General features: G+C 45.2%; 3 protein-coding genes across 6 annotated transcripts; 1 reads left to right on the plus strand and 2 right to left on the minus strand.

Moving 5' to 3' along the window:
* Positions 1–935: 935 nt before the first annotated feature.
* On the minus strand, positions 936–18,651 carry LOC309529893 (cholesterol 24-hydroxylase-like). Its single transcript, XM_082218334.1, has 15 exons — positions 18,218–18,651; positions 16,295–16,372; positions 15,532–15,613; positions 14,117–14,190; positions 12,672–12,758; positions 9,811–9,949; positions 9,351–9,461; positions 8,531–8,687; positions 7,816–7,878; positions 6,913–6,985; positions 5,527–5,611; positions 4,100–4,210; positions 3,031–3,119; positions 1,919–1,985; positions 936–1,224 (listed from the first exon to the last, which is right to left on the minus strand). Exons 1-15 carry the CDS (start codon positions 18,352–18,354, stop codon positions 1,078–1,080), a joined length of 1,500 nt encoding a protein of 499 aa, XP_082074460.1. The 5' UTR covers positions 18,355–18,651; the 3' UTR covers positions 936–1,077.
* A 359-nt stretch (positions 18,652–19,010) lies between these two features.
* On the plus strand, positions 19,011–55,934 carry LOC309529866 (cholesterol 24-hydroxylase-like). 4 transcript variants are annotated; one of them, XM_082218256.1, is made up of 16 exons: positions 19,011–19,199; positions 22,677–22,754; positions 24,293–24,374; positions 26,556–26,629; positions 29,342–29,428; positions 30,578–30,716; positions 36,978–37,088; positions 37,813–37,969; positions 39,016–39,078; positions 39,509–39,581; positions 40,766–40,850; positions 41,560–41,670; positions 43,091–43,179; positions 44,724–44,790; positions 47,398–47,579; positions 47,748–48,457. In XM_082218256.1, exons 1-15 carry the CDS (start codon positions 19,063–19,065, stop codon positions 47,563–47,565), a joined length of 1,521 nt encoding a protein of 506 aa, XP_082074382.1. In that variant the 5' UTR covers positions 19,011–19,062; the 3' UTR covers positions 47,566–47,579; positions 47,748–48,457. The 4 variants fall into 4 exon arrangements, with proteins under 4 accessions (XP_082074382.1, XP_082074383.1, XP_082074381.1 ...); XM_082218257.1 differs by lacking the exons at positions 47,398–47,579; positions 47,748–48,457 and adding an exon at positions 55,810–55,934; XM_082218255.1 differs by having other exon boundaries at positions 47,398–48,457.
* A 2,015-nt stretch (positions 55,935–57,949) lies between these two features.
* On the minus strand, positions 57,950–93,255 carry HHIPL1 (HHIP like 1). Its single transcript, XM_082217165.1, has 9 exons — positions 92,271–93,255; positions 81,662–82,308; positions 74,072–74,215; positions 70,865–71,193; positions 66,558–66,684; positions 65,033–65,178; positions 62,424–62,505; positions 62,148–62,230; positions 57,950–59,988 (listed from the first exon to the last, which is right to left on the minus strand). Exons 1-9 carry the CDS (start codon positions 92,550–92,552, stop codon positions 59,366–59,368), a joined length of 2,463 nt encoding a protein of 820 aa, XP_082073291.1. The 5' UTR covers positions 92,553–93,255; the 3' UTR covers positions 57,950–59,365.
* Between the last annotated feature and the right edge of the window lie 12,369 nt (positions 93,256–105,624).

The raw sequence follows: 105,624 nt of genomic DNA on the forward strand, positions 1-105,624 counted from the left end.
GAGAAGGGAGAACACTGACATATGCACTCCTTGATTTCTCCCAGTACCTCCCCCCCCCCCGCCGCCCTCCACAGCACTGCAAATGCCCCTTTGTACTAGCGGACAGAGAACGTTGGCTGCAGCCCAATATTATAGATCTGGGTGTTTCCACAGTTGCCTCTTCTTTCTTTTGCGTTTCATTCACTGCTTTTTAAAGAGTACCCAACACCATACCGTTATCCATCACTTTCATTTTTTCATTTTTCATTTAATTAAAACTGCATAACATTTTAAAAATCTCTACATGATACAGTATTAAAAAACAAACAAACAAGCAAACAAAAATACTACCTAAACCCCAATAAAATAGCAATATATAAAAACCAGTAAGAGCAAATAAAAACAAGACAAAACAAAAAACCACATAGACAGAGTCCACTTTTATGGGGAAAGGAAAGCGTGGACAAAAAGCTAAATCTTTACAAGACATCTGAAACAAGTGATGGTGGCTGCTTCATATATGTCAAAGGGGAGGTCAGTGTCATAGCTATTGGGGGGGCAGGCCAGGTTTTTTTTGCATTGGGTGAAGCCTCCAGAGGCATGGCATTGAGCATGGGTAGGCAAAAAAAGCCTGGGGGCCGGATTTGGCCCAATCGCCTTCTAAATACGGTCCACGGACAGTCCGGGAATCAACATGTTTTTACATGAATAGAATATGTCCTTTTATTTAAAATGCATCTCTGGGTTATTTGTGGGGCATAAGAATTTGTTCATTCCGCCCCCCCCAAAAAATATAGTCCGGCCCCCCACAAGGTCTGAGGGACAGTGGACCGGCCCCCTGCTGAAAAAGTTTGCTGACCCCTGGCACTGAGACTCCCAGCCTGTGTGCATGCAAATGCACATGGGTTTGTGGGTGCCAGACTGGGTCTTTGACTGGGTCTTTGAAATAAAGCCTATAGATTTCAGAACTCTTTTATTATTTTTTCTTTTGCTATCGGTATATATCGAGATTAAAAGTAATTTCACACACACACAAACACACTTTCAATGCGGCCCCACAGAAATTCTGAAACGCATTTCGCGATGTAGCACAGTCAGTCATAACTGATGGCGTAGTTTCAGTCTGCAGTCTATACCATCGTAAGGCCTCAGGGTGCCCGCATCCCGAACCCTGAAGCTCTGTGGCTGAACCAGCTGGAATTCAAACCTCTGCAGCAATTTGGCCATGACTACTTTGGCCTCCATCTGTTACAAAAACAAAACAGTGAGTGGGTACTAAGCATATGGACAAAGAGGACATAAGAGTGCCAGCTGTAGACAAAGGGCACATACTCCAGCTAGTATATTGATAGTGTGGTGGGTGGGTGGGTGGGTGCCAGCAAAAAATGGCTCTCATAGGTTCTGAAACGTCACAGGGCATACTTGTTCATTAAAGCATTTTTTACCTTGTTTGTTCCCGCCCACCCACCCGTCAAAACGCTGTCTCCCTGCTGCTGGTTGCTCTGCATCACCCTCTGCTGTCACATTTAAATAACACATTATGAACGCTAAAGGGATGTGGGTGGTGCTGTGGTCTAAAGGCAGCCCTGTTTAGGGAAGCTTTTAATGTTTAATAGACTATTGTATTTTAATATTTTGTTGGAAGCCGCACAGAGTGGCTGGGGAAACCCAGCCAGATGGGTGGGGTATAAATAATAAATTATTGTTATTATTATTCCATACCCCTCCCTTAACGTTAAAAACCATGAATATAGATCCGTCCCTGGTGTGGGATGTCTTGGACTCTGTGCAGTTGGAAAATCTGCTGCTATAAACCCTTGTTATACCATACCCTACCATTTCTGTTATAAATTTAACACAGCCCCCCATATGCTGCAGACACTGGACAAATTGCATCAAATGCCTTAAATGCCCCTTTAAGAGTAATTGTCTTGCTTACCATTGCAAACTTCTGTCCGATACAGGAACGAGGACCCAAGGAAAATGGGAAATAGCAATAGTAATGCCTAAAATAATAATAATAATAATAATAATAATAATAATAATAATAATAATAAAAAAAAGAAAGTGGCTTAAGGTGGTTTTGTTGACATGTCCTGAGTAGGTGTTGGGATTCCTGCGTCTTTAATAGCAGCTTGGTCTGCAGAGATTAGGACGGAAAAATACTTATTTGTATGCTATAAAGTGTTCCTTGTGCTAATTTCTCCAGATCTAGGTGCTGTTGAAGACTTCAGAGAAGCCTCAACTTTTTATATCTGCTCACTTTGCAACTTTAATAAGAGTTGCACTAACTGGTATCTCTTAAGATATTGTGAAACTCATGGAGATGTCAGAAACATCTGACATTTAAATCTAAATATTAAAGCCAATGAATCACTGTGAGTAAATGCACACATGCCATACAAGTACAGGACATTGAAAGAAGCCTTAGGTCATGAAAATTTTTGACATTTTCTACCAGGCCTCCTAAAATCCTAAGAATTACCAGTAAATGCCAACATTCACCAGGTTCCCAGTATTCACAATGATATGCATTATCATTTATTGAATATATTAATAGACGGCTCTTTGCCAAACCAACAGGGCAATTTGCAATGCAGATAACATTAAAGCAAACAAAAAAATCTCCAAAAAAAGCTAATTCTTAGGGTTTTAGGAGGCCTGGTAGGAAATTTCAGAAATGTTCATGACGTAAGGCTTCTTTCAATGACCTGTACAGTGATCAGTAAGCCCTCCTTGCAGATCTCAAAGACTGGGCTGGCTGCTGCTAGCCTAGCTCTCACATAATACTAAGCCATGGTTTGTTTAACAAATCATGAGTTGATCATGAGTTGTTCTGCAGACAAACAAACCTTGGTTTGGTTAGTCTTCCAGTTGCTCTTGCCTTGCGCCTTTGTAGCTTGGTAAGTATGTGAGGTGGGTTCACACTTAATGCAAAGCAGCAGTTAAAACAAATTAAGATTTGTAAGCCAACAACAAACCATTGCTTTAAATCTGGGTTTCTTAGTAGTAAACACACCATGGTAAAAATAAACAATATAGCACATTCACCTTGGCTGGTCACTCTTAAAACGGTCAGGGTCAAAGACAAGTGGATCATGGAAAAAATTTTCCAGACGTCCCATGACATAGGTGCAGAACTGCAAAGAGGAGAGGCACACTTCAAAAAGAGGCAAATGCATAGCTGATTGTAATGTTTTCACTACATACTGACATATTTCCCCAGGCATTCATCTTTTACGCAAGCCCATACTGCTCAAATCACATCCATGGCATTTGCTGGATGCGTTTTCTCTTTGTTGAATCCTGGCAAAGACCCATTCATGCAGCTGGGAAAGCCTGCCAGAGCAAAAATGTCATCAATTGTTTCCCGAAAGTGCAGGTAGTGGGTGTTCGTTGTATCACGACAGGAACGCTATTCCACAAAACAAGGGTAGCCACAGGGAAAGGCCTGCTCTGAGTTACTGTGGAACAGGTTTCTGAGATCTTTGAAACGTCATAGTATTATAGAGTTGGGAGAGACAATGAGGGTCATCCAGTCCAAACCCACTGTGATGCGGGAATCTTTTGCTCAATGTGGGGTTAAAATCCCTGACTATGAGATTAAGAGCCCCATGCTCTAACTTGCAGGAGAAGCTTTCCAGCAGACCACAATGACTACAGTTAACACCCAACAAGTGCAATACAGTGGTACCTCAGGTTAAGTACTTAATTCATTCTGGAGCTCCGTTCTTAACCTGAAACTGTTCTTAACCTGAAGCACCACTTTAGCTAATGGGGCCTCCTGCTGCCACCACGCTGCCGGAGCACGATTTCTGTTCTCATCCTGAAGCAAAGTTCTTAACCTGAAGCACTATTTCTGGGTTAGCGAAGTCTGTAACCTGAAGTAACCTGAAGCGTATGTATCCCGAGGTACCACTGTACTCCCGTAACTGTTATTGTCTGATCATCACCTTTCTACTGAGATATGACATGCATATATCCTAAGAATAAAATGGAACAACCAGTGTTGTTCTTTTAATACAGAGAAGGTATCAATGATGCCATTAGACAGGTTTGGTATTGAAGGCCATTGTGTTCGAGATAACCACTCATGGCCATATCCATTCAATAGACTCACAATCAGGGAGGAGTTTTCTGGAATTCTGATTCCTTCAATGACGTTTTCCTTTCCCGACAAGCGCAGAGTGGCTGCAGCCGGCGGATACAACCGCAAGACTTCTTTGAGAACCTGAGAGGTTGAAAATTGATTTATATATTTATAAGACATACTTGTTGACCGCCATTTTGTTTTGTTTTGTTTGGAAGCGGTTCACAAAACTTAAAATAATAAAAATTCAAAAATTAACACGGATTACCAGATGACCACTATGGAACAATTTTTCTTAGTTATCTGGTGTCCAGGCCCAGTGTGTATTTACCAGGGTTTGCCAAACTTGGTCTCCAGCTGTTTTTGGACTACAGTTTCCATCATCTCTAACCACTGGTTCTGCTAGCGAGGGATGATGGGAGTTGTAATCCAAAAACAGCTGGAGACCCAAGTTTGGGAAACTGTGATTTAAACCATGTGCTAGACCTTGTTAATCATTTAATTAAGCCAAGCGTAAAAGCAGGTAATTTCCTTTTGAGTGTTAGCCTGGGGATGGGCCATTTAGGCGACACAAAGGATGAAAGGGCAAATCTCATTTCCAGGTGTGTGGGTATGGTCCCTCCCTCAACGTAGGGTTTAGTTTAAAAGACAATGCCAGTATTTTAGGGAAAGTTAGAGTTTAGAATGGCAGTAAGGAGTAAAGGAGCAGAGTTCATAAGCAGTGTGCTGGTGAGAGAGTCAAATCAGCATGCTGATGTCTATTTTGAATCCAATGTTGTGGCTAGGGCAGAAGCCAGAATCTCTTGGAATGTAATGCTGGAAACCCTTCCATGGTAGACTCAGGTTGTATATTTGTGTAAATAAACCATATATCATAATGACGCCACAGTTTCTGCTGTGCCTCATTGTCCAAAAGGAAACATAGACACTGGGTCAAAGAACGCCTGCAACCCTTGAAATCTCACACTGATCAACCGAGCTAGGAGTGGTGTGGAACAATATATGCATCTCAACTTTACATCTCAGTCACACCTTAAATGTGGCTTGGTAGCAAATTGGCAACCAGTGTAGCTCCTTGAACAAAGGTGTAACATGCTTGTGATAGGCCACTCCATTCAGCAACCTAACTGCCCAATTCTGCGCCAGTTCCCAGGCTAGCCTCAAGGGAAGCCCCACATAGCCATGTTGAAAATTTTGGCTAATGAGAAGTATCACATTGTGTTAACATTGCTGCTCAGATTTCACACAACAGTTACAAGTTCTTATAAGATTTCTCTGCAAGAATCCTGGAACATCTTCCTTACCATATCTGAATCTTTTGCTTAGAAAGATACCATGAACTAGGCTTTAAGTTTCATTTGGAAACCAATGTGTTATTCTTTCCAGCTGCCCTAAGGCATAGCAAGGACTATGTGGAAGAGCTCTAGGTTATCTGTGGCTTTGTTATTCACATGTACCTGTGATAAGTATTTGAGATTCCCAAGATCTTCATAGGCAACGTCTCTGTTCATACCAATGACCTTGTCTACTTCCTCCCGAAGCCTAAGAAGGAAAAACAGGAGAAGCTTTAGTCGAATAATGACCACTGATAATTTCTGCTAAAAGGTAAGATTTCTGTATTTGAAAAGATCAGGATTTATTGTCCTTATATTGGCAAAATGGTCAATGGTTCCACTGTGAATGGACTGATGGACTGACGTCCAAGGGACTACACTTAAGGTGAAGACACGGCTTAAATTTGTAGAGTGGTATAGTCATTTTGGAAGAGCACTTAGCAGATTCAGTAAAAACATACGTTTCACTCCCCGCTTGCAAGAGTTTAACTGGGGAAAGAATGGTTGTCAGATAGATAGACAGACAGATAGTCTAAAAATGAACTGGACCACTGCATAATATTGGCTACATCTTTTAAAAGAGACTGCTCATATTTTCTTGCAACTGATATTATCGGCAGCTGTTCCTTTCTTACAAGGAAAATAGCAATCTGGAGGGAATAAACATTCATATAATCACGTGAATCAGATGGGCAAATGGTAACTGTGCTTTAAAAGATAAAGAACTACACAACTTTTAGAAGACACCTGAAGGCAGCCCTGCATCGAGAAGTTTTTAATGTCTGACATCTTATTTTTTTTTATATTTTGCTGGAAGCAGCCCAGAGTGGCTGGGGATGATGATTGTACTGTTTTGAGTATGCAAGGTCTTAGGGGTCATTTTTGTACAAATGGTCCTGACCATCTTTTGGTACAGTGGTACCCTCAGGATAAGGACTTAATTCGTTCTGGAGGTCCATTCTTAACCTGAAACTGTTCTTAACCCGAGGTACCACTTTAGCTAATGGGGCCTCCAGCCGCTGCACAATTTCTTTTCTCATCCTGAAGCAAAGTTCTTAACCCAAGGTACTATTTCTGGGTTAGCGGAGTCTGTAACCTGAAGCGTCTGTAACCCAAGTACCACTGTACTTGCTCATATGAATAAAAGTTAGCATGGATAAAACCAAGCAATCCCAGATGCAAAGTCAATAGCCATTCTTAAGCCTGTACAGGCTGTGATTAATTGCAGATGACGATAACCATGACCTGGTTCATACATTTCAGGTGTCCATATGGACAAGTATTTAAACATGGCCAGGACTGCTCCTATGTACAAAACAACAACAACAACAACAACAACAGCAACAACAGCAACAACATGGTGTGAACTATTCTCCTCTCCACAGCCCCACAAGTCAGAAACCTTTAAAAAAAATAAAAACAAGACATTGCAATCTGCTGAAACTATAATCACAGACAAGTTAAGGAAACAATGAAAAGGAGACGAAGCAGACAAGGCTGTTTACCTACTTTGCAACAATCTCAGGGTGCCGCCCCAACTCCATTATGGTGAATGACAACAGATTAGCAGTGGTTTCATGACCTGCAGGATAGAGAATCTAATTGGGTAGGGCAGGGAGATAGGAATAAAACTAAGCATCACAATTTCAGAAACTTGAGTAGTTTGGTGTGGAAGTGTTCCTCGCTATTTACCTCTCAAGTCAGCTATGTTCTGGCTATGTTGTAGTTGGAATAAAATGCTACTCTTTTGTTAAGAGCTTAGTGCACTCTTTGAAGCAACTCTGCTTCTCATTTAAGCAATAAGGCAGGCGGCAGCATTGATGGTGGGGGTGGCTCTCCAGCTGTGGCCACCACCCATCCCACCATGGGCGCACACGTTCACTTAGCAAATAAATGCAAAGAGTTTTGATTCCTGCTCATCAGCTGATGAGCAGGGATTAAACCCTGCTGCCTTGCCTGCATGATCCTGTTCCTTGCTAGGAACAAGGTGCACAGCCAAGGCAGGATATAATAACTCTGTCCTCCCAACCACCAGGTTATGTCACAAGTTAGGACAACTCATGGAGAGATGGGCGCTGTCTGGGCAAAATGGCTGCACAGGCCAAATTGGACCACTTGGTGTGTCAATATTGGCCTGTAGACCGAAGGTTCCCCATCTAGGGAAACTAGCTGCTCAATATAATCCAGCTAGTTCAACTGGGCCCAAGTGAATGTTTTATGAACTGCTTTGAGTGTGATCTGTCTGAAAAAGCAGCCCACAAATACAGGGCCCACACTGCAGATGAAAGGCAACTAATCGGCATATACATTGGTTGGGCATGTAAAAAGCCCATTTCTGCCTGCAGAACTTCCTCGGTCCATTGGGGGTGGGTGATTGTATATTTAATTTCAAAAAGCAAAACATCTGCCAACCTGCAAAGAAGAAGTTGACAAAATTGTCCAGCAAATTTTCTTCGTCATAGTTCCCTTCCTGATCTGTCGAGACAGACAATAAAGCACAAGGTTGAGACACCTCTTTGAAGGTGGGCAAATTCCAAGACATTCCAAAAATACAATATAGATATTATGTAGATGGGGAAATGTGACCTCAATAGTCAAGCAAACATCACAGGAACAAAAAAAAGAAACACACCGAAAAAACCCAACAACCCACCCACAGCTCATCAGAAATACCAGAATTATGCAATAAATAGTCCTGCTTATTAAGAACCAGTATATTGAAGATCAAACCTATCCATTCTTAAGGAAATCAGCCTTGAGTGCTCACTGGAAAGACAGATCCTGAAGCTGAGGCTCCAATACTTTGGCCACCTCATGAGAAAAGAAGACTTCCTGGAAAAGACCCTGATGTTGGGAAAGATGGAGGGCACAAGGAGAAGGGGATGACAGAGGACAAGATGGTTGGACAGTGTTCTCGAAGCTACCAGCATGAGTCTGACCAAACTGCGGGAGGCAGTGGAAGACAGGAGTGCCTGGCGTGCTCTGGTCCATGGGGTCACGAAGAGTCGGACACGACAAAATGGCTACAACAACAAACAACAACAACATCTGGATCCCAATACCCTAGGGGCTACAGCAAAGCAACCCCAGAGCATTTCATAACTGGAACTGCTTAAGAGTATATTACCTTGCATTTTCAGTATCTGAGTGAGAATATCCAATGGGATCTCTTCTCCATTCTTCATGGCCTTCTGCCTCTGGTCAATGCACTCCTTCCCAGTATTTCGCAGCAACCTTACGCTTTCCTGAATCTCTTTAACTACTTTCCTGTTCCATGGCAAATACTGCACAAATAATAGGCATTGTTATATGAGAATGCCAGCATAAAACGTAAACGCAGCACAGGAAGAGTTCAGGGATTTTATTTACATTAATAGAAAAATAAATTACATGGTTTTGTATGTATTTTGGCATTTTATGCATGGTGCCTTGCTGCTATTTTTCTTGATTATAGTTTAGTAATGATTTATTGTAAGTGTTAAGATTGAATTTCTGGTTAATTATTATTTGCTGGTGTTCAGTTTGGTTTTTTACTATTATTGAATATTACTTTGATATAAGTTGCTTATTTTCAAAGTTATGTTTTTATTATGACTTCTTTGTATTGGATCAGCTTGTTAGAAGGTGTGTGATCTCTGTTGAATGTTTGATGCCTTTTCAGCTTGTAAACTGCCTTGTGTATAGCAATATAGAAAGGGGGTTTACGAATTAAAAGTGAAATGAAAAGTTAAGAAGCAAAAGGAAGGTTTCATAGTGATATCGCCCAAGATACTAGGGTCCCAATGTCACGGTCCCCATTCTGAGACTCCTGGAACTTACAACCACTCCTGCAAAAGAAGTCCAATCTCAGAATTTCACATTACCCCTCCCCCCCATTCTGAATTAGCTTGGGAGGCAATAATTTCAGCATCGGACAGGGAGAGTGTTTGAGAAAAGCCTGCACTGACCTCAAAAAAAGGAATGCGGGAAGTGCTCAGTCCTTTTGTAACCATAAGTATAGCACGAGGGAAAGGAGTCTGGTCATCATGCAAGGTCTTCAATTCTAGGCCAAAAGCCACCTGATGAACATTAAGAAAAAATAGAAGATTTGTCAAAGTTCTGAATGTTACTTATAGCTGTCAGTTCTCTTTCATGCCAACTGAGGCCGTTACATTCCCTGATTTTTCAGAAGAGACAGGTGGTTCCATTTGCTAAGAGGAGAGCCTCCAAAGTTCAGGTTTTGAGCAATAATAACCTAAACAATCTGGGGCCAGGATATCCAAAGGATTCTCAGCCCTTTCCTCTTGCATTCCTTCATTAAACTTAAGCTTTGCACTTTGTGTTTGGCTGTGGCCCAGTGTGTTGGCATCTGTGTTAAGAGGCGTCCCCTGCTCCTTAATGGAAATGAGAAATTCATCCGGCGAGTACCTTTGCAATGATGTCCAACGTCACGCGTCTCAGCAGGTTCATCACATCCACTCCATTTGCTCCAGTGCCTTTTTTCTCCAACACCTCCATAAGCTCTTCTGCTACATCATTAAAAGTTCCCATCATCCCCATCAAGTAACTGGACAATCAAAAAGTGATACAAATGTCAATGAAACAAAAATATAATCGCAAGCTGGAGCCATCCATTGTGAACAAAATGCAGGCACAAGTTTCCCCCAAGTATGCACATCCACATACCTTCCTACACACACACACGTATGACACTCAGGAGTACAAGCACACACATGTTAACACACTGTGCATTCTGTACAAAACAGATCTGGTGAAGGCAATGAGAAGGAGGATATCCCTTAGCCCTCCCATCCACCCAAAGAACCCATAGAAGAGGGCCAAAGGGCCATCTAGTCCGACCACCTGCAAGGCAGGAATCTCAGCTAAAGCATCCATGACAGATGGCCATCCAACCTCTGCTTAAAAACCCCTAAGGAAGGAGAGTCCACCACCTCTCGTGAGAGTCTGTTCCACTGCTTAGCAGGTCTTAATGCTAGAAAGTTCTTCCTGATGTTTAGTTGGAATCGCCTTTCTTGTAACTTAAGGCCATTGGTTAGGGTCTTACCCTCCAGAGCAGGAGAATATACATACCAAGAGCAGTGCCCAATTTACGTATAAGCTAAACAAGCTATGGCTTAGGACCCTACTTTCTTGGGGGCTCCCAAAAAATTTAAAGGGAAAAAACTGGATGTACATTTCCAAAATATAAGATAAAAAACAAATAAAATAAAACCTACATACAGCAACAGTGTTTTGTGTTGTGTAGGTTTCTATTTTGTTATTTGCAAATGGCTTTGGATACCTATTAGGTCCATAAATTACCACATAGCATATATTCAACACACAAAAAAACAGCGACAATTTGTTGTTGACAAAGGACAGCTGGACATATAAAGGGCCCCATTACCTCCAGTAGCTTAGGGCCTCATCAAACCCAAATCTGGCCCTGATGGAAACACACATTCCTGAGCCTTTTCCCTGCCATTGATTCGTAGCTCATAGAGTTTTTCACAAGGGGGGTGGGAAGGGGGGAAAATGACACTCCTCCATCGTCCTGAAACCATCCTACACGGTGCAATTAATTGCTAATGATCCTGACACTGAGACTAGTAAATCTGAGCACTTGAGAGATTTAGGGGCAGGGAAAGGAGAGAAGGTCTGGTGAGCCAGAAAGCGAAATTGTATCCTAATTCTTTCCTCTTGCCTGAAACTTCCCAATATAGCAGGGGGAAAGAAAACCTCTAATATCTCCCTCCAGTCATAATAAACTCAGGCAACTCAATTCCCTCCTCCTTTTTCACCAATCAGCGCTCAATACATTTCATAGAATTATGGAATTGTAGAGTTGGAGTCATCTAGTCAACCCCCTGCAATGCAGGAAATGCAACACAGGAAATGCATTTAATTGTTCCTAGCAACTCACTGGTACTTAATAAGCCATTTCTTGGTTTTATTTGTTTCTCAGTTAACAAAGTAATATATTCCTGAATTATCAAGGGAGTCTCACATACATGCAGAATGTGCTACCTTTGTTTCGGTTGGCCCTCTTGCTTCCAGGTATGAGTCTACCTGTGTTTGACATTATAGGGAATTACGGTCACTTAATTTTAAGAAGCGTTTCAGACAGTGGGTCCTGAGACAAGCCTTCCGGGTTCAAGCTTCATACATGGAAACAAACAGAGAGACGATCAAGCAGAGACACAAAGGCTGCAAACAGAACGGCACAATCCATAACGTCTAAAGAGTTTAGAAGGCCCTCAGCACTTTCAGAAGAATTACAACAGCACTATCAACACATAGAGGCATGGACACAGAGGGTACTTTATTACAGTGTACATTTTGGAACTCCATTCCGTTACGGATTAGACAGGTGCTGCCCATATTGGCTTAAAGGGCATTTTAATGTGATATTTTTTTCCTCACAGTGCAGATTTGAAGTTGTTCTTAATAATGAAATAGCTTTACCGTGTAAAATAGTTTTAACTGCTTTTATACAACAAATTGTTGTGATTGCTTTTATGGTTAATTTGCTTTGAAATATTTCTTTGGACGCAGTTCGTAAATGGAATGAAATAAATAAAGCTTATGAGGGGAGAATGTTCCAGGGAACCACCCTGCCAAGAGCATAGCTGTCAACATTTCCCCCCTTTTAAGGGAAATTCACTTATTTCAAATAGGATTCCTTGCAAGAAAAGGGAAAAGAAAAGGGAAAGGGAACAGAAAAGGAAAAAGTTGACAGCTATGGCGAAGGGGCTGCTCTTTCATAAAACTGTGCTATAACTCTTGCACATTTGCATGACACAGCATCAACTGAAATGATTTATCTCTGGAAAACATGCACTGGGGCTGTTTTTTCCTCTGACAGTCACTTGCGATAGATAGCCCTCGGGCTCTCAGCCATTTGCGATAGATAGCCCTCGGGCTTTCAGTTACACCAATTTCAGAATGAAATTAATCCTGATCCACATAGTACATTCTACCCTTATTTTACACAAGTCAACAAACACAGTTTTTGGAGTGCCACCGTGACCACCTGCTGCTTCCCCCCCTCAGAACTGGCCCACCCTGCGCTGGGTTTGGATCCCAACCAGCATAATTACAAGGATGTAACAAAAAAAGTCTCTGGACATTGTCACAAGGAACAAAGGAACACTAAACCGAAGGGAAGATTTGCTTCTCACAGTAAACCCATTCAGAATGGGCTGTACGTTTAGCAAGACAGACTGAGGCCAACGGAATCTCCTGAAGAGAAACAGGCAGCCTATTTCAAACAATTGTTTTTGCCTCACGTTGGCTTGAAGGCCGGGTCCATGATTCTCCTCTGGTTGTGCCAATGGTTGTAGTCAGGAACAGCTGACAAGCCCTGCCCTAGAAATCTGAAAAAGGCAGCAACAGAAAAATAGCATTATTTTACGCCTGGTTCAGAGATCATGGTTGTATTCCTCTCCCCCCCTGGGAATGCTCTAGTTTGCTTCTAAAGGCCATGGGGTTGTTTGTTTGTTTGTTTGTTTGTTTGTTTAACTTGGTTCTTTTTTTAAACAATTTTTTTTATACATTTCACTGATACAGTCATTTCGACATTTCAAAACTTGACTTCCTGCCCCCTCTTTCTGCGGTTCCTTAAATTTTTCTGCTGCATATCCAAATTACAGTGGTACCTCGGGTTAAGTACTTAATTCATTCTGGAGGTCCGTTCTTAACCTGAAACTGTTCTTAACCTGAAGCACCACTTTAGCTAATGGGGTCTGCTGCTGCGGCTGCGCCGTGATGGCATGATTTCTGTTCTCATCCTGGGGCAAAGTTCTTAACCCAAGGTACTATATCTGGGTTAGCGGAGTCTGTAACCTGAAGCGTCTGTAACTTGAATCGTATGTAATCCGAGGTACCACTGTAACTGAATTTGCTCATTTATTCATCTTCTTTAAATACATACTCTTATGAAACTGCATGTTATTGCAATAATCCTGCCGAAGTCTTTATTTGTTTGCAATTTAGCCGTAAATATTCAATAAACCATTTCCATTCTTTTATAAAAAGTTTGTTATCTTGATTTCTTATTCTTCCGGTAAGTTTTGCCATTTCTGCATATTCCATAAGTTTTTGTACCCGTTCTTCCTTTGCTGGGTCTTTTTTTAAACTTGGTTCTGATAGCTATTCAAGGTGTGTATGAGGATGATAAACATGCCACAGGCTCATGCTGGCTTGCCTTCCCAATTCCTAGTAATTTTTATTGCAGCCTAATACAGTATCTGAATTAAGCAAGAGTGTTTCATATTAACCTCGTGCTAGTAGCTTTGACTCACTTTCTGAAAACAGATAGTCTTGGCTGATTATTGGATTGTTTTACCCCATATGTTAAGGGATGCGGGTGGCGCTGTGGATTAAACCACAGAGCCTAGGACTTGCTGATCAGAAGGTTGCTGGTTCGAATCCCCGTGACGGGGTGAGCTCCCATTGCTCGGTCCCCGCTCCTGCCAACCTAGCAGTTCAAAAGCACGTCAAAGTGCAAGTAGATAAATAAGTACTACTCCGGCGGGAAGGTAAACAGCATTTCCGTGCGCTGCTGTGGTTCGCCAGAAGCGGCCTAGTCATGCCGGCCACATGACCCGGAAGCTGTACACCGGCTCCCTTGGCCAATAAAGCGAGATGAGTGCCGCAGCCCCAGAGTGGGTCACGACTGGACCTAATGGTCAGGGGTCCCTTTACCTTTACCTTTACCCCATATGTTACTTACCTTACGCCATACATATCGTGAAGACCACGGTATACCATGGGGTCCTTTGGGTATTCTGGTGATGTCAAGTACACCTAAGATGAAATCTGTTCAGTCAATGTTCCAGTACGTAGCTTAAATGTTATATAAAGTACTATCACACAGACCAAAAAAAAAAAAAAAAAGGGAAAAGAGCTATAGATTTTCAAGGGGATATTTTAAAAAACAAACGTTTAGTGTCAAGAATGCTAGCCTCTGGTTAAGCTTCAGTTTGGGACAGGGTTGATGCAATCCCATCTAGATTAGCTTTAAAGTGGCCAAGCTGTAGCTCTCCAGAGCTTGTTGGACTCCAGTTCCCATTAGCGCCAGCCAGCATGGCATTTTTTTCTCGGATACTACCATTTCAGAGAGAGGAATACACTTCCTATTTAGGTTACATGCAATATTATTGTATTGTACAGGTAGCAACCATTTTAGGCATGGGCAACTGACATGCAACCGTTGATGCATGGGTCCTTTTGGACCCGGAAGAGGGAGGAATGGGGACGGAATGGGAGAGGCTTCTGTCTGCTCGGCCAATGCACACTTTGACCTGGAACACAACCCCCGCGGAAATAGGGGATTTGCTTGTATTGTATTGGGAAACACTTGCCTGCGAGCGCTCCAATTGGAGAACAGCCTTTACCAAAGGTATCATGGGCTTTGAAGACACTCGAACTCAGGATACAAGGGAGAAACGCGCTAAGAGGAAGGCACGCTTGGCAAACCCTCACCGTGATCAACTCCCACCCGGAAACCTATGTCCCCCACTGTGGAAGGACGTGTGGATCCAGAATTGGCTTCCACAGTCACTTACGGACTCATTGTTAAAACCGTGTTTATGGAAGACAGTCTTACTCAGCTACGAGTGATCGCCAAAGATTGCATTGCATTAAAATACAAAATATTGTAGTTATTTTTAGGATAGTGAGGGCCTAAACTGGAAGCACTTTCCCTGAACTTAGTCAAAACATACCTATTCCTCTGCTGTGGAGACGTACTTGTAGATTGTTCTACAAGTTTAAAGCGGAAATTGTACACAGTTCTGACTAGCTGACATCCCCCCACTCAACTCAAAAGAGCCAGCCACCCCTAGAATAATTTTGAATTGGATAAAAATGTTACTTAAAAAAATGAAAACACAATTAAAAGGGAAGAATGCATAAATGTTCGTGCTTTGCTTTAAAAACATATATATATATATATATTGCCTTTTTGAAAAAAACAGTGGACAGCCTGACTGAAGAATGTGAGGAACAGACAATTCCAATACCCAAAATAGCATTTGAGTTGCTCATTTACACATCTGCCATTTCAGTTGTGAAATTGAGCTCCATTTTCTCTTTTTATACTACGTTCGCTTTCAGTCTTGGGAGAGATAATGTTTCATAGCGTACCTTTACTCCTTCAGGGGCTGATACTAATAATGCAACTTTGTGAAAGGCATTTAAACGCAGGACTGGTCCATATTCCTCAGCCCTAGGAAGACAAAAAGTGACCATTGAATAATAACCCAGGGATGCGCTCCTGCTGCCATCACCACCAGAGGAGAAAGGAGAAGCAGCTGCTGCGGCTTCCAAGTTCTAGCGAGATTGTGCAACAGGGGCTTCTTGCAAGAACCCAGGAGCCTCAGTTGTGCAACGCCAGTAAGAGAGGCTTCCAAGTTCTAGCGAGATTGTGCAACAGGGGCTTCTTGCAAGAACCCAGGAGCCTCAGTTGTGCAACGCCAGTAAGAGAGGCTTTGGCTGGGGCAACAAGGGAATGTGGACATTGGGCAGTGGGCAGCTCATGCCTTCCCCTTTCACCTCAGACAGCAAAACTGAACAGTCCGTGGTCCACCCCTGAGCGTGTGAGTTGTCAGACTGTGTGCTACATGGTGTCTTATATGGTTTACCATGTACTTACGTATCTGTGCACAGCCAAGATGCAGACCCGCAAGCACTAATGAGAGGTTTAGCTTTTAACTAAAGGCTCAGGGGAGGGCCCTGAATAGCAATTCTAGTGCATCTTTAAAAAGCACCCCCAAAAGCAAACAGGAAATTGGAAACTAAAAAAGAGGGACTGGAAAAATAAATCAGCCAGCAGTCTTAACTACATTGGTCTAATAAAGTCTAGCACAGCCTCTCGTTTCGAGCTGTCTGAATACGCAAAATAACTTACCACTGCTTAAAGAGATCGTAATAATTTTCCTGCTTTTTAATCATTCCCCAAACGAGTGGCAGGTGACCGAAGAAAAAGCTGCAATGTTAAGAAAAGTTAAGCATGACTTGATGAAAACCTTCGGTGCTCCTTACAGGAGTCAAACACCAAGGTCAAAGTAAGGAGGAATTCCTATGCAACCTCAACAACCAATTTCACAATACAATGCATGTCTTATAACAAGGAACATAATGACCCAAGCGAAGCTATATACACACTGAGAAAGCCACAGTAAAGATATGTATCCCCAGGGGCCATCAAAACATCCACAAAAGTACAAAAGTAATTAATTAATTAATTTTTATAATGAATGATTTTAGAATGTTGTTTATGTTGTACCTTTGTACTGTTTTATTGTTGTTAGCCGCCCTGAGCCCGGCTTCGGCTGGGGAGGGCGGGATATAAATAAAATTTATTATTATTATTATTATTATTATGTATCCCCAGAAACTATCAGAGACTCAAAATGCATGCACACAGGGGAGGGGGGGAAATGAGGATGATATGTGTTTGATAAATTGTTATGTTGAGATTTCCAAAAAAACTATTTTTTAAAAAAATGCATGCACGCAGAGCATGAGGAGGAGGAATGGTGGGTTTTCCCCCCTCCTGTGTATTGCTGGGGTCATTCATGCATGGGCTGGACAAGTTCTGTGTCAGTAATCCTTGCAACAAACCAGTATGATAAGCCAGGACTCTTATTCTTTTATTGCAAATATGGGGTTGAGCCTGACAGAATAGTGACTGGCACAAAGGTGCCAGGAGAGTGTGTGGCTCCAGAACTTCCCAGCTTGTAGTTCACACCATAAATCACTATGCTTCACTAGTGACAGAAGACAGGGAAACAGGGCCGGCCCTAACGTTGGGGTCACGGTCCACACCATGTGTTGAGCACACGTTGAAAGCACATGGCTTCCTCCAAAGAATTCTGGGAACGCACAGCTGCAATTCCCAGAATCCTTAACAAACTAGTTCCCATGATTCTTTAGGGAAGGGAACACTGCTTTAAATGCATGGTGCAGATGCTGTCACAATCCTGGAGGTGGGAAAGCCAACCTAAATAGACCACTTCCAACACATACACACACAACTAGCCTAATGAAAATCCATCATGTTCTGTAGCCAGATGTGTCAGCTGGCAGAGGAGGAAACCGTGGGGTGGGCAGAGTGGAATTGCCTGCCTGAGGATCCCTAAATAAGGGCACTCTTGTTGACCATTGCCACGCTGGTTGGGACTGACAGCAGCCAATGTCCAATAACATATGAAAATTGGAAATTGCATAGGAAACACTCATCGGTTATTTTTTTTTTTTAATTTTATGCCCATTGTAGCAATTTAAATGCACTGTTGCTGGAAGTTATACAACTTTCAATTGTACTTTTCTTGCTTCTTTTTACTGCTCATTTTATCGCATTGCAATTTGAAATGAAATTGTGATAGATAGATAGATAGATTCTTTATTGTCATTACACTAGTGCAACATTGCACAAGTGCAACGAAATTGGATGCCAACCCTTAAAAACAACAAAAGCAAAACAACAGCAACAACCAAACAAACCACCTTCCAACCACACCCACACCCATCAAACTCCCAGGTCTCACTATCGAGTTACAGCATTCAAAAAGGCCACAGCTCTTGGATAGAAACTGTTTTTCAGTCTATTTGTCCTAGACTTGATGTTTCTATACCTCCTGCCAGAATTGTGATGCAGCACGAGAAATAAAAAGGAGCCCTAAAAGCACAAGTAGAAACCAGTTTGATCATTTTAACGCAGCCACACAACTGCAGACCACCTGAAGGAAGCCCACGGACCCCAATTGGGAAACTTCTCTAAGCAGCCCATCCCCACAATGCGCCCTCTCTCCTCCCACCGGTCACTTACCTCGCCCTGGGGGGGCCGGGGATGTGGTCGTATTTCATGTGGACTGATTTGATGTAGCAGCAATAAAACACAAAGACAGCGAGGAGAGCCACGAGCAGAGGGTGCAGCAAGCCCCAGATCGCCGCTAGAGCCCCCATGGCAGCCGGGCAGTTCCGAGAGCAGCCGCCTCAACACCGCCGCCTGATGCCCTCGCTCCTCTTTTGCTTTGGCAAGGAGAAGAGCCCTTCCGATATGGGAGGGCGCACGCTGGGCTGGAGCAGGAGGGCCCTTTGCGTAAAGAGGCCGCCCTAAATCACGAGCGGAAATCCTAATCGAGTTGCAGGACCGAATTCTCCATTCAGCAGTTTCCCGGGGCGGGCGGCTGGACGCGCATCCTTCCTTCCACCTTGGCACCTGCCCTGTGGAACGCCCTCCCACCAGATGTCAAAGAGAAGAACAACTACCAGACTTTCAGAAGACATCTGAAGGCAGCCCTCTTTAGGGAAGCTTTTCAGACCACTGTATCTTAATACTTTGTTGGAGGCCGTTTTTGGGGAAACCCAGCCAGATGGGCGGGGTATTAATGATGATGATGATGATGATGATGATGATGACTCTCAGTCCCAGTTCAGTCCGATGTGAGCACCACTTGCACAAAACTGACCGGGTTTTTCTTTCTTTCCTAGGGGAAACCGTTATGGATGCTTGGGAATGTGCCTCTCCAGCGGAGTTAGCAATTGCGCGCGGGCTGTATCTTTAAAAGGAAAGGCTTTTTGCACGCTGGCTCCTCCCAGTCTAAAGGCCTTTTTTGGCTGACAGAGGCGGACGTTGGCTTCGCTCCTGCCGAAGCTGAGCTCTCGGCCGCCATGGAGGCGCTGGAGGTGATCTGGGGCTTGCTGCGCCTCTTGCTGGCCGTGTCCCTCCTGGCGTTTGGCCTCTACTGCTGCTACATAAAATCTATCCATATGAAATACGATTACATCCCCAGCGCCCCGAGGGCGAGGTAAGAAGCGGGAGCGTCGACAAGTTTCCTTTCCCGATTCTATCCAGGGAAGCAGGATAAACTACAGAGCAGCAGTCAGCGGCCTGGATCCCACCCCCCACCCCCGAAGCTGGCTGGGGTTAATGAGACTTTTAGCCCCAAGTACGATCCGTGCGTTTTTACGCAGAAGGAAGCCCCCTGCTATGTTCAAGGGGACTTTCCGCGCATGCCTATGTTTGCTCAAAAGTAAGCAAACTTCAGTGGGGTTTACTCCCTCGTAAGTGGCTGGTTTAGGATTTGGAGGTTCAACCTCCCTCACTCCTTCCAAGCAACGTGTTTATAATTCATCTTGGTCAGGCGCTATCCAGTTCATTTTCCTTTCTCTTCTTTGCTTTTGGCAAAGATCCAGGCTGGAGGAAATTCATGTCGCACAGTTGAAGTTGGTTTGGTGTTCTACTTGCTCAGAGAACCCCCCCATCCCAAATCAGACCCCCCCTTTTTTTTTTCATCGATAAGGAAGGCCATGGGGGAAATGGACCGGATTGTTTGCAACATCTACAACCTCCCCGCAATCAGTTTGCAGTGAATACAGTGGCGTAGCGTGGGTTGTCAGCACCCGGGGCAATGCAAGTAATTTGCGCCCCCTAACCCGTGGATTTGCGCCCCCTAACCCGTGGATTTGCGCCCCCTAACCCTAACCTCCAGATGTTGCGCCCGGTGCGGCCGGCCCCCCCTGCACCCCCCACGCTACGCCACTGAGTGAATACTCAATAAATAGCAGGTGTTGTCCAAGCTTTTGGCAAACTTTGTGCAAATAAATTCCGAGGAACATTTTTTTAAAAAGTCGTCCGGTTTGTTTATTTGTTTGTTTAAGCAGCAGCAGCAGATCAGCTTGAATTGTGGAACTTGCATTTGTTAGTATGTGTTTGAATCATGTCGGAAATTAGTGGCAGTCTGGTAGTATTCCACCTTTCTCTTCTGGGATAGAAGCAAGAGCTGTGCCAAGAGACTCCTGCTGTTTCAGATTCAGATCTTATTGCATGAACAATGTTGAGCTTTAAAAAATGTTTTAAATCTCCCCCCCCCCATACAAGTACAGTCTACTGTGGAGGGGACCACACTGCAGCCGGGAGGAGTTTATGGCAATCTTGCGATGCAGTCCAGGTAGCCGGTGGGGCCAAGGCTGGCCTAGACCCCCAAAGCAAAACACCCTGCAGAATGCTGAAAAACTAAAATTGCACCCCCTCTGATTCCTTCCCAGCTTGTGGAAGTCCAGGCAATTTGTGTGCAGTTCCACGCCCCTTGCAGTTAGACCCACACTTCTAGATATTAATGAGAACTCAAGATAGTTTTTAAACCTTACATATGAAGCAAGAGCTGGGTTAGAATGAGCATAGACACCACAGCTGGCAACTGTCTTTTGTTTCTTGGGCAGTGGGCAGTGTGGTGCAGTGGTTAGAGTATTGGACTGAAGCTCTCTGGGTGGAACTGGGCAAGTCACACACTCTCTCAGCCTAACCTTCATCTCTGGGTTGCCGCGAGGTTAAAATGGAGAAGAGAGAAAACGTGCAGCACCATCTTGAGCTCTTTGGGATATTACTACTATTGCTGTTATTATTTATTAAATTGGTATAGTGCCCTTCATCTGAAGATCACAGATTCACAACATAAAAATACAAAACGAGAACATGAAATGCACATTAAAAATAAAAAGCAAACCAATAACCCTCCTCCCACAAACACATTTAAAGGGACATAGAATGATGTGATAAATCAGGGACTGCCAACCTTGGCACCTCCTTTGGTGCCCCTGGGTTGAACCATAATTCCCCAATTCCCAACTTCCTTTTTTTAAAAAAAAGTTTTAAAATATTTGGAACCTGAGATAGGAGGCAAGGCCAACATTCTCATTTGTTCCTACTCATCTCTTGGTGTTTTGCCCTCCCTTTGGAATAATTTGCTGCCCCAAGAACAATTTCTGTGTAACCCCAGTATTTGAGAGAAGGAAAGGTCTAGGTGTGGTCTGGGCAGGGGGGAGCAAGGGAGTGGGGATTTCCACAGGCAGCTCCATCAAAGTCAAGTCCAACAGCTTGGTACTCTTCTGAGTCTTGATGTTCGTAACACGCTGGAATTTTCCAGACATATGCCTCTTCTGCAAGACGGGATCCACAAGTTTGCCCTGTTCAGCTGGAAGATAATTGGGGGGCGGGAGGAACTGCCATAGTCTATGTACTGTTCTCATTCCACCCTTAAAATTAGCAAGACTGTGTGTAAATCTGGAGAGGAGTCATTGGCTGGAGATAGAATTTGTGTATTGTATGTCAAATCACACCAACCTAGCAGTTTGAAAGCACGTCCAAGTGCAAGTAGATAAATAGGGAAGGTAAACGGCGCTTCCGTGCACTGCTCTGGTTTCGCCAGAAGTGACTTAGTCATGCTGGCCACATGACTCGGAAAAACTTTCTGCGGACAAACGTCAGCTCCCTCGGCCAGTAAAGTGAGATGAGCGCCGCAACCCCAGAGTCGTTCGCGAGTAGATTTAATTGTCGGGGTCCTTTACCTTTTTTAAAAATATCAAATCACGCAGCTCTGCCCTACTCCAACTCCCTGGTCCTGAATAGGGTAACTTTGCCCCTGAATGACCAGGTGCACAGCCTGGAACTCATTTTGGACTCACAGCTGTCCATGGAGGCGCAGGTCAATTCTGTATCCAGGGCAGCTGTCTACCAGCTCCACCTGGTACACAGGCTGAGACCCTACCTGCTCATGGACTGTCCCGCCAGAGTGGTGCATGCTCTGCTTATCTCCCACTTGGACTACTGCAATGCACTTTACATGGGGCTACCTTTGAAGGTGACTCGGAAACTGCAGCTAATTCAGAATGCGGCAGCTAGACTGGTGACTGGGAGTGGCCGCCGGGACCACATGACACCGGTCCTGAGAGATCTGCAATGGCTCCCAGTACGTTTCCGAGCACAATTCAAAGTGTTGGTGCTGACCTTTAAAGCCCTAAACGGCCTTGGTCCTGTATACCTGAAGGAGCATCTCCACCCTCATCGTTCAGCCCAGACACTGAGATCCAGCGCCGAGGGCCTTCTGGCAGTTCCCTCATTGCGAGAAGTGAGGTTACAGGGAACCAAACAGAGGGCCTTCTCGGTAGTGGCACCTGCCCTCTGAAACAGCCTCCCATCAGATGTCAAGGAAATAAGCAGCTATCTTATCTTTAAAAGACATCTGAAGGAAGCCCTGTTTAGGGAAGTTTTAAATATTTAATGCTGTATTGTTTTTAACACTCGATTGTGAGCTGCCCTGAGTGGCTGGGGAAACTCAGGCAGATGGAAACTCAGGCATCATCATCATCATCTTGCTGGCTGTGGAACCAGCCTTGACAATGATTAAAGGGGCAGGATCCATGTCCTCCTTTTCACCTGACTGCATCTTCCATGTATATGTGTGCCTTACATGCCTTAAATTCTGCCCTTACCATTTTTTTTGCAGCTTTTTCTTGGGCCACCTGCCAATGCTATGGGGAATGCTGAAAAATAATGAATGTGCTCATCAGGTCTTCTTGCAATGGTATGTAAAAAAATAATAATCAAATAGTTTAAAATATGAGATAATGAATTGCATTGCCAGCAGTCTATATGGTGTCTTGGTTTGTTTGTTTTTTAAAAAATCTTTAAATGCATGTCTGCAGTCAGAAGCTGTTCTTTTTGAAATTTTGCGTGGCACCTACTAATTGTATATACTTCGTCAATAATAAAATAATACGGTAACTAGTTCTCATCCGGTAGAATGGTTCAGAAGAAGTGTGAAAACTCCAAATGTTAGCTTCGCTGAAGAAGCAGATACTTGGGTGTGATCTAATTTTGTCTTTGTGGTGTTGAAAGCTGATTAGCCAATGTAGAAATTTGCTTTGTTTGCCTGGGTACTGAGATGGATAGGTAGCCGTGTTGGTCTGCCATAGTCAAAATAAAAAAAAATCCTTCCTGTAGCACCTTAAAGACCAACTAAGTTAGTTCTTGGTATAAGCTTTCGTGTGCATGCACATGAAAGCTTATACCAAGAACTAACTTAGTTGGTCTTTAAGGTGCTACAGGAAGGATTTTTTTTATTATGGGTACTGAGAGTGAACCTTTGATCAGGTGACGAAGCTACTGAGTTGCAAATTCGCCATCTTGAAAGGGTAGTGGCTGTTAGTCCCTCTCTGACCCTGACAAGTAATAATATTGCTTAACATTTCATATTTTGTAAGGTGCCAAGCCTGTGCTGCACAGCACAAGACATTGTATGTATGTTTTTGATGTTTTAATTCTGTTGTAAATAAAGTTTTGCCAGTAAAAGTTTGAATAATATTTCCGTGGGCCTCGGTAATGTTTCATTTCCAAAGGAGTCGGTTCTTATGCTTCCAGTTGCTTCAGACTGCACAATATTTAATATCTGCGACAGGGAATGCCTTCTTTGGGGCTGCCACCACCTCTGAACTTCTGAGGGAGGTGGAATTACCACTTCTGAACATAACACCTCAAGGGGTCTGTAGGGAAGGAGGTGGTCTGTCAGTTATTTGAGGCACAAGTCATCTAGGGCTTTAAAAGCTAGTGTGAGCAGATGTTGGGCTCAGAAATGAACCGGCAGCCAATGCAGTTTTTTTAGAATAGGGCTTCTAAAGGAAACCCCAGCAAGTAATCTGGCCGTTGTGTTTGGGACCAGTTGAAGGTTCTGAGTCATCTTCAAGGGAAGCTCCCTGTAGAATACATTGCAGCCATCCCATCTGGAAGTTACAGGAGCATGGAGTACTATGGGCAGTTCATCTCTCTCTTGAATATTTTATATATACTTCAGCTTCCTCGTCTGCTGGGGAACATATTCTCATATCCCTGACAGTAGAGATACGGCTTTTTTATTATTATTAAGTGAACCCATGTTCAGGAATTTCCTTTCAAGTCTTTACACAGCAATGACCTTAGAAAGAAAGAAAAAATATGATGTCTCTTGTTCTAGTATGTGCTTAGTATGGCAGCAGCATTTCTTACACCTTGTTTGATAGATAAATATGGTCATTAACTTGATCGTATGGTCATTTTTTACTACTGTTCAAATATCTTCCTTCACAGGGCTAATGAATATGGACCCATCTTGCGTTTTAATGCCTTTCACAGAGTCATGGTATTGGTATTAAGTCCTGAAGGAGTAAAGGTATATTTTGCGGTTTCCCCCTCTGAGCATGAAAATGAAAGTGATTTTTCAAAATCCCAGTATTCAGTGTATTATGCATCATTCCCTATGCTTGCCGATCAGAAGGTCGGCGGTTTGAATCCCTGCGACAGGGTGAGCTCCCTTTGCTTGGTCCCAGCTCCTGCCAACCTAGTAGTTCGAAAGCACATCAAAGTGCAAGTGGATAAATGGGTACCGCACCAGTGGGAAGGTAAACGGCGTTTCCGTGCGCTACTCTGGTTCACCAGAAGCGGCCTAGTCATGCTGGCCACATGACCTGGAAGCTATACTATCCCTCGCCCAGTAAAGCGAGGTGAACGCCACAACCTCAGAGTCGTTTGACTGGACCTAATGGTCAGTGGTCCCTTTACCTTTACCTTTACCTTTACCTTTAAGTGGTCTATAAGAGGACTAAATTATCCCCACCCCCATCCTCCAACTTCACCACATTACATGTAGCTCATTAAGGCTGCTGAATCACACACTTCTCAGTATCTCTGATTTAATCCCTATGGTTCAAACCATTTGTTTTCCCAATAGAAGAAATCTGTACATTTGGATTAAATATAGCAGGGGTGCAGGAATTAGAATTACTAAGGAAATGGAAGGAGATGGATATGAGGGATATAATTCATTAAGAGACCCTGCGTTCATAGATAGACCAATAACAAAAAGTTCAGTTCACAGGAATTGCCTTCTGGTGCTTTCAAATTTGCCATGAAAAGCAATCATAAATTTTTACTTGGTGATTGCTGTGCTCCTAAGTGCGCTTTTTTGGAAGTAAAGTTCCCTGAGTTCAATACCAAGTAAACATGTTTAGAAATAATAATAATAATAATAATAATAATAATAATAATAATAATAATAATAATAAAATTTGTATGCTGCTATATACCCACAGGTCTCAGGGAGGTTCACAGAATAAAATCACGATATAAAAACACAATACATCAGGCATGGACAAATTCTGGACCTCCAGATGTTTGGGACTACAATTCCCATCATCCTTAGCTAACACGACCAGAGGTCAGAGATGATGGGAATTGTAGTCCCAAACATCTGGAGGGCCAGAGTTTGCCTATGCCTGCAATATATCATCAAAATAAAAACAAGAGCAACCCAATAATCCCTCCCAACCCCACATTTTAAAAGGGCATTGCATGTCAGTCAGACAAAGGCCTGGTTAAAGAGGTACGTTTTTGTCTGTACAGTGGACCCACTACTGGGTAAACTGTAGGTTCCCCTTTGACGTTCTAATAGCAAACTTTCCTGCTAAGTCCATTTTTTAATATATAGTAAGTGGTCTATTGATGCGGGTGGCACTGTGGTCTAAACCACAGAGCCTAGGGCTTGCCGATCAGAAGGTCGGCGGTTTGAATCCCTGCGACAGGGTGAGCTCCCTTTGCTTGGTCCCAGCTCCTGCCAACCTAGTAATAATAATAATAATATAATAATAATAAGGGAAGTTTTTAACGTGTGATATTTTATTGTATTTTTGGTTTTTATGGAAGCCGCCCAGAGTGGCTGGGGAGGCCCAGCCAGATGGGCGGGGTATAAATAATAAATTATTATTATTATTATTATTATTATTATTATTATTATTATTATTATTATTATTATAGTATTTCGAAAGCACATCAAAGTGCAAGTAGATAAATGGGTACCGCTCCAGTGGGAAGGTAAACTGCGTTTCCGTGCGCTACTCTGGTTCACCAGAAGCAGCTTAGTCATGCTGGCCACGTGACCTGGAAGCTATACTATCCCTCAGCCAGTAAAGCGAGGTGAACGCCACAACCTCAGAGTCGTTTGACTGGACCTAATGGTCAGTGGTCCCTTTAGCCTTTACCAAATTTAAATACCCCAAATCCCACCCTCTAAACACTGGTGGGATAGAGGAAGCCCTGTATATCTTATTCCCTCTTCACAATCTTAGCGGAGAGTATTCATTGTGACCACATGAATTACCATATTTTTCCGTGTATAAGACTATTTTTTCCCCTAAATTTTTGAAGTTTAAAATAAGGGGTCATCTTAAACATGGATAGTGCATATTCTTAATTTTGAGTCCCCCAAAATATGGGGCATCTTATACATGGGGGTCGTGTTATACATGGAAAAATACGGTATATGTGAATACGGACTGACAAAATGATTTAATTTTAGGAGTTCCTGATGTTACCACAATACCCGAAGGATCCAGTTTCATATGGACGTCTTTTTAATTTATGCGGTGTACGGTAGGTAAGATGTACCGTATTTTTCGCCCTATAGGACGCTCCGGCCCATAGGACGCACCTATTTTTTTGGGGGGAAATCAAGGGAAAAAAATTGATTTTCCCCCAGGTTTGCGCAGCCATCCCCAAACTAGAAGAGGGAGACGGAGCACTTCGTCTCCCTCTTCTGCCTTCAGGGACAGCCTCCCAAGCCTCTGTGGGGCAGCGCACTGCGCTGCCCTGCAGAGGCTTTGCGCAACCATCCCGCTATTCCCCGAGCTTCGCCATCCTGCTATTCCCCGAGCTTGTGGGGCTGGCGGGGGGGGGAGAAGCAGGCTTGCTTCTCCCCCCCCCAGCCTCCAGATCACGTCGGGGAATAGCGGGATGGCGGCGCTTCGCCATCCCGCTATTCCCCGAGCTTGTGGGGCTGGCGGGGGGGGGGGAGAAGCAGGCTTGCTTCTCCCACCCCCAGCCTCCAGATCGGGTCGGGGAATAGCGGGATGGCGGCGCTTCGCCATCCCGCTATTCCCCGAGCTTGTGGGGCTGGCGGGGGGGAGAAGCAGGCTTGCTTCTCCCCCCCCCAGCCTCCAGATCACGTCGGGGAATAGCGGGATGGTGGCGCTTCGCCATCCCGCTATTTCCCGAGCTTGTGGGGCTGGCGGGGGGGAGAAGCAGGCTTGCTTCTCCCACCCCCAGCCTCCAGATCAGGTCGGGGAATAACGGGATGGCGGCGCTTCGCCATCCCGCTATTCCCCGAGCTTGTGGGGCTGGCGGGGGGGGGAAGCAGGCTTGCTTCTTCCCCCCCCCCAGCCTCCCGATCAGGTCGGGGAATAGCGGGGTGGCGGCGCTGCGCCTCCCCGCTGTCCCCAGCTTTTGGGTTCAGGCTGCTGCCCGCAAGCCTTGCAAGCCCGCGGGACATCCTGCCGGGCTTGCAAGACTTGGGATAGCTTCCTGAAGCCTGGAGAGCGAGAGGGGTCGGTGCGCACGGACCGTCTCGCTCTCCAGGCTTCAGCGAAAGCCTGCATTCGCCCCATAGGACGCACCCAGATTTCCCCTTCATTTTTGGAGGGGAAAAAGTGCGTCCTATAGGGCGAAAAATACAGTACATAGCTAAGATGTACTGGTATGTCGCGTGTGGGATGAGAAAATTCCATTGATTCAGAAAAAGGTTGTGATCTTTAATGCCACCAGGCAGGTGAATTTCTTCAGGCTCTGTTATATGCAGAAATGGATAGCACTGAATAACTTGGGTTCAGGATTCCTTAAGGACCGCCTGAGCCTTTATATCCCAGCCCAGTCACTGAGAATATCCTGAGGAGCACTGTTCATTTCCCCCCATCTTAACAGAGCGCTGACTGGCTTCAGCTGGAAGTTGAGTATTTTGCTTTGCTAGTCCCAGGCTAAGGGACGCAGGTGGCGCTGTGGGTTAAACCACAGAACCTAGGACTTGCCGATCAGAAGGTTGGCGGTTTGAATCCCAGTGACGGGGTGAGCTCCCGTTGCTCGGTCCTTGCTCCTGCCAACCTAGCAGTTCAAAAGCAAGTCAAAGTGCAGGTAGATAAATAGGTACCACTCCGGAGGGAAGGTAAACAGCGTTTCTGTGCGCTGCTTTGGTTCTCCAGAAGCTGCTTAGTCATTCTGGCCACATGACCCAGAAGCTGTACGCCAGCTCCCTCGGCCAATAAAGCAAGATGAGCGCCGCAACCCCAGAGTCGGCCACGACTGGACCTAATGGTCAGGGGTCCCTTTACCTTTACCTTTTAGTCCCAGGCTATGGACCACCCTCACAGCAGACATCCTTACAGCTAACTCTTGGGAGACCTACTTTATGTGGACAGGTCTATTCAGCTCTCATTCCCCCCCCCCCCAAGATGAGCCTGTCATTTTAAATGATTATTTTGTACAGCACCTTGATATTTTCTATGAGTGGGCAGTATACACATTTTTTTAAATAAATAAATAAAAAGTGCAGGAAATGCTGTGCGATCGAGGTGTCGAACCTATGAATTGGTGACAACAGACCCCCAAGTGCCAGATGGCATTTCTAAGCGGTTTCATACAGATATTGGAGCAGCATAGGAGACAAGATAAACTCAAAAGTCTAAGGTATTGACCCAAGAATATCCTATTCCCACTTTCTGGAACTGACACTGGAGGGAGTTCTGGAAGCTCTGTCAATTAGAGAAGAGGTCAGTTCTTCTTCAACTCAGTCTTGGGCTGATTAACATCCAATACCCTTTTAAATGTGTTGCTGGGGGGTGGGGTATTGCTATGTTTTTGTGCTTGCTTTTATTATGCATTTTGGGTTTTCTCCCTCCTGTAATGAAATTTTCTGTTTTACATTTTAAAATATTCATTTAAACAATCTTAAAATATCAGTGACTTCCCTTCTTCTCTTTCCATGGTTCAATTTGCATAACTTAAATCCCTGCATATTTTACATAAACTATACCAGTTACAGATAGGTAGCCGTGTTGGTCTGCCATAGTCAAAATAAAAAAATTCCTTCCAGTAGCACCTTAAAGACCAACTAAGTTAGTTCTTCAGATACCTGTAGAAGTGTGCATGCACACGAAAGCTCATACCAAGAACTAACTTAGTTGGTCTTTAAGGTGCTACTGGAAGGAATTTTTTAATATAAACTATACCATTCAGTATTCCATTATTACAGTGGTTCAGAACACGATTTCAAAACTGGTCCTGAAATAGTAATAAAAATTCTCCATTGTTTTTCAGATTTTTAGGAAATGGCTTGGTGACTGATCGTGATTATGACCACTGGCACAAGCAACGGAAAATTATGGACCCGGCCTTCAGTCGCAAGTAGATATTAACTGAATGTCTTTTCTTAAGTGATGCTGCGCATTTCGGTTCATGTTAATAACCTAACCACCTATCTCTAAATGAGCTTATGGCTCAATTTGCAGATAGCAGTAACCCAAACAGCATGAATGTATGAATGTGCAGGCTTCGGGAGAGGCAATTGTGACTGTTTTACTTCTCCTCTTGTTGCTGCTGTGAGCTAATCCATGATTTGGCTTAGCGGGTTGTCTGAAACAGGATTCATGGTTTGTCTCCCTCCAGACAAACCATAGGCAGTGTGAAACCAAGGACAAACCTTGGTTGCAGTTTGGCGCAAGACAAATCATGAGTGTGGGTTTGGACAATATACTAAGACAAACCACAGCTTAGCTCACAGCAGCAGGAGGACCAGATGTGGAGAGGAGCAAAGCAGCCACAATCTCCTCTCTTGAGAACCAGCACGTTCATGCTAAGCTATAGTCCAAGTAGCTGTGCTGTGTTTCACCTCCATATTGGAGGCAGAAATAATTCTGTGTGTGTTGCTGGAAGCCACAGGAGGCGAGAGTAACCTTCTGCTTGGGTCTTGCTTGCTTGGCCACTGTGAGAACGGAATGCTGTACTGCATGGGCCATGGGTCTGATCCAGTTAGCGCTTATATTCATTTGCACACCTGTCAGGGAACTGACATCGGAGCCTGAGGCAGAGGGAAGGCTCTCAAATGATGCTGGAGAAGGGCCCAGCAGGGAGAGAGGCAGTTCAGCAGAGGGGGAAGCAAATCAACGTTACACCAGGGATAAAGGGGGGCAGATGGGGGAATGGGCGAGAGGGCTCCAGGACTCTTCACTGGACACCAGCGGGGAGAGCACGGGTCCTCCGCTACCCACGCCCTCCCTGCGCAGAAGACTTCCACGCAGAGAGAGTAGGAGGAGACTGGGAGTCAAACAACTTTTATGTTGGAAGAGGTTTAAGAAACGCCCACTGACGGATTCTGCTAGCGACTGAGGCAGCCACGAATTGAAGGGCTGTCCAGACAGAAAGGTTTAACAAGGCAACATAGCCAGGAGAGGCGGCAACTTACGCACGAGCAACCCCATACACATTACAACACCTTAGACAGCTTCTAGTTTGACCGCAAAGCCCTGCCTTTGCTTGCTTTTATTAATTTCACAGTTACCTGATGGGCTTGATGGGGCCCTTTAACGAGCAAACAGAAGAGCTTATGAGGGTGCTGGATGAAAAAGCCGATGGAGAAACTGCAGTGGATGTGATGAGCCTGCTGAAACGCGTGACGCTGGACATCATTGCAAAGGTACTCGCCTCTCATTAAGGAGCAGGGGATGCCTCTCATTCTGAGTCAAATTGAGTCAAGGGGCAGCACAAAGGACAAGTTTAATATGGGAGAAAAGGGTGTTGGGAAGCCCTCACCCTTTTGGGCTAACACATAGGGAAAGGAAATCTTACATTGCATGTCTGTTGAATAGAGCCACAGCACAAATAAATAATTTCTGCCAAGTATCCAGAGGAATGCTGCAATTCACCAGCTCAACTTTCACCCAGCTTCATAAGACATGCAAAGCTGACATCAGAATAATAGCAATGTGTTGTAATATTTTTTTTAATTGCTGTTTCTGTTTTAATTGTATGGAATTCATGTTGGCTGGCTTTAATAGTGTTTAATTTTGGTTTAATTTTTTATATTTCTGTGCCAGGACCTTCAGGTGAAAGGCAGGCTATATATATGTGTCAGGGGATGGTTAGCTGCTTGTGCTTAAAATTGTGCCCCTTCAGAGTTTGTGCGACCCCACAAACCTCTGTGTGTGACAGAGCTCCTCAGACATGTCTGCTCTAGTCACTAGTAGAGTCTGACAGTGGCTGTCTGCGGAAGCGCTTCCAGCAAAGAAGTTCCTTAACGGAAACGCGTCTCCTGGACTCACGACGTGGCAGCTTCCGGCGAAGCATGGGTCTCCCTGCAGTAGCTTCTGACACCTCCCCGCTATTTTCGCTCGAAGTGTCTCTCACCCCTTTCTCTCCCCTGCTGCTTCCTGCCTGGGCTGCTGCGTCTCTCTCAGCATTACTGAGATCCTCCTCCAGAGACCCCGCGCTCCCCCTGCTGGTCCCTGCTTTGGCTGTTGACTCTCTCCCAGTCTCTGGGAGCCTTACCACTTCCCTTTCCTCCGATGTCAGTTCCCTGACATCCACCTCCCCTCCAGGGCCCCCCTCTCCCCCGCCCCTACTTTCTCCTCTGGGCGGTGAGGAGCTGAAACCCCTAAAAGAATCCTCTTCATCTTCAGACGTCTCGAACAATTCCCTCCATCGGTCTTCGTTCCGACTCGCTGAATCCTCCTCCACCTCGGAATCAGCGAACCCCTCCAACTCTTCTTCGTCGTCGGTGGTGGCGAAGTATTCCCTCCGGAACCTTGCCACTGGCTGGGGTTTTCTAGGGAATCTCTGATGAAAAGTTTCAATCAAAACCTCGTCATCTACATCCTCTGCCCTGACCCAGGTGTTTTCCGACTCCGGCTCCCCTTCCCACATTACCAAATACTCTACTTGCTCTCCCCTCCACCTGGAATCGAGAATCTCCGCTACATGGTAGCTGTGTTCTTTTTCCTCCATAGCTGGTCCCCTATTGACCCTCCCCTCTCTGTCCCCTATATACGGTGACAGCAATGATCTGTGGAACACTGGGTGCAACTTCATGTGGTTCGGTAACCGGAGTCTGAAAGCCACTGGGTTGACCTGTTGCGTGACTTCAAATGGGCCCAGTCTTTTGGGTCTTAACTTCTTACAACCTCCTTTAAATGGTAACCCTTGGGTGGACAGCCACACCTGGTCCCCCACCCTAATGCTTTCCCCTTCCCTTCTGGTTTTGTCTGCCTGCCTCTTATATTCCTCCTTCGCCCTGTTTAAATTAAGTTGGAGCTGGCGATGGATCGCTTCCATTTCTTCAACGAACTGTTCTGCGGCAGGAACGCTCCAGTTCTCCCCCTCCCCCCCTGGGAAGGCTCGGGGATGACACCCGTGATTGGCCAAAAAAGGGCTCATCCCCGTGGACACGTTCTCTGCATTGTTATAGGCAAATTCTGCCAACGCCAGCTTCTCCACCCAATCATTCTCTCTGTCATTCACATAACACCTCAAATATTGCTGGAGGACACCATTAGCTCTTTCCGCCTGCCCATTGGTTTCTGGATGACGGGCAGTGGAAAAATTCACCTCTACATGCAATAAGCTCATGAGCTTCCTCCAGAACCTGGAAGTAAATTGTTTCCCTCGGTCCGAAACCACCCTCAAGGGGGCACCATGCAACCTAAACACATTTTCCACAAACAATTTAGCGGTTTCTTCTGCTGTGACCGCATGTGAGCAGGCTATAAAGTGGGCCATCTTGGTTAACAGGTCTACCACAACCATAATGGCTGTCTTCCCTTTGGACCTGGGCAGATCAGTCATGAAATCTATTGCCACTGCCTCCCATGGTCTTTCCGGCGTGGGTAGTGGTTCTAATAAACCTGCCGGTGCCCGCCTCTCCCCCTTGGCTCGTTGACATCGGTCACACCCTCTCACATATTCACGCACATCTTCCCTGACCTTGGGCCACCAGAATTCCCTGGTAACCAGCCACATGGTTTTGTGTTGCCCAAAATGCCCTGCTGTGGGGCTATCGTGCAGTTGCTTGAGTACCTTTTCCCTCAATTCCCCTTCAGGTATGTATAACGCTCCCTTGTAGTACAACGCCCCGTTTCTCTCCTCAAAACCCCCGGGTTTGTCTCCCTCCCTCCTGAGACCCCTGAGTTTGTCCTGGGCGTATTCATCCTGCACCGTTCCCTCTACCAGTTCCCTTTGCCCCACCAAAGCCGCCCCACACACCCAGCGGTCCTCGGGAATAACATGGGTCTCTTCGGGTGCACCCTCTCCCTCCAAATATTCAGGTTTGCGTGAGAGAGCGTCCGCCCTAACGTTCTCCGGGCCTGGTACGTAACAAATCTCAAAGTTAAATTTGGAGAACTCCTGGGCCCATCTCAACTGCCTTTGGTTGAGCACTCGCGCAGTTCTCCAATACTCTAGATTCTTATGGTCCGTGCACACTTGCACCTTCTGTTGTGCACCAATTAGTAGGTGCCTCCATCTCCGGAAGGCCTCATAAATCGCAAGAAGTTCCCGGTCGTGCACCGTGTAGTTTCTCTCAGATTTGTTCAGCTTTCGCGAAAAGAAGGCACACGGTCGCCACTCTGACCCCTCCTTCCCCGGCTGCAGAAGAAGCACCGCCCCTATGGCTCTGTCAGAAGCGTCTGTTTCGACCCTCAGCTTTTTTTGTAAATCCACATGTAGAAGTTGTTCGTCAGAGGCGAAGGCCCTTTTCAGTTCCTCAAACGCTCGCTCCGCCTCCCCCGTCCAAACAAACTTCTTTTTACTGCTGAGACAGTCCGTGATGGGCGCCGTCAGGTGGGCGAAGTTTCGGATGAACTTACGATAAAAGTTTCCAAACCCTAGGAACCTCTGCACATCCTTCTTGGTCTTGGGTGTTTTCCATTCCAGCACCGCTTGAACCTTGCCGGGGTCCATGGCCAACCCCTTGTCTGACAAGCGGTACCCCAGGAATTCCACCTCCTTGGTATGAAACTGACACTTCTCCAGTTTCACCCACAGTCTGTTGGCTTGCAGCCTGCTCAACACTTCTCTGACGTCTCTCACATGTTGCTCCTCATTCTCCGAATACACCAACACGTCATCTAAGAAGGCCACGCAATTCTTGTAGAGCAAAGGCCCCAGTACATGGTTCATAAAGGCTTGAAAACACGCGGAGCCTGTTTGTAATCCAAAAGGCATAACGAGGTATTCAAATGCCCCCAAAGGGGTGAACATGGTGGTCTTCCATTCATCCCCTTTCCTTATACGTATCAGGTTGTACGCCCCCCTTAGGTCCAGCTTTGTAAAAATCTTTCCTTTTCGCACCCTGGTCAAAATATCATCAATCCTGGGCATAGGAAAAGCCGCCGGCTCTGTCACTGCATTTAGGGCCCGAAAGTCACATACCAGCCTCGGCTTGTCCGTGTTTTTTTTATCCACAAAAAACACTGGGCTACCCCCCGCTGCCTTGGACTCTCTGATGAAGCCTCTCTTCAGGTTCTTGTCAATGAACGCTCGCAACTCCTGCATCTCCCTGTCTGACATGGCATACAACTTGCCTACCGGAAGCTGTGCTCCAGGGAGTAAATTGATCTGGCAATCAAAGGGCCTATGCGGGGGTAGTTGGTCCGCTTCCTTCTCGCTGAACACGTCGCTGAGATCAGCATACTGTGGTGGCACCTTCCCCTTCTCCATCACTTCCGTCCCTGCTAGGGTGGCTTGGGCCCCTGCTGACCCCTTTTCCGCCCTGCAGTGTTCTAAGCAGTGTGCGGAACCGAAGGAAACCACTCTTTGATGCCAGCCCACCAGCGGATCATGTAGGGCTAGCCAGCTCATTCCCAAAATAATGGGAGCGCCTCCCAAGGTGGCCACATTAAACGCTATCAGTTCTGTGTGCCTTGCCACCCTCATTATCATTGGGACGGTCTGCAAGCTGACGCCTCCTCCCAACAGTTCCCTGCCATCAATCGTGGTCACCTGCAGGGGGTTGCTTAAAGGGATAGTCTGTATCTGGTGCTCAGCAGCAAACTCCTTGCTCATGAAATTGCAGGAGCTGCCTGAGTCCAACAGCGCCTTTATTTTTAGGGGGTGTCCATTTTGCAGCTCTAGAGACACTTCAATCACTAGAGCAGGTCGAGGAGCTTCTGGCACTGGCACTTGGGGAAGGGGCACTTTCACTGCTCTTTGGCCTGGCTGCAGTGCCCTGCTGGCAACCAGGCGTTGGCTTTTACCTGCTCCGTTTCTCCCTGCTCTTCCCCCTCAACAGCTCCCACCATCCCTTGCCATTCCTTCCTCTGGGGGCAGACTCTGGCAAAGTGGCCTGGCTGTTGGCAGAGATAGCATTTCCGGGCTCCCTTTCCCTCCTTCTTCGCCCCCTCACTGGGCTTTGAAACTGCGCGCGCGCGGGCTGTTCCGATTTCCATCGGCTCTGCCGGCGGGAAAGCTGGCTCAGGAATGTCTGGAATGCGTAACTCCTTCCAACGTTCCCCTCTCCCTTCCCGCCTCTCCAAGGCTCTTGCCTCCTGGCGCGCTCCAATGGTCAGCGCAGATTTGGTCAGCTGATCCATAGACCCCGCCCTGGGGCTCCTGGCCAGCTCGTCTTTCACAGCTGAAGAAAGACCTTCTTCAAATAGCATCTGAATGGGTGCCGCCGATAAATCCCACCCCAATCTGTGAATCAGCATGGTAAATTCAGTCCAGTACTCACGGACAGATCTGCTTCCCTGCTTGCAAGCCATTAGCTGTCTGCGTGCCACCCCTTCCTCAATATCGCTGGAAAACATGATATCCATTGCACGAAAGAATTTCATAGTGTCCTTTAGGATATCGTTGTGCGTTGCCATCAGGGGTCGAACCCAGTCCCGCGCCCCCTTCTCAAGATGCCCAATTACGAAAGCAACTCGCGATTCCTCATCAGGGAACTCATCAAACTGCACATTCAGAGCATATTGCATCTCAGTCCTAAAGGCATGGTAATCCTTGGGGTCCCCCCCAAACTTCTGCACCAATCCTGGTACCTTTCTGGGGAACTGAGTGGTTCTCCCCTTTTTGTCAGCATCCTGAGCCCTTCTCTCCTCGAGCCTCGCCGTCTGCAGCGCAAGTTGGACCTCCAGAGCTTGATACCTTTCTTCCAAGCTTGGACCAGCTCCAACCCCTGCGTCTCCGGTTCCGACTGGGTTGCTCATGATGCTTTCTCCTGCACAGGCAGCGTACAGAGACTGTCAGCTGTCAGGGGATGGTTAGCTGCTTGTGCTTAAAATTGTGCCCCTTCAGAGTTTGTGCGACCCCACAAACCTCTGTGTGTGACAGAGCTCCTCAGACATGTCTGCTCTAGTCACTAGTAGAGTCTGACAGTGGCTGTCTGCGGAAGCGCTTCCAGCAAAGAAGTTCCTTAACGGAAACGCGTCTCCTGGACTCACGACGTGGCAGCTTCCGGCGAAGCATGGGTCTCCCTGCAGTAGCTTCTGACACCTCCCCGCTATTTTCGCTCGAAGTGTCTCTCACCCCTTTCTCTCCCCTGCTGCTTCCTGCCTGGGCTGCTGCGTCTCTCTCAGCATTACTGAGATCCTCCTCCAGAGACCCCGCGCTCCCCCTGCTGGTCCCTGCTTTGGCTGTTGACTCTCTCCCAGTCTCTGGGAGCCTTACCACTTCCCTTTCCTCCGATGTCAGTTCCCTGACAATATGTTAAGTAAATATATAACAAAATGTACACACGCATACACAGCCTGTTGTGTTTCTGACCAAGAAGCCAAGGGCTTTTTAATGTTCCTGTAACACTTTTGTGAACTTGAAACAAGATGAACCCCACAGGTATAATGTACCAAAACATTTCCTCCTCTTTGGTGTTTAAAAGACTTGAGAAATAGAGATCAAGGTTGAACTGCAAAGGAGGATGGCAGAATGCAAAGATGTTTTAGATCTCCTTTCTTCACATTATCAGGTAGCCTTTGGCCTTGAACTGAACACCCTGCATGATGAGAGCACACCTTTTCCGCATGCGATGTCCACGATCATGAAAGGACTGGGTCAATCACGCAATCCATCATTTAAGGTCAGTGCAGGCATTTCTCGTGGAACTCTGACCCTCTCTGAAACATACATTATTGCTTGTCAAGCTTATTCCAAGAGTCTTGGACAAATCCTTTTGGGAAACTGGCAAGTGATGTTATCACTTAGTTCTTTTGCACCCCAGCATTCCTGCGCCACTAGATATGCCTTGAACATTTTTGCTTGGGCTTGCCCTGTTCTTCCTACCAGTTTCCAGACTGTCTTGTACAACTGTAGGACCCGCGTAGATTTTGCATAGCTGTTTTATTGCTGATCAATCAGCGATCTCTGATATGTTGGAATGAACCATTCAACACCTGCTGGTTGCTATTGCATTCACAAAGGATGCTTGTCTAAGGGAACATGAACTGCCAGTGGGCCACAGCTATCTTCTGTCTTAGCAGGTGGCTTTTGTTGACAGCTACGCTGTCCAGTAATATAAAAAAAATTCCTTCCAGTAGCACCTTAAAGACCAACTAAGTTAGTTCTTGGTATGAGCTTTCGTGTGCATGCACACTTCTTCAGATACCAGATATCTGAAGAAGTGTGCATGCATACAAAAGCTCATACCAAGAACTAACTTAGTTGGTCTTTAAGGTGCTACTGGAAGGAATTTTTTTATTTTGACTATGGCAGACCAACACGGCTACCTATCTGTAACTGTCCAGTAATATGTTCTTGGTTTTGCTCTGCTCTGCTCCTCATGATAGTATCTGTTATCTGTCCAGTATCTGCCAAAGTACAGGAAAGAAGTGAAAGGGGTTCAGGAGAGCTTGCTACTGCTGCGCCGTTTTGGCAGCCAGTGTATTGAACAGAGACGCAAAGCCATCCAGAATGGGGAGGAGATCCCATTGGATATTCTGACTCAGATACTGAAGAGTGCAGGTAGGAGACTCCTTTTTTAATATGCTTTTTATTAATTTTCTGGTTACACAAACAAATACAATAAATTTCATCCATCGTCCACTCATTTCCTTATCTGCCGCTCTGCGGAGCCAGTTTTCCTTTTTCAATCTATTTCCTGCAGTCTCTTCTTATTTTCCCAGTCCACGCCTTAAGATTTATTTCAGTCTTGCTAGTGTCTTCAGGTTCCTACAGTTATTATTTATATAATCCATAAATTTATTCCAATCTCTTTGGAATTTTGCTTCATTCTGGTTTTGGATCCTGCAGGTCAGTTTTGCTAGTTCTGCATATTCCAACGTCTTCGTCTGCCACTCCTCCATGAATGGCAATTCTTGTACTTTCCATTTTTGGGCAAACATAAATAACACTTGAACCACTTTTTCAATTTCCTCTCCCATCAAGCCCAGCAAAAAAGCTTCTGTTTTTTTGGGAAAGGTATATTTAAACATCTTTTTCACTTTGTTGTAAATAATTAAGTTCTCATTCCACAATCTCACAACATTGAGTATGATGTGTGGGTAGGGGACTCCTTTTTTCAAGGAATCATAGAATTGGAAAGGACCAAATATAGGATGAGGAACACGTGGCTCGCTAGCAGTACATGCGAAAAGGATCTAGGGGCCTTGATGGACCACGAGCTGAACATGAGTCAACAGTGTGATGCAGCAGCAAAAAAAGTGAATGCTATTTTAGGCTGCATCAACAGAAGTATAGAGTCCAGCTCAAGGGAAGTAATAGTACCACTCTCTTCTGCCTTAGACAGACCACACCTGGAATACTGTGTCCAGTTCTGGGTGCCACAATTTAAGAAGGATGTTGACAAGCTGGAACTTGTGCAGAGGAGGGCAACTAGGACAATAAGAGCTTTCTGACAGTAAGAGCTGTTTGACAGTGGAACAGTCTCCCTTGGGATGCTGTGGACTCTCTCCTTGGGGGTTTTTAAGCAGAGGTTGGATGGCATCTGTCATAGAGGCTTCCTTTTGGGCAGGGAGGTCAGCCTCACTCTTGGTTTCCTGTCTTGACAGCTGAGGAAGGGGACTGCGATGCTGAAATTCTCCTGGACAATTTCGTCACTTTCTTCATTGCAGGTTGGTAGATCTATATTCCGTTTTCCCTTCCATCCTTTAATTATGAACTGACCCAGACCCTGCGATCATCCTTTGAGGCCCTTCTTCATGAGCCTCCTCCGTGAGAGATCTGGAGGGTGGCAGCATGAGAACAAGGCCTTTTCTGTGGTGGCTCCCCACATGTGGAATGCTCTTCACAGGGAGGTTCGACTGGCACCTTCATTTTATATCTCCAGGCACCAGGCTGAAGTGTCCCTCTTCAACCAGGCCTTTGGCTAATTAAACAATCTGTGGCCTTTTAAACTGGGTTGTAGTGGTGATGATATTGTTTTTATTTGTTATTACGGTATGTATTTTTGTGTTGTAAACCAACATGTGATCTTCGGATGAAAGGTGGTATAGAAATTTAATAGATTGTAATAATAAAGTAATTAGATTCCCTGTCCTGCAGGTCACGAGACCACTGCCAACTTGTTGTCTTTTACCATATTGGAACTGGGACGGCAACCTGACATATTGAAGAAGTGGGTGAAGTTCGCCCTTTCCTTTGATTCTTCGTTTATTTGTGTTTTTATTTTTTAGCAGGTCCCTCCTACCCATTGACGGTCCGTTGTGTTATTTTATGCACTCTGTGTATGTCTAATGTTATACAGTGGTACCTCAGGTTACATATGCTTCAGGTTACAGACTCCACTAACCCAGAAATAATACCTCGGGTTAAGAACTTTGCTTCAGGATAAGAACAGAAATCATGCTCTGGTGGCACGGCGGCAGCAGGAGGTGCCATTAGCTAAAGTGGTGCTTCAGGTTAAGAACAGTTTCAGGTTAAGAACGAACCTCCGGAACGAATTATGTACTTAACCTGAGGTACCACTGTATCCAGAAACTGGAGAAAGGAAAAGGAGCTCAAGGTGGCACACAGAGTTCTCTTCCTCCCCATTTTAGCTTCACAACAGCCCTGTGAGATAGGCTAGGCTGAGAGTGAGTGCCTGGCCCATGATCACCTAGTGAGCTTCATGGCTGAGTGAGGATTTGAACCTTGGTCTGCCAGGTTTTAGTCCAACACTCCAACCATTATACGGGTTGCATCTCCCTTCTCTCTAAATGTGTTGAACTGTGTCCTGGATTGTAACCACCCAGGGCACCTAAACTGGCTATGATTTGGGAGCAATTATTTCTTATCTTTGGACGAACCAAACCAATATGCATTTTGACTGTGTGAGTGAATTATGGTGCTGCTTAGTCCTAGGAAGGTACTGTATTTTTCGCTCTATAAGACACACTTTTTCCCTCCTAAAAAGTAAGGGGAAATGTGTGTGTTTGTTATGGAGCGAATGCAGGCTGTGCAGCTATCCCTGAAGCCAGAACAGCAGAACATAACCTCTTGCTGTTCTAGCTTCTGGCGTAGGCGCACGAAGCCTCTTCAGGGCAGGGGAAGCCTTCATCCCGCTGCCCTGAAGACGCTTCACGCGGCTATCCCAGAAGCCAGAACAGCGATCCGTCTTGCTGTTCTGGCTTCTGGGATTCAGAATTTTTTTCCTTCTTGTTTTCCTCCTCCAAAAACTAGGTGCATCTTATGGTCTGGTGCGTCTTATAGAGCGAAAAATATGGTAAATACAGATACTTTCAAAGGTAGATGTCTGCCTTTTAGCATAATAAACAATCCACGGACATTTGGGTAAAATTTCTCCTGCATTTCCTTCTTAAGACTTCAGGCTGAAGTGGACGAGGTCGTTGGGGTGAAGAGAGATGTTGCCTATGAAAATCTCGCAGAGCTTAAATACTTATCACAGGTACACTTGGAGAATGCTCTGAAAAGATCCTAGTTGCCCAACCATTAAAAGTAAGACATTGGTTTTAAGATGAAACTTGAGGCCTTGTTTTAGAGCAAAGAATATCTCAAAGCTCTTTAGCTGTAATATTAACACCGTGAGAAAAAAATAATTATCTACTGCATCAGCCTTCAGAAGAATAAGTGTGATACTGTGATACCTTTTTAACTGTTCAAACACTGGATATGCAATGACTCTGATTCTTCCTGGTCCATCCCTGTAGCAGTAGGGAAGTTCAACTAGTGCAAGTAGAAAGTCCCTTAGTGCAGGAGCAGCCAAGATGGTACTCTCCAGATGTTATGGATTACAGGTCATCATTTCATCATCATCATCATTTTTAAATTTCTATACCGTCTTTCTATCTTACAATACTCAAGGCGGTTAACAAGCTGGTTAGGGTTATATCACATTGCTATGTGGTCCTTTCATTCAGGCATGATGGAATAAATATGCCTGTGTTACTCATTTCTTGTGCACAGATCTTCTTATTAGGTTGTGCTTACACGGGAATTAAGGCTGAGAACAAGTTATTAGTTCAAATAGCCCCAATAAACTTGTGACTGAACTGACTTTCTATGGGAAGAATTCCAGATGAAAACCCAACCCTTCCATTTAACAAATCATGCTAGTTGTTGAAAAGAAATGGCTCTTTTTACCTTTACTCTCTTAGGTTCTCAAAGAATCCCTGCGGTTATACCCACCAGCTCCAGGAACTGTCCGCTGGACTGAAAAGGAATGTGTCATTGAAGGAATCAAAATTCCAGCAGAAACCACTTTAATGGTGAGTCTTGTTTGAACGCCATGTACTGCTATCTAACACATTGGAATTCAACACCAAATTTCCCCTGATGCAACAGACATTTATGTCCAGGGCAATGTATATGCGCTGTGATTCTCTAAGAGGATGAGAAAGCATCAGAATCCGCTCATGGCTTGTGGTGGGGATGGTGAATGGGGAGAGGGCCTTCTCAGTATTGGCGCCCACCCTGTGGAACGCCCTCCCATCAGATGTCAAGGAAATAAACAACTATCTGACTTTTAGAAGACATCTGAAGCCAGCCCTGTTTAGGGAAGTTTTTAATGTCTGGCGTTTTGTTGTATTTTTAATATTTTGTTGGAAGCAGCCCAGAGTGGCTGGGGAAACCCAACCAGATGGGCGGAGAATAAATAAGTTGTTGTTGTTTATTATCCTTACTGTGGCAAACCTAGGCAAGAAACATAGTAATATCTCAAAGACTGTACTGAATAATTTCTTGGTTCCTTGCACCTCTCTTGCATCTCTCTGTGATGAATAGTAATAACTGCTGAATAGGACCATGCGTTAGGGTTGCCATATTCCTAAAAGAAAAATACCTGAGGCCCACAAAGTTGTTTAGCTTTTTTTTTTTAAAGGAAACCACCAAAATTATTGAGATTTTTTGGGGAAACCTCCCCCCCCGAGTGATTTTAAGCTTTTGAAGCTGTTTCCACTGCTCCCCCCACCGATGCCATTTTTACACCCAAAAATCAGTCTACCATGCATGGCTAAGTTAAAAAAAAAGTTACGCAAATCTGCTCCTTAGAATGACTAGCAGAAGCAGAATTAAATTGTGCAAGCTGTAAATTATGTGAAATGCAGGATGACATGCAAATTAACATACCTCGCAATCCTATACCTGCCTACCCTGTCAAGTAGAGGAGATTACATATGGCATATAGGATTACAATGTTCATTTCATAATTGATACAAGTTGCAGTATTCGGTTTCTGGATTGTTGCAGAATTTTTCTTCTTTTAACCACAGAACGATTGGTTTTGTACCCCACTTTACCCGGCAAAATTTCCACTCAAAGCAGCTTTTAATGTCTAAAATAACACAATAGTTTAACAAAACGACGTTAAGCTATAAGGAAGCAATGAAATAATAAAAAGGGGGGGAGAAAACGCTAACTGATAATTGTAGGCTAGGAAATGTGTACTTAGTGGGGCTGTTCAGTGTGATCACTTATAGTTATTATTAAATGCTTTTAATATTTCTTTGCTCACAGTTAAGTTGCCTTGAGCCCTTTAGGAATAAGGCGATGCATGTTCTGTGCAGGACTAATCAGGGAAAGGAACCAGGACTTGATTAAAATACTGTATGCATTTGCCTCTAACTTTGAACAACCAATGTTTTTGAAGAGTCATATATACAAATGTAAACTGCTCTGTACCCTTGGCAGTTCAGCACCTATGTCATGGGACGTATGGAAAGGTTTTTCAAGGATCCGCTGGTCTTTGATCCTGAGCGATTTAGCAAAGACCAGCCAAGGTGAGCCCCTTTGTTATTTCTTCTAACAAAAATACGTGGTGACTGTCATTGAGACACACTGCTAATTCTTACGATTTTCAGAGGGCTTGAAGAAAATATCAGAATTTTTTGAACGACAAACACGACATTAGGCCAGGTATTGGAAGTGTCTGCCGGGTAGGGGTGTAGGAAGGCATCCATTTCTATTGCAACCCATCTTCGTTGTTGTGACGTTTGCCCTCCTAGGTGTGTGACATCATACTGGGTTCAGAAGGAAATGGTTAACTAAGTGTAAAATGACTAACCAATGGGAACCCAAGGGGAGGAGTTAGGGTGGTTGAGAAGTCAGTCTGGAGTTAGAGAAGAGATGGAGAGGTTAGGTCTGTGGGTTGGGCTAGTCTGATGTGAGAGAGTGAGAGAATTTGTTAAGAGGAGTCAGTCAAACAGTTGATATAATCAGTCATAAGGTATTAGGGAGGTATAGGCCAGTACAGAAACTAAAGTTAAGATACTGACAGGATTATTTTATGAGAAACCATAAACTTGTTAATGTTTATAACATAAACTTGTTTATTTGGTTCAAGTTTAACAACTGTCTGGACTCAGTGTTTTACCCGAGAATAACCGGTTGGTGGCAGCGGGGAAGTGAGCACAGTGGTGGCACAGGGATCAATAGACCGTTAAATATCCGGGGACCCTGTGTGATCGCCACAGTTGTGTGCAGTGCTGTCTCCATTCTGCTGCAGTTTGTCATGTGATTAAAAAACTTACATTATTCACCTCACTGTCTGCTGCGGTGGGATTTCACGTTGTTAATTACGTTATTCCATCCCATTCATTTCGGTGCAAAGGAAATGCAATGCACACAGAGAACCAATCATAATTGATTGCATACCACTTGCAGACTGAAAACAGCAACAGTGAATATTGATTGTATTTGCGGATTGATTTCAATTTGGCACGTGGAACGAATAAGCAAACATCAAATTCTCCTGTGTCTGTACCACCAGACTATAAAATTTTCTGCCACGTGTCGGACTTTTTAGACCTTTTCCCTTACTTGTGATAAAAACTTAAGAGTTTCCAGTAAATGGCAACATTCACAAAATTATTTCAGTTATTTAGGGTTGCTATGTGACCAGGGATAAAAACAGGCTTGGCTTCTTTCTGTGCTTTTTAACAGCAGCTGCATCTGTAGAAATTAATCGACAGAGCTTTTTTGGGCGTAAGCAGATATCAGGAAGTGACTATGACTATTGTCAACCTGCTATTAAATACAACACCTAAATGGGAAAGTTCAGTCATAAAGCAAGGTCCCAGGTTCAGTCCTCAGCATTTCCAGGTTGGGCTGGGAAATATTCCCTCCCTGAACCCCTGAAGAGCTGCTGTCAGCCAGTGTAGACAATATTGAGCTAGATGGACCAATATCTGACTCTGTATAAAGCACCTTACTGTGTTCCTATGTTCATTAGCAGCTGTAATATATGCTGTTGCTTAGAAGGAAGCCTTTCTGGTGTTTTCAAAACCATCTTATTCTTGTCTGTCTTGTTTTTGTGATGGTTTAGGCCCTCCTTTTGCTATTTCCCATTTTCCCTGGGACCTCGTTCCTGTATTGGGCAGATATTTGCACTGGTAAGTAAAGCAGTCCACTGGTCAAGTGATGTAGAAGATAGGTCCCTTTGTTTGAATTGCATCCCCTCCTCTTCTGCTTTTATGGAGTCCTACTTACTGCTGCAGGAGGTGGGTGGCGCTGTGGGTTAAATCACAGAGCCTAGGACTTGCCGATCAGAAGGTCAGCGGTTCTTATCCCAGCAACGGTGTGAGCTCCCATTCCTCGGTCCCTGCTCCTGCCAACCTAGCAGTTCAAAAGCACGTCAAAGTGCAAGTAGATAAATAGGTACTGCTCCGGCGGGAAGGTAAATGGCGTTTCCGTGCGCTGCTCTGGTTCACCAGAAGCGGCTTAGTCATGCTGGCCTCATGACCCGGAAGCTGCCATCTCCCTCGGCCAATAAAGCGAGATGAGCACCGCAACCCCAGAGTCGGTCACGGCTGGACCTAAATGGTCAGGGGTCCCTTTACCTTTTTACTTACTGCTGCAGGCAGGAGTGGAAGCTGAGTTAAGGTACTAGTGGAGTAATAAGATGGGAGACCCAGTGGCGATCTCAAGGATGCCTAAAATCTTTAAGTTGAAGAAGCACCATTTTATAAAGCAAAGATGAAGAACCTGTAGCCCACCCCCACCCCCCGGTGTCGTTGGACTTCGACTCCCATCAACACGATCCAGCATGGCCGAAGCCATGGTTTCGGAAGCTGGTGTCACGGTCCAGTTCATGGGCAATCGAAGTCCCGGCTGGGGATGGCGGGGTGGGAGCAGGAACGGGAGTCCAGGAGTCAGGAAGCCAAGAGTCCAAGGGTCAGAGACCTGGGAGTCAAGAAGCCAAGGGTCCGAGGGTCAGGAAGCAAGGAGTCACAAAGGCAGGGGTCCAAGGAGCAAGGAGTCAAGGAACCAAATGCAGCAAGGCAGGGAATGTGTTGCTGTGGGAAAGAGCTGAATGGAAATGCTGACCTTATATCCCTTCCCAGCTCTTGCCACCAGGTGCTGTGAGTTATCAATTGGCCTCACCTGTGAGGCCTTGCCTCTTCAGAACAAACTTAAGAAGGCCTCAGTCCTGGTCACAGAGCCTGGCTCCTACACGCACCCTTGACAGCTGGCTTCTTTCAACAACCCATAGTTAAGATCAACCACAGTTTAGGGTTCCAAACAGAATGCTAAATGATCAGCTTCCAAACTGATGGAGAAGAGAAGGGAGCATGTGAGTTCAAGGCTTATTTAGGCTCATTCTGGTCATTCTAAACTATGGTTTTAACATGTGGATGGGGGACCTCAGATCCGAGAGCTGAATGCAGCCCATCAAGCCCTTCTATCTAACCCCTGAACAAGTGGCTGGTGGCTGACTTGCACATGTAGTTTTTAAGAGCAAGGTGTCTCCCCAATCTGGCATGCACTCTGGGAGCAATGTACTCAGTTTAGGAACTTCGTAGTCACTGTGGTTTGGGATTTGTGCAATCAGGGTGTAACCAGTGAGGAAATAGCAATATATTGGGAAATGGGTGTGAGCAATGTAGGGATCTAAGGATTTCTTAAAAAAAGAAACTGTGTACAGTACAAAATTGTGTAAATTGAAGGAGCTCTTGAAATATGCTCTAGGAAAGGCTCCCATTTAATTTGGATTGCAAAATGCCTTATTAATTAAACATGCTACAGTTGTGGGAAGCAATAATAATAATAATAATAATAATAATAATAATACAGTGACATCTTACTTTGTGGGAAATTGTGTTAGCGCATAATTGGGTATTGGTAGGTTTTGTTATAAGGACAACCTTGTGTTGATTATACACCTAAACTTGGCAATTTTGGGGGAATGATAACTGAGACAAATCAGACGTGTTAAGTGTGCAGTTAGCATCCCCCCCACATTTGAACAAAACACATTAGGTTTGCTTTTTATTTTTAGAAGGTCCTGCAAGCACTTATGTGCTAAAGATGTGGGGTATTTAATGTTTAATCCATCAATAACAAGTATACAATGTTAAATGAAAACAAGAAATGGTAGGGTTAAGATTCCACAGAAACAGTGAGTGCTTTTTCAAGTTGAGACGATATGAAGAATGCCATCTTACATTTTAAAAAGCAACAATAGCCATGCTGGTCCATAAGTAAAAGTGGTCAATACCTTTATTAAGATCAACGAAAATGTCACAAAATAGTGGCATGGTTTCATGTTCTCCAGAACATTTAGAATCAGGTAGAATTTCCACTAAATTCACGCTCCATTTTTCTCAGTAATCTTTGCAGCCACAGCTTTAATTCAAATGCATTTTTAAAAAACTTATTTCCAATTTATTTATACAGTGGGATGCGGGTGGCGCTGTGGGTTAAACCACAGAGCCTAGGACTTGCCGATCAGAAGGTCGGCGGTTCGAATCCCTGTGACGGAGTGAGCTCCCGTTGCTCAGTCCCAGCTCCTGCCAACCTAGCAGTTCGAAAGCACATCAAACTGCAAGTAGATAAATAGGTACCGCGTAAGCTTCCCTTATTGACCACCTGGGGAGAAGGGCTTTTTAAGGGACCCCATGAATGTCACGCAGAGTCACTTGGAAGGACAGGATGAAAATGCAATAAAATTAAACACACTGAGCTCACTATTCTATTTTGGTTTTGTTTGCTTATAACAGATGGAGGCTAAAGTGGTGATGACCAAGTTCCTGCAGCGGTTTGAATTCCAGCTGGTCCCGCCTCAGAGCTTTAAGATTCAGGACACAGGAACACTGATGCCATTGGATGGTGTGGTGTGTCGGCTGAAGCCACGCCGTCAGATGGGCGGGGATGGAAATACTTATTAGAACGTGTTTAAAAGTGCACTTTACACATGGAGAGAATAATTGGGCGCACTCTTCCCACCTTGGATCAAATCAGGTGTCATAAGAAAGCTGCAGGGATAGTGCAGGATAGTGCGCACCCCGGAAATGATAATAAAGATTATCGTATCGAGAACAGACATCCCCCCAACCCCTGTGGGTCAGGCTGCCCTCCAGTCATTCACAAGATGCTTTTATGTAAAGCGGTATCATTGGTTCACATGGTTTGAAATCAAAGGTGTGGGGCTTTGCGAGTGCCGCCAATCAGTTGATCTGGTGCTTGCCAAGAGCACAAAGCTTTGTAGATGCCAATGATCTTCTTGGACCCCCTCATCTCTAAAAATCTAAGACACCACAATAACTATTTCAGAGCACTTTACAAGCTGCAGCCAGCTTCCTAGTAATTTTTGCACTTTTTTGTATTCGTATAAAATTAGCCGAGAGCACTTTTTAAGTTGATGGGTAGTGGTGGCTTTCCTTTGGCCGCAGATCACCTTCTGCTGTAAACTTTTCAAAGCTTAGCAACTGTGTGAAAAGCAGAAGGTGGCAACTTCAGAGGTATTCGCTCCTGTGTGAAAACGAGAAATGCTTCTGAGAGGTTGGCACTAGAGTGTTATCATACAAAAACAAAGAATGCATACTTCTTTTCCTGTAGGATTAGGGTTGGGATTGTTAGGTGATAACTCCGAGGCCTGGTGCCTCCCCGCAAAGCAGCCTTGCCTGCGATTCTACACTCCAGTCTCCCGTCACGCTGATGTGGTCCATATCCGGAGACATGAGCACACAATGAGCAGAGTTCAAAACTCCTCAGCCGTGAGGAGTAACATCTAAGCCTAATGTATTGCAAATTAAATCAATCGTAACAGAACAAAGAAAACATGGCCTCTCTGTCTCTTCCTCGGAGGTAAAGGTAAAGGGAACCCTGACCATTAGGTCCAGTCGTGACCGACTCTGGGGTTGCGGTGCTCATCTCGCTTTATTGGGCGTGGGAGCCGGCGTACAGCTTCCGGGTCATGTGGCCAGGATGACCAAGCTGCTTCTGGCAAACCACAGCAGCGCACGGAAACATTGTTTACCTTCCCGCCACAGTGGTACCTATTTATCTATTTGCACTTTGACGTGCTTTCGAACTGCTAGGTTGGCAGGAGCAGGGACCGAGCAACAGGAGCTCACCCCATCACGGGGATTCGAACCGCTGACCTTCTGATCGGCAAGTCCTAGGCTCTGTGGTTTAACCCACAGCGCCACCCGCATCCCTTCTTCCTTGGAGAGAGAACTGCAAAAGCAAAAGCAATACAGAGCGGAAACAGCGTATCTCAATTTCCTCTCACAAGACTCCCAAAATCAGTGCTAGAATGTAAACAGACATGTGACATGTAACAATCCCACACACATACCTGCAGCTCGGGAGGAATGAAATTCTCAACATGGATTCCCCTAACAAGCTCCATCAGGAGAAGCCCTTCACAAGGACTTGCACTTAAGAAATGGGTGCCCCCAATTTGGTTCTGCAGGTGCTTGGGGCGAACCCCAAGAATAGGGAGGAGGACTCCATGTGCCAAGCTGAAATGCTTGCACAGATGGAGCATTGCACAGATGGCGCAAGCGTTTCATTTCCTCTGTTTTTTCTCCTATGCAAAATTTAATCGGTTAACCAACTCCCATCCACGTGATTGGGTGATTCTGGTTTGTTAAATGGGAAGCTGTAACCAGGTTTTACAATATCCATCTGTTTCCCATCTGACAAAAGGGAGCAAGCAGTGAGACCAAGCCACTGGCGGACTAGTCCTTTCCCATTAAATCAGGGGTGGACACCCTTTGGCTCTCCTGATTCTTGTTGGACTTCAGGCTCCCATCATCCCTGCCTACTGGCCATGCCAGCCGGGGCTGATAGCAGTCGGAGTTCACAACAACATCTGGAGGAGCTCAGGCTAGCCACCAATGCACTAAAAAAAGTCTGGAAACTTTCCTTGCAGCCTGTGAGTCTCCCTAACACTGAGAGAAGTTGTTTCTACAACTGCATACAGTGGACCAGTGTGATTATGCCAATGTGTTTTGCATATATACGGCCTATACAGCCTAGGACCCTCGTACCTACAGGACTGCCTCTCCTGGTATGCCCCACAGAGGACCTTACGGTCTTCAAACAAAAACATCTTGGAGGTCCCGGGCCACAGGGAGGTCAGGCTGGCCTCAACCAGAGCCAGGGCTTTTTCGGCTGTGGCCCCGATCTGGTGGAACACTGTCACAAGAGACTAGGGCCCTGCGGGACCTGACATCTTTCCGCAGGGCCTGCAAGACAGAGTTGTTCCACCAGGCCTTTGGCCAAGGCACAGTCTGACCCCCTCCTTTGGTAATCCTCATAGAACTCTAGCCCAATGGTTGCCATTAATTTGATTCTGAATTGATTTTAGAATGAATTGATTTTAGAATGTATTTTAATTAATTGATTGTGATCTTATGTAAACTGTGTTACTTTTACTGTTGTTAGCTGCTCAGAGCCCGGCTTCGGTTGGGGAAGGCAGGATATAAATAAAATATTATTATTATTATTATTATTATTATTATTATTATTATTATTATTATTATATCTTGTTCTACTTTGCTTCCAAGAAAATACCACTGTCCTGCAATCTCTTGGCACTACTTCCTATTCCCAGATGGACAGCTGAGGGCTCGGCCATGCTTCTTCAACGCAATTCTAAAATATAGACGTGCTTTTACCCTTGCATGATTAAATGTACTGCCTTCGGCTGTACTTGAGGGACGATTCCAACAAGTCCCACATGAAAAACGCTTATGTCCCTGTGGGAGATGGCAGTACTGAATCGGTGGTGCATGCCCTTCTGGCTTGCGCTCTTTATAAAGACTTGAGGAGTGAGGTTATCACCTCTCTTTTATTGTCCATTCTGGGTCACCCAGCCACTGCCACTGTGTCCTTTCTCTTGGCAGATCAAGATGAGCAGGTGACAGCAAAGTTTGCAAGGTTTTCAGCCGGGGCAATTAGAATAAGATCCACTATTTGACTGTTGATTCAAAACCCTAAGATGTATTTTATATAATTGACTTTTTTATCTTTATTCTTTATATATTGTATTGTTTTACTGCTATGGCCGGTGGCTGATGCAAATAAAGATTCATTCACTCCGTGCTTAGAAAGCATGGAATGGAATGGTTTTCTGTTTCATCCATGCTTTCTAGACAAAGGTCCAAGAAATTTCCTCCTTGCTCCCACTCCTTTGCAAGGGGAAAAACCCACTCTTTAGTGATAAATTGGAACAAATGGCAATCTGGGGGGGGGGAATCTGAGCTGAGCTGGGATAGCTCAGGCAGTAGAACACAAGACTCTGAATATCAGGGTTGTGTGTTTGAACCCCATGTTGGACAAAATATTCCTACACTGCAGGGGGTTGGACTAGATGACCCTCGTGGTCCCTAACAACTGTATGATTTTATGGTTCGAATTGCTGTTTGCTGTAATGGACTTTTAAAGGGTGTTTACTCTGAGGGGCGGTGGGAAGCAGCAGGACGATAAGAAGTGTGGATGAACCCCAAATATTTGAACCGAGTCACTCATTCAGTTCAGAAGCAGCATAGGTTGCATTGAATTGTATAATGAAATTAGTATAATAAATGATTCTTAGTATAATAAAAGTCTAAATGAGGCTGTGTACATTGATTTTTGGGCTTAGCAGATTTAAACGGACTAAAAAAGATAGAGCTGGGTTCGAAAGATGTAGAATCTGTGGAAGCATAATTAAAGAACTTTGCAAGGTTTTTAACAAATAGTATTCAAAAGGTTTGAAAAGGGTTCAATGCTTCAAGAGGAGTGCAGAGAGCAAGAGATGGTGTAATTTGGTTTTGGCGATTGCGTAAATGTTACAAAAAGGAACTGGAGATTCAAAGTTAGGTTTGCAAGAGAACAGCAGCCACGGAACTGCAGTGAAAACAGAGATTGCACAAGTTGATTTGAAAGAACTGATGTGCAAATGTTGAAAAGAAATAAGCAGTGGAATTTGAGTTGAGGAAAGAATGAGACTAAGGAAGTGGAGCTGAAAAGAATAAAGATTAAAAAATGGATCTGAAAGAAGTGGTGGATTTAAAAGAAGGGAAACTGAAAGGAGATTCAATAAGTAGTAGAAATTATATGAAATGGAGAAAAATACTGATATAAGCTGAGAAAGCACTCAATATACTGGGTTGGATCCAGAGACTTTGCCCAAAGAACTTCCTACTCAGAAAAACAACATATCCTTTCAAAATGTGAAATATGTGAAAAACTTTAAACATGAAACTTTTTTGGTAGTCTAATGTTAGGTCACAACTACTTTGTTGTTGTTTAGTCATTTAGTTGTGTCCGACACTTCATGACCCCATGGACCAGAGCACGCCAGGCACTCCAGTCTTCAACTGCCTCTCACAGTTTAGTGAAACTCATGTTTGAAGCTTCGAGAACACTGTCCAACCATCTCGTCCTCTGTCTTCCCCTTCTCCTTGTGCCCTCAATTTTCCCCAACGACAGGGTCTTTTCCAGAGAGTCTTCTCTTCTCGTGAGGTGGCCAAAGTATTGGAGCCTCAGCTTCAGGATCTGTCCTTCCAGTGAGCACTCAGGGCTGATTTCCTTCAGAATGGATAGGTTTGATGATCTTGCAGTCCATGGGACTCTCAAGAGTCTCCTCCAGCACCATAATTCAAAAGCATCAATTCTTCGGCGATCAGCCTTCTTTATGGTCCAGCTTTCACTTCCATACATCACTACTGGGAAAACCATAGCTTTAACTATATGGACCTTTGTTGGCAAGGTGATGTTTTTAAGATGCTGTCTAGGTTTGTCATTGCATTTCTCCCAAGAAGCAGGCGTCTTTTAATTTCGTGACTGCTGTCACCATCTGCAGTGATCATGGAGCCCAAGAAAGTAAAATCTCTTACTGCCTCCTCTCACTACACGATACCTTTAAAACACATGGCTTCTCCCAAAGAATCCCAGGAACTATAGTTTATCCCTCACAAAACTACAATTCCAGGCACCCTTAACAAACTACAATTCCCAGGATTCTGTGGGGGAAGCCGCACCCTAAATGTATGGTATTGCCTGTGACCTGAGCCTTTAATATTATGCAGGAAACTTGGTTAGTTTTTGCAGCAACAGGTTTCCAGAATTGCTTGGCTGACATTAAGCACAGTAATACTGGTTTGCCATCTAGTGGTTGTCTGGATTTATTTTTTTTAGGGCCTCAAAGCAACATGAAAATATCTCATCGTTTCAGTGAAAATGTTTAGAAAGGAACCCTGGAGGAAAAGATGCTGCGAGAAGGAAGGTGTGGTTTGGGCAGATGTTAACAATACTTTTCACATATTTGGTGAGGTGAAACTTCTCACTAAATAAATAAATACAGTAACCTTGAACACACTCATTACAGTGGTACCTCAGGTTAGGAACTTAATTCATTCTGGAGGTCTGTTTTTAACCTGAAACTGTTCTTAACCTGAGGTACCACTTTAGCTAATAAGGCCTCCTGCTGCCGCCGCACGATTTCTGCTCTCATCCTGAAGCAAAGTTCTTAACCCGAGGTACTATTTCTGGGTTAGCGGAGTTTGTAACCTGAAGCGTCTGTAACCTGAGGTACCACAAATCAGGGGTAGCCAAACTGGTAATCACCAAATATTGCTGGACTCCAGTTCCCATGGCCAGCGGACAAGGAGTTGACCAGTAACATCCGACAGGCACTCTGCTGGTTATCTGTGAGGCAAAGGCTAGTAGAATTTCATAGGAGTGGGGGAGACAATGCTTTCTCCAATCTTTAAAATACATTATTGAAGTCATTAAGGAGTGGGTGCCAGGAGCAGGTCAGCAATAATTCGCACAGCTTCAGTGAATTTAACTCTCTTCAAAGAAACAAGACAGCCCAGGAGACCAGGCCTAGTGAGCACATCATCTCTTCCCAATAGAACTTGCCCCTATGAAGCAGTTGTGGGGGCTGAAGGTCCCTGTCTTCCCACAGCCCCCTAAGGCTCCTCCTCCGGTTCCTTCCCAAGCAATCTGAGACTGTGACATCTTGCCTGTCTCTGCTCAGCCCTCTTCATACCTCTTTGGATTCTGGAAGACCTGGGGAGAGGAGGGCTGGTTGCAGCAGGAGGGGGAGACTCCCTGGCTTCTTCAGCAACTCTGCCTCTTGGCCTCCCTCCTCATCTTCCACTTCTGCCTGCGATTCTGGGCTGCTCTCTGCCCCAGCCTCTTCCTGCTCACTAAACCCTGGTGCCTCTTCACATTCTGACATCACCTTCTCCCGGTCTGCTCCCTCTGACCACTCATCATCGTCCCACCACCATTCCCTGGGCTCTGAGCCATCTTCCTTTGGGAGTTCACCAGTTTGTGCCTCCCACCATTCGCCTGCTTCCAGCCAGCCCATAATGTATGAGCAGGATGTTAGTTTCTGTTTGCCACTGTGCAGTGCTTTGGAGTCACAAGACTCTGTTTTGCATTCCACACATTCCAGACTGTTGGAAGTCTCACTGGAGATGGATGTGATGTTTACTGGTTTCCTGTTCCTTTGTGTTCAGTTGCTATCTGCTTTCACAGAGAGAGGACGTATTTCTTTTCTGTCTGCGTAGCTTAGTAATAAAACCCTTTAGCCATGTAGCTCATACCATCTCGTCCTTCTGCATGCTGCTTTGAAACTCCGCGTAATGGGGGATGTGCCTGGAACCTTATCAGAGGCTCAGGTCATTAATCATGTTGGAGGTGATTCCAGAGGAGCTCTGTCTAACACAGGTTCCAACACAGAAATGGGGTACAGGAGGGCTGTCTTTCCAAATGTGTCCCTGTCCCATTGCTCCAAACCAATGAATAGTGTTCAGGTTCTGAGGACAAATTAATGACCCCCCCCCAAGCCAGAGGCTGCTTCTTCCTCACGGAGGGCTTTTGATCTGGAGGCATTTAGATACATATTGCCTCGGAGCTTCTTTCAGAAAGGGAAAGTCATGTTCTGGTCCGCCCCCACCTCAAAAAGAATACTGTCGAGTTGGGAAAAGGTTCATAAAAGAACCTTTCTGTTACTAATTAGTACAAGGATGTGTTGCAATTACAGTGGTGCCTCGCAAGACGAAAAGAATCCGTTCTGTGATTCTCTTCGTCTAGCGGTTTTTTTGTCTTGCGAAGCAAGCCCATTGACGGATTAGCGGATTAGCGCTATTAGCGGCTTTTAGCTGCTTATCGGCTTATCGGATCAGCTGATAAGCGGCTTAGCGGCTTAGAAAAGGGGGGGGAGGGGAAAAAACCCCGCAGGAACTCGCAAGACATTTTCGTCTTGCAAAGCAAGCCCATAGGAAATTTGTTTTGCGAAGCACCTCCAAAATGGAAAACTCTTTCGTCTAGTGAGTTTTCCGTCTTGCGAGGCATTCGTCTTGCGGGGCACCACTGTATGTGTGTGCACAGTCTTAAGATTGCAATACTAAATACACAGGACAAAAAAAGTTCTCTTGAGCGCAGTGCAACTTGCTTCTGAGTAGAAATGTATAGAATTGCACTGCAAAGGGAGTGTCCACCTGAATCATATCTGAAGGGGAGCCATCATTTTGCCACATAGGGAAAATGATCCTTTCAGACGCTGCGTATTGGGAGGGGAATTCTACAACCCTGGGAAAGGAAAGGAAAATATTTTGATCCTTACATAACCCCCCCCCTTTTCTTCTTCTTCCAACATTCAACACAGCAGAAAATGGCACAAACATCATTACCTTTAATCATATTACTTCTGGGTCTATGCAATCCAGGAAATGTGAAGCTTTAGGCCAACCTGGCCTTGACTCGATGTTTTGACGTCCTGGTTTCCTTCTTCCGCATGATGCATTAAAAACATACTGGCCTTGACAGTCCTTAGTCTGGATTTCCTGATGGTTTTCTCAGACGGAGTCATGTCTCGTGGGTTCTTTACCTACTTCCCTGCGACTCGTGGTGTTTCAGTTTTCTAGTTAACAGCACAATAAAAATGATTGGATGAAAGACTGAATGTGTTTGGGATGCACGGATTCAGGTTTACAAGGGGGAAAGTCAGGCTGCCCCAGATTTGATTACTGTCCCAGCCCAGCTCCCCCGTGCCAAGGGGCTCCCAGGCCTCACAGTGCCACTGCTGCTACATCACTCAGTTTAAAAAGCACCAACTTCTAAAATAAGGGTTCTTATACAACCAGAATGTGACTGGCTCAAACAGGTTTTTATCTTATTAACAGGTTGCTGGAATTGGGGGATGCAAAACCTGAAAGGAGAAGAGAACACATCCAGATGGTTTCTTGCACGGTGAGGGCACGACTGTGCTGCTGCAGCAGACACACCTATGAATCAAGGTGTTGCATTACTTGCGAAGTCAGACATCTGAAGGCATCTGAAGGCAGCCCTGTTTAGGGAAGCTTTTAATGTTTAATAGGTTATTGTATTTTAATATTCTGTTGGAAGTCGCCCAGAGTGGCTGGGGAAACCCAGCAAGATGGGCGGGGTATAAATAATAATAATAATAATAAGAAGAAGAAGAAGAAGAAGAAGAAGAAGAAGAAGAAGTCAGGTATATATAGTTATAAAGAGAGCAGCACAGCTGGAAGCCTGCCAAGCAACTTGCTAAATAGCACTGAGCCAATAAGATATGTGTGGCTATGATCAATGCCGGATTTACGTATAAGCTAAACAAGCTATAGTTTAGGGCCCCACTCTCTTGGGGGCCCCCAAAATTGTAAAGGGGGAAAAAACTGGATGTACATTTCCAAAATATAAAAAACAAATAAAATAAAACCTTCATACAGCACCAGTGTTTTGTGGGCTCCTATTTGTTATGTGCAAATGGCTTTAGATACCTATTAGGTCCATAAATTACCATATATAGCATCTATTCATCGACATTTGTGACAGCTCCATTACCTTCAGTAGCTTAGGTCCTCATCAAACCTAAATCCGGGGCCCTGGCTATGATTACATACAAACATGCTCAACAAATGCAATAAAACCCACTCACTATTGGTGCTGCGATTGCCATTTCTTTTACATGGAAGCACCTTCAATAGCAGTCACTTTGGAGTAGGCATGATTAAAACTGTTGTCACACTGCGTGCTGTTGCAATCCTGTCTGGTCCATGGGCCAAATTTGGTGCTCTAGGCCTCCCCAATTTTTCTTGTGAGGCTGTTTCCCCCAAACCATACATTTCCCCCATAACAGATCTACCTGAGGGAGAGATGGTCAGGTAGCCAGATTAGCTGCTTGTGCAGCCAGTCCCTGCAGAAAGCAGAAGTAATAGGAACCTCCATCTTGCTTGATCACCATCTCCCCTCACCAGTACAGGCCAACCTTTGGCAGTGGGGTGGTGGAACCCACTTGCCAATCACCCCATCACATCATTGTCAGGTGACTGACAGGTGGGTGGTCCCAAAATATCCCTAACTCCTGCTATGCAGGTCTACTTAAGAGGTAAGCCCCACTGACTTCAGTGGGCATTATTCTCAGGTAAGTGTGTATCGGACATTGTTTTCTCCGCCACTGACAAATCCCACCTTTAATTTATATGAAAAATTTTCTCATAGCTGTTGAGATAATCTTTAAATTGCGTAGGCAATGTTTCAAAGGCCAATAATAAGAATTAAAGAGACACACACCTTTTTTTTAAAATAAGCGACAATTATAAATATTAAAAGACCATCTCCAGATTTTCTGAATTGCAATTTTGAGAGAGGAAAACAAAAACACAGAGGAATACAATTTTCTGCATACCAGCTGCCTGGAAACATGAGCTGGTGAAGTGTTACCTGTTCATCACAAGCAATGCTATGGCTTCTTGCATATTAGCTAAAGGTAAAGGGACCCCTGATCATTAGGTCCAGTCGTGGACGACTCTGGGGTTGCGGCGCTCATCTTGCTTTATTGGCCGAGGGAGCCGGCGTACAGCTTCCGGGGCATGTGGCCAGCACGACTAAGCTGCTTCTGTTGAACCAGAGCAGCGCACGGAAACGCCCTTTACCTTCCTATTTATTACCTTACCTATTTATCTACTTGCACTTTGATGTGCTTTCGAACTGCTAGGTTGGCAGGAGCAGGGACTGAGCAATGGGAGCTCACCCCGTTGTGGGGATTCAAACCGCCGACCTTCTGATCAACAGGCCCTAGGCTCTGTGGTTTAACCCACACCCTGCTGTTTATAATGTTTACCATCAGTTACCTTGGGTTATAAGACCTTGGATCCACATTAACAGTCATGCATCTTTCAGGCACTTAAGAATTTCTGAGCTTGGATGGGATATTCTCCATGATGTTTCAGTTATTTCTTTGTAAAACGTGGACCACAGAATATAAATCCTTACATCAAAGAATAATATTAAATCACCATGAGATGTTTGCCACGTGATCTTATTTTTAATCCAGCTTTCCAACACAATCGTTCTCTTATTTACAATGGAAACCTTTTTTTAAAAAAACAGAAACGAATGCTGGTTAGTTATATATTACTCCCATTTGTAAAATGGCAAGCTTTCACTGACCACAGATGTGGTCAGTTTAGAGACTGATGTACTGCTTTTGTACATCTGGCATACACAAATAATTGGCTAGATCCAGACTTTATTCATGATTAAGCGGTTGAATCAATGGGTGATGCCTAACTTAAATCTCATTGACTTCAATGAGTCTACTCTATGGAAGTGTAAGTGGAGAGTGAATGGAAACTGATAGCTGGGGAATATGATGCTCTGTTAGGTGAAGTCAGAGAGAACTGCTTCCAGATGGGGGCTTAATACTGTAAACATGTGGTTCAGGTAGTGCAAACAGTTTTCTGGCATCAGTCTCACCCCCACCCCGAATTTATCATAAAGGTAAAGGTAAAGGGGCCCCTGACCATTAGGTCCAGTCGTGACCGACTCTGGGGCTGCAGCGCTCATCTTGCTTTATTGGCCAAGGGAGCCGGCGTACAGCTTCCGGGTCATGTGGCCAGCATGACTAAGCCGCTTCTGGCGAACCAGAGCGGCGCACGGAAATGCCATTTACCTTCCTGCTGGAGCGGTACCTATTTATCAACTTGCACTCTGACGTGCTTTCAAACTGCTAGGTTGGCAGGAGCAGGGACTGAGCAACGGGAGCTCACCCCATTGTGGGCATTCAAACCGCCAACCTTCTGATCGGCAAGTCCTAGGCTCTGTGGTTTAACCCACAGCGCCAACCGCATAAATATGAATTTATCATATTTTTCACCAAAAGGGTAATCCAGACTGAATGCAGAGGAAAGGTGGACTGGCATTTTGAGGCCAATGACATAGTGCGGGGAAAAGCTTGCATGCCTTAGAAACACCCACCCCATGATAAACACTAGTCTGAAAGAGATAGGGATATGGTGTCAAATTTTTGTTAGGGAGAAGCAGCCAAAATTGTTGAGCTTTTTTTAGGGGGGGGCAGAGAGCCATCTGTGTTAAGGGTGCCGAGAGCAATTGAGGAAAACCCTTTTCATCTTGCAGAGCTACATTTTGCAGAGTGGTTTTAATGAGCAATCCCTGTTCCCAGAGAATTCTGGGAAATGCAGCTCTCTGTAAGGAACAGAGTTCTTCTAGCAGCACTCAGTCCCCACGAATCTATGCAGGAAGCCACGATGGTTCAAAGTGCTACGACACTGATTTAAACATCTAGTGTGGATGGGGCCATAAGTCTGGATCTTGCCATTAGGATTTCTAAACCAAGGTGTTAATCACTCATTAATGGTGTGGGTTTGCTTGTTTATTTGACACAACAAGACTTGGTACCATCCTGTGATTCCACTCTCCCTACTGTTCAGTCTCGAAAACGTCTTCGTGACTACATATGACTCCCGCGTCTTCTTTGTGGGAGCAATTGTGCCTCCCAATGTTGGCGTGGGAGCAGTCCAGGAGGGTCTTCTCACGCCCTGTGCACTGGACGTCATCAAGGAGAATGGGAAGCGAGTGCCCCTCCCCGAATGCCGCTTTCTTGGTTGCCCTGATCACAAAGGCAAAGCCCAACTGGCGGCACACGACCGCGGCTGCCTTCGAGTTCCACAAGTCGTCGCACACGGTGCCCCATTCTCCATTGATAAAAATCTCAACCCTTCCCCGATCTTTCCCCTTCGCGTTGCCGTCCATTATCCGGACTGCACCATTCCGTGGCTCCAGGGGAGCACTGGTGGGCTTCTTCCTCCTCCTCTGGCCTCTTCTTCCACCGGCCCTTCCTCCCTTCCTGGGCTTTGGGGCTCTTGTTCTCGGTGCCGCCGTCGTCATCTGCACTCTGTTCTGGTTTCTCATGAGGGTCAAGAGTTGCTCCAGCCAATCTGGAGTTGTCGCTCGAGGAGGTGCTGCAGTTGCTCTGCTCCTGGTTGGAGCTCTAGTTGTGGCTCTTAGCTTAGGGCGCTGCGTTGGCTTTTTAATTATAAGCTCTAGAGTGCAAAAACAGAGATGTGGGTCAGCATTTTAAACAGACCCCTGAAGACCCTGGGTCCAGAAAGCATCCTCTGCATCACTGTTAGGAACAAGCCAGGAATTGCCTGGAATATTCAGGACCCAGGAGATTCAGATCTTCTGAATATTCAGCGTTCATCCCAATTTTACATGGGTTAGTGTTTACCATGGTATTTTATGTATTGGGGGGCCGCCAGGACAAGACAGTGGTACCTCGGGTTAAGAACTTAATTCGTTCCAGAGGTTCATTCTTAACCTGAAACTGTTCTTAACCCGAAGCACCACTTTAGCTACTGGGGCCTCCTGCTGCTGCTGAGCCGCTGGAGCATGATTTCTGTTCTCATTCTGAAGCAAAGTTCTTAACCCGAGGTACTATTTCTGGGTTAGTGGAGTCTGTAACCTGAAGCGTCTGTAACCTGAAGCGTCTGTAACCCGAGGTACCACTGTATAACACCAGTCCTAAAGGATTTTCACTGGCTCCCAGTACATTTTCGAGCACAATTCCAAGTGTTGGCACTGACTTTTAAAGCCCTACACCCATTCACAGAAATTGGGTTCTTATTGGATAAAGGTGTGGAACAACACTGCAGGAGAGCTGGGGTGGCCTGCAATGGCACAGGGGCAGGGGCCCAACCAGTTCTATGATTCTATGGAGCCTGGAGCCAGCTTCTAACAGAATCGTATTTGCTAGGCTGCAACTGCTCCCCTTTACCGAACTGCCACGCTTGCCGCAGGAAAACCCACATGGCTAGCTTCAAGGATGCGGCAATGGCATTATTACGCCAACACCACAAGCGGAAATGCAGGCACATGTTTCTGCGGGCTGGGATATTTCTCTCTCAAGATTTCACCGTGAACCAGTTCAGTACACCGCCTGCCATCTACCCGCTCTTCAGAAAGCATCTCAAACGCATTGTTCCTTTCCTTTTTGCTGTACCCTTCATTACTACTTCAGATTGGCTCGTTACAGCCTGTGGGAAAGCCAGCTTGCCTAATATGCCAGATACGCTCATCCATTGGTGGCTGAAAATATCGAGCATTCAGAGCCTATTCTCTTCCGTAATTGGAATGTGAATAAAGGGAGAAGAGTTGCTAAGGGCAACCCATGACACATTCTGCGCAAGGGGACGACGTCAAACCTTTTCCTTTTCAGTTCTTAATGAGAAAGGCAGCAGGAAGAAGACCTATTTCCTTTTACCATCACAGGTTCCAAAAGCTACCGAGCTGTTTTCTCCCTGCTATTTCCCCCCCCCCATTCATCAGCCTCAAGATCTAAAGAAACAGTCTTCAAAGGGTGTTCAGTGTTCATGCCACAGTTGCAAAGAGCCTATGGGAATCTCCTTGATTCGAGCAGCATATTTTTTACATGACTTTCACAACTATTAGAGTGATGTTTCCTCTAAGAGAAAAGACCCACTTCTGCTTCGTACTACAGAATATGTAGACTGAAGAACTTTTTACTGGTCATAACATGGATGAGTATTTTATCCACAAAATGAGAATGTCTGTTCAATTCTTCTATAAATTGCCTTTTGCCTTGTTGAGACTAGCACTTCACAAGAAGCTTCAAAGTAAAACTTCCTGTATGTTTTAAATTATGGTTGCAAATTTTTCAGTGGTAATTTTATTGTAATTATATTATGAATATAAATAAATATAAATAAAACATTTTAGTGCAAAGGCATCACTTTTTGCAAATGAAAGAGATTTTGACCTTGGAAGGCTTGCAGTAAATGAAAACGTCGGCAACTCACCCTAGGAAGTTTTGAAAGGACATACATTGTTTCGTTTGCACTACAAATGCAGAATGAGCAAACAAAATTCAAACACCAGCAAAGAGGGCCAAGGCAGCCATTTTTATTTGTGAGAATGGAGCTCAACTTGCCATTTGAACGGTCAGTTTTCTTGCATGCAGCCATGCTTGCTTCCTACTTGAAACTACAAGCTTGAATGAAATAGAATTTATTTTTGTTTTATGTTCTAAACTCTGCATCCAGTTTCTTGGCTTGTAGCCTCCATCAGCCCCCTGCCCCTTGAAACCAGAAGCGTTCATTAAAAATTCTTGTGCGAACCAGAACTTTACCCCTCAGAAATCCCCAATGTAAATATTCATAAATAAAATATATGCGGCACTCACTTTCCTTTGGAACAAACTTTGTGAGCTTGCCTTTCACTTTCACTGGTAGAGGCTCAACGCGGCATTTCCCAGGCGGTGCTCTCCTGATAAAAATAGGAAACAAAAAAGAGATTATTATAATGAAGCCTAGCCCTCCTCCCCCTCATCCCCCAGTGAAATGTTAATGGTTGTGAGAAGAATAAAGACTACAGAACAAAAAATGAAGCCCTAAGACTTGAGTTTTTTCTTTCATATCAGAGAATAAACATTTTGGAGCCAAAACGCACTGTGTCTTACCGTGACGTGTCAACCATTTTGTAAACTACACCATTGGGAGCGGTGGCACTTGGGACTCCGGTTGACATAAAATAAAGTTCTCCTTCATGAAAAAGACAAAAACAAAAGAAGGTGGCATGAATCTTTCACATGTATCCTGGGTGCTCCACCGAGTAGTTTACTATCACAAAACTAAGTAGCACAATGAAGTTTGTCAGCAGCAAACTCCAAAACCAATGCATGGGGATTTCTTATGCATTCTCCAGACTGTCAATTTGATTTAAGTAAATGAAGACTTGTGTCATGATCTGGGAACTAGAGACCTTTTCAGTGGTGGCCTCATATCTGTGGAATTCACTCCCAAGGGAGGGAAGTGTGAGACCCGCCCCCCTGCTCCACTTTACTGGATTTTTTTTAACCAGTTCAGTTCAGCATAGCAAGAGAGTTCCCCTTCATGTATGTTGAAACTACTACCTTATTTTCAGATAGCCTTGTTTTGCTTCCAGGCATAGGTAAAGGTAAACGGACCCCTGACCAGTAGGTCCAGTCGTTGACGACTCTGGGGTTGCGGCACTCATCTCACTTTATTTGTGGGCTAATAGCCGTAAATAAATAAATAAATAAACTCATCTCACTTTATTGGCCGAAGGAGCCTGCGTACAGCTTCCGGGTCATGTGGCCAGCATGACTAAGCCGCTTCTGGCGAAACTGAGCAGCGCATGGAAACGCCGTTTACCTTCCCATCGGAGCGGTACCTATTTATCTACTTGCACTTTGGTGTGCTTTCAAACTGCTAGGTTGGCAGGAGCTGGGACCGAGCAACGGGATCTCACCCCATCATGGGGATTCGAACCGTCGACCTTCTGATTGGCAAGCCACCTGCGTCCCATTGTTTTGCTTCCAACCTGATACCAAACGGGTGGTTTCATGTCTATTATTGTACTGCACACCTCATACAGCTCCTAAGCTCCAACTCTCTACCTTGAGACTCTCATTCCTTAAAACGACATCCATTTAATGGCTATTTCAGTGCTATCCCGTTTTTAAAAACGAATGGTCCATCTAGTTGTTCTCCATCATCTGTTTGCAGCAAGTGCCATCTATTTGAGTGCCCAGAACCACCACCAGCCCTCAGTATAGCTCAGGGATCTTGGCAAAGAGTCACAATTGCAGACGTCAAGAAACTTCGGTTTACAGTTGCTGGGAGCCAAAACTTGTAAACTGCAAAATTGTGGATGCTGCTGCTTAGCAACAATGCTCAACACTGATGGGGTGACGCTTTTGCCTGCATGTGCTATGGATTGTAAAATGAATTTTCTCTTATAAACCCGTCTTGAGCGAATCATGCTGTAGATCTAATCAACAGAACTGCCCAAGGGAGCGTCACTATCTCAAAGGTCCTTCCTCTCGTCCCTGAAACCTCCAAATCCACGGACCAAGGAATCATCCACATAACTGAGTACTCTCGGTTTTATTTGTCATATAGAAACTCCGACAGTGGCTATTATCATTAGTTTCCAATTTCGACAACTGAAAGCTTATCTTTTTCAAGAGTTAGCCTTAACCAATGAAACTGATTGAGGGTTGATTTGGGATCACGCTTCTTCATGAAATGCACAAGTAATTTATGGAATTCATTATTGCAAGATGTGCTGATAGACTTTTTAAAAAAAGAAATGAAAAAGAAAACCCACAATGATTAGATAGATTCATGGAGAAGAGAAACAGGGGCTAGCTAGGATGAGCCGAAATGGAACTTTCATGACTTAGGGCATCCCAGGGGCCAAAGGACAGGGAAGTTCTTCCCCTCCAACTGCAGAAAGGGAGGCAGAGGGAGAGATCCAGAGATACAAGCAATCCTGTTGCGGGGTAGAGAAACCTCTGCTGCCATTACCACTTCACTGTCACTGCTCCAATGGAAAAAAATATGTCATCCCAGGGTGGGTGGAAAACCTGCAAAAAGAACTGTAGAAGAAAACACCATCCAAATGAAGAGGATGGAGGAGAAACACAGGGACCTGACATGGCAGAAGCTCTCCAGGGGTATGAGAAGGAGCCTTTCCAAGCCTCGCCTGGAGAATGACAAGGACTGTACCTGGGCAAAGCATGTGCTCTGCAACTTAACTGTGGTCCCTGCCCAAATCATAATGGTGTGTTGCCAAACTGCCTTAGCAGTGAATACGTCTTACAGGAGAAAGGCGATGGAGTGGAGAGAATAAAAGCTTGACGGATCAATGGCACACAGTTGCAGCGGACCTAAGGTGGGCTGAGGAAGAAGGCTTTGGAACAAAGAATCTGGCAACCAAGGAATGAAGAATTACGTTTGTCCAAAGAGAAGACGAAGAAGAGTTTGGATGCGATATCCCGCTTTATCACTACCCGAAGGAGTCTCAAAGCGGCTAACATTCTCCTTTCCCTTCCTCCCCCACAACAAACACTCTGTGAGGTGAGTGGGGCTGAGAGACTTCAGAGAAGTGTGACTGGCCCAAGGTCACCCAGCAGCTGCATGTGGAGGAGCGGAGATGCGAACCCGGTTCACCAGATTACGAGACTACCGCTCTTAACCACTACACCACACTGGCTCTCTGAGAGGGTTAGCCACACATGTTGTTTAGCAATTTAGTGCTTACCGGCCTCGTCTTCAGCAAAAGAGATGATATACTGATAGTAGTTATTGATAAGTCCAGGAAACATGCAGGTTTGACCTGTTCCCATGCATACTTCATTGTACTGCCAATCCCCAGTTGCTCGATTCTCTCTCAAGGACATGAGGCGCCTGTAAGACAAAAAGCAAATGAGGCTGCCGGGGTGGGGCAGGTGCTTATTAACCTGCATAAAACAATTTGAGAGAGAACTTTGTTTACGCCTGCTCCAATCAAGATGATTAAATGTGTTTCCTCCCTCTCTCCAGAACACTGGGTGCCTTCAACAGCAAATGGGAACTGAAGATGCACATAAGGACTGCCTGCATTTTTGGCACAGCTGAAGTGCACTCCTGAGCCAGATTAATTTGCAGCTCTGACCGCGACTGATGAACATCATTTGCATATTGAACAGGGTAGGTGTCAAGCTATAGCTGAAGGTCAGTCTTTGTTCTACAAGGATAAGAACATAACGATTTTTTTTACCTTTTAAATTGTCTTCTTATTTCCAGTACCTAAACCCTATTGCCATCTTAATCATGAGGACTAGATACCTTTTTTTTTTTAAAAGGCAAAGGTGGGATTCCTTGGAGCACATAAGCCATGGGAACTTGCACATGAAACCCATGGAAGATATATTGCTAACTCCAGTTAAACATTGGCATATAACTGGTCTATTAAAGTTAGGACACTCGTGAGCTTTAAAACCACGAAGGCTAGAAGGGCCACCTGTAATTGGAAGCAAAGTATTAAGCACTGAGAATATATCAATCTGTCAAACACTAATTTAACTAAAGACAATTTTTTGAAAATGTTTATGGCAGGGCAAAATATTCAGATTCCTCTGGACTTAAGTTAAATATAAATCTGACTGCATGCAAAGCATGTTTACACATGGAACAGCAACATGAACCCCTCATCCTACTGTTACCTTCATAGACCTGAACATTCGTACGAATATAAAGACATAGGCTAATGGGATACACGAGTCAGTTATGATAACGTATTAGTGGCTGAACGCTAAGCAATCATTGGCAGATTGTTCAGTGTTTACAGCGCGATAGGTTTTTGCATCTCATACTTGAAAATTCTGAGAGGAGGAATTTCATTCAGTATGCATTTAAAGCCACAAGATATATATATAACTGGCGCTTTCTGAAACAATAATGTAAAGCAAAAACAGAGTTATCCTTCAAAGTTCATGCTGATCTGAATTTCCAAATGCATGTCTCCAGCCAACAATGTTTACAAAAAAAAATGCACATATTAAGGGAAAGTGTGCATTAAAATGCGCTTATTAGGAGAATTTCACATTAAACGCGGATGGATTTTCATGAGGATGTTCTTTAAAAAATATAAGTAAAATAAAATTGCTGCAAAATGTAGAGAACTGAATTTAAGATGGGGGTAAAATGAGGAAACTGGGAGATATGAAATTAACAAATCCTCTCATCCCCGATTCCAGCTGGAGTTGTTTGTTGCTCACCTAATGGCCGCTCTCCCTGTCACTTACCCGCTCATAAAATCTCCAAATATGTACACCCCATTCAAGTTTGGAGACTCACAACCCCGATAGACATAGCCTCCTGTCACCGACTTCCCCATTTTGTGTGGATAAGCATATATGGGGAGAACATCATCTGCAGAGTGGGGAAAAGAGAATTATCATGCCTGGAGGATGCAAATCAGCCATTGTATAATCATTCATATATCACAGTTCACTGAAGGCTGGAAAGCGTTACACTGAATTCTGTTTCTTAGTCTATAGCTTGCTCTGTTTTAAACCCCCATAGAGTAGAAACAGTGTTAGAAACTGAGATGTGAAAGCTAGGAGCTAAACGGCACCTTAAACTTAGGTTATGGGCACAAGAATGGAATATCTAGGCTCACTTTTTTAATATAACAAGAATACAAAGCTGAAAATGAAGGAACTGCAGCTAAAATATTATGTTCATTTTTCACATGGACTAGTCCTTCCCCTGTCCACCCCCCTAATATTCTTAAGAGGGTCTCTTCTCCAGTCTTCAGAAAGTAGCTGGAAGTGGGGAAGCAGAAAAAGGTCTTCCTTTCCTTCCAATCTGCAGTTTTAAATATGAAATCTTAGGCGCAGTACTGCTCCCAGAGCTCAGAAACGACTCGCGATAATGAAATTCCCTGTCGCAAAATGAGCCTAGAACAATGGGAGTTTCGAACACTGAGTAGAAACAAGAAGGTATATTTTACAGAACCTTCTTCCAAAGACTGCAGCATTTACAGGGCTCCTCTACCAGCAGAAATATCAGGGTTTTATTCCCCAAATACAACATGGTTTAACTCAAAATCCAGTTTATTTTAGCACTTAAAAGTTCCCCTAAGTAATATTGCATTGTCTGCTTATTGTAGCTCTGGATGTTCCTAGCATGAGCAGGAACATAGGAACCTGCCATATTCTGGATCAGAGTAAGTCCATCTAGTTCAATATAGACTACACAGACTGGAAGCAGAGAAAAGTCCCAGCCTTAACTTCAGACACTAGGGGACTGAACCTGGGATCTTGTGCATGTGCTTTGCCACTGAGCTACAGTCCTTGCACAAGCCACAAACATTTCTAAGGCAGTGCATGGGAGCTGGTTTTGAGGCTCTGCTGCAACCTTAACGAATGTATAATACATCATAGCAACATTTACGAACTACAGTGGTACCTCTGCTTACAGACGCTTCAGGTTACAGACTCTGCTAACCCAGAAATAGTACCTCGGGTTAAGAACTTTGCTTCAGGATGAGAACAGAAATCGTGTGGCGATGGCGCAGCGGCAGCGGGAGGCCCCATTAGCTAAAGTGGTGCTTCAGGTTAAGAACAGTTACAGGTTAAGAACCGACCTCCAGAACGAATTAAGTTCTTAACCTGAGGTACCACTGTAGAGCCAATCAGCGTTTTGTGTGGGACTTCTGTTCCAGACCCCTTCCCCCCATGCATTGGCAGAGCATGTGTAAGCCCACCACTTTCCATGATGTCTTTATCTACTTCCAGATTCAGCACCATGTGCATGTGCACAATCATGTGGCGTTCAGACACTCCTAACCTAAGATTACCAGATTTTTTTTTTCCAATGAATCCGGGGACACTTTTCAACTTCAATGGATTTTGTATGGGGACTGATTTGTAAATCCAGGGACTGCCCCCGGGAAACGGGGACGTCTGGTAACCTTATCCTAACCGGGAGTTCCCTATATTAGAAACTGATACACACACAAATGTGAAGTCCGCCCCAGACCTCTTGGCTTCTATAAATAAGTCACAGCAGCGTCTACAAACAATTTTTCACAGCGGAAGGGCACCCTGTTGAATCATTCTGCTTCTTCCAACAAGAATGGGAGGATATTCTGATGAAAGAATACCAGCCTAAATGCACATTATGTCTGAGCTCATAATGGCTTCTTCACTTATAGCATCATCTGATTTATTATTTCAATCTGGTGAGAATTAAAAGGAGAAGAAAACTGCAACACTGCTTATGAGCGTCAGTCATTGGGATACAGACCCATGCTGACATTCATCCCTTTTGTGCAGATCCAGTTAGCCAATTTAGTTCAGATGACACTCTAGTCTGAAGCCTAGACTTGCATGCTGGCCAACTGATCTGAAGTCTAGATTTCACAACCCTTCTCTACTGACCTGGCTCAAAGTTTAAGAAGCTGGCTTGTCTTCTAAGCAGCAGTGACAGAATTTTATAAAGGACAAGGTAGCTTTTTAAAATCAACAAACAGAATGATTAATCTGTGCATGGGATTAAGAGTTTAGAAACTAGGTTTTTATTATTCTAACTAGACTGTGATTCTAAGCATTCTGGAATCAATTTCCAGTGAAATCAACAAGGCTTACTTCCAAATACATAGGTTTAGGCTTGGGACTCCCGCATATTTATCCCTTATGGTAAAAAAATAATAAATGCATTTCCTAGGGAAAAAACAGAACATGGAAGCCGGTAATATGTGCCTCTGTGGGATTTTCATTAAGTAATAGTCTGGACAGCAGAGCTAAATTTGTCTTTTCCACATATTTGTCGAGTCCATAATGCAACCACTCTGAAAATCTGGCACACTAGGGCATCATTAGCAACATAGCTGGCTAAGAAGCGGAACAGCAGCAACGGAACAGCAGCTCAGATTCCTTTTCCACTTCTCACTCGCTGTATAATCTGAAGAGCAGCAAGTCTGCTTCAGCACATTCTGCAATTCAGTTCCTATCCTCCTGGCCTGAAATTGTGACTGGAAAGTCTGAAGCTAGGTCTGCGGCTTGTGACTCTTCAAGCCTGAACAGATCCTACCAGTGGCCAGATTGCTCACCAGAACAAGACGGTTTGAGCATATTAACACCAAACCTGGCACAACTGCACTGGATGCCGGTTAGTTTCCAGGCCCAATTCTAAATGCTGGTTTTGACCTATAAAACCTTAAACAGCTCAACGACTCAATTCCTTAAGATCCGCCTCTTCCCATAAGAACTGACCTGGTCCCTGTGCTTGTCATCTGACGCCCTAATAATAATAATAATAATTTATTACTTATACCCCACCCATCTGGCTGGGCTTCCCCAGCCACTCTGGGCGGCTTCCAACAAATTATTAAAATACCGTAATACATCAAATATTAAAAGCTTCCCTAAACAGGGCTGCCTTCAGATGTCTTCTAAAAGTCTGGTAGTTGTTGTTCTCTTTGACATCTGGTGGGAGAGCATTCCACAGGCAGGACGCCACTACCAAGAAGGCCCTCTGCCTGGTTCCCTGTAACTTGGCTTCTCACAGTGAGGGAACCGCCAGAAGACCCTCAGCGCTGGACTTCAATGTCCAGGTAGAACGATGGGTAGAATGATGTTTCTCTATGTTTCCTTCTCTATGTTTCCCATCCCAGAGAGGTTTGAAGGGTAGCAACAAGCGAACGAGCCTTTCCTGTGGTGGCTCCCTGATTGTGAACTGTTCTCCCCATGAGACTGTCTTGGCACCATCATTACATGCCTTTAGGTGGCAGGCAAAAACATTCCTCTTTACCCAGGTCTATGGCTATTAATTGGGACGCGGGTGGCGCTGTGGGTAAATCCTCAGTGCCTAGGACTTGCCGACCGTATGGTCGGCGGTTCAAATCCCCGCGGCGGGGTGAGCTCCCGTCGTTCGGTCCCAGCTCCTGCCCACCTAGCAGTTCGAAAGCACTCTTAAGTGAAAGATAAATAGGTACCACTTTATAGCGGGAAGGTAAACGGCGTTTCCGTGTGCTGCGCTGGTGCCGGCTCGCCAGAGCACCTTCATCGCGCTGGCCACATGACCCGGAAGTGTCTCCGGACAGCGCTGGCCCCCGGCCTCTTAAGTAAGATGGGCGCACAACCCTAGAGTCGGATACGACTGGCCCGTACGGGCAGGGGTACCTTTACCTTTACCTTTTTATGGCTATTAATTAATCTAAGGCCTGTGAAAGTGTGGGGGAGAGGACTGTTATTATACTGACTATTTTATTATAAGGCTGTCTGCCAGTATGCTTTTTATTATGTTTTTAACATTGATGTTCTGAAATGTGTTTTTAGTGTTGTTCACTGCCCTGGGATCTTTTGATAAAGGGCAGTATATAAATTGAAATAATAATAATAATAATACCAAAGGTTTGTGACATCTCCATCCTCTTGATGTCCCAAGAGCATCCCTCCATCCATATATATATATAGTGATCTAGCAGCATGAAGCCTGATGCATCATGAGCCCAAACTTCGTGCTTCCAAATGGGTAATCCAAATTTCCAAAATCACCAAAGCAATTCACTGTCCAATTCAATTAACTCAGAAGCCATAATCACCTAATGAGGAATTGGTGCAAAGTTTTTTGTCGTAGCAGCTAAACCCTTCTCTTGCTCTCCAGCCGTAATTTTTCCCTTTCTCTACTATGTCGATTTCTTCGAATTTATTCTGCCCCACGTCGCCACAGAAAAGCCGGCCTTTCCCTTCCTTTGTGTAGGGGTCACCTCTGTCGAAAGAGCAGCGCCACATATTCCTTGCCCCATAAGCATAGACTTCTGGCCGGGCTTTTGGCTCGTTAATGAAAGGATTGTCCGGAGGGATTCTATAAAGAGGTCCATGGTCGTTGTTGTCCACATTGATCCGGAGAACTTTGCCTAACAGCGTTGACCTGTCAAAGGGCAAAACACCAAAATAACCTTCTGTTAAAACTTTCCCTTCCATTAGATTATTACAATACATGAACACAGCAGCAAGGTTTCCATAAGCAGGGAGACTAACAGTGCATATAAATTTTATTAGGAGTTCCAACGGATGTTTTTGAAGATTTTGCATGGAAGTGCTACGGCATATTAAATAACCAGAAGTGATTTGGTAAATGAATCAAGCATTTCATTAAGCAATGGCTGGTCTCTGAGATGGGCTGCATAATGTGTGCAAATGTATTTTCAGCTGACTGTGTTTTTGTCTGTTTTGATCCCATTTGAATTGTGTGCTTCCTGGATGTATTTTAATGTGTTCTGCTACTCACCCAAGTTTTCTACTAAATTCACTGGAAAGGTGAATTAATAAGCATGCATGTCTTTCTTCCTCACAAGCCTTACCAGGTAGAAGATATTGTTAAACCCTTCTGCTTATGTAAATAATAGGTGGTTTGGAATGCATTCTTCCTCGCAGGAACCCTAAAAATTGGGGAAATGACTGGCAAAAGGGCAACATTCATTTTGCTCAGCAGACTGCCTGTGCCATCACTGGGCTTTCTAGTGAGACTACCAAGCTGAGAGTGTTTATTCTGGACATTCACACACCAGAACTTGGAGCAAGACCATCTTATTTCAAAGGGGCTATTGAGAATGCTTCCCAAGGATATGCCATTCTGCGGTCATCCATGTGACATATTTAAACTAGTGCCTTTAATGATTTCTTTAAAATCTTCCTTGGCAACTGACTGAAGTGGGTATCAAGCTACCAGAAAAGCAAGCTCAGTTCTGGAAAACAGTAAATTCAGCTTTTTGAATCATATTGTAAGAAAATCATTATATCATATATGGGACAAATATAAGAATTTATTGGAAAATAAGACCCCATGGTGGATTTCACCACTAGAAGTGTTAAATATGGAATTAAATATGGAAAGAGGTTGGTTAACTTATAGAAAGTTGAAGATAGAGGAGGAAAATCAGTTGAAATTGAAGAAAATATAAAATATTTGTTTACTGATTTGCTCCAATATCACCAACTAAATGATATATTTAAATTGGATAAAAAAGTGGGTTTTGGGAAAGAAATCTCAAGATTACAAAAAGACCTCTTGGAAAGTAATGAAAAAGTTCTGTCAAAAGTGTGTATGTATATATATTTCAGCTGGACTTTGAATGTTAAAATCCCTGGGCACTAAAGGCAAAGGGACCCCTGACAGTTAAGTCCAGTCGCAAATGACTCTGGGGTTGTAGCGCTCATCTATCTCGCTTTATTGGCTGAGGGAGCTGGCATTTGTCCACAGTCAGCTTCCGGGTCATATGGCCAGCATGACTAACCTGCTTCTGGCGAAACCAGAGCAGCACATGGAAACGCTGTTTACCTTCCCGCCGGAGTGGTACCTTATGGTGGTATTTATCTACTTGCACTTTTGGTGTGCTTTTCGAGCTGCTAGGTTGGCAGGAGATGGGACCAAGCAACAGGAGCTCACCCTGTCGCGGGGATTCAAACCGCCAACCTTCTGATCGGCAAGCCCAAGAGACTGAGTGCTTTAGACCATAGCGCCACCCGCGTCCCTAACTTCAACAGAACTTCAACAGAACTTAGTAAAGGTAAAGGGACCCCTGACCATTAGGTCTAGTCTTGATCAACTCTGGGGTTGTGGTGCTCATCTCACTTTACTGGCCGAGGGAGCCGGCATACAGCTTCCGGGTCATGTGGCCAGCATGACTAAGCCGCTTCTGGCGAACCAGAGCAGCGCACGGAAACGCCATTTACCTTCCTGCCGGAGCAGTACCTGTTTATCTACTTGCACTTTTGGTCTGCTTTCGAACCGCTAGGTTGGCAGGAGCTGGGACCAAGCAACAGGAGCTCACCCCATCATGGGGATTCCAACCGCCGACCTTCTGATCGGCAAGCCCAAGAGGCTCAATGGTTTAGAACACAGCGCCACCCATGTCCAGAACTTCAACAGAACTTACATACCACTTAATTGTAAAAAACCCCTCTATGTGGCTTGCATAAAATATACATTAAAATTACCAATAAAAGACAGAGGTTAAAAACAAGCTGATATTCAAGAAAATTTCCAAATGTAAATAAAACCAGCAGTTAAATGCATATACAAACAAGTTTCTAGCAGGTGACGAATACAATACAGTGAATATGCCAGCCTAACGTCTTCCCTGCACCAATGTATTTTATTAAGGCTTTTCATATACAACACAATAAACAAAACAAATGTCTGCCCAATGTCAATGGGAGTTCTGGAATGCAGGTGCTGCCACACTGAAATACTGATTCCTTACAGGTGTGGAATAGGCTTGTGTCTGAATCAGTCATATTTAATGTGCCATATTCACAGCTCAGAAACTTATGGTGGACAATATGCTCTGTACAACATTAGGCTGCTGGTGACAAATACTGGAAAAGAGCTAGTGCTTTTGCATTTGGAACCAAAGGTACCTTTTTTTTGCACTAATTGTACAAAAGTTGGCAAATTAGGCAGAAATTTGCCAGATCACAAAATACACAAAATCTGCTACATAAGAGCATCCCATCATGCCAGCCTTCTCCAAGCTGATGCCCTCTGGATGTTCTGGACTACAACTCCCATCAGTCCCAGTCTGCATAGCCAATGGTCAGGGATGATAGGAGTTGTAGTCCTGACCATCCAGAGGGCATCAGGTTGGGGAAGGTTGCATTGTGGCACTGAGTAGCCCAACCTGAGGTCAAGAAAAGCAATAAGGGTATGTAGTACTGCTGAACCTATTTTGACTTCTACATAAAATCAACAGAGTGCAGCCTGCCTGCCCCATTCCCAAATAATATCATGTCTGTCAGACTCCTACTTGTTTTGAGCATTTCCAAACAATCCAAAAGGATCACCGGCCATTCCCCCATCTCCAGTGAAGATATAAAGATAACCATCATCTCCAAACAACAACTCGCCTCCATTATGATTGGAAGCAGGTTCATCTATCTCGAGAATTACCCTGCGGAGAAAAGAGAGAGAAATAATCATAGCAGCAAAACATTAGCAATACAGACGAACACTACAACAAAGCGAAGTCTGTTGACATTTGTTAAGGACTGGAAACTTGTTATGGACTTTTTGTGTGTGTGTGCGAAACAGAAAATTGGCTTGTAATATTGGGATTTGACGACTGGAAAAAAATACTGGTTTATAGAAGATATAATGGTTGGATTTTAAGGAATGAATATTATATGTAGTTGCAGGACAGCGAGCCAAAAGTCCTTTCCACTCTTTTCTATCTTTCTGTAGTCCCCCCCCCCCGCTTCTTTCCCCTTTCTCTTTTTCTCTTTTTCTTGTCTTTTCTTGTCTCTCTTTTTCTTGTCTTTTCTTCTTCCTGACTTCGTTAGTTTCAAGACTAAGTAGCTGTTTTATCTTAGCATATTATAAAAAAATACTTTGTAATGGGTGTGTATTTTTTGCATATCTATGAATATGTATCAATAAATAGGCATATATATACAGTGTGTGTGTGTATCGCAAAGTATCAGATGGCTATGTGAAACTCTGGATAAAATGTTCATGAACTGAATGCATATATGTGCCGTCCAACTCCTCTTTTGAACTTGGCAATAAAAAGTGCAAAGGTGTTTGGTTTTGCTTTGACTGAAGACACAAAGCAGGACAGGGAAACCTTGACTCTCCAGCTACTGTTGGACAGTGACTCATATCATCCTTGACCACCAACCATGATGGCTGGAGCTGATTGGAGCTGGAGTCCATGAGCACCTGAGGGAACACAGCCTGACAACGTCGCAATTCCTTACAGATCCTATCAAAAAAGAAGGTGGCTTGCTTTCCTTTTCTTTTTTACTTCGTTCAAACCAGAGTACAGCATTTGCAAGGAATTATAACTGTTGGTTAGATAAGCATGGATACATTTAATATGTTAAGGATGGGTGAATCTGTCCATTTTGGTCGCTTTCCGTTTCCCACTTTCCCCATCTTAAGTTCATGAATCAATTTGTGTTCCATGAAAAAGGTTTACTTTTTTTCTTTTTTTTTTAAAGGCAGAACGTAAAAGTATGGAAACTGCATTCCACAAACCACAAAAGCAAAACTGCATGAGGCAAAGTGTTAACACTTGAATTTATGAAGATAAAGCCAAGATCCTTTCGTTCCCACCCTTCCCCCAAACGTTGTTCATCTTCAAAGCGTTTCAGCTCTTGAGTTGAACCAGCACACATACACACACCACAGAGCTGCCTTAGCAAGAAGACAACGCTGTATACAATATGCCTCACAAATCTCCAAAGTGGTTTTATATATATAATGGAGCAAGATGAATACTGTATTTTTTGCTCTATATGACTCACTTTTTCCCTCCTAAAAAGTAAGGGGAAATGTGTGTGCGTCTTATGGAGCGAATGCAGGCTGCGCAGCTATCACAGAAGCCAGAACAGCAAGAGGGATTGCTGCTTTCACTGCACAGCGATCCCTCTTGCTGTTCTGGCTTCTGAGATTCAGAATATTTTTTTTTCTTGTTTTCCTCCTCCAAAAATTAGGTGCGTCTTGTGGTCTGGTGCGTCTTATAGAGCAAAAAATACGGTACATGCTTAGTAGGGAATCCGAAGGAAATGCTATCTGAATTTTAAAGTAAAGGCAAAACACACAGTGAGCCATGCTTGAAGGATAAGCCTGTAGTTTGTATCTGGAGGACATACATAAAAGGGGTAGATAACCACATTCAATTAGCACTAGAAACAGGTTTTAGAGTCATAGAACTGTAGAGTTGTAAGGCACCCCGAGGGTCATCTCTTCCAACCCCTTGCAATACAGAAATCTCAACTAATAATAATAATAATAATAATAATAATAATAAATTTTATTTATATCCCGCCCTCCCCACCCGAAGCCGGGCTCAGGGCAGCTAACAACAATAAAACAGTACAAAAGTACAGCACAAACAACACTCTAAAATCATTCATTATAAAATTAATTAATTCAAGCCACTGGCAACCATTGGGCCAGAGCTCCACGAAGATTGCCGAGGGAGGGAGTCAGGCTGTGCCCTGGCCAAAGGCCTGGTGGAACAGCTCTGTCTTTCAGGCCCTGTGGAAAGATGTCAAGTCCCGCAGGGCCCTAGTCTCTTGTGACAGAGCGTTCCACCAGATCAGAGCCACGGCCGAAAAAGCCCTGGCTCTAGTTGAGGCCAGCCTAACTTCCCTGTGGCCTGGGACCTTCAAGATGTTTTTATTTGAAGACCGTAAGTTTCTCTGTGGGGCATACCAGGAGAGGCGGTCCCGTAGGTACGAGGGTCCTAGGCCGTATAGGGCTTTAAAGGTTAAAACCAGCACCTTAAACCTGATCCTGTACACCACCGGGAGCCAGTGCAGCTGGTATAGCACCGGGTGAATGTGATCTCACAGCGAAGACCCTGTAAGGAGTTTCGCTGCAGCATTCTGCACCCGCTGGAGTTTCTGGGTCAGTCTCAAGGGCAGCCCCACGTAGAGCGAGTTACAATAATCCAGTCTGGAGGTGACCGTCGCGTAGATCACAGTGGCTAGGTCAGGGCGAGAGAGGTAAGGAGCCAACTGCTTAGCTTGGCGGAGAAAACATCATTAGATTACATCTTTAAGAGCGGGCGCACCACTGCCTCCTTCAGTTCCTCTGGGAATGTCCCCGTGCCAAGGGACAAATTGATATCCCCCAGGAGGGCCCGCACCTCGTCTGGACACGCTCTAATCAGCCAAGACGGGCACTAAAGCATCCATGACAGGTGGCCATCCAACCTCTGCTTAAAAACCTCCAATGAAGGAGTGTCCACAACCTCCTGAAGGAGTCTGTTCCACTGCTAAACTGCTTTTACTGTCTGTACGTTTAGCTGCAATCTCCTTTCTTGTAATTTGAAGCCCATTGGTTTGTGTCCTACCCTCCAGAGCAGGAGAAAACAACCTTGTTCTCTCTTCCATGTGACAGACCCAGTTCCTTCAACAGTTGCTCATAAGGCCTGGTTTCCAGACCCTTGGTCACCTCCTATGCACACGTTCCAGCTTGTCCATATCCTTTGTCCATATCCTGTGGACAAAGTACTCCAGGTGTGGTCTGACCAAGGCAGAATAGAGCAGCACTATTAATTCCCTTGATCTGGACACAATACTTCTGCTAACATTGAGAGTGAGAGCACCCACTGTGGTCTTTAAGGACATAAGAAGATCAGGCCAAAAGCCCATCTAGTCCAACATCCTGTTCTCACTGTGGCGGACTAGATGCATTCTTGAAAGCCCACAATCTAACCAATACTCTCCTTGCTTAGGGTACCCAAAAGCCAGTACTCAAAGAGACAAACTGCCTTTGATAGCAGAGGATGAACACAGTCCTCATGGGTAGTAGCTACTGATAGCCTTCTCCTCCATGAAATCTGTCGAATCCTCTTTTAAAGCTATCCATAGAATCATAATTTAACTAGGCGCTGATTGAAGAAGTGCTTCCTTTGTCTGTTCTGAATCTTCCCAACAGTCAGCCTCACTGGATGACCCTGAGTTCTTATCTCTCTCCAGTTTCTCCATCCCATGTGCCATCTTAACATTTTGTTATCATGTCCCCTCTCATTCTGTCCGCCCACCCACAGGCATGCATGCGCGCGCGCGCGCACACACACACACACACACACTTGCTGGCCAAGGCACAAATCCACTTAAAGACCCACTTCTACCTGCAGTGATTAAAGTGGGCTGGTGTTGCTTTTCACCCTTCCTCACTGCTGTTTTGTCATGATGACATCACGTCGAGCTAAGTGTCTGGAGACACCCAAAGTACAACCAAACAAAAGGCAGTCCAGCTGGAACTGTTCTCCTGTGTTCCAAGAGCCCAGACGGTTCAATGAAAACAAAATGAAGGCCTCCTGACGTTATCTTTTCCGACCTGCTTTCCAAAGACATGCTGTAATGGTTCTAGGGGTTGCTCGTACATAAGTTGCCGCCACTTCTGGCTAGGTTACCTGGTTGAACTCTTTTTGTCTGGACAGCCTCTAGCTTCGTGGCTGTCTCAGTCACTGGCAGAATCCGTCAGTGGGCGTTTCTTGAACTTCTTCCAGCAAAGAAGTTCTTTGACGCCAAGTCTCCTCCTACTCTCCCTACGCGGAAGTCTTCTGCGCAGGGAGGGTGTGGGCAGCAGAGTACCCATACTCTCTCCGCTGGTCTCCGGCGAGGAGTCTTGGAGCCTCCTCTCTGATTCCCCCATCTGCCCCCCTTCTCCACTGGTGTTACGCTGATTTCCTTCCCCAGCAGATGGGCTGCCTCTCTCCCTACTGGGACCCTCTCCAGCATCCCTCTGGAGCCTTCCCTCCGCCTCTAGCTCCGATGGCAGTTCCCTGACACATGCTAATAAACGGCCACAGTTGCACATCTAGTTGCATCAACCTGCTTTGCACAACTAGCACTGCCATTTGAATCGCTGTTTCCTGTTCAACATAAGGAAACCTGGTCTGTTGCTACTCACCTAGCTATGCCACACCTCGGCTCCAGGCCAACTGACCCCCTTGTCCAACATTTCCTGTTTTCTGTTGAGGGTCCTAGTGTTTGGCCTTAAGAGCATAAGGCTCTTAAGTCCCACTGCCCTATCCACTAGAAAGGAAACTGTCCTTTCTGCCACTACAGAAATCACCTGATTTGGGGCAATTCCAACCTTGACGTGCAACCCTCCCATACCTCCCTCAGGTAAGAAAGATAAAGGTAAAGGACCCCTGGATGGTTAAGTCCAGTTAAAGGTGACTATGGGGTTGTGGTGCTCATCTTGCTTTCAGGCTGTGGAAGCCGGTGTTTGTCCGCAGACAGCTTTCCGGGTCATGTGGCCAGCATGACTAAACCGCTTCTGGCTTAATGGAACACCGTGACGGAAACCAGAGCGCACGGAAGCACCATTTACCTTTCTGCTGCAGCAGTACCTATTTATCTACTTGCAGTGGTGTGCTTTCGAACTGCTAGGCTGGCAGGAGCTGGGACAGAGCAACAGGAGCTCACCCCGTTGCAGGGAATCGAACCGCCGACCTTCTGATGAACAAGCCCAAGAGGCTCAGTGGTTTAGACCACAGCACCACCTTTACCTTTACCTCCCTCAGGTAGACACCTCCCCACCAGTGCTATTTTTTACAGAAAAAGAGGTCCCAGAACTCACCATGAACCCCTCCCTCGTTCTCTTAGAATGGCAATGGCGTCCACCTAAGAAGTGCCGGAACTTCTTAGTTATGGCCGAATAAAAACCCTGCCCCCCACCCTACAAACCAAGAGGCTTTTGCAGGGCTCAGGTGGTTACAGGGGGAAATACATTGTGGGAATATTTCCTTGCATGAACTTTATTAACTTATCTTAGCATCCAAGCCAATATATTCACCATGCAGCCCTAGCGGGAGGAGGGGGCTTGCCTCCCTATTTTCTTCTGACAAAGGTAGCCCTAAACGCACAAGAGAATCTCATGTTGGTGAGCAAACCAGACCAGGAGGAGTGGAGTTTGTCAACTGTCCTGTCCTACTGGTGCAAAGAGGTGCCCTTGCATGGTGTGGATGGCTTCCGTTGCAGTCCCTTCCATTAGGCAGGCAGGGTCATGAAGCACAGACGGAACAGACCTAATGCCCGTCAGGTCACTGGAGTCAATCACCACAGTGGGCTCGAGTCCTGGCAGCAAAGTCATGGGAGGCAATAAAACATACTTGAGTTCTCACGCATACATCACAATGCTGTCACCCCTGCCTTTTGAGCAGCAACTTTGCTCTTCACAAACTAAGTGGGAACTGCAGCAAACATCAGTGCAAATGCGCAGTGAAGAAGGGAACCGAGAAGCACAGGGATCTATACATGCCTATGTGCAACGCAACAAGAACATCTTTCAGCTGGAAACTGAAGGGGATTTATCTGAATTCTAAATATTATTTCCTATGGACAGCTCTGCAAAACTTTTTGGCCCCTTGAGAACACTTAAAGCATGATTTGTTTCTGTTCATGCAATCTTGAGGCTATAAAGGGAATGAAAGTCATCTTGACCAGGGATGGGTGGCCTGTTGCCCTCCAGATGATGGACTACAGTTCCCATCACCCTTGACCACAGGCCATGCTTTCTGGGGCTGATAGAGGAGTCGAACAGCTAGAGGGTCACAGGTTCCCTATCTCTGATCTAGGACAAAGCCACTGAGCCGCTCCGTACTAATTCTTCTGCAGCTAAACAGCCATTATCCAAAGCATTGCGTGCCAAAAGCAAAAGGCACTGGAGCCATAGGTGTCTGTAGACACAGAACAGTTTAGTAAACACGCCCAGATGTCTGAAACCAAGCCAGCTGAACCACATGCTGCAGAAAATGAAAATCCCCAGGAGGGGAACACTCATTTGCAGACTCTAGTATGGAGTTTAGTATAGTAGAATCTAGTTAGCCACTATATTTTCTTGGCCCTCTGACTCATGTCAATCTTAGCCAATGTCCATCTTCAGTTCTGGCGATGGCCAATGAAGGGATCTTCAGAAAAACCATTTTACCTTTTTTATTTTATTTTATGGTGCTCCTCAGACTGGGGGAGCAGTGTATTCCAGAAGCAGCCAGGAAGCATCAAAGACACAAACTGCATTTCGTCTATATGTTACTTTTTCACACTTTCCTACACTGGGTGGCTTGGTCTACCCATGCATCAGACTGTAGCTTTCTGTCTGCAATGGAAGCATGCTAAGATGCAGGTAACAGAATGTGTTGCTATTAGACTGTGTACACATTGCCATTTGCTCCGGCTCCAATGCGCTCCCATGACTGGCATTCAAAGCCATGTTCACTTGATATTACCTACAATCAATAACTAGCCTGCATTTTCTTGAAAACGACTGCTTTTTAAATGCATTTTCCCTGTAACCAGTTTCCATCTGATTTGAACACGGAAACTGCGGTTAAGCTGAGATGTGTACATTTGAAATAGCCATCGCTCGTGCCCAGATGACAGCTTCGTGAATAGGAGTTATGGGGGGTTGCAGGCCTGGGGAAACCAAACACGTTCGGTGGTACCTTTGTTTACGAACTTAATCCGTTCCGGAAGTCCATTCTTAAACCAAGGCACGCTTTCCCTAATGAGGCCTCCCACCGCCAGTGACCTTCCACCTTTCAGATTCTGTTCTTAGACCGAGGTAAAGTTCTCAAACCGGGACACTATTTCCAGTTTTGCGGAGTTTGTAAACCAAATTGTTCTTAAACCGGACTGTTCTTAAACCGAGGTACCACTGTACTGTACATTGAGTGAATACATCCCTGCTCCCTCCCTAGCGTGTACAGCAACATGTACATGTGACTTGAAACACAGCATTCAGGGATGGGGTGGGATAGCACTTGCTGTGTTTTAAGCCGCTAATGTGTACACAGCCAAAGAAATCCTTAGATGTGCATGTTTGCCCTCCAGCCATCTTAAATAAATGTGACAGATAAAGGTGCATACAATACCTTTCAGAACCATGGTCCACAGAGTTCATGTCATCAGGAGAAATTCTGAACTCACTGATTCGGATTCTCTCTTCATACTGCACTTCAACTGAATAGTAGACATACACTTTACCATTAAATTTGAATTTAGGATGGAAGACTATACCTAGAAAACCTCTCTCATCTCCTTCCCAAGGTGAGGTCAGTACAGCTTCACTGATGTTTAGAAATGGTTTTTCAAGCCGTGACCGATCTGGGAGGTAGGTCCAGACTAAGCCAACTTGCTCAGCAATGAAGAACCTGTGCGTTCCGTCGTTTGCATGCACCATGGCCACTGGATTCCTAAGCCCGTTGGCGACCTCAGCTAGGCACAACTGTAGACATCCTTCTGAATCAGCAACTACTACCCCAAGGTTTTGATTGAGATTGTTATTGACCAGGAGGTGGGGGAAGCAGTAGTCGGTGTCGTCGAGGGACAAATAACGACAGAACTTTGCCATATTGCCTTCCAGGGACAGTAACTCTTCATCTGGGGTAAGGTAACGGAACATGGCCCTGCAGGTTTGCCACACTTGTACGCAGTAATCTTTGCATAGTCCTGGCACAGTTCTCTCTGGAGTGGAAGGGTCTTCAGCATCGTACAGGTGAGCAGCATAGGGGGAGCATTCCTGCAGGTAAAGGGAGAAGCCCGTGTCAGTTGTTTCTATTCATTGTATCATTAGCCCTCTGCTCTGGCTCACTAAGGGCCAAACTAGATGTGATATTAAATGCATTAATGCATTAATGAATTAACACAGGGTTTCCCAAATTTGTGTCCCCAGTTGTTTTGGGACTACAACTCCCATCATCCCTAGCTAGCAGGACCAGTGGTCAGGGATGATGGGAACTGTAGTCCAAAAACAGCTGCAGACTCAAGTTTGGGGAAACCCAACCTTAACATGTCTAGAGTCCCCACCCCCACAACTAACAGCCATGCAGGGAAGCAATCAACACCATAGGGAAGTGGGGTTTTAACTATCTCTCCCCCCGCCACTCCCAGTGTGATCCCAAAGGAAATTGCTCCCCACTGCAAGCTGCTATTGACACCGGGGGGGGGGGGACTTTGATTGGCATCAATTTAAAGCTTCTCTCCTGAAGCTATTGGGGATGTTTTCTGGAAATAATACTGGGTTAGATGGTTCAAAATCGTACATGACAGCTTCATATGTCAAGATTAGCTCTGGGCTTTGGATGTCTGGAGACCAGTTTATTGATCACGAGCAAAGTCATTACAGTGGTGCCTCACAAGACAAAATTAATCCGTTCCGCGAGTCTCTTCGTCTAGCGTTTTTTTCGTCTTGCGAAGCAACCCTATTAGCGGCTTAGCGGATTAGCACTATTAGCAGTTTAGCGGCTATTAAAGGCTTAGCGGCTATTAAAGGTTTAGCGGATTAGCGGCTAAAAGGCTATTAGCGGCTTAGCGGCTTAGAAAAAGGGGGGAAAGCGGGGAAAAATGGAACACTCGCAAGACATTTTCGTCTTGCAAAGCAAGCCCATAGGGAAAATCGTCTTGCGAAGCAGCTTAAAAACGGAAAACCCTTTTGTCTAGCGGGTTTTCCGTCTTGCGAGGCATTCGTCTTGCGGGGCACCACTGTATTTAAATATTGTTAAGATCCCAAAGTTCAAGATACTTTAAATGTTCTAAAGCTGCAGCTATGTTGATTTCATAACATTTTAGTATGTTGAACAACAACCAAAAGGTCTTATTAGTGTGCTGCAACTTCAGGAAAAGAATGGCACATCAACTCATATTTCTGCATGCAAAAGCAAAAAGATATAGGTGTGGGTATTAAGCTACTTTTATTTTTCTGCAACTACAGCTGAAACTTGGGGAGTTTAGCACACGGCAAAATGTGAGAATGTTAGTCATCTGTCTAGCCACAAAGAGACAAACAGAAGGCATTTAGAGAGAAACTGACTCAATGATTGCTTTACCATACACCAAGATTCAGTGGGATATCTCCATGCCATGTGGGGATAATCTAGTATTTTCTTGCAATTGGTTTCAGGACAGAGCTGGTCTGGGTTTTAAGGCAACAGCTGTATTGATTTCACTTTCTCCTATGAGGAAAAACCTAAGATAGCATGTCCTTAAATCTCTCATTCAGTTGCAGTTCAGCCAGCAACTCCAAACGGCCTGCGCTGGGGAGTTTGATAATTGCCAGTTCCCACAAGATCTCCCTGCAGCCTGAGGAAAACTCTTGCCTCTGGCACCCAGGAATGTGCATAACTTACTGTCTGAAATTATTCAGATCCAATGGTGGGTCTGCACAGGAACCTTGTTGGTTTTGCTTTAAGACAGGACTATAAGATACAAGCAGAAAAAGAAGATACAAAACAACCTTTTCTGGTCTTTCATGGTAATGCCTTGCATGTTTTTTTTAGCTGTCTTGTTGAAACATGTCTGTAGGTCCTTTTTCTTTTGAGGATTTTCTGTTTGTGTTCCACACATCTTCTAAAACATACTGACTCTCTGCTCGCCCCCAAATGCATGCCATGTTATCCCTGGCATAAGATCTAAATTGCATTGTGGACTCAGGTTCTTCTTAAGCAGGCTTCCTCAAACTTGGCCCTCCACATGTTTTTTTGAGACTACAATTCCCATCATCCCTGACCACTGGTCCTGCTAGCTAGGGATCATGGGAGTTGTAGGCCAAAAACATCTAGAGGGCCAAGTTTGAGGAAGCCTGCTTAAGAAGAACCTGCTGTGTGCAAAGCAGGACACACACACACTGAGAGATGAGCGGGGTATAAATATATTATTATTGTTATTATTATTATTACACATAGCACATTCCTCACTACATAAAGCAAAAAATCTGCAATTTGTATGCAGCATGCAAATTTACATCTGCCTGCCTATTTTCAGTCATTTATTCTGTTTTCATTACACTTGAGAAGCCGTAAGAAGCTATTCTGAAATAGTGACTTCTGAAATACTGATTTCAGAATACAAAAAGCCCTACTGAGCTTTCACTGGATATCTCCAACATCAGTTAAAGCCTATTCTAACAGGCAACAGAGTTTAAAACTTTTTTAAAAGAAGAAGGTAGATGCTGAAATTTGCACACAATATTAAATCACATTCTTTTTTTCTTTTTCTTTTTTTGCCTTGGTGAAGTAATTGCTTTACTCAAGTATTCACAATTGCAAAGCCGTCAGCTGAATATTGAACCCTAAAGTAAAAAATAAAATGCATGCAGTGCCTGCTGTGGAACATCTGTCCTTACAATCAACCAATTGAAGAATTGCATCTGGTTTGCTGACTTTAATTTGGTGCTCTTAGTCATATTGTTGGCTGAATCTCACATGCAGCTGGGCCAGCTGAGGACAAGATGTAAAATTCCCTTACATACAAAAAAAAAGTAGTTAAAAAAACCCCAACTCACAGAACTAACAGGGTTTGATTCACTTAAATAAATTAAGAGCCCCGCTGCCTGGATCGACATGGGTCAAGAGACCCACACTGTGATTAGGATTAGGAAATGTGATTCACTGTGATGTAAAAAGTTCACCTCATTGGCTAAAATGTTCTATGCATTTAAGCAGCTGTGATCTGTCTCAGATTTTATTTTCCCTTAAGAAATTAACCGAACCAGCTGGATTCAAGGAACTGCTTGCTCTTGTTGTAGTGTGATTTGTTTATCTATGATATCAGCTTGGCAGCTCCAGCAAAACTTCTTAGAAAACTGCTGTAATTTCCTTTTATATGAGTACTATTACTATCGGTTCCCATCTGCAAACTACAGTACTACAGGAAAGCCAAACAATAATCTCCGTCTTCTTTCCTAATAGTTTAACCATATTGGTACATAACGCATGTAGGGAAAGTTGCATTTTGTTGAGCACAAAGGAATTCTGCAACAAAATGTTTCAGTATACAGTGATCCCCACCCCACCCCCAATATAAAATTCTGGCTGCTTTTGGAATATATGACATTTGGGTCCAATATGAAGTTGCAGTACTTCCCTTTACATAATTCATTAAATTGGGGAAAACAGATCCATTGGGATTTGTAACCGAAATTGTAATCTATCACTTTGGTCCCCAGGTGGGGCTGGGAAGGTTCTTTGCCTGAAACCCTGATGCAAAGTCAGCAAAAACAATGCTGAGTTAAACGCAAAGCTACGTAAGATGTAACTCAACATGTAGATGTTGATGTAAAGCAGCCTCCCATGTTCCTCTGTCTGCCAACAAAAGTCCATATAGTTAAAGCTATGGTTTTCCCAGTACAGTGGTGACTCGCAAGACAAAATTAATTCGTTCCGTGAGTTTTGTCGTCTTGCGATTTTTTTCGTCTTGCGAAGCACGGTGTTGGGAAAGTTTTGGAAAAGCTTCAAAAATCACCAAAGTCTTTAAAAACCTCAAAAAAGGCTACCACACCGCGTTCTATGAGTTGCTCCTCGAAGTCAAGTCGCAACTGTATTAACGGTGTTAAGAAAAAGGAAACAAACTTGCAAGACGTTTCCGTCTTGCGAAGCAAGCCCATAAGAAAATCGTCTTGCGAAGCAGCTCAAAAAACAAAAAACCCTTTCGTCTAGCGAGTTTTTTGTCTTGCGAGGCATTCGTCTTGCGAGGTACCACTGTAGTGATGTATGGAAGTGAGAGCAGGACCATAAAGAAGGCTGATCGCCGAAGAATTGATCCTTTTGTATTATGGTGCTGGAGGAGACTCTTGAGAGTCCCATGGACTGCAAGAAGATACAACCTCTCCATTTTTAAGGAAATCAGCCCTGAGTGCCTACTGGAAGGACGGATCGTGAAGCTGAGGCTCCAATAGTTTGGCCACCTCATGAGAAGAGAAGATTCCCTGGAAAAGACCCTGATGTTGGGAAAGATGGAGGGCACAAGGAGAAGGGGATGACAGAAGACGAGATGGTTGGATAGTGTTCTCGAAGCTATGAACATGAGTTTGACCAAACTGCAGGAGGCAGTAGAAGACAGGAGTGCCTGGCGTGCTCTGGTCCATGGGGTCACGAAGAGTCAGACACAACTAAACGACTAAACAACAACAATGTTCCTCTGTCATATATATTTGTTTTCAAAATTTCTGACAGTAAGAGCTGTTCAACAATGGACTCCCTCAGCAGGTGCTGGACTTTCCTTTATAGAGGTGTTTAAGCAGAGGTTGAATGGTCATCTGCCATGAGTGCTTTAGTTGAGATTCTCGCACTGCGGGGGGGTTGGACAAGTTGACCCTCAAGGTCCCTACCAGCTCTTAAGTAAACTCTACCACTAGTAACCATCATTCTCCACCACTTGACCTTTAGAAAATAAGAACATTAGGGAGTGGGAAATGTAGCTGAGTCATCTGATATACACAGCTCCACACACAATTCTCTCTGAATCATCCCATCTTTGCAGAACAATGGACCTCATTTTAGAGCGCTTGCACATAAATACATGTTCTCCATTCTGGCACTTATTCCTTAAATCAAAGCCTTTTCTCTGTGTGTCATAAATAAGCTTTCATCAAGCAGACCCTTCTGTGTTTCTTGCCATCCCTTGCCATTCTTCGACAATGCCTTGATTGCTTCCCAAGGCTGCAATCCTGCACTCAAGATTAACTGAGCTGAAGGGTCATGAACATGAATAAGAAATCAATCCATCAGAACGTGTTATTCCATAAGTCTCAATGAATGGATGGGAACAGAACAAGAGAATTGTAGGACTTTTTATTTAGCCAGTGTAGGAAGAACTCACTGTGCTCAGGACTGCAGCCTAGGAGAGGTTTCATGGCTGTCAACGCTTTATGTAACTAATGAAATCTTTAGTCTGGATGATAGTCAACATTAGTCACATGTAGAGTAGAGCCATTTATTTCAGTGGAACTACTTTGAATATGACTTAAGATATTACCCTCCCACTTGGGAATTAAGGGCATTTGGAGGTGGGTGATGGTTTCTGTAAGGATAAAATAAGGCTATATCTGATTTTGCCCTGGACCAGTTGAAAGCATCAAGGAAAAATAACCAGTAAGCAGTAACAAATGTTAACACTATTTTCCATGGATAAGTGTTTATTTCGTTAATGTGCAAGCTTGTTTTAAGAAAAGGTTGATCCACACATGCGTGTACACAACTCCCTCCCAACTGAAATCAGAAAGGCCCCCTTCCTTGCTGAACTTCAGGAACATAACCGAGACTTTCTTGTTCCAGCAAGCATTTTAAGGTAGTGTTCAGTTTTATTATAAACCTTTATTTGTTTTATTGTCCAGTTTTCTGTGGATTGTTCTTACGTACGCTGCTTAGAAATGCAAACAATTAAGAGGCATATAAATGTCTTAAATAAAAAATTAAACTCACAGCTGAATTTATCAACAGCCTCCACTGAAAAAGCAACATGGCTGAAATGATGTGAAACTTCTCTAGCTGTGGCGTTCACACATGCAGATCATCAATCTAGGTGATGAACATGCACATGTGAACCAGTGCCCTGAGATATTTACTGCATTAACCATGACATCCAGTGCATTCCACTGAGTTCATTGGGACTTGCTCCATTGGGAGGTTGTGGACTCTCCTTCCTTGGAGGTTTTTAAGCAGAGGTTGGCTGGTCATCTGTCATGGATGCTTCGGCTGAGATTCCTGCATTGCAGCAAGGTTGGACGAGATCAGGCATAGGCAAACTGGGTCCTCCAGATGTTTTGGGACTACAACTCCCATCATCCCTAGCTACCAGGACCAGTGGTCAGGGATGATGGGAATTGTAGTCTCAAAACATCTGGAGGGCCAAATTTGCCTATGCCTGAACTAGATGATCCTCGTGGTATCTTCCAACTCTATGAGTCTACTCTTTAGTAAAGCAAGATAAGCTTGCAACCTAGGAGGGTCAGAGTACCAGTGTAATCCTTTTAACTCCCTTTAGGAGGTTCATTTTCCCCATCTTTCCAGGAACGTAAAATACCACCGGGGCAAAAACATAGGGCTTTGAGGGCTATTGCCAGAGGTGCAGATAGACTGTTTCTTTCGGCTATTGCAGATGGAATAGATATGGCAATGCGATCAACATTTCATTCTATTCCCGGAAGAGAAACAATGTCATATAATAAACCACAACTAAATATAGGAAGAGCTGGAATTTGGAGTATTCACATTCATACACAGAGACACTTGTCAAAATAATGTGACTAATGAATACATTTTGAGGAAAATTACCATCTGTGAGTCTGAGAAGCAGGGCCTAAATCAGTCTAATGGATTCCTGTAAATTATTCATCTGCTATAGCATAAAAACATAAGCACGACGAATGGCTGAAAGTGGTGTGTATGTTATTTCGGGGCTGTGGATGATGCAGTTTTTTGACACACAAGATAAGGAACAAAACAATGGCCGTAACCTATGACCTTTATCTCCAGAGCTAAACACACACTGCAAATTTCCCACAAGCCCTCCATCAGCAATGCTCTGCAAAGAACTTGACAACTATTGCACCTATGGTATTCCATGCTAGTCCAACTCAGAGTAGACCCACTAAAGGTAATGGACTTGGCTGTCTTAGGTTCATTAAATTCAAGGAGTCTATGCTGAGTAGGACTTAGCTGAACACTACGCTTGGTATTTACAACAGATGCTTCTTTTTAGTCTCTATTTATCCCAAATACAGTCATACCTTGGTTGACAAACGCCTTGGCAGCTGAACGTTTTGGCTCCCGAACGCCGCAAACCTGGAAGTGAGTGTTCTGTTTTGTGAACGTTCTTTGAAACCCGAATGTCCGATGTGGCTCCCATGGCTTCCATTTGCATGCAGGAAGCTCCTGCAGCCAATCAGAAGCCGCGTCTTGGTTTTTGAACATTTTCAGAAGTCGAAGGGACTTCTAGAACGGGTTCCGTTCAACAACCAAGGTACGACTGTATACCTATCTAAAGGTGTTTCCAGAACACCTATTTATTAAGCACTCATCCTGATTCATTTGCAGGGAGGTTGAACGATATTTAGTGAGCATGCATACTTGTTTGTTTGTGGAAAGGTTAGATATTGCATCAAGTAAAGGTTATCTCACTTGATGCGTTTTCCCATCACGTTCCTTACTGCAAACAGTTCAAACTTTTTGGGAAGCAAGTTTGTTGGGCAAGACCTCCCAAACAATTACAAATTGCACAGCCTGAATTTGCCAGTGATCTGAATACCGCTTAAAACTAGTGACAGTCTGGAAATGCCCTAAGTTATGCAACTTTCACGGCCAGTGCAGACAACATGTTAGCTTTCTCTAAATGACGAGGGAGAGATCCAGAATCATATGCCAACATGCTCATGTCTTCTTTGGAGAAAATTCCTCCTGTTTCATTGCGAAATAATAAAATATGATGTAAGACCTTGTGAATTAATATAAACATTTAACAATGTCTTCTGAATCATTTGTTCCTGCCTAGGATAAACTAAGAGTTCAATTAGCTCAGTTGGTTAGCGCATAGTGCTGATAACACCAAGGTTGCAAGTTTGATGGGATAGCTGCATATTCCTGCATTCTAGGGGGTTGGTCTAGATGATTCTCAGGGTCCCTTCCATCTCTACATTTCTATGATGCTAAATAGCCTGTAGGTCCCTTTCCACTATGCAGCTCTGTGACTCAATAGGACTCAACATGACCAGTTTTCATGTTGCAGATATGAAATGAAATAGAAGCAGCTAACACACCAGAAGTCCACTTGTGGCGTTTTGCCAAAAGATGCATAGAATGAAAATATACAAGGCGCTGGTATTCTCTCCTCTTTTTGGCAGACACTTACCTAGTACACATTCTACTATGGCAAGAGTACAGGAATAGATTCAGAAAAGTATTGAAAATCAAGCAAATCACTGCAATGCCTTTCATGTATTGGGGTTTTCAGGTGTTGTTACCATCCTCTGGAACAGGGACTGAGCAAAGAATGGACAAAGCAAGCAAAGAGAAACGCTCGGCAAAGCATATCCTGTAGAAATGAGAATTATACAGCCCGTTCATTGAGACCTGTCCAATGCACCTGGTGCTGGAGGAAAGCTCATGGCTTAAGAACACACAGAGTCCTGATATTAATCTATGTTACCAGCATGTGTTTGGTCCAGCAAGTTTTGCAAGCAAGACAATGAGGCTGCACGGTATTATGAAGAGCAAAGAGCTTCTTACTTTGCAAAGAGCTTCTTATTTTGCCTAGAAGATTTTGAAAGGAGGGCTAACTCACGGGGGGGTGGGAGGAGACCCTCAGATCATTCACTTTGTTGGAGAAGGTGCATGGACAGAGAGGGATATGATGTCTAACAGTAGGGAAACAGCATCATCTGTGTGTGTCCTTCACCAGCCTAGCTGGTGAATATGTAACCAGACAGAAAGCAGGTATCACTTGGATAGCCTACTTTTGCAAAATCCTGTAAGGAGGATCACAGCTGGTTGCAATGAAGATAACTTTGACATTAGCCTCTAGGGTAAAAGCAGAGTGTAGGTTATACTTCATAAAGATGAACTGGGTGCAAACACATTTGGGACAGTGGAGCATCTATCCCATCTACCTAAATATGCAGACTGTTGAAGGATGGGCCTATCTGTTTATGGGGAAGGATTTCTAACGGAAGTGCTATTTCACAAGGCAGGACAGCCCTTGCATACCCTTACAGTGGACTGGCAGTGGATGAAAGGATTCTAGGAAGCTGCCTTGTCCATCAACTCGAAGGATGGGGAACCAGTGACCCTGCAGACATGGATAGACTGCAACTGCCACCAGCCCCACCCAGCATGGCCTATGGTCAGGGATGATGGGAATTGTAGTCCAGATACAACTGGAGTCCCAAGTTTGAGAAACCCTAATGGAAGACTCCAGCTGCAGCTTAGGCTGCAGTCTTTCTCATCATGTGATACCTGGACTTTTGGATTAAACCTGGCTGGGTGGGACAATCTGCTTTATCCCTTTTTCTGCAGCAGCTGAGTGAAGAATGCCAACAAAACAAGGCAGCGCTGTCCATTTATTTAACCAAGTGTGGCTGCTCTAGGTGAAAACAGGGGACGAAGCTTGGCACATTATTCCTTGCGTTTATATCTCAGCTGCCCTGCAAAGGAGTACATCGTTCTCTCCCCCTGCTCCATTTTATCATCACAACATCCCTGTGAGGTAAGTCAGGCTGAGAGGGAGCCATTGGCCCGAAGTCACCCAATAAGCTTCAGGGCTTAGTGGGGATTTGAACCCTGGTCTGTGGGTTAAACCACAGAGCCTAGGACTTGTCAATCAGAAGGTCGGCGGTTGGAATCCCCATGACAGGGTGAGGTCCCGTTGCTCGGTCCCTGCTCCTGCCAACCTAGCAGTTCGAAAGCATGTCAAAGTGCAAGTAGATAAATAGGTACCACTCTGGCGGGAAGGTGAACAGCGTTTCTATGCACTGCTCTGGTTCACCAGAAGCGGCTTAGTCATGTTGGCCACATGACCTGGAAGCTGTACACCGGCTCCCTTGGCGAGATGAGCGCCACAACCCCAGAGTGGGTCACGACTGGACCTAATGGTCAGGGGTCCCTTCACCTTTACCTCCCAGGTCCCACACTCTAACTAGGTCCCTCTCACTAGGCCTTGGGGGGGGTGCGGGTGGGAGGAAAGGGACGGGCCGCGTGGCCCCACCAGGCTCACCTGGCATAAGAGGTTCTGCAGGTGGCTGGCGCAGGCGGCGTAGGCGGCCTGGTCGAAGTTCTCGGCCACTCGGTAATAGCGCTCCAGCAGGGCGGCGTCGCGCTCGGCGTCGCAGCAGCCGAAGTCCGAGTACTGCACGCAGAAGTGGAGCGGGCGCGGCGGCTTGAAGGGCGGCTTGAAGTCCAGGCACTGCGGGTGGCCCCACAGCAGCCCCGGCAGCGCGTGGAGCAGCGCGAGGAGGAGCGGCCACGGGCGGCGGCGCCCAGGAGCAGCCCGCGCCATGCTTCCCTTCCTCGGCGCTGCTGCGCTCAGGACAGGCGCGGGCTCCTGGCGGCGAGGAAGCGGCGGCGGCGGCAGCTCCGGGGCTCGCGCCCGGCCATGGCCCTCGGTGGGCGGGTAGGCGGACGGTGAGGGCTCACGCGGGCTCTCGCAGCCGCGAGTTGTGAGGGTCTGGCGAAGCGCGCGCGCGCGTCGCGGTGCGCCTTGGCGCTTCGGCAGCTCCCGCCGCCGTGCCCTGAGGGCCCCTTAGCCGAGGGGGAGACGGGGAAGGCGAGAGGCAGCAGCCGCCTCCTCGGGTTGGGTTGGGCAGGGAAGGGAGAGGACGCTGCCCTGCTGCGCCCTCAGCGCGCTCGGAGGACGACTCGGACGCAGCGCCGAGGGCAGAGGGGGCAAAGGGGACCTGCTCGCTCGGCCGCCCCTTCGCTCGCAGAAGCGCCTCAGACCCAAAAAGAAAAAGCTGAGGAGGAGGGCGGAGGCGCCGCCTTCTCCCCGCTCGGGGCGGGTAAATAGTCGCTGGAGCGGCGCCCGCCGAGCTCGCGGAGCGCCAAGGAGAAGGAGACACGTGCCTGGAGGAGCGAGCGGCGCGGAGGAGACCAAGGCCGGCCGCAGCCTCCGAACTAGTAGGCACCAGGCTTGGAATAAAGGGCACCAAGCCAAGCATCCTCCCATACCCAATGTATTTTCCCCCCTTTAAGAACTCTAAATATATATATTAGATCGGGCAACAGGGACAGACTGGGATAATAGGGCGTCAAAATATGGCGCCCCTTTCCTAAATAGTTCTGATTTTCACAATAACTGCTCTTGGTACAATTTTATTTTTTTTAAAAAATATCTTTTCAAAAGAAGTCTTCTTCTTGTTATTATTTTGTTTCCTCTTGGCTTGGGACCCTGTGCGGAGGAACCATCCGCACCTCCTTAAACCCAGCAGGAATGCCAAATTATATGCTGCTGTTCTTGCTCTCACCAGAAACCGTGATGGTCAGCAACTTGCACAAATTCAAAAGGATGAGGCTATCCTACCAGCCACAAGGTCTATGCTTTGTCTCCACTGTCTGAGGCAGTATGCTTCTAAATTCCAAATTCTGGAAACTGCAGGAGTGAATTATTGTTGTTGTTGATGATGATGTTGCTTTATTGAATTTGTTAGTCACCTTATCTTGCCCAGGGGAATCCAGAGCAACTTGCAAACAGACAAAAAAACAACCCCACAGATACACGAAGAAGGCTCTTGAACTCAGGTCCTGCTTGCAGACTTCCCATGGGCATCTGGTTGGCTACTGTGGGAACAGGATGCTGGCCTGATGCAGCAGGGCAATTCATAGGTGCTTATTACATACCATATTCATAGAACCATAGAATTGTAGAGTTGGAAAGTTGGAAAGGGACTCCCAAGGGCCAATGCAGGAATCTCAGCTAAAGCACCCATGACAGATTCCCACCCAACCTCGTTTAAATATGCTGTAATATAGCACATTATATTATATTATGTTGAAAACCTTTCTGTTCTGCCAGGCTTATTATGCAGGCAATAAAAAAAAAAATCCACAATGGTTGGATTTTACAGCAGAAATTCCGGAATTTCTGCTGTAATTTTCCACAGCTTTGACCTTTTTCCATGTGTTTTTTTTTTCTCCTTAAGTGACGCAAGTACTTGCTTAAGTTGCTGCTGTTGCAGGAGGGGTTCTGTTTGGCATATGTTTGTCTCACGAGACAATGGAAGCATGTGCCAGAAGTGGATTTAGGGGAGTTCGACCAGTTCAGTTGCACTGGGCGCAGAGCCTCAGGGGCACCACAACTAGCATGGAGCGTGAGAGGCAAAGGGCACCAGATTTTGGAGTTGCACACAGAACTCTTGAAATTTGAGACCCTACTGAGTGCACCTCTGGGAACTACTTTTCTTTTATGGTGTTCTACAAACCTAGACAGCATCTTAAAAAGCAGAGACATCACTTTGCCAACAAAGGTCCGTATAGTTAAAGCCATGGTTTTCCCAGTAGTGATGTATGGAAGTGAGAGCTGGACCATAAAGAAGGCTGATCGCCGAAGAATTGATCCTTTTGTATTATGGTGCTGGAGGAGACTCTTGAGAGTCCCATGGACTGCAAGAAGATTAAACCTATCCATTCTGAAGGAAATCAGCCCTGAGTGCCCACTGGAAGGACAGGTCCTGAAGCTGAGGCTCCAATAGTTTGGCCACCTCATGAGAAGAGAAGACTCCCTGGAAAAGACCCTGATGTTGGGAAAGATGGAGGGCACAAGGAGAAGGGGACGACAGAGGACGAGATGGTTGGACAGTGTTCTCGAAGCTATGAACATGAGTTTGACCAAACTGCGGGAGGCAGTGGAAGACAGGAGTGCCTGGCATGCTCTGGTCCATGGGGTCACGAAGAGTCGGACACGACTCAACAACTAAACAACAACAACTTGTGTGTGGCGGAACGGTGTTAGGGCATCTGTCAAAAGCTTTGGAAGGCAGGTTGCACCAGGTCCATCTCCTTCCTTTATTGAATCTGTGCTGCAACCGCGCTTCTTGTGCTAGTTGGGGCTGATGGGGGTTTTAGTTCAAAACTTCTAGAGGGCACAACGTTGGTGAAGGCTTTTCCAAAGCCTTTTGGTCTCTCTTTTGTTTCCCCTGACAGTTGTGAATCTAGTGTGGCTTCTGCATACTTTTTTTTTTTTACAAGAAATCTTAAATAATTTGTAGAATTATATGTCTGTCATCTCTATTTTTTATGTTTCTGGGAGTCTTGACATCAAGAACCACAGTGGCATGGAACAAATCATGTTACAACAGGCGTTTCCATTACGGCCCCCTTTTCTGAAAGACAAGGATCCTCAGGCAGCATTCTTAGCTATTTCAGTCGTTGCAAAATGTAAAATGTGGCTAATAAAAACAAGCCAAAACCTGCACGAAGCCTCCCCTAAAGTATATAACCATAGATGGAAAGTGCCATAACTGGAATTGCACTTATGGCTCAATTAAAAACACAGAGGCCTTTGAAAAATTTGGATTCGGTGCACACTTTTTGGCTTGACAACGGTTCTCCAAAAAACGTGAGCAACATTATTGTAGCCAGCAAATACCCGAGTCCACAAACCTGTTAAGACAAAGTATTTGGAAAAGCTGATTCAGTCCTGTTGGAAGAAGGTGAGACTAAATGGGTTTAAGCCAAGATTATCCCACTTGTTCATGGATTCAGTAAAGTTGTTTTGTAAGTGGAAAATCTGTTCACTGTATGAAAATGGGGAATGCAAAAGCGCGAGTGAGCCACTCTTCTGCTTTCTCCATCTTCTGCAAAGTGGAGGACTTAAAAATGAGCCTAAGAGGGCCATTTCTCACCTTATTTATTTAAAAGCATTTATAAATTGTTCAATATTTTTAAAATCTCTTAAGTGGTTATATAATACTGAGACAAAGAATATCATTAGGGAGAAAAATTCAACATAAAAGCAATGTAACAGTAATATATTTATATGTACATTAAAACAAATAAAAGAGGAATTCAGGAGATTCAAGCACTATCTTATGGGCTGGGAAAAGCCTGGGCAAAAAAAAAAAGAAGTCTTCACAAGACGTCTGAAGCAACTGAATATTACTGCTTCACGTATGGTGGAAAGAAGTTGAATTTTTCCCTGATTAGAACAGAATATTTGTGTTTTCCTATGACTCCATCCTATGCTGCCCTAGGAGTGAATCCCCTGTCTTCTGCAGAATTTCAGATAGCTGTAGAAGGATTCCTACCCATGTATTATTCCTTGTGTGTGTGAAATGTGCCATAGCACATTACAGTGGAAAGCTCCGATTAATAAGACGTAAAGGTAAAGGGACCTCTGACCGTTAGGTCCAGTCGCGGACAACTCTGGGTTTGCGGTGCTCATCTCACTTTATTGGCCAAGGGAGCCGGAGTACAGCTTCCGGGTCATGTGGCCAGCATGACTAAGCCGCTTCTGGCGAACCAGAGCAGTGCACGGAAACAACATTTACCTTCCCGCCAGAGCGGTACCTATTTATCTACTTGCACTTTGACATGCTTTTGAACTGCTAGATTGGAGGAGCAGGGACTGAGCAACGGGAGCGCACCCTGTTGCGGGGATTCGAACCGCTGATCGGCTAGGCTCAGTGGTTTAGACCACAGCGCCACCCGCTTAATTTTGTTTGCTTAATTTTATTTATTTAACAAAATCAGTGCCGGCACACGAGAAGACCAATTTCTTACAGCTGTGGAGCGAGTATTATGTAGCAAGGCCACAGACTGAAGCGGTTGAGGGAACACTTGTGGAGTAAAGTGATCCCACAAGAAAACTGGTCCCAAGCCGTTAAATACTTTATACACACCTTAAGTGGCCTAGTAACAAATCTGCAACCAGTGAAGATCTCTGAGCAGAGGTGTTGCATGCTCATGGGGTCTCACTCCTGCCAGGCACCATGCACTAACTGCATCTTCCAGGTCAGGCACAACAAGGGAAGCCCCAGCTAGAGTGCTTTGCAGTAATCCAATCTTGAAATCACAGTCCGTTTATTTTCTTATTTATTTCATTGGTCAGACCCAGAGCTGCTTATTTTTACCACGGTGGTGGCCTCGTGTGCCTTCAGAGTCATATGCTGGGACCACAAATGGAGTGTGTGACTGGGCATCTTGTGACTTCTTCGAATTCTTAGTAAAAGGGACACTTCCTTCTATTTAGAGCAGCCAACCAGGTCAGGGAAGAACAGAATAAGCTTCTTCTGCCTTTTCCAATCTGTCCTCCTCAGCAGCTGTGTCTATCTTCTTCAAGCAGCACTTCGTAATTGGCTCTTGAGCAGCCGTTCGTCTCAAGCAGACAGAGGAAAGAGCCCACAAGGAACTACTGTTCTAAGGAAGCAGACACAGTTGCAGAGGAGTCTCCTTCAGAAGAGCTGGAGAGGCGGTGAACTGCAGAAACGCAATGACAGAATCAATCAGAGGTACTGCCAGGCAAGGTACCTCCCCCTGCCACAACCACTTGTCCTTGGTGTTGCCTCCCCATTCTTCTCCTGCCTGCTGTCAATCTTCCTTGACCAGTCACCATTCCACTACTACCCCCTGTGCTTTTTGGCTAGGCACCTGGCCAGCTCGGGGGGAGGGGGGGTTATGGGGCAAGGATGCCTTGTGGCACATAGTATTATTATTGCCCGACACCGTTTTGGTTGCCTGAAATTCCTCCAACTTCTGCCAAGCCAATGCTGCCTTTGAGGGTCACAGACCCAACAATGGCTCCAAAACAGCAAGGAGTTGAAAGAACTAAGGTTATCCCACACTTGTGCAGAGATAGCACTAGTGTTCCATTTTTAAAAATTAGAAATTAGTTGTTGTTTTTTGCAGACTAATGTTGTGAAAATGCTTTTTTAAAAAAAAGTTTTGAAGAATATATTGAATTTTCCAAAGCTCACCATCGCCATCTAGTGTCACCTTTGTATAATGCACTTTACAACACAATTAAAACGTTTCATTTGCAGCTGTATAGCTAAATCCTAATGAGGGAAGAATGGTTGCATGACCACATTGTGCAGATCCGACCCCCCCCCCCCCATTGGAAAGCAGATATACATGTGAACTGGTATAAACTGTAAAAAGTAACAACCTTTGGCTATTCCACAGACAGCTCCTAAAGTCATCCTAGAGAATTCTGAAGGTTACCAGCAAAAACAGCTTTCCTCTGAATACAGCTATCGGAATAACGTCAGTAATCTGCAAGAAAAGTACCAGCAGAATCAGCCCTGACATTAAACAGATTGTATCTTTGTCACAGCATCTGTGAGTACACTGGAGCCAAATGGAGTCCTTCACAGATTTTGGAATGCTTCCTTGTAGCTTAGCTGTGCTGAGCAGTTACAAAGAATCCCACTATGAATCATTCAGCAGAGTGGATTTGGACTCCCAACCCTCCTCCCGCAGAAGATGCTTTATTGGACATTCAGAGCTGTTTTCAAAGCAGTGTGTGCATGCATTGCCAAGAATGTTCCTTTCCTGGAGGTTCTGGAAACTGGTTTAAAATTTCTGATGCAGTGACAGCTTAAAGTAAACATCCAACTGCTGGCATAGACCTCTCCATAAGTCTATGTCATCATCACTAAGCTATATTGAATTAAGGTTTTAGGTTTTTGGAAACTGTTAGGAAGCAGCTGGCTAAGCATCTCGGCCTTGAGCTTTTATTGATACATATGTCCTGGGACATGGGTGGCGCTGTGGCCTAAACCACAGAGCCTAGGGCTTGCCGATCAGAAGGTCAGGGGTTTGAATCCCCACGACAGGGTGAGCTCCCGTTGCTCGGTCCCTGCTCCTGCCAACCTAGCAGTTCGAAAGCATGTCAAAGTGCAAGTAGATAAATAGGTAAGGTAAGGTAAACAGGCGGGAAGGTAAACAGCGTTTCTGTGCGCTCCTCTGGTTTGCCAGAAGCGGCTTAGTCATGCTGGCCACATGACCCGGAAGCTGTATGCCGGCTCCTCAGCCAATAAAGTGAGATGAGCGCCGCAACCCCAGAGTCAGTCACGACTGGACCTAATGGTCAGGGGTCTCTTTACCTTTATGTCCTGGCAGTAAATAAAGCACAGAACTATCTAGAAACCTCCCTGGTGAAACTTTTATTCAGTGATCATTTATATCACTGACTTAGAACAATGTCCCATGGTGGGAATTCCATGTGGGTGAAATACGGGAAATCTACAACACCGGACAAACTATGTGTTATGTGCACTGGGAAGGAGGGGAAATACTTTATGAGATCTATTGCATAACAAGAACTTTTCAGATGTATTCATTGAGCTAACTGGGGAAGAAGTCATTCGCCCTACTTAATTTTGCAGCTTGGTTGAATTCAATACAGCTCCCCTGACAGCTACATGCAGGGGAGAGCTTTAAAAAGTTTAGAGAGTGAGTTTGGCCCCAGTGGCAGTGGTTTGCATCTGTCTGTCTTAAGAGACAATGGAGTGCGCCTCCAGGGGTGAAGTCAAACCGCCACATTAGCAGCACCTAGGTGCACAAGCCTAGGCTGTGTGTATGGAGGTCATGGGCTGCCCAGATGACAAGACTCCCCACTCAGCTTCACTGATATGGTCCAAAGGAAAGCAATGCAATATGTTTGGCACCAGTTTGGCTGCAGCAGTTTCCAAGAGGACTCCACTCCAGATTTGTGTAGGGCTTATTCCTTAGCCCAGGGGTCAGCAAACTTTTTCAGCAGGGGGCCGGTCCACTGTCCCTCAGACCTCGTGGGGGGCCGGACTATATTTTGAAGAAAATTATACAATGGTACCTCGGGTTACATACGCTTCAGGTTACAGACTCCGCTAACCCAGAAATAGTGCTTCAGGTTAAGAACTTTGCTTCAGGATGAGAACAGAAATCGGGCTCTGGCGGCGCGATGGCAGCAGGAGGCCCCATTAGCTAAAGTGGTGCTTCAGGTTAAGAACAGTTTCAGGTTAAGAACGGACCTCCAGAACGAATTAAGTACTTAACCTGAATTCCTATGCCCCACAAATAACCCAGAGATGCATTTTAAATAAAAGGACACATTCTACTCATGTAAAAACACACTGATTCCTGGACCTTCCTTGGACCAGATTTGGAATCCGCCTCAGTTTGCATACCCATGCCTTAGCCTTTTCTTCTCCTGAAGCTATCCCACAAGGCAGCAGAGGTTTGGATCAGAGTTTTCCTTCTCCTGGATGGGCTACCTTCCCAGGTTGACAAGCCCCATCTGCTCCTCACTTCCATACAGCATGTGCAGAAACCCCCTTCTTGGCCAGTGGACCCACTATTGGTCTCTTCCGCTCTATCTGCCAGAGCTTTCAGGGGAAGTCCCTCATTGAGCATTTGAGATCCATTGGCTGCTCTACCCTCACCTGTCGAGTCAAAGCCATGTGACAGTGCAGCCACTATCACATACTGACAGCTTCTAGGAGCCACAGGTGGGAGCTGAGTGCAGGGTGGGGACCAAAAGTGGAATCACGACATGCACCCCACCAGGAGTTGTGCAAACTGCATAAGCAGCTAGTGTGCTTTGGGCTTTCTGGGTGAATTTAAGAAGATGGTGAGTGTTCATTTGCCCCTGGATATTTTGCACTGAGCAGGCAGCTGGACTTGATTTCCAAGATCTTAGTTCCTTGATTGAGTGAAACTTACCTGTCTGATTCTCAGGACTATTTCTTTTTATTTCGTAAAATTTATACACTGCTTGATTGCAAAACCTCAAGGCAGTTTACGTTCCCACCTATTTGGCGGCCTTTCTGTCTACCACTTCTCTGCATCTCTGCCCCAGCTTCCTTCAGACGACATCCAAGTGCAACTAAAAACAGTGGAAGGAAACAGCAATGGACACAATCCACTGGGAAATTATTCTCAAGCCCCATATGCTGTGCTCTTGCAGTGCAGGGAAGAAGATTTGAGCAGGTTAAGGTAAAGGTAAAGGGACCCCTGACCATTAGGTCCAGTTGTTGACGACTCTGGGGTTGTGGCGCTCATCTCGCTTTATTGGCCGAGGGAGCCGGCGTACAGCTTCCGGGTCATGTGGCCAGCATGACTAAGCCGCTTCTGGCGAACCAGAGCAGCGCACGTAAACGCCATTTAGCTTCCCGCCGGAGCGGTACCTATTTATCTATTTGCACTTTGACGTGCTTTCGAACTGCTAGGTTGGCAGGAGCTGGGACGGAGCAACTCACCCTGTCGCGGGGATTCGAACCGCGACCTGATCAGCAAGACCTAGGCTCTGTGGTTTAACCCACAGGGCCACCCACGTCCCATTTGAGCAGGTTATTCCCAGATTAAAGGTCTTCAGCATCCTATGGAGGAACAAACTGCTCCCTAACTCAGAGATGGTGCAGTCTGCAAGAAAAAAAGGCCTTATCAGCCTACGAAACCTGATTCCACCAATGATTCAGCCAGAGACCTCTTTCACTTTGTGCAGTGATGCCAGCATTTGGACTATATTTCACCCACCTTGCCCTATTTGGACTAACCTGTTGACTTGATCTACTTATCCTGCTTCACATTTGAACTCCTCCTCAGGGACAAAGATCATAACGTTAGTCACACACAAAAGTGGATGAAAGTGGGGCCCTCTATAAATGACCACTGTGTCTCCATGGCTCTTTGATCTTTCTGTGGAAAGGCCTAGCTGTCTCTCCTTGTTTTCCAGCGCTTGGTGATTTAAGAGTTGCCTTTGAGCTCTTTGACATTATTCTTGTGACAAATAGGAGATATCTCTTCCACAGCTGTGTGCGTGTGAGAGATCTGATGTCAGCCCTTATATCATGAATTGCTTTCATCCAGCACAGGGCAAGCCAGCTCTTAAATACCATCCATCAAACCTTGTACGCTCCCTCAGAGACATTGTTTTCAGCAGTTATTCAGAGGTATATGCCGGGAAGTTGTGGGAGGGGGAAAGGAAAACATTGATATCTACTGGCCAAAGAAGACAGGTTTAAAGGCTGGCTGTGCCAATAAATTAACAAGCGGGAGGCTAAAGACTGAAGCGAAATTAACATATTCATTAGCTGTCCAAATATTCCTAGTATTAATTGCCTGTGGCGTGCTCTGCCCAGAAAAGAGTACCCCTGACCTACATTTCACCATAGGAAAGCGCTGCCTTCGCTGAGAAGAAAGTAAGACTTCAAAAGAGTGGAGAGGATTTGTTGGGGCTCCATCTAGTGGGGCTTTTGTTTTAACCATGGCTGTGTTTTGACCACCAGTCATATTGCCAGGGCTGGGAAGTTGAGGTTTATCCTACGGAGCTACTATAGACTGCAAGGGCTCAGGGACCAGAGAGCTTTTTTATAAAGAGTCCAGCATTGAAACTGACAAGCATTGTATGAAGCCTCAGCACTGACCAGCCCTGGCATGCATTCCAGGAGTCTGGCTTTTCTCGCTTGCCCGGTCAGGGGAGCAGCGTTTATTTTGTTCATTTAATATGCAGGCCATCTTTCTGCCTGAAGGCCTCCAAGGTGGCTAACGATACTGCAATCAGCAATAAAAAAACCACGCACAACTATAATTGGAATAAGACAACAGCAGGTCAAACAAACAAACAAAACCCCCAACAACCAGGAGGGAAAATTACAAGGACAACAACAATCATAGCAGTACTTTCAGAGTCCAGCTGCATGGGGGCCTCTCATTTTCTTTTCGAAGCAGAGCCACTGTCATTCTTTGCTGCCTTCATGGAATAATTCACAAGTCCCCTTTTCTCAAATTCCCATATTGTTTTGAAACTGAATGTATAGCCAACTGGTGCTTGTTTGGAGATGCATTTCTGCCTTTGCACACAAGAAAGGAAACACAACTCCATCCTTAATTTTCTGTTATGGACAGTTATCTCCTGAAATAGAAACAATTCATAAACATGAACAGGGAGCAGCCCCACTCCAGCAGAGAGGTCAGGCAAAATACATGCCACCATTTGCCAGGTTTGTGCACTCTCTGGATGAGCCTGCTAATTGAATTTCTCATGGTGTCGGTTGAGGTTATTCTGGTGCCGACATCTGTCCTCCATGGACTGAAAGCACTAACTCATTTCATTTGGCTAGTTAACAGCTGTCAGATGATAAGAGTATTCAGTCACTGCCAGGTTTGCCTGGATTTGAACCAGGAGCTTCGAAACGAAAGACTCGTATGTCATCATTACACTGGTCCCTTGAGAGGTGCAGTTTCCCCTCAGTAGCAGATGTCTGGTGTGTTAGTAGCAAAAAGATGTGAGCCAACGTCTAAAGAAGACATGATATGTGGTGTTTTAAAGAAATTTAGCCATGAGTGCGTTGCACTGATTTAAAGTGAAGTTGTTTCAACACCACCTGGACGTAAACTCTTCCTCAAGCAACACTACATAGCATAATACCCAGTTTCTTAGGATTAGCCGGCAGTCATAGAATAGATGCCTACAGAATAAATTCAGCTTGTAAAAAGCATTGGGCTTTAACAAAATATGCAACCTTTAGCTTTTAATTAGAACTGCACACAACCTTATAAAGAAGTGGTACCGTTCAGTGGCGTAGCGTGGGAGTGCAGGGGGGGCCGGCCGCACCGGGCGCAACATCTGGGGGTTAGGGTTAGGGGGCGCAAATCCACGGGCAAGGGGGCGCAAATTACTTGCCTTGCCCCGGGTGCTGACGACCCACGCTATGCCACTGGTACCGTTTAAACTGCTAGTGTGAAGAAAGCACCCATACAAAGGAGAGAAGTATCTAGGCTCTGCCAGAGTATTTTTCCTTTCACTTCCTTTATGCTCATCTAGCACAACAATAAGAAAACTTGAAAGCATCATTATCACCCAGAGCAAGATGGCTCCCTGCTGCTGCTGCTGCAGAAGATGGCGCCATTCTTCCTCCTCCAGAGCAAGTCCTAGAGCAGTGTTTCCCAACCACTGTTCCGCGGCACACTAGTGTGCCGCGAGATGTTGCCTGGTGTGCCGCGGGAAAAATTAAAAAATTTGAAAGATTTTTTTTTTAAGTCAAATTTTCGATTGGGGCGCCGTCACTAGATGAGCCCTGGGGTTCCCTCCCTCCCTCCCGCTCTGCGCCTCCCTCCTCCTCCTCCTCCGGGGAGGCCCTTCCTGGCTCTCGGCCAAGGCTTGGCGACTGCCACTCACTCACTCACTCGCCCACCCGTCCCTCCATCCCTGCACCCGGCCTCTCCCCCTCCGTCCCCGGCGCGGGGGCTGCCGGGATCTGTAGTCCCCTCGCCCTTGGGCTCCGCGCCCGCGCGGGGTGCACAAACTACATTTCCCAGCGTGGCCTGGCGGGCCGGGCGTTTTGTTTGAAGCGCTCTTCTCCCGGCCATGGAATGAGCGCAGCGGCGGCGGCCGGGCGGGCAGGGGCTCTTCCGCGCAGACCCCGCGCAGCCTGCCTGCGCCCCCGCGGAGATCGGGCGGCAGGATGGAGCCCGGGGATCCCCGCAGAGGCGGAGCAGCGGAGGCGGAGGCTGCCCCCCAGGTAGGGCTGCGTCGGGGTTTTTTTATTTTTGCAATGCTGCATCCGCGCCGGAGGGGACGCATCGGACCGCGGGGAGACCCCTTGGCGGGTGTGCAAGGCAATGCATGCATGCAACTTCCACCGGCGCTCCGGACTTGGCAGGTGAGGGGGGTCCCCAGTGGGCGGCAGAGAGAGCCGGGAGGGCGAAGGGGAGCCGGGGGGGATCAGCGCTGCTCCCCGAGCCGAGCCCGGGGGGAAAAACTTCGGCGTCGTTGTGCCAGGTGTTGGAAGCGGAGGCTGGCGGGGCCCCCTCACCTGTAAAACCTGGTCGCCTCTCATATATTTCGTGCATTGCATTCATCGCCCACTTTCTCCTCCAAGGAGCTCCCGGGGGCGCGCGTGGTTCTCCCCATGTTATCCTCGCAACAACAGCCCTACGAGGTGGGTCAGGCGAGTGGCCCAAGGGAGCACCCAGGGATTGTCCTGGCCAGGTGGGGTGATTTGAACCCTGCTCTCTGCCCGGTCTTCGTCCTCATTTAGCCCCCACATGTGCATGACTGTGCATGACTGAGGTTTTCCCCCCTCGTCTTGGCTATGGTGTGAGTCTGTGCTGTTAATTAATGGGGTTCTGCCTTCGGAGAAGATGAGCCAGCCCTCAAGGAGGTGATTATGTAATTTGCTAGCAATTCATGTCCCTCCCGGCGTGACGCTGCGCGCTGACGTCACGGGGCTGTAATGGTGGTGTGCCTCGAGATTTTTTTCATGAAACAAGTGAGCCTTTGCCCAAAAAAGGTTGGGAAACACTGTCCTAGAGCTATACTCCCCAACTACACCAGGGGTGGGGATTAAGCCTTATTCTGGTAGTAAGACCATGAGAAGAGTCTTTCTTGCAGATCTCAATATTTATGCTGGCTTCTTCTTTGGCGATCACTCATAGCCGAGTAAGATTGTCTTCCATGAACACTGTTTTAACAGTGAGTCCGTAAGTGACTGTGGAGGCCAATTCTGGAACCACATGTCGTTCCATAGTGGGGACATAGGTTTCCGGGTGGGAGTTGATCACAGTGAGGGTTCCTCTAAGCTTGTTTCTTCCTTTTGACCTGAGTTTGAGTGTCTTCAAAACCCATGACACCTTTGGTAAAGGCTGTTTTCTAA

Source organism: Podarcis vaucheri (genome assembly GCF_965113315.1).
Source record: "Podarcis vaucheri genome assembly, chromosome: 1".
Classification (NCBI taxonomy): Eukaryota; Metazoa; Chordata; class Lepidosauria; order Squamata; family Lacertidae; genus Podarcis; species Podarcis vaucheri.

Bases quoted from the DNA above. Each gene is read 5' to 3' on its own strand.
- HHIPL1 (XM_082217165.1), bottom strand. From the start codon at position 92,552: ATGGCGCGGGCTGCTCCTGGGCGCCGCCGCCCGTGGCCGCTCCTCCTC. The intron at 74,216-81,661 runs GTATTGTATGCA...TTTTCTCCGCAG, and splicing joins GTGGACCATGGTTCTGAAAG to GGTAATTCTCGAGATAGATG. The intron at 71,194-74,071 runs GTAGGAGTCTGA...GCCCTTTGACAG, and splicing joins TTTGGAAATGCTCAAAACAA to GTCAACGCTGTTAGGCAAAG.
- LOC309529893 (XM_082218334.1), bottom strand. From the start codon at position 18,354: ATGGGGGCTCTAGCGGCGATCTGGGGCTTGCTGCACCCTCTGCTCGTG. The intron at 14,191-15,531 runs GTACGCTATGAA...ATTTCATCTTAG, and splicing joins CAGCCCCTGAAGGAGTAAAG to GTGTACTTGACATCACCAGA. The intron at 9,950-12,671 runs GTGAGGCAAAAA...TTGATTGTCCAG, and splicing joins GACCCGGCCTTCAAGCCAAC to TTACTTGATGGGGATGATGG.
- LOC309529866 (XM_082218255.1), top strand. From the start codon at position 19,063: ATGGAGGCGCTGGAGGTGATCTGGGGCTTGCTGCGCCTCTTGCTGGCC. The intron at 30,717-36,977 runs GTACTCGCCTCT...TCACATTATCAG, and splicing joins CGCTGGACATCATTGCAAAG to GTAGCCTTTGGCCTTGAACT. The intron at 39,079-39,508 runs GTTGGTAGATCT...CCTGTCCTGCAG, and splicing joins CGTCACTTTCTTCATTGCAG to GTCACGAGACCACTGCCAAC.